This window comes from Zonotrichia leucophrys, chromosome 1 (assembly GCF_028769735.1).
Source record: "Zonotrichia leucophrys gambelii isolate GWCS_2022_RI chromosome 1, RI_Zleu_2.0, whole genome shotgun sequence".
Lineage (NCBI taxonomy): Eukaryota > Metazoa > Chordata > Aves > Passeriformes > Passerellidae > Zonotrichia > Zonotrichia leucophrys.
Genome location: NC_088169.1, coordinates 15909101 through 16031928, shown reverse-complemented (window position 1 = coordinate 16031928; position 122828 = coordinate 15909101). Strand labels below are relative to the sequence as shown.

Here is a 122828-nt window from a genome sequence, read left to right as displayed (position 1 = left end):
GGAGACACTGATGCTATCTAGATTGGATTGGTGTCTGAGGCTGTTGGTCAAGGATCTTGAATACTACTTTGGTGTATTGCCAGATCAACTCATTAATATAAATTTGATTCAGCACAGATGCAGGCACACAATTTTGTTTTAGACCAAGCATGGTTTTGATGTTGGTTTTGTATTTTTACAGTGGCTAAAGGAAGCCTAGATACCTGATACAGTATCATTACAACTGCAAAGGCAGGTGATATCTGATCTGGTGTAAAGCTTACCAAGTTAACCTTGTCAACATTTTTTTAAACAATTTAATTTAAGCCAAATAAAGAACCAGACTCATCACTCTCTGTTACGCAGTCTTGATATTTTTGATCCAGCTGAGAGCCACAGTGTTGCATTTAACTCTGTCATCAAGCCATGGCCCAAACAAGGTGAAGTTATATTCACTGAATAGAGAGTGGAGAGAAAGGGTTGCTTGCTTTTGGCCCCCCTCAAAGGGATGGTCTCAGTTTCCTTATGTTCTGACAACCAGTGTGAGCTGCCAACTTTGGCTGTCCTTTGGACTTTTGGCTGCTGACATCTTCCTGTCCTCCTTTTATAGGACTGGTCTTTCAGCAGTGCATTATCTTCAGTTTTCTGTCTTCTCAAGCCTGGAGGCTGCAGGTGGGACTGAGGGATCCCTTGTCACAGCTATCAGTCCATTTGCTGTCTTTGTCTGCAGGATCCTGCTTGGTTCTCTGTGGACTCAAACACAAGGAATCCCACACTATTTCTGCATCCACCAAAACACTTTGAAATTCTCATATAAAATTATAAGATTATTTTAAAAATTCAGCTGTAGCATTTTCCCAATTAAAATGGACTGCAGAAGATTTACTGACCCATAGGGCACAGAATTACAGTGACAAGCTGCACCAAGCAACACTTGCTTCCTCTTTGCCATGCTGGAATTTTTGTTAACAGAAGTTCAGGATGAGAATTGGTTCTGTGAGCTTTAAATGGACAAAGTGAGACGGAAGCAGAGAGATGCCATTGATCTGCACTTTGCCAAAAAACCTGCTCCAGCCTGGGTGCCATACAAACATATTGCCATATGTGGCACTGTGTGGGATAATCCCTGTATAGGCAGCCACCCTTTCATTAGCAAGGTTCAGAAAGTTGAACTAACAGTAGATAAGATTTGGGTTTATTCCCTGTTTCAGCTGGTGTAATGGTTTGCCTAACCTCTGCATGTAGGGGGCTACCTCTGCACTGAGACAAAACAAAGCAGATTTGAAACTAAAACTGAGCTCTCAGTACAGACACACAGCCTCTGTGTGCATAGGGTAAACTTCTACATGACATTAAATAAATTACCAAATTTCATTATCAACCTATTTATTTGATGTTGCCTCAGATGGTCTTGATCCAACTCACATGTATGGATAGCAGGATGGATACTATCCTGATGGATAGTAAGCACACAAGGATCTCTGTGGTTAGGACCGTGTAGTCTAAGTGAAAAACAACTTACACATACTTTACAAGTTAAATTAATATTTAAATCAGTGTCTATTAGTAGCTCCACAGCATCATTATTCTTCACCTCTAAATTGGGAAGGCCATTCTATTGCACAAGACTTGGCAATTACTGCTTATTAAGACTAATTATTTTAATCTATTTCCATGTTTTATTTCTAATTAAGTATCATTAGAATAGAGAATCACTTTCATATTCCTTTAATGCTTAATTTAGTAAACATTCCCTTTGGAAAGAGCACAACTGTGGTTTGCATGCTAAATACTTGGAAATGATGAATGGAAGTTACCTAAAATTCAAAAGCAAGAACTAGCCCTTGACAGCAGACAGATTTTATGGATCTGTTCTTTCAAGGAGGCATTTAATTTTCCACATAAAATGTTACTCTTGACACTGACCTTTGCTGAACCATATTATGCTAATAAAAAAAAAAAAAATAAAACATCTCCTTGATTGCTGACAAGGTCAGGCACAGAAGCAGGCAGGGAACAAGGAAAGTGCTCCCCAGGCTGTGCTGGGAGCATCACCTGGACTTTCCTGCAGTGCCAGGGCTGACCACCACAGCAGCTGCTGCTGAACACCTCTCTCCATTGAGGTGCACCAGATAAATGACATTAAAATCTTGTTGTGGAGTGGTTTGGCTTGGTTGTCATACACAATTCATTTTGGTGTCTACAGACAGAGCCTGCAGATGGTGACAGTTAAAAGGGAAGAAGCATCTTGGAACAGTGAGAGAGGGTCTGGTGGAATCAACACTCACACAATGATTTTGATCCACCATCAAGAACTGCTGTCCAAGGTTAAGTCATGGTTTTACCAAGCAACTTCTCGTAATACCTAAAGGGAAATGTTTTCTTTTGTACTTCACTACCTTGTTATGCCTCCTGATTAGGTTTGCATGGCTTCATTAACTTGGATCTCTGCTTTTGAAGGAGTTTCACGTTCATGCTTTCTTCTTCTGCCTCTCATCCATTCCTACCCCTAGTGCAATCAGGACTTTTTTATCAAAATGCTTTCACCAAACCACAAAGTGTGTCTCCTGTTATGAAATGAGAGTGAGCTGCCTAATTCTTTGCAGACATACTGGGCATTTGCTTCGTCTAATGGTAGTAATAAAAAAAATATTTCTATCATTCAGTGGAACAAAATTAGCTAAACCTCTAAGTTCCCAGCACAGGGGCATCAGCTCTTTCTCTTCATTTATAAAAAAATAGACACTGGAGTTTAAGTCAATTCCTGAGGTTATTTGTCAAAGGAACTTCAAATCTGTAATACCTTATGCAGACAGGACAAGAATATGTTCCAGAATGAAGCAGTAACCCCCAAATTCAGTCATAAGAACTTTAACAGTTTTCTGTGGAACTGTGACACTTTTTCCAGTCTACGCTCCAAGCAACAGATAATGACTTCCTCCTTCATTGAGGAAATACATCCTACATTTTTTAGCCTGGAAATTGAAGGAAAGCTGGAAAGTAATTGTTTAATTAAAACCTGAAGGAATGTGAGAGGATGACTAACTGCATGACTTGGCTCTGATAGCATCACTGAATTACCCTTCAAAGACAGCCTCCAGCAAGCCTGGGCTCTCATGACATAATAAAGGCAGCGTTTTATTTACAAGGTTATCGTGGCTTTCCTGTAACAACACAGGAAAATGTGCCATTGCTGCTGGGCATCCAGCCCGTGTGAACTTGGTAGGGTGTTGGCAAAATACCAGTGAAAACAATCTCAGTGTATGGACTAATCCCAATGTGAGACATAAATGCAGTTAGAGGACTTTAAAAACAAAGGCTTTGAGCTTATCCAGGAGACCAAAGCAGATGAATTTGAGGAGGAAGGCAGAGGTGCAAAAAGGCTGCAATTCTTTCCTTGTGCTAGACCCAGGTCCTGGAAAAATGACAGAAGAAAAAATTGCAGTAAAACAGCAGGTGGAAGTTTGACTGAGGAGAGAGAAAATTTTAAAATGTCCAGCTTGAGACAACATTGTGTGCATGACTGATACTGATTTGCCTTAGGAATTTTAATAGTAATTATGTGGAAATAAATATGTGTGAAGTGTCCTAGCATTCTTCAGTGACTGTGACCTTCACCCATTCATCAGCTCATTTATTTGCTATATCCACCAGCAGTTTCACTTGCTACAGGACACCTGCCCTAAAGCCCAGCACTGAACATTGGCATAAATTAACCTTGTAAAACTCTAGGTTAGAAATACAAACATTGCTTGCCAGAACAGAAGAACTTCTGACCCAGTCTTCAGCTGGGGAAGTTTTAGCCACGTCTAACCAGGACTGTACCTGTTGCCCATGCCAGCAGGCTTTCAGTGCTGGCCCTGACACACTACTGCACACAATCAGTCTTTGAAAGACTCCTTGGACTTCTGTTTCTCTGCCAGCTGTGGTGGGGCAGTCTTTGTCCAGGAACTGAGAGAACAAACCTATTTCAGCAGGCAATGGCCAGATTTTGTATTTGTTTGAATTTCTATATTTAAACTGATAAGAGGTTTAAGAAAAAAAAAAAAAGAGTGAAAATTATTCCTGGTTGAGATTTCACACCAGGAAAATTAGAAGTTACTCCATAGAATTTAGTGTTATTACCCCCCTCAGCTTAGCATATTTAAGGTGCTAAAAATGATATTTCAGACAATGCTGCCATCTGTATTTTAAAAGAGAGGTTACTCTGAAAAGGGATGTGAGTGCATGTTAATATGGGGTTACATGTATTGCCCTGATCCTGCTTACCGTGCTGCTTACTGAATTTGGTGAGAGGAACTATTATTTCTAGGAAAAAAAAATACATACTGACAGAGTAATTTCCCAGATTCTGAACCTCTCTTACACACATTAATTTTTTTCTTCAGTTATGCAATTTTATGTCCGTGGTTTCATTATTGTACAATATCAATCACCTACAATTGCATGGACTTCCAGTTGTTCTTGTGGGCACAGCAAGATCTAAAGTGATATGCAAAGCTGCTGGTTTAAGCTATTAATGTAACTATTTTAAAAACTTATTCTTAGAGAAAGGACTTCCTAGAGCACACAGTTCATTGCTTGCTGCTCCCTCTATTCCTTGGATCTCTCCTGCATCATAGTTGTTTTTTCTCTGGAAATCATTAAGGCTTGATTATAGCAAGGATACACATCTATCTTGGTAAAGCTCCCAAGTGAACATGACACACTATCTTCCAGAGCCTCTATTTTGAATCCTGAAAATTGCAGGCCTCAGGTAATCATCAAATCTTCTAGATTAAAAACATTACTAATCTCAGTCTTGAATAATCAAAATGCTATAAAAACATACACAAGCTGCAGAGCAAACAAGGCTGCTGGGAAGAAAACAAGTATCTAAAATTCTGGTGATCAAGAAACCATTTTCTTATACTTTAGGTAATTGTTTTAAAAGCTTAAATATAATGTCTCTTAGAGTTTCTGCCTGCAGTTTTAAGGACTTTTCCACTTCACATGCTTCAACAGACATGTCAAATTGGAGTGAACAGCATCACCTACTCTTCAGCTGTAGGACATCATCAGGATATGATAAATGATTGATGGGATAAAAAAGTGGAGGAGAAATGAACATTCTGGCTCACTGTGTTCTGGACTGGCATTATTGCACTAACAGCATCTGAATATTTTAAGTTTTCTGTTATTTTTAAGTGTATGCATTCTGGAGAGAATGAATTAAAATCCTGCTTTCCTGAAAATTAAAAAGAAAATCCAGAGAAAATTGCATTCAGTCATAATGTAAAATATATTTTCCATACTTTAGCATAGTGGCTCAGCAGAAATAATACACTTTTCAGAATTTAATATTGATACTGAATATCAACATCCCCAATGTCAGATAATTGACATTAGCCCTTTGGGTCTCTGTGCACCCATGAACAGTGGCAGCATAGGTGAACCACCACTCTTCACTTTGGTTTTGGAGACAACCAAACAACATTATCCTGAAATGAAACCAAATGAACAACACTATCCTGAAATGAAACCAAACGAATTTTTCAGTTTCCACCTTCCTCCTGAATAGGGAGGGAGAAGGCAGAAGTCCCACAGGTCACTAAATCAGGAAAAGGAACAGCATATATCATCACTGATTTATTTGTGCCACTTACAGGACAGTCTCTCTCTTGTGCAGGACACAGGCCAGGCTTAGAGAAAACAAGATATAAACTTCAGAGTCTAGATTTCAGCTCTTGAATATTGAACTACCTACATTTTAATACAGTTTAAACCTTAATGAGAAGGATGTCCTCTTCCTAGTGTTTCCAGGCTGCTGTGCAGCACTGGAGCCCAGTTATCCTGGGATCTCAGGCTTCTCCAAACAGCATGATCAATGCTGAAAGCCATTGTGCCACCTTGGGCATAGAAGAGCTGCAGTGCCACAGTGGCAGTGCCTGGAACAGGAGTGGGTTGGTGGCAGGGACACCTGAGCTGTAGGTGCTGTCAAGGGTCTGAGGTGGGGTGGGAAGCAGGGCAAGGTGCTGCTCTCGTTATGCCAGGGGGGAGATCCCCACCCTGCCAGCCACAGTAGCAATCTGGGCTATTTCTGCAGCTTCCTGCACACATCTCATTTGTACAATTAAAGGAGAGAGGATGATGCCCACTGCTTCTTGCTGTTCATCACCAGATGAAAATACAGCCTTTGGGTCCAGATCCACCCCTCACTGATGCAATTTTATTTTGAAATTAACTCCCTAGGGAGACAAGAGGTCTGCTCAGAGCCTTCACTGTGGTCCAAGGCAAGCTCTGGGTGCCATTTCCCTGGGCAACACCATGTAAAACCTAATGTAGAACCTAATCAGAAAGCTACTGTGATGCCCAGTTACTCCACAGGTGTTATTTACCTTTTAGAAACTTACTAACAGTTATATAAAATAACTGCAGAAAAGCTCTATCAAGGACTTGTGTGAATCACTTCTGATCCTTCGCTGCAGTTGCAAAACCACGGACAAATTCAAAGTAAAGCTTATTGCAGAGTCTTGGCTCACAGCAGCAAACACTGGGATGGTGCTGCTATGAAGAAGTTACATCAGTAAAGGCAAAAAGAAGCAATTTAACCCCTCAGCTGAGACTACCTACTCCAGATATTCAGCCAAATTTGAAAAGTTACATTTGAAAGAGAATATAAAGGTTAATATGCAATTTCTTCACAAATACTCATCTTGTTTCCTTCAATCTTGGTAAATAATATAGTGGAAAAATAACATGAATGTTTCAGGAGTCAATACAAATGAAAGGAACTGTCACCATGGAAAGTATTAATATCCTTAATCATAAAATCAGGCTGTCTCATTTGCAATTTTGACTGAAGTGATGGCTTAAAAAAATATATTAAAAAAATCTCCTCAGCATTTCACTAGAGAACTATCAGCAGCTCCAGGCTGGTTGCTTTCTAAGCAGCAGTGTGTGCACATAGCCTGAAGTTCAGCATTTATGTCATGGGCACTCTTAGAGAACAGCCCTTGCACACTAAACAGAAGTGTCTACTTACCACAGCTCTCATGTTTTCTTTTGCTTATTTTGTTTGCCAGAGAGCAGATGCTGGGGCTGCAAACTGGCCCTATATTGTCACCAGCCCTCTGGATGGCACAATTGGGAGTCCTGACCTTGAGGCTCTTTGGCCACCAGCCTGCACTTGTCCAGTGTATTGGCACCTCAGAAAGCAAATGGATATATGGCAATGGGAACAGTGGTGAAATATTCTGAGATTTTGCCAACTGCTCCTTTCTTCAGTTCTATACTCTCCTTCAGAAAACACCTCAGAACAAATTAACATACATGTATTTTTAAATCAGTCATATTGTTGTGGGGAAAAAAAAAGTGCTAAGAAACAAGTCAGATTCATAAATGAAAATGTATTTCACCTTTATACATGCTATACAGGTCATGCAAATACAGAAATCTACAGGTTATACAATGACACCATAATAAAATATAATATGACATTTGTCAAACACAGTGTATTACAGCAAAACAAACTGTTTCTGTTTGTTTATTATTTAGGAAATAGATGAAGGACTAATTTGGAAGACACAGTACCATGCTACAGCTTACTGCACAGTCAAAAGAAAGTATTTCTTGAAGTACACTAACATAAATAGAGCTGGGTTGTTGTAGGTATGATTTTTTTAGGCATTGCACATCATGTCACTGGTTACTTTCCCACTGCTGACTTTTAAGAGCACAAGAATGGTGCTACAACTGAGGTCAATCTATGCTGTGAACTCTTACATGTGGAAAAAAAAGGAAAAAAAGCCAAACACCCCCTCCCCACCCCAAGTTTTCACATTTTTGGTGTTAGTGTCCAAAGAGAGTTGTATTTATAATTTATTCTTATAAGGGACTGGACAAAATATCCTCAAAGCAGCACCTAATCTAGCAAAAACGTTCACCAAGAGAAATAAAGTTGACACTGTGCAGCACATGACGTCCTGACCTTGCGCATCGTGGTGTGGACTGTTCCACACAGATGTTTACAGAACGTCAAGGGCGCCCAGTGTTCCCAGCGCGCATTTTGCCCTTTGTGTTTCTGACACTCACATATTGTTTTGCTGCTGACCAAATCCCATTTTGTTGAGCCTACAGGAAGACAAAATACTTCTCAGTGTGATAGAAAGCCTGCTGGTATCAATCAAGTGTCTGCATATTCAAAGGTTAATGTGTCACCCTCCTGATCACTCATTCGGATCTACTACAGCTACACTACACACATATTCAGGGGTTATACTTGGCATTTGGCATACTTTGCTTACAAGTGCTACACAAATATGATTTCAAACACAGTTGATAGTTGCTCCCAGACTAATTAATATTAACTGGTAAGTGCCACTAGTGACTAAAAGTGTCAACATAATCATAAAGGGATAGCTCCCATACTCCACAGTCAATAAGAAGGCTCTTTTGATTCCAGCAGCTATATGTTTTTCAAGCCTCTTCAGCTACAGTTTTGAATTACACACCTCATAAAAGTTGCCATTAACTCCTTTTAAAGACAAAAAAAGATAGGCACAAAACTAAAGTACAGTATATTATTTTGTTTCAATGCACTGTGGGCAAACCTCTCATTATTTACACGAAAAAGATGTCTAAATGGAAATAGATGAAGGACATGATCAAGCTTAGGAAAGAATTATTTAAAAATAAAATGCACAGGTAAAAATCACAGTGAAGTGTTGAGATGAATTTTAAATTAAAGAAGGTATAAGTGCTTTATTAGCAGCTAAAGCTCAAATTCTAATGCACACTGTCTTCCCTGAAACATCAAGGCTCTAGATCATTGGTTTCTACCAAAAGCAGCCAGTTATTCAACATACTCCCTGGGAAGACAAGTTATATTCAGCTCTGATTATTTGAAATCCAGTGTTCAAGGACTGCAGAAGCTTTTTCAAGTGACAAGCTCATATTTTACTGCCAGTAGCATCACAGGGATATATATCCTCCAGAAATTGTTATCTCTGTCAATCAAAAAGAGAGAGAAGACTATCAGGTCAGCTACACAAGTTAGATGACCTCAGTTTTGCTATTTAGAGAATATACTCTTCCAAAAACCCTGACTATAGCTTTGTACTTTGAAACTGTCACTGAAGCCTACTATGGATTTTTACTATGCTGGCTTTTCAGGGTGTGTGATTCTACACTGCAAGTTTTACAGCAGCAAAGAGAAAGCAGCAGCGATAACTACTATGGCCTAGACTGGCCCCACTTTTAACTGTTTTCTTCATGCAAATAGGCTCCAAAGATATGCAGGAAAAGTATGGTATTAATGAAGAAATTCTGGATGCCTAAAGGAAATGTTTCCATTTACCAGATACTTGTGGTTGCTATGATACAGTCAGTTTGCATATGATGCCAATCTACAGGCAGCTGCAAATCTCAAAAATTATGTTGAATTTTAATACCTAGGAGAACAGCTTTCTTTCTTTCTTTCTTTCCCCACACTGCCATGTGTGGGGAGAGATATTCTGGGGAACTAGGAAGTAATCACAGCAATTTATCATAAGATGTTTATCACAATACTGTACCTGTATCAGTTCTGCTGAAAAGCAAGGCTGTCAACAGATAGAATTAAGTGTATTTTCTTGTCCTGGGCTGTTAAATCCCTCAATCAAGTTTTTATTACAGTCATCTAGGCTAAGGGTATCACTGGACATCTTGGAGTAGGTAGCTTGGCCTGTGAAATCCAAGAGGTCTTCAAGAGCCTTGGCATTACTTGTCCCATTTTGGTCCAAAGAAACACCTGGCATGAGTTCATTCATGGGTGAATATTCAGGGATAGAGATAAGTTCTTCTTTTGAAACCGGGCTATGCAAAAGATAAAGGAAGAAAGACACAGAATAAGAGGTCTATAACTTTTCATTAAGCAAAAATCAAGTTAAACCTCTGACTGTTCAGAAACTACCATGCATCTTAGGGCAGCTGCAGCAAGATTTTACCTAGAGAATGTCCTAATTTAAAAAAAATATATATTGCCCTGTAGTGCATTTTAGTTTGGAGAAGAGAAAGCAGAGGAAGGCTTTCACAGACATTTCTTAAACTATGATGTGGTGGTGGATGAGTTGAGAGCAAAACTATCATACATGAAATCCTACAACACAAAATGTCAGGGGTGTCCAATGCCACCAGTAAGAAACTGGGTTTAAAAGGGATCAAAGAACAAAATCTACCAGTGAGACTGTACTGTACAGACTGCTTCCAGGTGAGGTCCTAGACACAAAGAGCTGCTAAAAAAAAAGAGTTGGATAAACTCATGGGCAACATGTCAACCAGTGGCCACTTAAAAGGCCAAGGCAGACTTGTGCCCTCAATATCCCTAAGGCATTGGGATCACACTTCAGTGATCTTGGACTGCAGGAAGTGCTAGGCTTATGTGCTCTCCCTCACTAGTTTTCTTATTGATACTCTCTGAAACCAAATATTGGGCTGCACAGTCTTCTGGCTGGTCCCAGCAGGGCATTTCCTATATATTAATGCATATTTGCTGGAAATACAATTTGCTGGAGACAGTATAAGAGGTTCAACTGGCTTACTGATTAATGAAGAACAGCATTAAAATTCCGTGTTTAAAATTCAGATCTAGCTTTGACTTAGCAGCCTTAAATTAACTGCCTATATATATGTGTGTAAATAAAAAAACTTCAAATTAAAAATCCTTCATTTTTGCATGTCCTTCCATCAAAATGTGAGAGTATTTAAAATCAAAAAGTGATTTACTGGTTTTCATACATTTCTACTTGTTAAGTACTTAAAATTCTAAATCCATTATTTTCTTTATTCTGTTTGTATGGAGGCAGAAATGCTAATGAATCACAGCTATGCAGCCAAATTAAAAAACAGTGACATCAGAACAGTATCTACAGTAGCTGCTTTCACAAAAGTGTCTGAAAGGTTTGGGCAAACTTGCATGGAATCCATAAGTAAGGACTGTGGAAGGATTTCAGAGTTCCCTGTCCCAAATATGTGAGAGTGAGATGAGGTTTTGGCTCTTGTGCCAAACACGCAGGAGAATCCTGGCAGGAGCAGAACACAGCCAGTGCACACCCAGCTGCCACCATGGGGGGAGGTGAGAAGCAAGGTAGTAAAGTATTAACAAACAAAACCCAAAATCCTTTGTCTCACATGAATCCCACAACCCTACAGGTAGATGCAGTGTGTACCTCACATCCATGGACTGAACCTCATCTGTTGAATCTTCCATGCTGTTAGATTTCCCATCAACAGCTTCCAGCTGAATAAGTCCTGAAACTGACTTCAGTCCATTAGCAACCACATCTTGGGAAGGGATTACAGAAGCAGCACTTTCTAAGCTTTTATTTTTCAGGCAGGTTGCCAATCCATTGATCTCTGTAAAAAAAAGTTAGAATTATGACAGTAGAAACTTTGTTATTTAAATAGTTTTAAGTTACAGACTGAGTAGAAAGGAAGAGTGACAATGCAGTAGACTCAGTTTAATCCATGACACATCATACTGTACTGTCATTCCTTTATTCCACTCCAAAAACTGCTCTTTATGCTACATCTTTTAGATTTGAGGAAACAGGAAGAGAATGTTCTATCTTTTATGTCATGTAGTAAAAACCTTAGCCTGGAGAAGTAAACAAAATATAGATAATGTCAGACATATTTTATTTAATAATCCTTTAAATGCATATGGGGTTTTTTTACGAAGTGAAATTAAATGCAAGATTTAGAGTCATATTATAAAAAGCTTGGTTGTGTGCAAAACTTTTCTACCTACAAAATTTGAAGGTAGGTTGCAGCAATAAAACCAAAAACCAACACTGGCAGACTAGAACTCTTCATTTACAAAAAATGCTACATAAGGTACTAAAATGGAGGAGAAACTTTATTCTGGTTTTGCTTAAGTGGCAAAGCAAAGCTGTCTCCAGTTTCTAACATTTGTCACTGATGCAAATGCAGCTGTTCTTTTTGAGATGAAAGCAAAAAACTTATGATAATACACAGTGCTCTGCCTCAGATCAAAAAAAAAAAAATCTGAAGAAATTCAACTGGGAAAATAGGTCAGAAAAACATGGCAATTTTTACCTGGCTGGTTGAGAACAAGGGCCTTTGGTTGCTTTTCCACATTCAAAGTTGATGGGATCTCCAGTTTTGGCTCTTCCTTCTGAAATGAAGTAATGACTCAGCTGTATTAGAGGGAGGACTGTAACCTTTATAGAACCAATTGGACTCAAAACTTGTGAGATTGCTCAGGGCCACAGGGTGACAAAGACCAGCAACAGCAAAACAGGACTTTTTTCCCCTTTTTAGTTAGGCATAGCATTTTTTCAAAATTAAAAAAGAAAACATTCTCTGAAAGTAACTGAACAGTTTCCTAATTAGATTATGTGGTTATCACATATCCTCTGAACAGAGAGAGACACTGCTCTCCCAGGATATTCCTGGGAAGCTGTGAGAAAGTTCAGAGAAAGAATTAAAACAATTATCTCAATCTCTGCAGCTGGCAGGCAATCTGTGTTTCTCAAAGATGTTTACAAGAAGGAGTTGTTCCTTCTTGATCAACAGGTGAGAGAAGATTCCAATCAGGTGTTAGGTCCACCACTATAAGTTTTCTATAAGAACTGTGAATTTCTAATAATAAAGTGCTTTTTGATGCCCTCTGATGATGGAGTCTCTGTATCACCTTTGCCTGTCCCTGATACCCCTTTGGTGATAGATTAGAAATGAAAATCTGACAGTCACTCCTTAGCTGGACACAACTGCCTTCTCTTCACTCCCACATTGCTGACAGGGTAACAGAGAGCTCAGTAACGAAATCACTGCCTGGTACAAAGCAGGAAGACACATCAACAGCAGCAAACATTACAGCTCCAACATGCAGGAATGAGCTGCTGCCCCTTGCAAGGTAGTGAGGGGGACAATTATCCTACCTGCAAAGGCTGCATAAAAGCTGTGTCTCTGTAGCAGTGGCTGTGACACAGCAACAGTCATTCTGTTTGAAATGCATCTAAAATTTGGGTCTGGAGTGTACACTTAGTACACTAAGTGTGCTAGACTAGATTTACTAACACTCCCCTAGAATTTCATTTCCACATACGATAATAAACCAAAAAACATTTACTACTACTACACATACAATAATAAACCAAAAAACATTTACTATACTACACATATGATAATAAAACAAAAAACACTTAGTAAATCTAGTCTAGTACACTAGATAGTAGTAACATGGAACTACCCTAGAATTTGATTTCCACATATGATAATAAAACAAAAAAATGTGCAACCACATCCTGTTTCATACCTTTATTTCTGGGGTTTCACTCTTCCTTGTTCTCTTCATAATTTCATCTATTCTCTATAAATCAAAATAAATTTCAGGATGAGATGGCAGACAGAATATGTAACACAAGACACAGGGGAAAAAAAAAGACAAAGAACCTTTTCTTTACTGTCAGGCCATCCTCTCTGCCTGTCTTGAAAAAGGGAGAATATGAAAAATAAAGAAAATAAAAGAGATAAAACATCTTGCAGCTGGCTTTAACCTATCAGATCTTAAAGAACATGGCTTTCTCAGCAGGTGCACTTTAGAAACAAGTATTTTAATACCAGGTGTTTGCAGCTATGAGTTATGCTCAGCTCTGAACAAGACATTTGTTTAAAACCAACAGTGGTTATTTTAATCTAGCTGATTTTCCAACTATTTCCTAACAGTGCCTTTAAAAATAGTTTGCCTTTTTGGAATAGAAGAGCAAAACTGAAAATCTGAAGTTATTCTTGCTAGAAATGTGTAAAGCATTATCCTAAAATACTTTTGTTTTCCTTCTTTCTTCATTAAAAAGGAGATGTTATTTGAGATGTAAAACACTTTGGTTTGATATTCTAATCTGCAACTGCAATATGCCTCCAGTTCAGTGGTGAACAGTTTAAAATATATTGGAATAACATATATGGAGAGATGACTGTAACCAGACAGGGGTTCTGCAGCTGTTCTCTTTCTGCCACGCAGCTGTAAACAAAGCTAATTTATGCAGCTTCAGCCATTTCCCTGTGCAGCAGTGGCCAGACAATCCTGTTCTTCTGCATAATGCAACCACAGACAGCCAGGTGGGGGAAAACTTTGTTAATCACAAACTTTCTCAATTAATGACACAGAGCTTTTGTTGAGCAAGTTTTAAACAAAGTCACGCATGTTTCTCAGTAGTTAGTGATGTCCTGGGTTGGACAGCAATTGAAATTTGCCTTGGCATGCCATTCCTTGTTCGTCTCAGGCATTTAACTTTCAGGTGGAGGCGGGCTCTGTGTTTACTCAGAGCCTAGGAGAAAGTCATTTGCCTCAGGCAATTCCACTTTGTTACAAATGTTGATGTCCATGTTCCCCTAACAGGCAAATAACAAATACTAACTTTGGCATAACCATTCACCTTTAATCTCTCCAGATTATTGTTATTAGATACTACTGGGTGCTTCCTGGGTTGTGTATTTAAACAAGAAATGAAATAATTATCCTGAGATGCAAATACTCACCTTCTTCCGCTCCAGCCTTTCTTGCTCAATTTGCTGCATGATTTGTTCCCTTTCAAGACGAAGCTGTTCAGCTGCCTCACGGGCTTTGATTTCTGCTTCTTCCCTCTAATTAAAATGTGTCAAATATGTTAGGGCCATTATTTATTTCAGGCAGACTACCAAATATTAAGAAGTATTTTTTTTACATGTATAAAAATTTCACGTTTCTGTTTGAGATGATACCTGTTTCTCAAGTTTGGCTTGGAGCTCTTTTTCTTCCTTTTCCTTTAGCATTTGTTCTTCCTCAGCTCTTCTCCTGGCTTCCTCTTCTGCCTTTTTTCTAGCTGCCTCTTCTTCACGTTTTCTTTCCTCCTCCTTCTTACGAGCTTCTTCTTCCAGACGAAGTCTTTCTTCTTCTGCCTTTCTTTTCTGCTCTTCTCTTTCAAGCCTGCAGAAAATGTAACAGAAGGTTTAAAAAGCTTCATCTTGTTTAGCATAAATCCTATTGAATGTACACGAGTAACTGGTAACACATGCAACAGCACATATTTTCATGAAAGATGCCAGGATACAAGTGAAGTGAAGACATTGAGCACATACTCAGAATTCAGGTTGCTATCAAGGTTTTACTCCTTGGGTTTTATGCATAAAATATTTCATAGAAGTTATAATTTCCATTGAAAAAAATATGTGTGATCAAAGAAAACATTCCTGTTCTAATTTCAATTAGAGTGTCAATAATAAAATTAAGTTTCAAGAACAAAGACAACCTTTCTTCTCCTATACTTGATACCCAGAATGTTGGTATCTATAAACAAGCAAGTTCTTTTATCCTTTGCTTCTTCTGAGGATAAACAAATGGGATGAGTAGCAGCAAATTCCACAAAACACAGTGAAATACTGGAAGGAGTGGGTCTAAATTCCACCTGTGTTGTTCCCTTGCCCACTGAGGGACATCATGCTCCTTAACAATTGTTTTTTAAGTGATCTGTCTTATAATTCTATCAGGGCCAAAATGGCAGAGGCTGGTCATTCCACTCCCACCCTGAATCAAGGGTTAAAAGAAACGGAAAGAGTTAAAAGTTTAACTAAATTTAGTTAGGGGGGATTGTTAGGGAAAACAATTAAGAATATAGCACAAAGAGTAGAAATAATAAGGGAGAGTTAATTATTAGAAGATAAAATAGTTAAGGCTAGAGTGATAGACCTGGCTGTCTTTACTATGTTTAAAGAAGCAGGATGGGATGCAGATTTAATTGTGAAAAAGAAGAGGGCCATAGCCTGCACCTGGGCCCCAAAACCTGAGCTACAGCCAAGGGGTTTTGGGTTTACAGCCAAAACTTGCCAACAAGGCAAAAGTAAAAGGTCACTTTGACCTCAGAAGACCACGACCCATTCCAGAACCCACCATCCCATTTGAGGTGAAGACTGCACAAGCATGAAGGAACCTTAGATTCAGTTATAAATACATTTTAATACCAAGGGGGGTGGGTTAGGTAATGAATATGTATTAGGCATTTGGGAAATTATATGAATATGTAAGACTTTTTAGATAAATAAAGAGCTGGAGCCTGTGATTCTTTGGGAATCTCCCACATCTCTGGGAGATGACTCCCCATGTGTCTGGCACTGTCAATAAACATACCCATTTCTAACTTAGCTGGAGAGCTCTATTCCATGTTTCAACACTGTGTCTGTAGTAAGAAAACCCAAAGCTGGGTTTTCTAGACAAGCAGGATTAGTGATTTACTATTAGAGGTCTGAAGGAAGTGCATGGTTTGCTGACACTTGCAACCAGCATCCCATGTGGAGAACCACCAAAAAGCCTGTTCCCAGAACAGAGCCAGAACTGCACTGCTCAGACAGCAACCTTCATCCTGCCCACACTCAGCCCTCAATGCCTGCAGCAGTTGGGCAGGAAGAGGAGCTTCAGGTTAATTATGGATGATTGAAGCTGTGCCATTTAAAGCATATCCTGCTGCTGCAAGACCATTTCAGCTATGTGATCTAGCTCATTTAAAGCCACCTAAAATATTTTTTACACTGTAAACTACTTCAGGTATCACCATACTGCAGTGTGCAGTACACTTCAGCATGGACATGCCTGAAGTATTTGGAAAAGTAATAATTTATTCAGGGTTCTTGAAGAGGCCAAATTATTATTTTTTAACTTCACTCATCTTGGAGACTACAAAAGACACTAGTGAAATGAGTTTGAAATTAAAGAAATTAACAGATAATATAAACTCCTGTTTGATTCCAAAACTACCACAGTTTCAAGCATCTTCAGTGATACAGGTTAAACTATTAGGTTATAACTTTCATAAAGCAACAGAGAGACCTTTCTCGTTCTTCTCTTTCCTGTTTCTCCCTTTCCTCTTGTTCTTTCTGCAGGCGGGCCTGTCGTCTTTTCTCAGCTAGAATTTTTGCAGCCTCTTCTGCATCACTTGTTCCTGCTGTGATCTTCCCTAGGAGAAGACAACCAAGGATGGAAGTCAGGCAGGGAACAAAGAAAGTGTTGAGCAATTCCAGGTTCATTCACCAGGCTGAAATGGGCCCGGTGAAATGGTGGTGAGACCCATTTTTTAAAAAGCATATTTTATAATTTCCAGCAGAAAGAAGATGGAATAGATAAGGGCATCCCTGGATGCCAGCAGTTTCACATCTTTGTTAACAATTGGCTTTTGGTACATTAGTGAAAACTGTCTATTCACAGGTTCCAGTATGTATCTTTACACATTCTCATAAGCCTGTGACTGAGCAGCCTCATGAAAAGAACAGCTCATCATCATTTAAAACTCTCAGGGACCTTGCACTGACATCTTGCAGCAAGGCTCACCTTCAGTGTTCTCAGCCTTTCCAGCAGAAGGCACATGCTTCTCAGGAGCCATGTCATCAGTGCGTGCTCCTGGGGACTTCAGGTGACTGACATTCTCTTTCTCCTTGTCTGCTTTCTTTTTAGGTGTTTCCTGGCTGCTATTGGAAGTGGCACGATGCTTCACAGGAGAAGCTGGATATTGTTTGGTGTTTTTAGGAGACTGAGGATAAGTCTTTGCAACTGTCCTAAGAGGGAAAACAAAAATCAAACAAGACCAGATGTTACACAGCTTGGAATCAAACTCCATCTTCACATTTCTCATTCTTTCTTGTCTCTGGCTACAGAGGAGCATCAGCTGTTTTGCACAATACTGAAAAGAACCACCTGGATGCAATCAGAACTTAAAATGCATGAAACTGACACAGAAGTGCACATGATTACAGAAAATTCTCATTAAAATAAACCAGTAACACTGTCTAAGGTTTAGGTGAGAAATAGGAACTTGTGGACTGCCTAAACCAGTGGTTTTAGTAATGATCATTTCAAAAGAATTCTGTCAACTGTACTGTTTGTACAGTCCCTCTCAACATGTAAACCAAAGCTATGGCTCCTCTCTGTCTGTAGAAATCATAATGAGCTACAGTGTGCTGCTTTCATCTGAACACCACCTTGCCAACCACGGTCTTTTTCTAATCATATCTAATTTTCCAAGAAAGCACCAAATACCAGTATATACAAAGGTAAGGCTGGGTACTACTGAGAGACAGAATTGATCAAACCATTATATTGTCAGCAACACTGTTTGAGTTAGTGCATTTTTCAGCACCAACACAACAGACTCCAGACTCCAAACTCAGCCCCTGCAGCTTTTCAGAAGCCGCACTTGTGGTGATGGTGATGCACCAATACACCCCATTGCAGCAATGCACCCCATTGCTTATCTGGCTGTTGCACACTTCAGGGGAAATCAGCTCTGGGAAAGTGGAAGCGTAAAGATCCCTGATATTCACTGAAAATAGGTGCACATAAAGAGAACAGATTACCAGGAAATATAAAACTACACACGAATGCCATTCATTATTTAGGTAACACCAGTAACTAGCACTTGTAACATCAAGAAAGACTGGGATGTGTGACTAAGTAGTATAAGAATAAAGAGATTACAATCTTAAAATAACAACTTATGTGAGTCTCATTAGAATAAATTATCTGACATTAAAGTGAACATTACACATGTATTTCTAACCTTCTTCCTGGATATGCAATTATGATATAAATGTATTATCCCTTATCACTTTTTCATCTACACTATATAGAGTTTCATATACCATAATATGCTTACTGGACTATACACTCATTCTGGCAGACCACAAGTAAACATGAACAGCAGCTGAAAAACATGAACAGCAGCTGAAAATCAATGGACTGGAGTGGCAACTTTTGTACAGATCTAGCTATAGTATTGTGTGGTCAGAGAGTACTATAACTAGAACAACATTTGCATTGCAATAGTAGAGCAGACAATAAAATCAAGACATCTTTCAACTCCTCCCCAAACTCATGAATTTTGTAGAAAAAAGGGTTCTTTTCTACCATATTAGACTGCTTTTGAAAGAGGTTGAGACATTAGACTACAAGGAGCTCACTCAGAGGTGCCTGGTGCCTGGTTTGTGGGGAGGAAAACAGTGCAGAGTATTGCACCATCCCTACTTTCTTACTCCCACTGAAGAGCCACCAGAGTCCAAAAGCCCTCAGGCTGCAGGAACAGTAGCACTCAACTAAATTTGAAGTTCAGCTCAGGCTCCCCCAATGCCTGCAGGCCCAGGAGCTCCCTTGGCTGAGCTCAGCTGTAGGTAAGCCTGTTCTTCTTGGCTTCCCAACCTGCTGATCCTGACATGATGTCCTGGCTTGTCCTTGGACTTGCTTCAGTAAGGCCTTTGTTGGCTCTCACATGGCTCTTGGTTGACCCTGGTCACTTCTTTTGCCTGCCATGGGATGGAGCACTGTGGGCAAGGTCCCTGTCCTTGTCTGTCCTGCTGCCACCCATAACTCCTGCTGTTCCATGACAGAAGCAGGAGTTGGAAGATGTAGACTGGCAAGCCTGATTCCAGTTCTTGACAAAAACAGCAATGGGAGAAGCCAATGAGTTTGGTTGTATTGACCAAATGTGGTTTTAGCATTGTCTTTCGATTCCTCTTTAGCTTAAAGATGCATTTCCAGGTCCTTCTGACAGCAAAAGCAGATTTCAAGGCCCCACCTACAAGTGTGTCTCTCACATGTGCCTCATCACTGCAGTCATTTCCAACTGCATTTCATAAAAATATAATTGGTAAATAGAAAACATTTTCCTCATGTTTTTCTGCAGCACAGAGGCTGCTTCTTGTTAATTAGACACTTCTTCAAAGCAGAGTCCCTTTTTGCTGTCTTTGGTTCACATTTCCAACTTTACCACATGTTCCTTGCAATGCTTTTAACTGTTGTGACAGAAGGAGCAAAACAAGCTAATAACTGAGGCTGAGTCATTCTCAGTATTAGTACAGAAGTAATTGTTCTCTAATAAAGACATGACAATCAAAGAGGTTGGTAGGAAGGAGTTTAGTCATGAGAGCCACATATCTTGCACTGCATAGGCATTAGAGCAGACTGGTTGTACAACTCAGCTGTTGGGATTAGAAACATGTGCTGAATGTATTATTTGGCTACTGCAACTTTGAACTTTTAGACCTACAGTATTTTTTTAACCAAAGTGCTACAGGCTCTTAGACCAGAACAACAAGAAAATAGTAGAGCTTCATATAAAGTAGCTAAAAGTGAGAAAAATAGAAGACTGATTACTGCAAGGATGAGAATAATGCAGTGTGTAAAGTGCAAAGCTGAGAAAGTCCATCAGGAATAAGAATCTTTTTTCAGATTTTTTTATATCACTTCTTGGATGCCAGTAGAAAGTATTAAATTAACATTGTTTTCTTCCTTGTATTTAAAACATACTTGCAACTTAGCATCTTTAACATTCCTTGACACAAGTAGAACTGTTATTGGAAAAAATAACTCCTTCTAAATAGCATTTAAGTTACGCAGCTTTTCACCAAAAAGAGCCAAACTTGATTGAAAAGCCAGGAAAATGGAATTATTAAGAAAAAAAAATTATAATCACTTGTATAGGAGCCTGTTTAGGTTTAAACCACAGTAAGAAAGTGGGAAACACAGAATTATGCCTGATAAGGATTAGAGAATTAAGATAAGAAATCACTGAAGGCCAAGAAGTGGTAGCATGTCAGTTGTCAGACATCTCACTCATTCTCAGTAACTAGATTTTACAGGGGAATACAGAAGCACCTTCCTCTCTCCAAGAAGACATTCGTTTCCTCACCTAACTGCCCTGAGGGCAGCAGCATGAAAGAAGCTGCCCCCTACATGCTCTGCTAGAACATCTATCAGGTGTGAGGATCCACTGATTCTTAATTACCATGGCTCCTATTTAATTACAAAAGAGATAGTCCATTCTGCAGAACAAAGTCTCAGGAAGAGCATATGAGGGGTTCTGAGCTTACTTTTGCTAAGCACAGAAAATAAAGCACATGTAGCACACAAATCAGAGGTCACATCCAGCTCTGGCCATAAACAGAAGGGCAGAGAACAGCAAGCTCTCCTGAAAAGCCAGCTCTGTGGCAGGTCACTGCTTACAGCTGTCCATGCCGCTGACTGTAAATCAGCAATCTTCAGCAATGCCAGAGCTGCATTATTTTTCTCCTTTCTCCCCATTAATTCAACAAAAACTCTGCTGAAACCACACCACAGACCTGCATGTTCTCAAGCCTGCTTTCTGACATTGCTCTGATCACAGCTATTTCTGGGTTCTGACTTTTTTGTTCTGTGCCATTTTCTCAAAAGCAGTTTTCTTTCATTCTTAGTTTTGATCTTTTGTAACCAAAGACAGATTCATTTCTCTTTTACATTTCTTAAAAGAGAAAAAAACTCAGCATAGGTCGGTAGAATAGTTTTTTGATTAGCTGCATTATTACAGATGTTTCAAAATGGTGAACTGGCCTGTTATCTAGCTAACTGCTGAAAAATCCCTCAAAGTACTCTTGAACAAACATTCTACCCATTGTTTTTATCTTTCCAAGTCAACACAAAAACTAAGAGTAGCAAATGTAGCACATACAAAATAAAATCTAAAATGGGTCACTGCAGGACATAGAAGCTACTTCTGTGGGGAATTCACCACATGCAGACACCTTTCCAATAACTCATTTTTAAACATTTTACAAGTCTGAGTGCACTTTTTTGTACTATACCATGTGCACATTCCATCACTATTCTGCAATTTGAGCATGCACATTTGTGACATCAAAAGTGTTTCCCCCAGACTACAGGGAGCTGTCACCCAACAAAACCACCAGGTAAGGGGTCCAGTTAGAACCATGAGCAAAGGAAATGATCTGGAAAGGAAACATGAACCACCACCCATCAGCAGCACCATCCATCAGTCACCTTCCCCTTCCCTCATGAGGTTATGCTTTGGCAAAAGAATGTGACACAGGCTTGTCAGAGCTTTGATTTTATTCACTGGCTTACACTATGGCTCATCTGAAGACACTCAAAACTAAATCTTACTTCCTTGATTCAGTCAGGTGCCATTGGTTTATTTAGGGACTATTTACCCAAAGACATGTGAAGGACACAGGCTTTATTGCCTTCCTGATCTATAAGAAAGCACACTTAGCTATTCTCTGAGGGATACTGCAGGAATAAACTGATTAATGTACAGATCTTTGAAGATAAAGCATAAAACAAAAAATGACCCAAACCCCTCATCCTGTTGTTATTGATCCTGTGAGAGATCTGAAGAAAATGAGCACTTTACACCATCAGTATCCAATAGCAATTGAAAAAAATTAAAGACAATCTCTCAATTGCTCAAACACCCTAATCCATTAACTTTCATCTTATCCACATTATTAAGATTCAAAGTAATAGTTTTAGATTTCTTTCTGTGACATTTCCTGACATATTTACTTTTTCAAATAACATCATGTTTTGAATTTCTTCCCTACTTTTAATTGTTGTTCAGCGTATTTTGATTTTTTCCCCTTTTCTCCTTTTTATATCTGTATCTGTTCACTCATGTCAGATGTAATGTTTTTGGGCTGACCTTTTTTGCTTTCTCAGTAAAACTTACCCATCCAAAACATTAGTATTTTATTTATGTAATTACTGCAACTCTCTTCTGCCATTAATCACTGGGGCTCTTTAGGCTGAGGTTTTATTGTCTTGTTTGATCGTGTTTCAGTTACTTTACCATGATTAAAAGAGCTTTTTATTTAATAAATAATGAAATAACGTACTTAGAAGACAAGTTACTGCCAGTCAGAAACCAAGATGACAACTGTGAAAAACTGGTAACTAGAACAACACCAAGAAAACTTGAATGCCAAGCCACATATTCTTAAGAAAAGAAATGTATACAGCTAATTGTCATGTAAATCATTGGCCATACTTGATTCTTTCCTCAACAGCTTTAAAGGTTAAGGTGCTATGCAGGATCACTAACTACTAATGCTGTACAATATGTGTTCTTATTTCCTCCAGGGTATTTTTTCAGTCATATAGTGTGCTAGAAGGAGAAAGATTAAACATGTAAAAGATTGTTAGGTTTGAAAGGAGAATGAGTATTTGTATACATATTTAGTCAGACTAAAATTATACTTGAATGTCAGATAATGATCTTGCTGGTCAGTGGATTTAAATACAGGCAGTTAGGCTTTTGGAACTGTCCTTTAGATTGTATAATCTTATCTCCTCAATGAAAATTAACAGTGGAATTTGAGTTGTATGAAAAAATACATATATTATCACTATTATAATCTATATATAATAATACAATATGGTCATTAGGACACTTTTAATTTTAGAATTATGAGGGGAAGTTTTGAAAGTGCTGAAGCAGAACTCCCTGCGATCAGTAACAAACAGGGATTTAAACTCTATTTACTGTATCTCTCATAAGGTCAAGAAGGGTGTCCTAATTGGGCCACGTTAAGATTAAATGCTCAGTAATACATTCCTAGACATGGTCAGAATCAGATTCCCTTAAGAAAGAGAAGGAGGGGAGGAAAAATAAAAAGAGATCACTACTGTGGCTCACAGTCATAGAGAAACCCACCAGCAGGCTTCTTACTTCCTCCATGCAGCATCTGTTTCTTCTTCTAAAAACAGTACTCCTTATAGGCATGAAAATATTTTCCTGTACAAAGGTTATTATAATTTGCACCTCTGGGAAAAAAATTCTCCAAAATTTCCTAATCTTTTATCGAAATTAGTGCTTCAAATTAAGACTGGGCATACCCTTTCCATAAAGCACTAAAGAGCTGTCTCCAAATAACTTTTTCTTTTAACCACTGGACATTCTCTGATGATCTGCACTAACCTTGGCCTGACCAGCAAGCAGCACTTCACTCCAAGCTAGTTCATTTCCTACCAATCATTTTGCTTAACTAAGTGTCTAAGCGTGTCTCTTGGTGGGTCTTTTCTCTGCCTCTTATACTTTCCTGCTATACTGAACAACTGAAAAATGCATTCTGAGTAGGGAATATCAGTACTTGCAGAATAACATATACTCTTACAGCTCAAACTTTTTTTAACTTTACATTGCAGAGTTCCACTAGACAATGATCTGCTCAAAACTGTGATAAGAAAACTGACCGTCATTACCATTGCATCTCATTAAATTTTTCACAAAATGGATGTAGTTCATACCACAAAATCTGATGACATTACATATATAATATTGGAAGTTTGAGAATTTGTAGCTTTATAAGAAAAACCAAGAAATGCAGTGTCCCAGTTACATGCAAGGGGATGTCTAAATCAGAAAGAATGCTGAGAGTCAGATGGTTTCCTTATGTTGTCTAACATCAGATTCACACACAAAATCATCCCCCACTAAAGGGCTGTGCCCTCAAAGCTGAAAGAGAAAAGGAACACCAGCTGGTTTTTCAGGCAGAAGAAATTTGTCAGAAAGGGGATCATCAAGTCTGGTTCAAAATATGGCCAGCTTCATATTAAAAAAGATAAAAAAGACAATTTTCAAGACAGAAGTGGCACTCGTAAACAAGGTCTAAGGGAAAAAGTCCAAACCAATCAACCAGCCAAAAAAATTAGGCAAGTACTGTAGACCAGGACTTCTTCAGCATACTCCTACATTAGAGCCAGACTTAATATTCTGTTCTAAGAAGCCCATTTGCTTAGACTTGAGTTTTAAGCTGTGGTACATATAAAACAATCAAGAAAAGCAAGTCAGTTGTCAGTAAGCCCAGATATGCTATAGAACCACAGCTCTGCATTAAAAAAAATAAGCAAAAGGTGCAACAAACACAAAACCACAGAGGTCTGCAAATGAGCAAAGGTTAAAAACAATGGCTTAGATGATACATAGTTAAGTGTATTTACAGCACCAGATGGTCATGCCAACAATAGGAAATGCATATATTAAATGCTGGAATTTCGAGTTAGTATTCATGAGGAGTGCATTTCTTCACATTAGGCAGTTTCTTCAAAATCAAACAGGGATTTCATATGAATAATGAAATGCACTGTAATCTCAAGACTGAGGAAAGGTAGAAAGAACTGTCTCTAGTGGGTACTACCACGATATTACAGATATCAGATTTGTCTTCTACACCTCTCCTCTCACCCATATGTGTGTAGGTATTAATAAAATTAACTAGATTTTATACAACACTTCAAAGCAAGTTCCTAAAGAATCTGTGCCTTATTTACAGGTAATGAGAAATTCACAGGATATTTTTCCACTAAGAAAAGCATACTTAGGTGTTGCAGGTGATGCAGATCTTCTGGATATAGCAGCAGGAGAATCAGACCTTCTCAGAGGAGATCCCATACCAGATGAGGAACCAGGTGTTGCAGGTCGCTTCTCTTTCTTTATCTTCTCAGTCTAGAAGCACAGTTCATTTTCATTTCCATAATTAGGATCAAAAAATCAAAAAATGCATTTGATTGTTTTATTAGCAAGCTGGCATATAAAGAGATTTGTGTGGCACACTTGTAAAAGCTTTTACAACAGGCAGCTCACAAGTGAAGTGCTATTAATGGTTTTTTATTTTACATAGACATAGCACACACCCACCCCTGTCTTGCATGGGTAGAGCCTGCAAATTTCAGATAAGTAATACACATCACAGCCTCTGCAAGAGCTCTTGGATGGAGTGGTGGCACTGGGTGGAATCTTCAAAATCATCCACATGCCCCTGCTTAGACATGATCAGCAGTGCAAACAGGCATCTCAGAAATGTTGCTGCATGTAGCACTGAATCACACCTAAGAATGACATTACACAAATCTTTACTGCCAGCTTTGGTTCCCTCACTTGCAGCTAATTTAGATGGCATGATTCCCCCTAACATTAAGTATTACAAGATACAGGACCTTACATGAATATTATAGCCCTAACACAGATTTTTTTTTTTTAGCATGCCTTCAGCTGTGTAGACTCAGTGAAGGTGAGTGACCTGTCTTTTCTTTTCTGGAAACAACAGTGGATCGATAATGCATCTTTTAAGCAAACAGCATTAAAAATGTCCACAGAAAGAGTTAAAGCAATTGGTGTAAAACAGAGGCATTATCAATACACTTGGGGAATTTCTGAAATATATGAAGCTTGCTCATTAACCAGCAAGCCTGGATAATCATACTCAGAAGGGAATTATATTTGTCATCCCTATTCCCAGAAGTTATAAACAAGTCTGAAAACAGACACTTCAGTGCCTCAGTTCTCTGAAAATAAGGGTGTTGGTGCTCCAATATCAGCACTCAGCACTGATTCCCAGGAGGAAGAAGATATTAAAATGCACCTTAACAGGAGCACAAAGACAACAGGTGTTGGCACAGCTCACTTTTCTACTGCTGTTTCCTATAGCAGGGGAAGTACTTCATTTCTATTCATGTAAAGTGAAAGATAGCAAGCAGAAGCTGCATCAGTTTACCCAGCAGTGAAATCAAAACCATTACAAACTCACCTGAGTAACTTCAGCTGCAGGTGCCCCTTTCATGGCATTGGCAGTGGAGGGTGAAGTTGCCTTCTTCCTGTCGGTGCTTCGGGTGGGGGAAGGCTTGTAGGGAGATTTAAGAGGACTAGCTGGTGCTACACGAGGACAGATATGGAATACTAAAGAGTTATAGTACAATAGCAAGAGCAAAAAGGAGCACGGATAGAGGAAGTAAAGGAGGGGAGAAAACAGCATACTTTTATGTTATAATGTTCAAAGGTAGTTTTAAAGTGGTTTTTAGTATTATAAAATATCACATATAATGCATTCAACATGATCCCCTGTTTATTAAAAATATCTCGACTAAAACATTTAATAGGAAAAAAAATTATCTCTAAAATATAATACTCTTTTCCTCATATATATTTTGAATCACCAATTGACTAATTCTGTGACTCTTTTTTCTTCTAAGAAGTCCAGCCTCCTTTGCATATGATAAAAAGAGTAAGCAGATAATGCTAACTGGGTGACTTTTGAATGCATACTGCAAAACAGGAAAGGTGACAGAAGCATAGGGAGTTTTGTCTTTTTTAAACCCTGAACATGCAAAGGCTCCTAAATATGCTAATTACTTTCTAAATAAGATTTAATTTAAAAAATTAACAAAAAAGCCCCCAAACCTAAACTAAATGCTGCTGTAGGTATTTCAGTTATTGTTATTTGAGGGAGACATCAATTTGAGCGTGACACATGCATTACAGCTTTTAGGGCAGCTTTTTTTATTTGCAATATGAACAGGATTTTTTAAAATGCGATATTTTACTCCTGATTTTGCTCATATTGCCTTCTAAGATGAAACTTTCACATGCATACAGAACAATCAACAGAGTATATGTTTTATCAATAAGACAGACACTAATTGCAATCAAGTGATAGAATGTTTCCAATTTTAGTCAACTAAAGTCAGGAGGGATATTGACTTAGAAAAAGCAGCAATTATGCACTAATGTAAAGAAAGTCACGTTCCCAATTTTTTTACTGGAGACAGCCCTAATAAAATTTTTATGAAGCCTTTTTGAATACTTTGAAGTTTAACTGGACCTTTGTACTCTTTGACTCACTTTCCAGCCAACTGGCATACGGTCACTTTATATTAACAAAAACATTCAGAAACTTAAAAGCTGCCTAAGAGAAATATTTTTACTTCAACTGTTAAAAGAATTAATTATGCATCCAGTAACAATAGTGTGCCTGAATATCTTGACTTCGAGTGACATTAATAATGTGTTGCTGTAGAGTCTGAAATTGAGGCTCCTCATTTCTAAGCTTACAGAAAATTCAGTAGCAGAGCAATTTTGACCCCAGCATAATGACAGGAGGCACAGCATGAGCTCCTGGAAAGGAAGATCTCTCTTCTTTATTCAGAAGCTACTTCTGTGGTGAGAAGTACATGACAAATGGGAGATGTCCTTCAACTATTTTGCCCGCAATTACTGACAAAATGTCAATGGCCTCTGAGATTGTTGTTTGCAGCCTGTGCTACAGCCTGATTGACTTGTGGGGAAATGACAAGAGAATGCTTGTTCAAAAAGCTGTTCCCAAAATCAGCTGCCCTGTTTCAGCTCAATGAAAAAGCAGTTTCCAGAACAAATTGTACCCTTGTCAGACATGCCAGTGTATTACTTTAAAGATCGTGTGATGAAGAGAGATAAACCTGAGAGTTTACAAACAAAATGAGTGAGGAAGGACAAAAGTCACCCTTATTGATTTCTTGGAAATCAAATACGAACAGAAAAAAATCAACCACAGGGGGCCTCAGCAATTCAGCTCAAAATCTTAAGCAGAATGTACTGATCTAATTTTGACTTGGGTTTTGCTCACTCTTGACAGTAGCTGGTCCCTGAGCAGTAATCAAATCAGACACTTTCTCAAGTGCTATATGAAAACATTTCTGCTTCCAGTAGAGGCTGTTTTTAATGTAGAAACAAGGGAAGCAATTGTAGAGGCATTCAGTATCAATGTCCCTATGCACTGAACAGAGAAGTAATGCACAAGGGAAAGTAGGTTTACTTAGCAATTCATTTCTAAATAGCTTTGCATGAAAAACACAGCTACAGAACTTAAACCTAGTTTAACCAAGATGTGTGAAAACACTCATCATAAAGATGATCTGTCTTTATCATCTAGTTTAATCTTGGAAAAGTGTCTTTATTATCTAAATAGTTTAATCTTTTGCAGACAGGAATTTGGGTGCATGCTTTGGGGGGCTTTTTTTGTTTGTTTGTTCTATTAAAAGTAAAAAGGGCTGTTAAACTTTTGTTTTATTTCAGCCAGTGCTATGACCAGGTATGGCTTTATAAACAGAAACTACTCAAAGTCAGGCACTTGCCCAAGTACTAGCAGGACAAGAAACATTATTTTTGTAGATGTTTGCAAAATACTGGTTTTATTAGTCTAACCTTGGCACATGGGAATAGTAACTATCGTCCCTTAAAGATCAACAATTTCTGTAACTGACACCTTCCTATCAATAGTCTGGTTTTCTGTATGTGCATTTACACCTATACATACATATAGGTGTCACATACACACAGCCACACAGTCAAAGGCAAAAAGATACTTAAGAGATAGAAATTGGAACCCTGGTAAAAATAATTAAGTCTCAGTGGTGCACTGGGATTTTTGTTCTACATACTATTCGGGTATGACAGGGCTGACATTAATAAATCAATCAAAGCCTCTGAGAGTTGTCACATTCTTGTCTAAAAACCTGTTTCTTAAATGAATATAGTATTTTTTTTATAGTCTGCAGTTTCAATTTTTTTTTCTAAAATAGATATTCAGAATAGCACAGACAAGACAATGCACTTTTCAAAGATTTTAAATACACTGTTATCTGAAACAACTTAGTTCATCATTGATTTTGTAGTATCCTGTAAATTGCCAATTGTTTCATAGTACTCTGTTTCTTCCAGCAGCTACATAAATGCAGCTAAAAACAAACCTCAGTGGTTTCAAAGTGAGGAAGTCACATTTTTACCTGGAGTATTGTACTGCTCAGAAAGCATTAATGTACTTCTGCTTCTGGCTAAAGATGACTGTGTGGGAGTCAGCAGTCGAGAAACAATAAAGTTTTCCATTGGACTAAGATGCATGCGGTGAGCTGAAGGATGGGAGCAAATAAAATAAAATTTAAAATGCAAAGAAATAAAACAATGTTACATTAAAATAACTGAAACAAAATGATGAAATGATTAAATGAAATGACAAAAAATTCTAGAACTTTCTGAGATTTAAAATACTTGAAGATAATTTTCATTCCCTCTGAAAAGAACCTTCTAATTTCTCCATTAAGTTTCCCACTGATACACTACACACCATAAGGTTAAGCTCATGTTGTATGTTGATTTTACTCAAGAGGCATGTTACATTCTGCAAAATGGTTGCTTTCATGACTCAGCACTAAAAAAGTTTGTCTTCTTCCCCAGCAGGAAAGGTAAAACACTTGGTAAACAGCTCAGCCACTCACTAATGTGCCACCCGTGCTGGGACGGCATTTGAAATCTGCCATCTCACCATGTTACGTAAGTCTTATTTATACAATATGCCTGCATTACTTCCTGCTCTATAAATATAAGTGTCAACTATATAAGACATATATATAGATGTTCCTATTACATGTATATATAGCCATCTGTCATAATAACCTCAAAGCTTCTGATGAGCTTAAGCAATTCAAAAATTAAAATAAATTTACCTTCTCTTTTTCATTCTAGAAACAAACCTCCATAATTTATTTCAGTAAATATATTTTTTCCCATTAGACTTAAAAAAAAAGGGGTAGAAAGAAATAAAACCTAAATAAAACACAACATAAACCTAAAAAAATCCAAAGAGTTCACAGTGAGGTAAACCCTTCAGTCCTCTTTGTAGTGTTTAGCAACCACTAATCCTACAAGATGATCATCTTGATCATCTTTTGTGGAGTCACTTGAGGATCAGTTTCGTAAGAAATAAAGGGGCTCTACAACTCTGGTCACCAGATTGAAGTCTCCCAGGTGGTTCATCAGACATATCCCCACATATGGAACATCCCATATCTACTGCCAGGCCACACCTTTGCTTTGCTTGTTTTTCCTTATTTTGATAGAAGGTCACAAGCAATACAGTTAAAGGAAATTGCTGCAGTTGCAGCCTGTAGTTACAACCTGGTTTGCTGGAGTACCAAAATTTGGAAAAGAATCAGTAAAAAGCCCATGGCATTTGTGCTGGACTATGATCTCCAGCAGGCAGCACAGCCTTGGGACAGGCTGCAGAACCATGTTATTAATACAGAATCTCTCAGATGTGTGAATAACAACATAAGCAAAGCCCAAAGCTCTATGGAGCAGAAGTGCTCTAAGCAGGAGGAGAGTTAATGCTGGCAGCAGACCAGCAGGTTCACTTGCCTCTGTCGGGGGAGTGCGTTATGGCCGCTGTGGAGGACGAGAGGCGTTTACTGATCGGCGACTCCATTTGCTTTGGCAGATTCATTGTAGAAGCTGAAAGTTTGTCACATGCTGCAGAGAAACGCATTGAAGATATTTGTATTCACACCACAGCGTTGATAAACTCCAAAAATTAACCTTGCATCTGTACTTGTGGCCTTGCACTGATCATAGCGCTGAACTGGCACAAGATTGTGGCCACAGCTCCCTTCACAGAGAGCAGTGGACACATGAGATGAGCTCTTTGTGACCAATGAGGACCAGCACCCTATGACACATGCTTTGGCATGCAGCTTTTCTGCTTGTGAATTTCACATTCCAGTTTCACAAAAGCCTATTTTTTATACTGACACTGATAAATAATTATATATCAGCACAAGCATAAAGTCACCCAAAGAAAACAAACTGCATACATGGCAACTCTGAGCTCGTCTTCATTCCCCCTCTCCTCTACCTTCAGTCTGGAAGAGCTGAAGTTCACATCAGACATTACTCTAATAAGAAAATGACATAAGCAATATTCCTGCATCTATATAAGACCTCGCTGTTTTAATGACTGAGCTGGCATCAGCCATTTGGCTTTATCTTTCTGTGCTTGAGAAGAACTAAAGAAAACAAACAAACAAAAAACCAGAGGTTTTCTGGTATCTTTCTTCTGAAATACTATTTGATAAAGTCTGCTTGAGCATAATATAAATTTCCTACCTTGGGATTTATTCAAGTGAATGAAAGAGAAATCTTATTTAAGTATTAGCAGAGTACTAGTACCTCATGATCACTGTATGATACACAGAAGCTAAAAGCACAGACGCTTTGCCCCTACATTTGAATTTTATTTCTTTCAAAAGCAAAACTATTTTCAGCTAGAGACATGTATGTGACCCTAATTCTGCATCTTCTAGGTTACTGCATTCCCTACTATGTCCATCAAATCATTGCCTTAGTGGGGTTTCCAAGATTTGGCTGCATCTGCTACAGTAAACAATGCAATTCACTACATTTCCTTTTTTAAAAAAGCATCTATAATGCTGGTATGCTGCAAAACATCAGTTGCACAGGCAAATACCTTTGCATATGAACAACAATCAGTAAAAAAATGGAATATGTTTGCACAGAAATATTAATTCTGTGAGATCATAGGCAGAACAGTATTTACTGTGAATTCTGCAGGAGTAATAGATAAACAAGTCCTCCTTTGGGGGAGAGAACAAACCTACTTCTCAAAAGCACAGGCTGTGCTTTCTTTTCAAACTACCAAGTACATTTGCAATCATGAAATCACATTTTCAATTTGAAATCCAACATGCAATCCATTTGTTAGTTTGAAAAACTCATACTTCAGAGCCCTTTTATGGGAATAATAATAATAATAATAAAACCACTAATAAAACACCACTAAAAAAACAAACCACAAAAACAAAAAACAAAAACAAACTAAACCTGAACAGTAGAAAACATGATTGCTTAAACAAAGTCAACCACTTGAGTTGGTCATAATTCATTCTAGGAAGCTGAAAACATAACATGGCTGTTTGTACCAAATTTTCTTGTTTTCAAAATATTGCAGAAGAAGGCCCTTGAGATGGAAAAAGAGGGCTGTTTTGATGAAACATGGTCTTCATAACACATTTTCTTACTGTGCAAGTGAAATTTTTCTCAGCAGCACCAGCACACATCCATTAGAACGGTCAAATATACATGTAATTACTTACACACACACACACACAGAGCACCCACAGAATTGAAAAAAATTAAAATCTGAGCAGTAGAAGTCTACAATTACTGAGAAAACCATGAAATGCCTCTACTATGCTGGAATGTGAGGCATGCACTGCTCCACCATGGCAAAATTAAAAGGAAATTAAAAGACACTGGTCTACATCACTAAGGGTAATGCTGTAGAGTAGCAGACTGAAATGATAAGAAAACAGTGGTTAAGAAGAACAAGAATCAGAGGATGGATTACAGTGATTAGAACAGTTATAAACAAGACACAATGGTACTGTGATTCTCTGAAATACCATTGAAGGAATCAGCAGGAGCAGTAGAGGTCACAGGGTCTGGAGGAAGGGTGTTGGCAGCTAAACCTAGAACAGGGGGTGGGGTATTTTCTGATTCACCTACACAGCAGAGAAATCAGAGCAAAAAGAAGTGAAAGAAATTACTGAATAAGTTGGGGGAGCTGGAATTAAGCACAAACTGTATCACAAAGGAAACTGGTTTCTTTCTCAAAGTATAAGAGACTTTTTCATTATTATAATTTCCTGGCTTTTTTAATGACATATCAAGAAAAATATGATATGAAACAGTTTGTCTTTTTAAAGTTAAGTACACTTACACACTGTTTAAAAGAGAGTAATTGTTATATTTCATCAACACCCAAACATGGATGTTTTTCTCTATCACAGCAGTTTATTCAAACCAGATAAATTCAAATAAATTTTATGTTTTAAAAGAGAAAACATGCACCTTTCTGAAATATAAAAGCAGCACATGACTCATTATGTAATAAAAAGAATTTCCTCTGAAGCCAAAGCCAAAATAGCAGTAACAGAATGTACGTGGGGAAAAAACACAAACTATTTTCAACTGCACATGCTGCATAGTCATCTAGAAATTCCCATCAGGTTTTTAGAAGTACTAAACAAAAACAGAACATCTTTTGCAAGCCTTAGACAGCACTCAGTCCTTTGGTGAATATTAAATTTTCTAACTGTGTGCAGAAGACAATGTGGAAGAAGCGATTAAGGGAGACAGTGCACCAATTTTAATCTTAGCATTTAGCATCCTCCCAACTGATGCTGCTTACTCTATTAAAATGATCTGCATTCCTAAAGTTAGGAGGAACCCGTCTCCACAGAAGGTATTAGGGAGAGGAAACCCGGCAAGCAATTACAAAGCACTTATTCACGCCCCAAGGCAGCGGTACCACCCTGACTCTAAACCCATCATACTTACTATCTCCACAATCTCATGCATTTTGCACTTGCAGATCTGCAATGCAGGCAGCCTGTTTCACTCACCATCTCTGCCTCCTGAGCCTGCAGCCAGTGCTCCTCCCCACGACCATCGCTTCTGCTTCTGTTCCAGCTGCTGGCTGCGTTCGAGGGACCGGCGCATCATGGCTTCTAAACGCTCCTGGGAATTTGGTACAAACCCCGTCAGACACAAATCCCAGCCAGTTCTCCGGGGGCTTCCTTCCCCTGCCTGCTGAAACCACACTAAAAATACACAGTCTCCCTGTTGCTCCACACAAGATGCTTACAGGAGCTTGCTCACAAGAAAAGAAAAAGAACTGAATAAAGAAGGGATCAGCATGCTACCTACCTCCAGATATGAGTATCCTTTGTCTGCAAGCCACTGAGGTCACTACAGAGGCCTAAGTAAATAACACAGGTTGCATCACTGCCTAGCATCTGCTCCTGCTGGTGAGGCTGCTGCTGTGCTCTGGACTTAATTTGTATAAGAATAATGCTCACCAAGCATTAACTCCTTCTTGTCTATGCAGACATCAGAATTTTTCCCATCCCTTTCTGAGCACAGTTAAATTGCTGCAATGCCAGTGGCTCCACCTAGTCACTCAGATAAATGATCACTTCAAACCCAAAGTAGGTTACTTTGCAGGATGCCCTACTTATTTATTTATTTTTACAAAAACTCCCTCCTTTCTTCTTTTATGTTTCTTAAATCTAGGCATTTAAGACCTTCTGATTTTTTTTCTTCTCTGTGCATTTATTTTAGTGCATGCCTACCTCATACGGCTCCCAAGATTTCCTTTTTTCCCCCTGCCACTCCCATGTTCTTCTCCATGAGTTAGGATTTTCACAGGGGGAAGAACAGTATTAATTTTTTCTCTCCTCAAATCTTGCTCTACCTTTAACTTACAGCTAAATATGGTCACTTTATTCCCTCTCCATCACCTCTTGACTCTCAAAAACCTCCACTGAGTTTCATTCCCACCTCCTCCCTCTGCTAGTTTCTCCGTGATTTATTGTTGTGGCAATGATCCCTGCACTTTTTCTTTTCCTCCTTTCAAGCAGATAAAATGTGGTTCTTCCCCACCCACAATTCCATCATCTAACAGCCTTTCCCTTCCTCCTCCCAGCACCTCATTCGCATCTGGCAACCTCCTCACCCTCACATTTCAGCAGGCCAACCCCTACTGTGAAAGATAAGTCTACTCTTGCTGCCTCCAGCTCCTGCCCCAGCTAGTTTTAGCCCTTTGATCCTATTAGTATTTTTGGTGCTATTCCTTATTACCTTTGCTATGTCCCTTTGGTCTAGTATAAAACTCCCACTCTTATCCACTTCAAACTGGATCCTGCAGGCTCCTGTGATTACATCATACCCATTTTGATTTTTATCTCCAATATCTTTTGGCAGCTCAGATAAATTGTGTGGAAAACCCTTCATGCATCTCTTGGCCAGATTACTTTCTCTCACTGATTAATACCTTTGGTCTGGCTTTCCTGAGCTATTTTACCAAAAAAATTCAGTCTCTGTTTAAGTGTGTTTCCTTCAGGCTCTGCACTGGTGCTGAGCCAGTTGTCTCTGATGGAGCTCCTTCAGCACATCAGACCCTAACATCAGGCACCTCCAGTAACCTCCATACTTTATACATGTGCCTGTAAACTTTGTCTTACCCTCCTGGGCTTCTGACCCTGGTCACTGACTTTCTACATTGCCTGATGTCCCCTCATCTACTTCTGATTATCTAAAATATATTTCTGCCTCTTCACATCTTTGAAGACTCTTTTCTACTACCATGACTTGCAGGAATTTATTTCTGAGCTTATTTTTTCCACCTCACCCAACCCTCATACCAGTTATCCATCAGTATCAACAGCAAGCCACTACTTTTTAATCTTTAAGCTCTCTTCTAATTTTATTACAAATCACTTGCTCTATAAAATATTCTATTACCCTCTATACAAAGAGTGAAAAAAGGAAATTCTTGCACCCTCTATCATTCCCAGCTCTCCTGTGCCTGTTACCTTTTGGCCAGGTGACCCACCCTGCTGTTTCTGCTGCTGTGCCCAGGAAGAGGAGCTTTCAGTGGTGCTGTGAGCTCACGTTCTATCAGGTAACATCATTCAAAGGCCACTGAGAGCAGGCAGCTGCTCCCCTGCCCCCTCCCCCCCTTCATCCCCCTCCTCTGTCTACTCAGTGCCATCAGTGTCCAGGCAGGCATGAAAATGAGAGCTCTGCCTCTTTCCTTGTCCCTGCAGAGCAAATGAAGGAAGCACCACAAGGCTCAAGCGCAGCCTCTTCTGCAAGAGCACAGAAAGCCCCACAGCCTGAACACCCCATTCCCTTCTTACACACACCCTGCCTGTGAAAAGGAAACACCCTTTCCCCATTCTCTGGAATATGAAGCCAGTCCTCCCTGCTTTAGTTTGTTACAGAATTTCTTTCTTCTCTTACTACTCGATGATACAAGTTTCACATTTAAATCCTGTGTGCGCAGGCTTTGCTTACAAGTTTGTGTTTTTCCACCTTTAGCTCTCCACCTCTCTAACTTAATTCTGTTTGAGCCCCTTTTGTTAGTCTTTCCAAACCTCACATACTCCATCACCAGTTCCTCTCTGCAGTGTGCCTCTTTTCACCACTTTCTTCTACTATGCAGCTTGCCCCAGTCTATCCTTCTACCCACATTTTTTACCAAGGAAAATCACCTTCCCATTTCTTTCTCATTAAAGTATACTCTTACCCAGAAACTTTTTTTTTTTCCATTTCTAATGAATATTGTTATTCATTAATCAAAAAACATAAGACTAAAGCAGTCATGTTTCAATTATTTCTGTTTGCTGTCTTGTTTGAGGGTTTTTAACAATGCTTGGAGTAAGCAATATTCTACAGCTTGCAAAACACAGAATACACTTATACCACCTACTATCAAAATATTGTTTCAAGAATAAAATTCATGCTGAAATAGATTAAAGACATTAAATTACATTTCATACACATTTGAAAGCCCATGCTTCCTACAATCTGAGGTTGAAATCTTCAGTTACATTATTTGGAGAAGATCATTCATTTCCATTTGCAAAGAACCTTTCATTAGAGTACTATAGAATACAATTATTAAAACTCACAAAACCTCTGCAGATATAGGTTAGATAAAGAACAATACGAAGGCTGCTTTTCACAAAGAAAGGATAGTTATTAAAAGCATTTTAAGTTGGCACAGAACTAAAAAGCCAAAGAAAATAATAAGACATAAGCAAGCATAGCATAAACAACTCATACATTAATAATTTGTTCCATGATGAAAACTAAACCACAAGACAAAGCTTTCCTTCATCAGCAAACAATGCAGAAAACCCTTCCAGTCTATGTTATAGGTGAAGCACTTTCTTGAAATCATATCAGACTATGCATGTGATCTCATTTGGGAACTCTAACAGCTACAAATAGAGGAAACAATGTCTGCTCTCAAGATATATTGAATTTTCCCAACAAACCTTATAATGCACAAGCACGGCATGTAGGTTAAACTAAGAATGAATAAAATCACAATAGAGAGCCATATACTGCTAACATCTAAAATACACATTACTTTCCAAAATCCAGTTACTCATGCAAGTTTTCCTCAGCCTGAGCAACAGAATAAGCACTTGTACTGTCTGAATTAAAAGCAAACAAAAACCCACCCCCAAAAACTCAGACAAATGACTTGTTTTCTCACAAATAAGTTATTTTTTTTTTCTGTGTAAAATATAATACAGATGTGACAAGGAATAAAAAATGTTTGAAGTATTTTGACTTAAAATAAGTTGTGCAAATAATTCTAAACCAATCTCCTTATATCTACAAGACAAACATCCGAAAGAGGCCCAAACCATCTCTTCCTCCTCATTTTACATATAGCACTGTATTCAAGTAGCTCACTGTTTCCTGAGGTTATCAGTTGGCTTCATCTTTGGAGTGGAGTACAGGAAGTAATTAAAGCTACAACATCTTGACAGTTTTTCACTCTTTTGTGCCAAAGCACATACTTTTTACAAATGTAACAAAGTGCACATGCACCAAACAATCTCTTCTCAACCACTTGTGTACAGCTAGACATCTATTTACAAGGTATTTTCAAGTTACGTGGAAGTTCAAGACAGGAAAGGGGAAAGAATTACTTTAACTGAAAAAGGACTAGCATTACTTTTGTCTAGTTCCCTGTTAAAAGAAACTTTTAAATCACTTCTGTAGAACAACACACTGCTTTCCTCAAGGCTGCTTTTACTGAAAGAAGTGCACAGCTTTAAAAGTAATACGAAGGGAAGGGCAGTGATACTGAAGACCTCTGTAGATAAGAAAGATGCAGTCAATATAGACAGAAAAATTTCTAAACATTATTTATTCAGTTCCTTCTGAAGAATCTGACACTTTTACTGTGCTCTGCAACAACCTCCAGCAGCCCCAAAAAACTCTGACAGAATACCTTGATTTCTACCAAGAGAAAGTTTAAAACCATCATCCTTTATCTGGCATTGTAGAGGGGGAAAACTAAGCAAAATAAATCAAATTTTAGCCACCACTTTAAGAAGTCCTTTGCAAGCAAAACAGTCAAGCACAGGATGCTCTGATATAGGAGCCAACAAGTCCCCACCAGTTTGTTAAGATCTATTCCTCCCAGGTTCTTTCAGATGCAACAACAGTATTTTGTACAGAGAGTTTTATATCACCTCTTCCTATCATGAATGTGCATTACTTTCTGCTCTGCTTAAAAGACAAGGAAAAATAATTCAGGGAAACTATAAAGGACAACCAGTAAGACAGAGAGCAAGAAAATCTCTCTACTTGTCATTTCAGACACCTGATGAGCAAGTAAAATGGGTAGTCCACTACCCAGCCAGTGTTAACTGGTCTTAAAAGGAGAAGCACTGAGAAGATGGTGCAGGACACACTGGCTCTCTGGCAGGGCACATCCACCCCCACACCCCAGGAGGTGGAAATACATGTTCAAAGCTCTTCCAATAAAGACAGTCTTAAATGGCCAAAATTACTCACAAGCAGTGAGTAACTCAAATGTCCAGGGAGCTGCTAGTTCATCACCATCCTTACTCAGACCTCCACTGTTATTATGCACGAGAGTTTGAGGGGTCCATCACAATAACAAGAGTTGGGGAAGGCGGAACTAAAACTGGCAGATCCTTTAGCAGAATTCAAACAGAATTTAAAAAATGAAGGACAAGAAACTGTGAAGGGAAGCTAGGAGGGATGCCTTCTATTCCCATTTTCCTTCTTCTCTCACTCTCCCCTGTTCTATAGATTATTCCCCTGTGCATCCTCTTCTGAGGCTCCTGAACTTTCCTCCCACAGGTTTAATCCATCCCCAAACAAACAAGCACCCTCTCCTGTCCTCCTGCCCACATAGCCTTCTCTCAGACTCCTCAGCCTGGGGGAGTAGAGGAGTGGGAAGAAAAGGGTAAGAATCCAGATCCAGGCCTGCTTTAGCTTCCAAAAAAGACTTTGGACACTTTAAGCATAAAGGACCAGCCTGGTGAGCAGAGCTAGGAGTGGTACTCACACCATGACTGAGCACTGGGAATCATCCTCTCCCTCACCATTACAGAAGCCTGCCCTCACACGTGCAGGGTCCTGAGGAGCTGGATCAGGCTCACTGGTGCTTGGGAAAAGCATCACAGAGTGCTCAGGCTCTTATTCCATCTCTGGGGAAGTACAGGAGGCCACTACAGGAGATGGGGTCAGCCCCCACTAAACAGACGCCTTGGGTCTGACCTGTCACTGCCTCTCACATCCAACAACTCTGCTCTCATTTCTGCAGCAAAGGCAAACCATGAATGCAGGGAAAACTGGTGGATACTTGCTCTTCCTACACCCCTCTGCCTTTCTGACCTGCTCTGCTGAATATTTTGAAGAGAGGGTATTAGACATTCTTCTGCTCCTTCCCTTTACAACCCTCACAAAGGGAATTGATTTTGCTTAGCTGCAGAAGGTTATTACAGCAGGAAATGCTGGGGAAGGAGCACATGACTTCAATGCTGTTCTCACAAGAGAGAGACCTCCTACCCTTTGTTTCAGTTTTTTCTCATTTTTCTTAAAAGAATTTGAAACAAAACACATAACAAAATATTTTTAAATCAATTCTCTGCCATTACATAGAAGCCACAATCAGTATGTTAAAGTTGAACAACAAATGACAGGATGCAATCTTCTCTTCAAGTAAAGTGAAAAATCAAACAAAAAATTCAATGAATAGCTGTATGTTATTGTGAAATCATGCACAAGAAGTGTTTTACCTGTTTTGCAAAGTTATTTTGGTGAAAGGATAGGGGGGCAGAAAAATGGAGGTTAAGAACTGTGGATTTCTAAAGCTTTTTTTATCCAGGAATTGAGAAAATATTTTCTTTGGGCTTTTTTTTTAAACCACTGCCCCCTTTTCCAAAAATCATTAATTCTTTATCAGTTGCGGGTAGCAGTGCTAGTGTTCTCCACATAATGTCATGCAGGGATATACACACACACCCTGCATTCAGAGAGCTGCACCAGAAATTGGACTCACTAGAGCAAAAAAAGAACCTTAAATGATCTCAGCAGGGAGCCCAGAAGAGAGGAAGGGCATGAAGATGTTTAAAAATACGTGATTCTGTTTTATGTTTGAATTTGAAAACAGCCTAGATTCTTCACTGCTTTAAGTACAAATTTCTGAGTTTCTGTCACCGAGGAAAAATGGAACAACACATGATTTCTTTTTCATGGACAGTAAACAGAACAGCAAGAAGAATCTTTCCCTTTTTGGAAACACTCATCTTTAAAGATTTCCTTCCAGAAAGGTGGTGTTTTATATTTGACAATCAGAGTCCCAGATATGTTAGCAACGGTAGATGACTATTCCAGGAGATCATAAAAAATTTAAAAAATTGTATTGGAAAATGTTTTTGATGTACAGTGGTAGACTCCTTAGAGCTGTGGTGATGTGCTTTGCAGCTCCTGCAGTAATTGCTCCCATGTCTCCTGCTCCCACCCCCCATGGTTTAATGCATGTCAATATTCAGCCCTGTTCAGTGCTGCCATACATCTCCCAGGGGACCTCACCTCCTCCTCTTTAAGCTTTTGTCTCCGCTTTTCTTCAACAGCTGCTCTCTTCTGCTCCTCTCTCTGCCTCTGCTCCTCCAGCCTTCTCCATCGCTCCTCCATTTGCTTCTCATACTGAAGTTTTGCTCTTCTCTCCTTCTCCAGTATCTGCTGCTCCCTAGCAGCTTGTGCAGAGAAAAAGGTGCATTTCACATCATGCAAATTCTCTTCTCTTTTAAAATTATTTGGTAACATGAAACAATAGTGTAAAACAACAAATGCCAGTACACAGGGTTTTAGTTGACTGAGATTGAAAATATAGTGCACAGAAGTGTTGAGATGATTAGTAAATCTAAGCAATTTGTTCAGTACATAAAGAGGGAAGCCCTTGTACACAAGGTGCCAGTTTGTACCTCTCATCTATGTAAAAAACAGTGTACAGAACAAATCAGCAATGTTTTTATGTTTCAAGTCCCTCTGAAGCTGAAAGCCAAATTATTTTTTCAGACATACTGCTCCTAGTAATCTTTGAAGGAAATCAGCTGTATTTGTTGAAGCAAAAGCCCTTGGGACTTCCTTAAAACTGTGCTTCTTATTACAAAGCTGCCTTTAAAATAGACACATGTAAACAACATATTCTGTGTTTTCTATGGAGTTTTGAAAATACTTCTTTCAGCTCATTATTTGGTGCTACATCTTTACCCACTTATACCTTTTCAGATGAAAAAAAATTACTTCTGTACTGAGGTTTTGCCCAGCTGTTTATTCCAACTGCAGCAATAATCTTCATGGGACATTACCCTGATGTTTCAGAAACTCAGACTGCAACAACAGATACTGGACTGCTGCTTCAGGTGTACATAAAACAAGTAGCAGGAGTTAACGTGGCAAATTGAGAGGAAAAATCCATTTCCCATGCAAGTGTATTCCATAAAAAGGCAGGAAAGAGGAGGTCTGCAAGCATGCCTATACACACAAAAGCCCGTAGGATCACATACCAACACACATACAGCCAATATCAAAGAGGGAATATTGCTAGGCTAAGAACTTGAAAGTCAGGGAAAGCCAGAATCAACAGTGTTTATAAAAAAGCTACTCCTTCTTCCTGCTCACTTATGCCTGTGTTTCTTCAGTTCCTGTTTCCTTTTGCAGCACATCATCACCCTTCCAACTCTCCCACTGTTCCTAGGCTCTTGTCCAGCCATTCCAGACCAGCCTTTCCCCCTCAGTTCCTGCCCCCAGGCTTTAACCACAGCTGTGACTTTCTGTCCCTCTTAGCCCCACTCCGTCCTCTCTCCCTTGGGTGAAAGCCAGAGTCTTCCCAACACCCAGATCCTTTTCCAACATTCCATTTCTTTCCCTTGAATACAGAATCCTTCTACAATACTTCATCCTCAAATCCAGCCTGCTTTCCAGAATACCTTCTAGCTTATTCTTGTCAGAAATACACTTGGTGTTGTCTTTCCCTTCTATCCTATGAAAATCCACTCATCCTCCCCACTCAAGACAGGGCAGTATGAGGGGAGTGTCAGTGATGCAGTGAACCTGGACTGAATGCATGAAGTTCAGACTTGTCAACAGAAAAAGTTACCTCAGAGACAGTGGATAACAAGTGACCAGGCATGAACTGCTCCAACTGCTAGCCACATCAGGTAGAGCAGGTGACAAAGCATGCTGGAGTCCATAAAAACCAAAAATAAAGTGAGGTGTCCAGAGATTGTGCTAAGATTACCTTCTGAGTAAGCAGGTGAAACCTGGGACTGATTCTGGACAAAGAAGTAAACAATTCTGTCATCATGGACACATGTACAATTCTTGTTGCTTAATTTAGGGATGCTAAACCACTGATTAATGAGTTTTGGCTCAGGTGAAAAAGTTACTTCATATTGCTATACAGTACCTGCTGACTGCTCAAAGAGCTGACCCTTGGGGGAACATGCTGCTTTTTTCTGAACTTCTAAAAGAAAATTCTCACAATCAAATTGTGACCAAAACTCAAAGCTCCCCACTACAGAAATGGTCTTAAGAATATGCTTCCAGGAGGCATATATGATGCCTGGGAGAAAATTGCAGACACCACCTTCCAAATCCCCTGGGCCAATCACTCCCAAAATCTCCAGGTTTCAGTTTCCTTTTCATCTTTTCTACTTTGAGTCCTTTCCAATCTAATCACCATTTCACTTTCTCGGGAACCAGAAAAGAAGGGATAATCAGAAGGAAAGAAGAGAATAACCTACACTGAGCGTACCTGGAAGAGAAGAAAATCTGAGATAGACAGAAGCTTGGGCAAGATTAAGTACTAAAGAGCAGCAGATTTTTACCAAATTACCAAAAGGAATTGTGCGGACCAAGCCCATGGTAATGAAAAAATGTCAAGTCACTGGTCTCAAGCCCCAGACTTTGCAAAGAAATAGTCAACAGTTTATTTCTTGCAAGAAAAACAGTATTTTCCTATGATTATTTTGACAGGTGCCCATACTTGTTTAGTTGACATTTCCTCAAAATATATGTTTACCTTAAATTTTGCAAAAATCATAAGACACTGACAATTCCTTCTGCCAGGTATTGTCAGGTTATCTCTAGGAGCAGTGCTACTGATCTTTCTTGTCATTACCATGAGGAAAAGTGAAGTTAACTGTTTAACAGCTTTTTATATACACAGAGAGATATAGGAAGTCCAAATCAATGTTGAACAGAAAATTTAAATTTAAGTGTATATATATATGTATACACACAGACATATATGTATATTTTAATTGTGTATACACCCACTCCCCTTAAATATATATTTAAACTTTTTACATATCTATTTTACAATTATCTCAACATTTCCCTAGTCATATTAATAGATTAAAAATAAGTGATTGTTTTAAACAAAATCTGAAATCATTGATAAAAAATATTCTTCAGTTCCTGAATAACATAAGCATTCTCCTGAAAGATTAACCATTTTACAACTTCCAGAAAAGTACACACTTCAATGCTGCACTTAAAAACTCTATTATATATTTCAATATGGCTAAAACCAAAGAGATTAAAATTGAAGTTGTTTTATCAAATCATCTTACATATTTTTCTGAGTATTATTCAAGGCTTATTTGGGATTTTCACAAACCACAATCATAACAACAGTATCTTGAACATAAGCCTATATTCAAAGGCACACAAATCAAAGAAGAAAGTAAACTTGTAAATATAAAATACGAAATATTTGACTGGAAATGCAAGAATATTATCTTTTATAATTTAAGTTAAAAGAAGTGGTAAAGACTAGGAACAGAATGAACAACAAGATTTAAAAATCAGAACACAAAAAATGCTATGTTAGTTAGTTAAGCCTATTAAAAGTTGTATATAAATAATAGATACACCTCCTGCCAACTTACCAAGGTATTTCTCCCTTTCCTCTCTTCTTTCCTTTGCCAGTCTTTGTCTTTCATCAGTTTTTAGAAATCCATCAATAGCTGAAGACAGAAGGAGGGAAAAAAAAAGCCTTAAAAAGCTGTGAAGCAAAACTAAAGAAGGATCCAAAAGAAATTAAAAGAATCCATCAAAAAGAAATCATAACTACTGCATTTAACAACTCCAATAACAAAAGCAATTTTGCTGTTGTATGTGGGCAGGTTAATGAGCTGGGATTTGGGCACCTCTCGAGCACAGTCTCCCACTCACTGCTGAACTCCAAGCACGGCTCCTCACTGCAAATGCCTGACTCTTCTTCTCAGAGCAAACAAGCATGCTGTTAGTGCTTGTTTCAGAACCTGAAACTTCCTTGGGAAAAACGGTAAGGATGCAATTAACATGCATTTATCTTTGTTAACAAGCTCATTTTAAATGTTTTGGCTAGGTAGGAAAAGGTAGCTTAGAAAAGCAGTGAGCAGCTATGGAGTCCCAGCCTTTATATTTATGGCAGACCACAGCCCCCCAGTTTCCTTGCTTGCTCAGCATTTCAACAACCAGCAATTACTGCTGGATGAGGCTACAGAAGCAGCAGCCCTGCTGCCCTCTTTCCCAGGCAGGAAACACTTTGTTTCCTCCTGGAGTTGGTATCTAAAAGTAAGATACTTGTCTAGGACCAGGTCGCCCAAGGATGTTTTGTAAGGATGTGTCTGGGATTCAGACACCTCAGCTCTTTGCACAGCATGAGCAGCTGAAAAGCCCAGTTTAAGGAGGCAGGAAGGCAGAGTGTGACACACCAGGTGCCTCAGGGTCACCTGCCTGCATGCCCTGGAACAAGCATCAAAGGGACCTAAGATGGACCTTCTGCAACAGCAGGAAAAAGGTCACCAGTGAGTGCCTTGACAGACCATCCAGGGGATGGCATTCTCTTAAAACACCTCCAGTGCCCTCCCTGCCCTCCCTGCTCACGATCTCCTGAGGTGTAAGCAGTGCAAACAGGCATGGTGTCTCACAGCACAGTTTACATCATTTGCAGTCATTATCTGGGCTCCCTACTGAGTTACTGAATTCTAATTAGGTCCCCTTCCTTTTGCTCTGAGAACTGCACCTGTTAATTTTATCAGATAAATATGAATGGAAAACTTACATAGACTGTAACCCCAACTGCCTTCCTAAAACATCACACTTGCAGGTTCCTTTCCAAAGATATCCTGTCTGTGGGAGCAAGGATTTTGCATAGGAAGTACCTTTCTCTAAAATGCACAGTTGTGTAGGAAAGGTGAAAGCCAGCCTCAGTGGCCTCAGTGACAAAGGCAGGTCTCAGCTGTCCCCCATTACAATAACAGCTTGCTTTTTCCCCAAGCAGCACCTTCAAAGACCATCTCTAATCCTCCTCAGCACATACAGACTGCAATTACCTGAAGGCAGCCAGGCCCCTGGAAAAATGTGATTATAGCTCCCAGCTGGTTAATTACAACTCAATTTGTGGGTCAAATACATATTTATTTATTTATTTCCAAAGACTCATCCTACTTCTATACTAGTCCACTTGTTTGCTCACTTGGCTGACATTTATTTTCAGATTTGACAAGGAAGAAGGAGACAAGAGGTGGCAGCTCAGTAAAGCAGCCATGGCAAAGTTTTGTTACTACTTTGAAAGGGCCTGCAGTAAGGAGCCAAGAAGGTGAATCAGCATAGGTATTTCACAGCTCCAATGGAAAGCTTTTCAGTGGCCTTAAAGTCAAACAAACATAAAACCTACAACTCATGCTAGAAGCAGGAGAGGAATGTGAAATTCTGGTGGATCAAAAGCCCAAAGATAGAAGACTGAGCTTGGGAACAAGGAGGCTGGAGAAGGAAAGAAACAAACCGAGGCATGAGTTATGGTCTTCTGTGGCAAAGGATGTAACTCAGATGGAGAGGTGGAACCTAAAGTACAGAAACTAGAATGGGGACAAATGGAGGAATGGAAAGGAACAGCAAGAGAGTTCATGTCCATGAACTATGTTCACAAAATCCTGCACTGATTCTCATCACTCTCCTGGCTTACAGTAACTATCTCAGAAATCCACCAGCAAAAATGCATCCATTATGCCTATCAATAAAATCACAGCTAACTCATCGCTACTTTGATTGCTTCACAAACACCCCTGGTAAAAGTGGACCTAAAAGCCTTGCTCACAACTCCATTGCTATCCAAAGTCGATGCACAATTTTTCAGGTTAGCTTTCTCAAGCATTTGAATATCTCAACCCAATTCAGAAAATACTATAAGATGGTCAAAGTTGTGATGTCAGATATTAAAGGAACCAGAATGTATGCAAATTGAAACAGTCTGTACAATTTTTATTTTGCCTGTTCCTACATATATATATTACACTTTTTCCTTTTAGGTCCCTTTGCTTATTCATTCAGGGCATAAGAGTTGAACTAAGTTCAAAGTTATTAGTGCTTCTTGCACTTTCTTTCTGAAACTGAAAAGTAGACAAAACTATACTTAAAGGCTTTTTGGAGAACAGCACTTTTTTTCTGAAACTGAAAAGTAGACAAAACTTTACTTAAAGGCTTTTTGGAGAACAGCATTCCACACTTGGCTATGTCACAGGTGAAACCACAAATACATGGAATGATGATCATTACATATGCAATACACCAACATGAAAAAAAAAAACAACCCACCAATAAAACAGTGGAGGGAAACTGCATTCTAATACATACAGGCATCAAACACAAGATGGCAAGAGTAGCATTAAAATAGCACAGGCATCCTCAATGCTGGCATTTCTGAACTCAAGTACTTTGCAAATGAGCATGCCTGCCAAAAATCAGAAACTTTACTTCAGAAAGTAAATAGAGTTTTGAAGGACAGAGTAACTGAACCCTGGGTGATAGCTTATACATTGAGATGATTTTCAAAGACCAAAATGATTGTACTTTATGCATCTTCATATAACATTCAGATAAATGCAGTGGGCACAGCAGTTACCTGTGACAAGGAATTTCATTAATGACAGGAATTCAAATCCCTCTGGCAAAGCAGACTGCAAGCAGCAAGCTGGCACAGGTAACTATCCCGGGAGTAGTGTAAGGGCATGCCTGTCCCCTAGCAGGGAACTGCCAGCAGAGGGCAGGAGAAGGTCTCAATGAACAACAAAACCCCGCGGCAAAGGCGCTCTCACGGAGCTGTGACCTCGGGTTAAGTCTGTATACGCAGCTTTATCCTGAGCCTTCCTCATATTTACAGCTAAGCCGCTGATCCCTCACTTAGAGAGGCACGTAACAGCTAACAACATGTTTAAGAGTCAGGATATAAACGCAGGCTGGCTGTTCCTCTGCCAACCAGAGTAATGAATACAAAGGGATACTGGCAGAAAATTCCCTAATAAATGTTTATTTCCAGACTTGCAGAGGAATAAGGAAACTGCTCAAATAATAAGATCCAAGATTTTACTCTCAGGAAATGCACACGTACAAATTGCTTCTGCTTATTACTCTATCTCCCAGCCCTCCCCAAAAGTCCTTTGCACCGAGTCCCCACTCTCTAAGGCATGTACTTAGGCACTGGGCTAATTCCTTGAGATTGTGCCTCATTTTTTGATTGAGGAGGGCCAGATGTTCATCTGGGACTTTGTTACAATGAGCATTTCTAAAGAAAAAGACCATAACATAAAACCAGTTCGAATGTCATCAGCAAACCTGCAGGAATGATGTAACAGCTGATGCTGCAGGATTCCTTCAATACTTCCATGTTCCCTGAAAATAAATATTCACAGAACTAAAACCCAACATGTTAATCACTGCTTCAACCCTTTTTTATGGGCAAGGTAAACCTATTCAGACTGATGAAACAGGGCCAGAACATGTCCACACACACTGCTCTGCTCCACATCCTGCTTGTGAAGCCTCTTGGTGGTTGCTCAAGACAGAGGAAGGCTGTCCTCTCCTGATGAGACATAGCAAGCTCTGTCTTTTAAAATCCATATCCTGTTTTTGGTGAGAAAACAAGTACCCAAGCAGGACAATTAGGTTAGTGGAAGCTGAGGCTACATTTCAAAAGGACCAACAGGCTGCTTGGGCAGCTCCTCTCCTGAAATTCACACCTAAGTAATTGTCAGCAGGTAAGGTCTCTACTATTTTTTTTCCATTTTGTTATTGAACCCACACCCCCATCTATCCTCTCTAATACCCCATGGTATTTGGTTTCACAATATATTTATACACAGCAGATATTGAAGTCCTTGTTGGGCACCATGACAGAAGAAATGGGCATCTGAGACCAGCTCTACACAGCAGTGTTCCACACACCGAGGCCTTTGGCCATCCTGCATGACCACATTCAGGACATTTACACCTTTGTCCATTCTACCTGACATTGTCCAGCACTTTTAGACCTTTGCCACAATATGCAGTGATGCTGCTGAATCTGTGAAATTGCCCAGTTTGGATGCAGTTGTGCCAGTGGGCAGCCTTGCCTGGGTCACCACTGCACTTACACCCACTGCACTGCTGGCAAACTCTTTTTTCAAACAATCTTCATCTGTAAAACTGACATTTTGCTCCCTAAAATCTGCTTTGTCTCTCTTGGGACTGTTCTTTGAGACAATAATGAACAGACATTTTCCACCTGTCATTGTTTCCCTCTGGGTATTCCTGATTGAAGAAATGTTCAGGTTTTCAGCTATTAACTATACTTGGAGGGGAAAAAGAATTACAAAGCTGTGTGTGACTGTACATGGATGGCAATTTCTATTGGCAAAATGCACTTTTCCTAAATTTTAATTTTAAAGCTGAGAGGTTTTCAGGTAGAGGCAACATGCAAACACCACAAGAGCTTTGCAGGTAGGTTCAGTAAGATTTAGTGAATTGTCCTTTTTGACAATTATCTTTTTCACATTTTCTTTAATTAAAAAGCTTTTTATTCTATGGCATTCAAAAATCTTATTACAAAGAATCAGAATTCCCCCAGTTTCGGATACTTATTTTTAGATTTGCCAGGCTGGATTTCAAATATAACCAGAAAAGAAAAAGGAGCATTGTCCATTTTGTCTAATTAAAATACCAGAATGGTTATTTGTTGTTATAAAGATGTTAAGTGGATGAAGTCATTAAAGACAAACAGTTGCCAAGCACAGTGACATTTCAGAACCCCAGGCTAATTGTCTGAGAGGTGGCCTGGCAGATAGAACAGAGAAGCTGTTGGGGACTTCATGCTCTGGTTAAACAACAAGGACACCTGCCTTATGCTCCTGCTCCCCCACCCTGCATTTTCAAATTACCCATTTGAATGAAGAACTTCAGCTGTAAGACATACTTACACAAAGACTGCAGTAGCAAAATATATCCTACTGGTATGTTTATTTAAGTTTAGGGTGAAATTGTTCCAAAATGCTGGCCAAATAACCTTGAAACAATACATAGAATATAAATACATCATTTTGTGATCACATATATTAACATAAATATCTTAATTACTACATGGGGAGGAGAAAATTGCTAAAACATTAATGTTCTCAGTTTTGCACAAGCCCATAGACACCTAATTAGCTCCATGGGATTGTGTACAAATGTGTGTGCAGCCCTAAGAGTGCCCCAAGGAGACTCCAGTATGAGGCAGACACAGCAGATGCACCTCAAGAGCACTCAGAGAATGGTAAGATACATTGGCAGAATGCTTTTACTTATGAAAACACTATATAATTAATCCAGTGTTATTATTTATTTAGTTTACTGAACAGGTCCCTGCTATACAGCCCCCCACAGCCCACACCAAGCAGTACCACTGTTTCCTACACTGATGTTTTATTCATGTGCTTCCACAACCTCTCAGGCAGAAAGGAGTCCAGAGGCTTAACCAGTTCTTGACAATGTCTTTCTCACAGATTTAACACACATGAACATTTACAGCTGTATTTTTCAAACAGCCCTAGACCCCAGACCCATGTGGCATCTACAGGCAGGATCTTCCTTTCTACAGCCTGCCCAGCAACTTTCTAGACTGTGCATTCTGGAAAGGAAAAAAACAAACAAACCCAAACAAATAACATTAAAAAAAAAAAAAAAAAAATCACCAAAAAACCTCACAAAAAATATTGTTTCTAATCCACAATTAACATTCTGAAACTTCTACAGTTTGCCAAGGTGGCACTAGCTTGAAATTTTACACTAAAACAACAAGCAAACCTATGAACCCCAAAGCTATAAACATTTCAAATTGAAATTTTTTTCCCATGGCTGAAATACTTTTTTTCTTTCATTCACTTACTGCCTATCTCCTGAATCAGCAATAGCCCCAACTTGTATTTGCAGTTTATGCATTGATAAACTTGCACAGACTAGTTTCACTGACTTCAGCAGAATGACTTGTGTTAAAACAGAAGATATGGAAATACCTTGTTAGGATCAGGAAGCCCATGCTTACCCCACCCAAATCTGAAAAAAGGTCCTATCACTCATGTACTATCATACTGAATGGAAAATTCATTTTTTGGAAGGAGAGTAGCTATAAGTACTGTAGACATCCCTTGCCTGGCTCCCTGTACTTTGACTTTTGCAAGAAAAAGCCTCAGTGGAAGACAGCAGACCTCAGGACAGTTATTTTGTCCAAATTATCTAAGGGAAACTTTACAGGATCAGATAGAATTGTGTTTTTCCATCACACTAAATTCAATCCAAACAGCCTCATTTTAGGAACACATACATCAAAATGAAAGAAATTCCATTTATTTGTAACAATTTTTGTTACCAAAAGGAAAAAAGCTTTGGATCTATAGTGCATAGGTGTAGCCAGCAGCACTCTGTCCAATGTGTATTCTACACTGATGTTTTATTTATGTGCTTCTGTAATCTCTCAGGCAGAAAGGAGTCAGAAGGTTTAACCAGTGCTTTACAATGTCTTTCCCTCAGATTTAACACACATGAACATGTATAGCTGTATTTATGTGTATAGTGTAGTCTAGCACAATTCAATTTCTAATTAAAAGTTTCTGGACTGACAATACACATCTATGTATCCACATCTGCTGATGTTATATATTGATTATTAGGTATTAGATAACCAGAGCTTAGTGAAACAGTAGCATCTCACTGAGAAATTCAGCTATTTTTAGCATGAGAAGAGCAGATGGGGACTGTAAGTACCCATTTCTCCCACCTCCACTGGCTTGTAATCCCCAAATGCACATTAAACCCCACTTCCTGCTCACGTTAATTGGCTTTGCTGGTGTGTGGCACTGAGCAGTGATCTCATGCTTTGGTGGTTTTCACTGCTGTGTTGCACTCTCCAGTGCCAGCCAAAGGCAGGGAGCCTGAGCTGCTCCCCTGTGCCCAGGCAGGCAGAGCTGGGGGAAGCCTTGGGCAGCCCCTGGTGGGCGAGCAGCTGAGCTGGGCTGCACTGGGGCTGCACTGGGGGCACCAGAGCTCATTCTCCTGCTGAACACCTGACCCATCCCTCACAGCAGCACCCCATACTGCACATTTGAACACATTTAAAGCCAAGGGGTGCGGGAGCCAGCACTTGCCAATATTGTCTGCAGAACACAGAGCTCCCAGATGTGAGCACCCAGGTAACCTGCAGCACACTGGGCTCAGCTCCTGTCCTCAGGCTCTGAGGCCAAGCAGCCCCAGCAACCTTCCCCTCTGCAGGGGGGGCTGTCCTGCCTCCACCCGCAGGCCAGGCACCCCCACAGCAGCACCGAGCATTCACATTTAGCTTCACAGACAAGAGGGAAGCTGGAATGATTTCCCCACTGTGGCAGTTACCTGGAACATGTCACGCTGCCCAGCTCAAGGCACTGAAGGGCACTGCTGAAGGCCATTCTTGTGCTGCCAGAGCTCCTGCTCACAGCACCAGTCCACAGCAGCTGCAAATCTCTAATTTCAGCTGACTCAAGGGTCACAGGACAGCATTTTGGAGGAAACCCCAGCAGTCCCTGTACATCCTGCCTTCCACTGTGGCCTTTTTGCAGGCCAGGGATCTCTGCAGCAAACTGACTGTCAGCAGATGGGGCAGCCAATAAAGACATTTTTTAAAATCCTATAATCAAACTGGTATTAATGTCTATGTCTATGTCTAGGTACCCAAACTAAAGCATGACAAAAATTTACACCTTGCTTCTAAACCAACTTCACCCAGAAAGTTTTCTTTTGGAGCCTGAAGTGAAAATGATAAGGATTTGTCAGTATGCTCTCAGAAACTGTCCTTAAAAATATTTAAGACAATCCTAGAAGAAATGATAAAACAAAAGAAAAATCTACAAATCAAAGGCTCACACTTGGGTGACAGAGGCTTGGTGCACGACCACTTCAGAGGGGGCAATTTGTACAGTGCAACATAGACCACCAACCTTCCACTGCACATGTCTGTACAGGGATGGTTCTGTAGACTCCTTTTACTAGGTCTGTTTTCATTTCAAGTCTTATTTCATAGAAACTGCAAAAGAGACACTGGTGCTTTGGGATTTGCTCTGAGTTGCAGCAAAGATACAGTTGGAGAACAAGAAAATACTCTTGGCTCCTAACAATGCTTACGGAGGCGTGAGGTGTTGCCAGCACGATGAAATTTTTTTCCCTGGATAGTAAAATTAAATTGTTAACATTACCTTCATCTACCACTATACTCTGTCCTCCATGAGGGAAGATTTGGAGAAAGTTTCAGGATGCTTCTGCTTTCTGTGGTCAGCAAAGTGAATACAAAGCATTTAACAAAAGAAGAAGCCATTTGCAATTTTCCATTTATACATATATATATATCTATCAAAAGAAAGTGTTGATGACTTACCAACACTACATGCAGCTATCAAGGACTGACCTAAATAACCTCCACTTTGCTCTACCCACACCTCAAGCACTGCTGAAACAATGTATTATTCCAAATAGAAGCAGCTTCCAGCATCAGACGTAGAAAGCACATTTTCCCTGTGATTTGGCAAAAGCTTCCAAAATAAAAAGAAGCAAAGCTGATTAATCCACAGCACACATGATCAAGTGAACTTCATCCTCTATGGACTTGGCTAAGCTCAGGAGCAACAGTTAAAATGTTGCTTTTGCTGTGCTTCACACTAATTATATTTCCCAGTCATTTATTTCAGGGAGAACACCCATTGACTATCAAAATCAAAACAATTTATTCTAGGAACATGCACAGTAAATCCTCGTATGGAAGAAAAGCTTTAACAATTAAATGTTTGCTTCAAAGTTTTTTCTTGCATTTTAGTAGATGAACTACACCAACATAGTTGATATTGATAATGTTATGTATGGACATACATAGTCATACAGTTTTAACTATATTTATGAGCAATGCCAATTCATCGAAGTGTATTCCACACAGCTCCTGGTTTTGCATCCCCAGTCTTGGCCCCTACACATAATTCTTAATAATGCACATAATTTAGTGGTGGGCTCCAAATACCCTTTTAAATCCAGAACATGATCTTTTTTCCCCTCTGGCATTTATGCAGTCAGTCTCGTCTGAGAATCTAATCATTCTAGGTCTTCCATCAAGAGCTAATGTCCTTGTTGGGATTTCTGCTTACTTTTCTACTTGTGCTTTAGCTGTGAGCTTCTGCCATTCAAGGAATTCCAAGCACAAGGCGTTCAGTGCATGTAGGTCCACCTGCAAAATACTGCTGAGACCTGACCATGTGCTGGCAACCTCTCTGCCCCAGAGAACAAAACATTACATTTACATACATCCTTTTGTACATATGTATGCATTCCTGAACAATTACTTATTATGATTGTTCTTGGTCCAACAATTTAATATTGGCCACTGTGCACACAAAGTGTTAATTGCCTCTGTTAGAAACCAATCAAGCCTCCTGAAGGGCAGAGCTCCAAAAGCAAGAACTTCATTCAACTCTTACCCTTGAACTATAGTAAAGGGTCTGATTTACTTGGAGCTTCTAGAAGTTTAGGAAATATGCCAAAGTAAAAACTGCCTTAACACTGACCCAGGCAAGCCCATCTGTGCACAGGGCTGGTGTTGAAGGAGTCCAGGTCAGGGAGTGACAGTGACAACTGAGACAGGTTGGGACCCATCCCCCTTGCCTAAATCCTGCTCCATTCTGACAATGTTTGCATTTTATGGAAACACAAGACCTTAGATCTATTAGGTTAGTACTTGGAAGATTATTTTTCAAGGGCAAGAGACAGCAAGGAGATGGACAGACACACAAATAAGGCTGAACATTTCTGCATGCCTTGAACCAGTCATGTGAACCAATGTTCTTTAGTGGAATTTATTTGGAGAGTCAATATCTTACCAAATGTAAAAAAGATTAGGTCTGCCTTTTTAGCACCCCAAAACCTACGTCTGTGTTTAATCCCTAATTTCTCAGAGGATTATTCAGAGTTCCAGTATAAATTATATTAGCTGTTTATGCAAACTCAGAACACAAATCACACTATTCATGGAGCTCTTAACCTACAGAATTATAAAGATAATTTACCAAACTCAAACTTTCCACGCAAGAGAGGTGAGTGGATTATGCATCCACCGATTTTCAAACCTCAAAAAGAAGGCTTTTTCCGGGTAACAATCTGGAGCATTTACAAAGATTTACAAAAATCTATAAAATTAAAGGATAAATCAGAATATAAAATGACTAAACTGTACACAAAGTGCTTAAATGATAAGCTAAGATGAAAACATACACCGATACAGGCCTGACAGCACACTGAAGCCAACACAAAGAGGCCAATTAAAACATAGTGGGTCACCAAGCTCTGCAGTAAGGAGCATTAGCACAGAGATCAGATCCTGGATTCAGCATTTTCTGTCAAAGTTCATCTGAACTTTCACAGTGATGTGTGGCAACACTGCACAGGATGAAGGGAAACTCCATTTTACACTGGTGTCTCCTACCTTCTTCTGTGACCCTCTTGGCCCACAGAGAAACAAGTTGAGAGACAGAGTTCATATTCCAGCCAACAACTGCAGCTTTCAGGGCTGAGACAAGTCTGCCCTGCCCTGGCTCTCCCCTGTGCAGGAGCAGGGGAGAACCATGGTGTTCCCATGGCACAGGCATTTTAGAGCCTTCAGACACAAACAGGCCCTTGCACATCCATGTGCACTCTATAAGCACAGTGTTTTCTTTCCACTGTTACCAGAATTCATTTCAAAGATGAGACACACTAGCCCAGCACTTAATTTGTAAAGAAAATACAGATACTTATAGAACAGCAGAACATGACTTTAAATATTAAAGAAAAAAAAAAAGTAGCTTATATTTGTCCAAAATGACAGATGTCTATTAAGAGGCTCATATGGGTCTTCCACCACAGTATAAGAAAAGTTATCTGGTTCAAAGACTAAATTTTTTTTATTACTTTATTCCTTCTGCCTCGGTATACTCTCACACATGATTTTGTAGCACTTGGCAAAGCAAATTTTTGTTCTCATTCATAAATAAGGGCAGAGCTGGAAATCTGGCCCACAGATTTTTATTTTTCTGGTAATTTAAATTCTTCAAACAAGTTACTTCAGACAAGCCTCTACAGGGCACTGAAAAGCCTCCTTTCTTACAGGGCTGTGCCTTGACACCAGATTCTCTACTGAGGTGTTCTCAGAGGTCAGGGGCATTCATAAACAATTCTCTCCTGAAAGTGGTGAATTTTAGGCCCTGTAATATAAGGGTGAGCTTTTACTGCATTCTGTGGCATCACCTGCTTTTATCATCTTTGTGGGAACATAGCATCCTTTAGACTGTAATTTCTGACAAATTTGTTTGACATTGACTGATGGCTTCAACAGCTAATTACTGGTGAGAAGAAAGAAGGATGGACAGACAAAAAGATGTGATCCTCTATATTTAAGTTCTTTCTCAAGAAATACAGACAACTGAGCTCTTGAAATTGTAGCAAGACACTTAAAACCTGCATCAAAATCCTTATTCATTTGCATTTCTCCAGAAATACAGCATATTAAGTACACAATGCACTTTCAATAAAGGCTTTCTATCTTCAAGGTCTCAGCTACCCACAACATGATGGCCTTGAGTAAAAATAAAACCCACAAGAACTCAAAAAAATCTATTAAAACTCATGGAAGTTTCTACAAAGAACAAATACAGAAATCTCCATATTATGTTTTTTGATAACCTAATAGTTCAGAGAAAAATCTCTAGCTTCTCCTGCATTTTCTGAATAACTCACCTAGAATTAAGCTAACAATAAAAATGAGAGGACATAGATTAGCCAAAAAACAAATTTAAACACACAGTTTAAATATTTCAGGAAAAAAGACACATGATGTTATGCAATACTGATATTTATCTAATTAACTGCCTGTCAGGGTTTGAGCCTGGCACAGAGCCAGCGCCCCCATGAAAATGCCTCACCCTGGTGTCTGCTGTGAGATGTGACCAGGAATAAGCAAAACAGGCTCCAACTTAAACATAAAGAACACTTTATTACCTAAAACTACAGGAAAAATAGGGAAAGACTATAAGGAAAAGAAAAAAAAAATTGAAAACCTTACAAAAACCACTTTTCCTCCTCCCCACTCCCTGACTTTCCCAATCCAATACATTCTCTCAAAAACACCAACTGCCCAGCCCGGCACGACACTTTAGTATACTCAAACTGCAGTTCATGAAGAGGAAAGGAGTCCTTCTTGTTCCATAGGCTTCTGGAAACACACTGAAACCTCGGATGCTTCCTTGTCACTTCGGCACCGCCCGGGGGAAAAAAAAAAGTCCTTTTGCCGCTTGTGACATGTTCCTTCCATGCCCAGTGCTCTCACCACCGAGACATGGCCAGAGCTGCTTTTAGGGTGGTCTTTCAAGGATGCCTTGTCTCACTCCAAAAAGGCACAGTCTCTGCTTTTGGGACATCTGCCCCCCCCATATTTTTCCAACCCCCTGGGGCCGGGGGGTCCTCACGAATGAACCCTCCTGGTTTTGAGGCACTGCCTCCCCCTAAATGCAGTCTGTGTCACAGGAACAACTGAGTCCATGGCTACAAGAAAAAGTCCAGCCAAAAGGCCACTCCAAATCATCTCTCCCCATCCAATCATCTCCACAATCTCCGGGCCAAAGTCCTTATCTCATCTCATCTCTCATCTCCCTTCTTATTCAGCTTCGAGGAGGATTAGCATTTTTTGCAAGGCCCCAATCATGCAAGAAAGGGTTAAAAGTTTTCAGTCTCTGTCTGTCCTGGGACGAGATGATACTCCCACACGTGCTGCTGCTGCGGCCGGCCGCTCTCCCTCCCCCCTTCTCCTCCTGGCTGGCTGCCATCACATTCGGTGCCGCCGGCTCTCTCTCTCTCTCCTGGGGGGGGGCTGGCTGCCCGATGTCTCGATGTCTCTTGGGGCTCCGCCACCCTTCCATCCTTGAAAGCCCCCTCAACCCCCACCTCTGTCCAGGCCCCAGGCCTACCGCATGGCGGTCCCTCCCCCGCCCAGCAGCAGCGGGCCGGGCGGGGGAAGAGATCTGACCTCTTCGCCCGACGATGTCCAAAAGAGGAAGTGCCAGGGCAGTGCCTTGCTTTTAACCCCTGTGTATTCTCGGAGGTGTGTCCAAACCCCACTGGCTACACCAGGTGTCAGTATGAAACCCAAAACCTTCATTGGTTTGACCACAGCTTCCCAGAATTCCCACTCCTTCCTGGTCAAACCATGACACTGCCTGACATTTAAACTGACAGCTTAAAGAAAGGCAGAGACAAGATATAAGATGGGAACTGTAAAAGAAGCTTAATCCAGTGTCACAATGTTAAACTGCCAAGATAAACTGACCAACAATAATGGCAGAATAATTTTCAGTGATAATGTCTTTTGAGTTATTTATAAAAAGCAAAACGAGAAACTGAGTGCTTGCAGTTCATCAAAACATCACTGTTTGGCTAAAAAAGTGGAGGCTGACAGATGAGTTTGAAAAAAATATTTGCAGGAAACATTCCGAGCTCTGAATGGAAACAAAGATAATTATTTGCACAAGTGAACAGTAGCACAAATGTATGAAGATTGATGGTGGCTGAATTTTCACTCAACCTTCTCCTGTGTGGGATGCCACACTGAATCCACCAAATCTAATCACACAGCCTGGCTCTTTTGGCACACAGATTTATTTAATGCTATGACACAATCTAGTAGCACGTGGTGTGGATGAGTTTGTGGGGATAAAAAGCAAGCTCTTCAATAGAGATAAATGCATGATGAATGCGAGGAATTGAAGGTCACACAGCCTTGGCAGACAATACTTTGTTCTAATTCATTTAGAAAACACTTGAATGATGATTTAGCAATTAAATTATCTACTTGCAATACAACATAATTACACATTTTGGAAGATAGAGTCTAGTTGGCGTAATTCCTTCTAATGTGTGTTCAGACTTTGTAAGTCTACAATTAGCTTATATATGGATTAGCTGGTATTTTCTGTTTAAAATTTACTTTTTAGTTTTCTCTTATTCTTTGTTCTTCCCTCTCCCCCTTTTCTGATGCATTGCAGTTGTGGTTTTAATAAAACAATTGCTGGCAGAAAATTTAACCTGACTGATCCTGCAAATAAAACAAACACAGCTTTTTTTGCAGCAAAATATAGGAATTTACAGTCAAAAGCTTAAAACTTTGCACCCCAAAATAGTAAAACAATTGGTTTAATTCTTGTAACAACCTGTCTCATCACCTTTCCCTGCCCAAATATCAACACTAAATCCCAAACTATGTTATTTCCTACCTGATTATTTTTCTTTTTATGGCACAAAATCTGTAAGAAATTTCTAGGTTTATATAATGCTTCAGGACATTTGCACCATTAAATCTTGCATGTTCAGTAATTCAGTGTCTGAGTATCTATTTAAAATTTACTCCTTATCTTTCCCCTTAACATCTCACTGTGGTTTCCAGCGAGAGTGTTCACCTCTCAGGCTGCCAGAGCTGACATTACAGCTACAGAGTAGAGACACATACAAAACTTTCATCATATCAAGAACATAATCAATTATTTAAAACTATTCCTATTCTGGATCCTACAAAACTGAAGAAGTTTTATTTTAAAAATATCTTCTCAGCTATACCTCAGGGATAAACTGGTGCAAATCTGCAACACAATTATGGAAATAACATATAATTATCAACTGACTAAATTCCTTATCTTCCAGCAATCTACCAGGTTTATTCAAGTTAGACTGTCTTTTCATCACTTTTTTTGCTGTTTGCAATATAGTTATTTAGGATTTACTACATATAAACATGTCCTATTGCTATGTTATACCTCAAAAATAAATGGGCTGTAGCAACTAAGTTTCAGATTATTGACTGAATAATTTCCCATAAATTATGCAATGCAAACTAAATTACAAGTGACAAATAGCTGCTAAAGGTATTAAAATTACTTGGAAACCCCTCAATTTCCAATTTGTACTGTTTACAAACTGCGCAGACAATGAACAACAGAAGGGGTTAATCCGAAGGAATTTGCCAGCAAAACAAAACCCAAAACACACCAGGATCTCAGGATCCCCACAAAAGCCACGGTCCAAGCTCCCTGACCACCCAGGCAGTATCAGATCTACTGGACTGCACCAGTTTGGGGCAAACACTGACACCACCTTGCACCCATCTCCCCTCCACACTAACTCTTTCATTAAGAGGGTTTTCACACAGGGCTCCACTCCCTTGAAGACACCTCTGGCACAGAGAAGGGGCAGTGCCCCATGGAGGGACCCAAAGCGAGGCTGCAGACTGGCTGTTCCTCTGGGCTCAGGCACTGGCACCCCATCTCCAGCCCATCCCAGCTGGTTCAGAGACCACCCTGCTGGCCTGGCACTGCTATGCCCACTCTGCAGTGCTGGGGACAGAGCACAGAAACTCTGCTGCATTACTGCCAATGCACAAAACTCTGAATTACTCCTTTGTTTCACATGAGAGAACTGGCAAAGTGCTCAGCTCCACATCTCTGCTCCTCACAGCCCAGGACCTCCCTCCTTGTCCATGGAGAGCCCAGGCTGCACACCGTCACTGAACAGCCCTGTGAAACCACAGGAGCAACAAACACCGACTTTCTCCCACGCCCCTTTTTGTTTCTCATCTTTTACTGCCACAGAAACCTGCATGCTCTTTTCCACTTCTGGCTTCCAAGAATCACTGACTGACATAAAATAGGGTGATTTTTCACCACATAAAGAACAGCAATTAAACCACAACAAAACAAAAAAAAAGCTAATAGGGTGACTAGTCTGCCCACTAGATAGATAACTGAGTAAAACAATAGCTATGTCAATAACAAGTAGTGTACCAGGTTTCTGGTATTTTTAAACACAAATGTCTCATCAAGTCCAACTGTTATATGAATTGGTTTAAAACAAAACAAGGTTTGCACAGTGATATTTACTTCTCTCTCTTGTTTTATTTTTTTTTTAACAGATGATTATAAAGTGTGAAGTACTTTTGACAGAAAATTAAACTGTTTAATACTGGTATTATTACATTCTTCTATTTCTATCTTAATAAGTAACACATGCCCACTACCCATGCCTATGATCATGCTGGGTACTTTATACATAAAAGAGGTTCATAAATAAACAATTGTAACACACAGAGATGGCTGCTGGTGCACAAGTACCCAAAAGCCAGGAAACATCCATTTGCTCACTGCACAGAGGCCCCCAGCTGCTAACAGAAGGGAAGGAGAAGTTCTTCTGCTCAGTAATGCACATCCCAAGACACCAGCAGCCACTCCTGCTTAATAAGTGAGAAGTGATCAAATAAAAACAATTTCAGGGAAAAGAAAATGTTAAACCTACACAGCTATGTTTTGGGTTCCCCTACCTCACTTTGTATTAACCTCTCACCTTCTTCCTAAGTTTTTGGACATACTTCTCATCAACATTTCCCCAAACTAAAGGCTGGAATGTCAACAAGAATCATCAGGTATTTTTATTTTGCCACCTTAAAAAGCAAGACTTAGGATGAAGGGTGTTTTGAACACACATCTTCTGAAGGGCAGATTCTTACCCTGTGTAATCCATCATGGCAGTTCAGCTAAAAGATCAGGGCTACTTGCCTAATAAAATCTGCAGGTCTAAAATCCAAGGTGATATCAAAACCCAGTTAAAGAGCCACATATTAATGAAAACAAAACAAAACAGGACAACCCCATACAAACACAGCAAGTTCTGAAATTGATAAAGGTAGAAACCAGGAGGAAATATGAAAGGTTTCAGTTTGAAAATAGGAAGCACTCAAGGTGAAAATGAAATCAGCCTGCTTTGCAAACTCTCATTATTAATATCATAAAGATCTAGCCAGATGGGAGACAATATCCTGCACAGTGCAGCTGAGACAACAGCAGGGAAACAAAATCATTCTTCTTTTCAACTGTAATAGCACAGCCAGTACTAAGAGTTGTTTTCAGAAAACACTCTGCAGGGTTTATTTTGAATAAAAAGTAAAGTACAGCCTCTCCTGAGCCTTGTCTATAACTGCCACTGCTGCAGACAAGTCACAATGATTTCTTCTCTCTGTTGAAGAGGAGCTCTCAAGGATGTTTCTGACAACCACTTAAGCAAAGAGCATGATAATCTCAAAGACAACATTCCTAAACACTATTTGAAGAGATCATATATGTTTCCTCCTCTGTCATGGGTTGACCCGGAAGGAGTGGGAATTCTGGGAAGCTGTGGTCAAACCAATGAAGGTTTTGGGTTTCATACTGACACCTGGTGTAGCCAGTGGGGTTTGGACACACCTCCGAGAATACACAGGGGTTAAAAGCAGGGCACTGCCCTGGCATTTCCTCTTTGGACATCGCCGGCCGAGGAGTTCAGACCTCTCTCCCTCGCCCGGCCCGCTGCTGCTGGGCGGGGGAGGGGCCAGCCACATGGTAGGCCCGGGGCCGGGACAGAGATGGGCTTGAGGGGGCTTCGGGGGGGGCTTCGAGGATGGAAGGGTGGCGGAGCCCCAAGAGACATCGAGATATCGGGCAGCCAGCCCCTTTCCCCCCCCCCCCCCCCCGGAGAGAGAGAGAGCCCGGCCGGCCGCAGCAGCAGCACGTGTGGGAGTATCATCTCCTCTCAGAACAGACAGAGACTGAAAACTTTTAACCCTTTCCTGCATGATTGGGGCCTTGCGAAAATGCTAATCCTCCTCGAAGCTGAATAAGAAGGGAGATGAGAGATGAAATGAGATAAGACTTTGGCCCGGAGATTGTGGAGATGATTGGATGGGGAGAGATGATTTGGAGTGGCCTTTTAGCTGGACTTTTCTTGTAGCCATGGACTCAGTTGTTCCTGTGACACAGACTGCATTTAGGGGGAGGCAGTGCCTCAAACCCAGGAGGGTTCATTTGTGAGGACCCCCCGGCCCCAGGGGGTTGGAAATATATGGGGGGGGCAGTTGTCCCAAAAGCAGAGACTGTGCCTTTTTGGAGTGAGACAAGGCATCCTTGAAAGACCACCCTAAAAGCAGCTCTGGCCATGTCTCGGTGGTGAGAGCACTGAGCATGGAAGGAACGTGTCACAAGCGGCAAATGGACTTTCCGGGCGGTGCCGGAGTGACAGGGAAGCACACGAGGGTCTCAGTGTGTCTCCACGAGAAGCCTATGGAACAAGAAGGACTCCTTTTCCTCTCCATGAACTGCAGTTTGAGTATACTAATGTGTGGGGCCAAGGCTGAGCAGTTGTTTTGAGAGAATGTATTGGATTGGGAAAGTCAGGGAGTGGGGAGGAGGAAAAGTGGTTTTTGTAAGGTTTTCAATTTTTTTTCTTTTCCTTATAGTCTTTCCTATTTTTTTCTGTAGTTTTAGGTAATAAAGTGTTATTTATGTTTAAGTTGGAGCCTGTTTTGCTTATTCCTGGTCCCATCTCACAGCAGACACCAGGGTGAGGCATTTTCATGGGGGCACTGGCTCTGTGCCAGGCTCAAACCATGACATCCTCTCATGAATATAAAAAATGTGTGACTAGAGGCTATTCAGTTGCATTCAAAATTACTTTGAACAAATACATCTGCAGCTAATGATGTTGGTAACTGAGCTTCCTTCCTCTCACTGGAAGTGGATGCAGGTTTTGTCTAAGCACTTTCCACACTTTGTGAAAAATTAATAGGTCTATTGCTGTGATTTATACAAAGCTAACCTCTACAGAAGAATCAGTGAGCAGCACTCTGTAAATACTGTCTTTCTAGGCAAAAATATATATACCTTATATATTGAGCACATAATTAACTTAAGATTACTTTTCTTCATGGCAGAGTCCCGTCAGAAGTGTTGACTGTTATATGAAGAGCCAAAGACTGGATTAGCTCTTACTCAGCCATTTTAAAATGATTTACAGCATGAAGAGTAAATAGTGAGATTCAGAAAAAGATTTATGTGTGACTAGATAAATAAGATTCCTCCCACATACATATATATGGTTGAAGGGGGAGGACAGAAATCGAAAAACAAAACCCATGAAAACTGGAACAGTTTCCTATAAGCAGTGATAAATAGTAGTGCTGTGTGAACATCTATCTTTTCAAACTCCTCTTGTGCTTGTTTATTTATTGGAGATCTCATGGAAGGCTTATTCAACCCTGAAAATTGGTGAGCACCTTGGCTCGGAAATAGTCTTAAGGACAGGAAAGTTCTCTCAAGTATCAATGAAAAAATTATTGCCACAACCTCCTTGTGCAAGGCAGACTGGGAATTGGCCAGATGGGCAGCACTTAACATGTTATAGCCAGGTTATGAATTTTGATGTGTAAAGAACAATACACACATTAAGCTTCAGTGGTGGTGAGTGTTATCCTATGTTTATTTTTAGACTTTATTTAGCAAAGAAAACAAGGTGCATTTATGTACACCTGAGAAATTCAAATATGTATACAATGCTTCTGAGAAGACACCTAAGTGCTTCTAGGATCATTACCTGTATTGTATTCCAATAATTACTTGTTTCCACCTTTATGGAGTTTGGCTGTAGAGAGTACCAGGATGCTGAGTTCTGCAATTTCTCCTCATTCTAAGCAGTTTTCCTCTCTTAAAATTAGAGAGAAGAAGAAATAGATAAAGATGTCCTCTCCCTACCTTTCCCCTTCTTTTTTTGAAATAATTCAAATTACATCAAAAGCAGCTCTCTGCCTTCAGGCTCTGCCTATGCACACCCCTTTTCTGGCATGCCTTGCACCTTCCCACTCCTCAGCACAAATCTGCATGAGCTCCTGCCTTCCCTCAAAACCCTACCCCTCAGAGAGAACGCCATCTGCACACGCAGCCCACTGCTCCTGCAGCTTTGGGCACAACTGTCCTGCACCCCTCCATGGCATTCCCTCCCCTGACTCACCAAGTGCCCCAGGAAGCTCCTGGGGGACTGCTGGGGATGATGTGCCGTCCTTGGCAGGCCAAGTGCCAGCAGCACTCTGCTGTCAGGGCTGGCTGGCACGCTCCAGCACACCAGCTGCAAGCAAACCATGCACCCCACACGTGCCTGCTGTTTTGGGAAGCTTGAGAAGCTCACAGCCAGAAAACAGACATTTTTCAGGACCATGAAGTCTCTCCCCCACACCCAGCCACTCCATTCACAAGGGAGGTGGTTTGGACAGGCCCATGGGCTTTGGCACAACCTCTGCCAGCCATGAGGCACTCCTGGCCCAGGGCAGCTCTAGGCCTCACAGAGAAACCATAAACGGGCTTTCCTTACAAAAATCACATCAGCCCTTACTCCAAAACTTCAGTTTGGGTACTGCAAATATGCAGCTGGCTTATTGCTTTCTAGAGTTTGTGCTCTGAAGGGTTGTGGGCTCATGCAATTACAGCACTGCCCGGGGAAGAAAGAACCTCAAAAAACCATCTGGTCAAATATTCCATGAGAGAAGGAGCCCAGATAAGATTATCGAACATCCTGGCCAGCCCCATCTTGAAAATATCCAGTGATAGGGCCTCCACCATTTCCCTCAGGAGCTTGTTACAGTGATTATTGTTGGCACTGTAAAAAAATGTATTTCTTTTATCAAGGTAAAGCCTCTCCTGGTACCATTCCTTTCTGCTCTCTCCAGGTAGCTACTTGAGAAGACAGAGCTTCCATTCTCTTTGGAGACACCCTTTAAGTACTGGAATATGGTGATGAGCTCCTGAGCCTTCTCTTCCCCAGGTTAAATGCCTGGTCTCTGACAGGAAGAACAGAAAAATGAAAGCAGGTGCCTGCTGATATCCAGGGGGAGCAGCAGAAAGATGTAAGCAGCAGCCCAGGCTGCAACACAGGTGAAAGGGCAGAAACAGGAGGTTTCTTCTCCTACTAAAACTCTGTGAACAGACCTGCAGCACTGTCCTGGAGTATCGCAAGCAGGACAGCCGCCTATTCAGGAGCATCAAAATAATCAGAGCCAATTGTGCTAATTACAAATCAAAGAATTCTCATATTTTTGCATGTTTGGAACAAAACAGAAACACACACTGCTGTTTCTTTCATCAGTGTGCATTAAGACAGGACAGACTTAAAATGACAGTAGTAAAGAACACTCGGTTCCTTACAGTAGTTGACTAGATTAGATATCATTGTCATTTTAAGAGAAGTGCAAGCATAATTTCCTCCACTATACCTAACACTAAGAGTCCCTTTGTTTTCCAATAGAAGACACAGAGAATCAATGCAAACAAATGAATTATACAGTATTAAAATATAAATATTTCAAAGCTCACATTTTATAGAACTTTATCTAGGTGCTCCCTGACAAGAATGAGAAAAATGTTTTATACTTAACTGACTGGGAAAATAGGTTTATTTTTCTTTTTGAACCAAGTTAGTCCAGAAATATTTGATGAAAAAATATCAGTTATTAATCAGTATCCAGATGTCAATATAGAGCTTTCAGTACTACTTTAATAATAAAATATTCAAGAAAAATAGCCTAAATTTAGAGATGGGATATAAATCCTCTAGTGAAAAACTGTTCTTACTCATGTTTAAGAATTCTTCTTATGATCCCTCAATCATTCAAACTTCACTGAGGGATTATTATTCAGCTACAAAATTAAAATCCCAACTGACCCTAAAATCATATACGGCTTTTAGAAACCATCTGTTGAATTTTATGTCTCAAAATTCTAGAATACATGATTCCCTATATAAAAAGTGCACACCAATATTTCAACATCACACTTCCATAAAATCAAGTTTTATTGGATCTTAAAATACACATATGCCTATTTTTAAACTTCCAAGTAATATCTTAACCAAAATGTACATAGGAAGATACTTGAAACAACATTAACTTGTTATACCCAGTTAAACACTCTTTAATAAATAATTCTCTTGTAACTGTAATAGTAAAGCTATTAAAAGGATATACTAACACCATCTCTTTAAGATGAATGGAAATGGTTTAGCTAAAGGAGATGTGGCAATCAGAAGAACAAGCAAAATTTAATTTGAAGTGTTTTCTGCAAGCCTTGCCTTACACTTCAGGTGTATGTAAGTATTTATATTTGTCTAAGGAACAAGAAAATTGTAAAAATGAAGTTTAAAAAAATTGAAAGCAATGTCACTAAACCAGAACTACCTTAAAGCAAAGACTGAATTAGTTTTTACAAAGTACTTCTGATTATTTCTTAAAACTTAACACACACCCCAACATGACATTGAAGTAATCTGCAAGTATTTGACATATCTGAATATCCTTGCAATGACCTGACCCAAACTAGAACAACATCAGTATGTTTTTATCTATAGGGATTCAAGGATACATAGATGATGTACTGGGCATCCCTTTTATTATGACTAAAGTTGGCTTATCTTGTGGCATTACTCAGAATTCTAACTCTATCTGCTTTTATGTTTTCCATGAGAGGTAGAAAGGTACAGATTACTTCTTTTTTTAAGCGTAGGAACTATAACCTTAAATTAAAATGGATCTTCTCAAATTGGACAGAAGGATTCTCAGTTTGTTTCTACTTATACAATCAGCAAGCCCAATATGTACTTCTTTATAAAGTGTTCAATGTATTTCATAAAATAGAAAAATCACTGATAACAATTCTGAGATTCTAAATGGAAACTATTACAACATTCAGAAATAACACACCACTAAGTTTATAACTATGATATGCTGGAAAACCATCTTAATTACTCATCCTTGTTTTGACTTGACAGTTTCTGAACTCCCTTTAAGGAATATTTCTTCCCTTTTCACTCCACCTATACTCACCTGCAGACATTTGATTCTGTGAAGTTACCATTTCTGAGTCCCAAATCTCTCTACTTTCAAGCTTTAAAGCCTTATTTGCCACCTTCTAAACAACATCTTCTCATGCCACACAGACTGAACAATGATAATTTTTACTTCATACACCACTTTTGGATACCAAAGCCACTTCAATGCAGTGCTCAGAAACGGAGGGTGACAGGCTTGCTTGAGTAGAAGAGCTTTGTGAGGATGTGAAGGAACTTGTCCCCGATCAGTGGGATCGGGAGAGGGGAATGGCTCAGGCTCCTTGCGGGCGGGCTGCGGGCGCTGCCGGCTCCTCCTGTCAGCCGGGAGCTGAGGGAGCAGAACGATTGAGGCAGCTCATTGCTGCTCCAGTGAGCAAGAGGAGCTAACACATCCCAATGTACAGCCAATTCAAAGCTGCACATTCCTGCACTACATCACTGAATGCAAGGTGAAGGAACACAGTCAACTTTGCAGATCTGCTCCTTCGTTATAAATAACGTCAGAGTAAAAATTTAAAAAGAACAAGCAACAAAAAAACCACACCAAAAAAACTCACCCACAACAAAAGAGTTCTTTCAGTCACTAGCTCTGCAGCCATCATTTCAATACAAAAGGATGCCCTTGAGCATCTGTACACGAAACATACACTGTTTTTACTTGGTGAATATTGTGATTACCTTAATGCAGCTAATTTGAAATGAGCCTGCACATAGTCCTCGAAAAAGAAAATTGCCTCTTTGCTAAAGGAATGTTTTCATAGCACTTTACAGTCAATTTCAGAACAAATTCCCCTTTGCAGTGAGTAGTATTAGGCTCTCATCTACTATACATAATTATAGCAGAGAAGATCATTTGGATGCTATTGCTTCTATGCTGCAGCAGCTTCAAATTCAGTAACAAAAATAACCAACATACTGGGACATTATTTTCCTAGGGCAATCAAAAGCAGGCACATTTAAGTAGTGATAATCAGCATAGCCACATATCTGATTGGAACCACAGCAGTGTGAGAAGGAACTGTATTACTTTCATTTCAAGATCCAAGCCACAGGAGAGGAACTGGGCCAGCTTACAGCAGCCGAGCAAATGGTATTTTTGATAACTGCCTTCTGGTGCTCAGAATCTAATTTCCATATAAAAATACCCAATTTCTTACAAGTGGAAAGGATCTTCATAATTTTATATATATGCCCTAGTACACTGGCTTGAGGAAGTGTGGATCACACCTGTTTGTTTCACAATGTGTGGGATACTGATTTGAGCAACAGGACCTTGTATCTGACTTCATAATTATTAAAATCTATTAGGTTTATCAAATTATGCAATTAAAAAACAAAACAAAAAACCCACCATTACGTGTCCTCCAGCTCTTCCATTATTCATTAAATCAGAAATAAGCAGCTCAACATAAGGCATTCAAGCTGTTATGAAATTCACTTATTTGTAAATGACAAATGAAGCTCATTCTCAGTATAACAGCTTTTCCTGGGGAGTCAATTTATTTAAAATAAATTAAGACATTACCATGCCAGGACATAATTATGGGATTGTATAACAGATCTGTTTTAAAACCTCTACAGCAAAAAAGGACTTATTATCCACTACACTGTAGACCTGACATATCAGATGTGCTCCAGGAGTGAGGGAGGTCTATAGGATCACATAACTGTGTGCCTTTATCCTGCAATGGATCTGTACAGTTGGATTCCCCAGCCCCAATCAGGAAGGCTGTGAAGGAAGGCAGAAATCCATTAGTGGCCACATGCAAGGCTGTGTCCCCAAGAGGACTGGCTTGCTCCTGTGACAGCTGGAAATACCTCCACACTGCCACAGCAAGGCTCCTGTTCAGGCTGCCCCTCTGAAATCTATTTGGAAGAATTACCTACTCAATATAATGTCCCAGCAGTGTGCAGCTACACTGCAGGGCTGCTGGCACCTGAGAGCCATCAGAGTCCCTACAGAGTCTATGAATCTACAGCATGCATGATTTAGTATTCCAGGACCAAGGTGATGATATTCTATGGAAAAATCACATAGATTACTCTCCCAGCAAGTCTGTCACACACTCAAGTGTGGTATTTCAAAATACTAGCTTGTTTTCTGACTGCTTTTTAAGGCTTAGTAAGAAAATTTTCATCCTACTCACTGTACCAAAATAGCTTCAAGTAGAAATATTTGGCCTTGGGAACAGAATTACTAAATAGTGTGTGTGTGTAGGTACACGCAATCCTGAGTGTGCCTAACCAAAACAGCTCAAGTCTGCAAGCAGCAGATCCTATTTGGGGATTTCTATTTTACATTTGCCCAGCAGATCCCTCACCTTCTTGCCTGCCCTGGCAAGGCAGAGAGGGGTGGCAGGGTTGCCCTGTGCACTGCTGCTAAGTAAGGGACATCCCGAGCAGCACACCCAACAGCTCTGCCTTGAGTGGCTCGGCAGGTGACAGCTGGAGCAGTCTGACACACGGGAGGGAGGTGACATCACAGCTCTTTAAAGCTGGGAGGTAAGTGTTGACCTGCCTAAATTAGGGAAGTTTATACCTAAGCCACACAACCTGATGTGCTTGATTTAGGATTTTGTTAAATCCTGAATTTATTTAATCATATATTAAATACAATGCTACGCTTGAGTATGACAACTAGTTTCTTTCAAACTATTTAATTTGTTTCAGTATTTTAACTTTATCCATCCAAATGTATGTCCTTTTCATGGAATCAAAATTGTTCAGGTTGGAAAAGACTCCAAGATCACTGAGTCCAATCTTTGACTGAACACCAGTCATTTCCCTGTTAAATAAAGCAGTCATTTCTTGAACACATCCAGGGGTGATGACTGCACTACTTCAGGAGGGAGCCCATTCCAATACTTGAGAACCCTTTCAGTGAAGAAATTCTTCTTAATATCTAACCTGAACATCCCCTGACACAGCTTGAAGTCATTTCCTCTACTGCTGTCACTGGTTGCCTGCCAGAAGAGTCCAACCCCCACCTGGCTATGACCTCCTTTCAGGCAGTTTTAGAGAGTGATAAGGTCTCTCCTGAGCCCCCTTTCCCCCAGGCTAAACAGACCCAGCTGCTCCTCACTGACTTATTCTCCAGACCCTTCCCCAGCTCTGTTGCCCTTCTCTGGACATGCTCCAGCCCCCCAACCTCTTTCTTATAGTGATGGAACTGGAAATGGACATAGGACTGGAGGTGCAGCCTCACCAATGCCAACTACAGGGGGACAATCACTGACCTGGTCTTTGCTTAAGAACATCATTGTGTGAATCAAAATCAAGGGCACAGAAGCCTCTACAGAGCAAGGAGGAAGGGCTTTTACTTGGAGCAACTGAGACCATTTAATTTTCCCTATTTATCTTATTTGTTTGAGAACACCGAGGAGCATGTAATAAAGCAGTGGCATCCTCCATCATCTGCACACAAAAAAATCCAGACCAAGCTAACTATTTTGGTATATGGAAACTAGGGAAGAAAGAGCATCACTGTGAAAGCCTCCAGAGGCAAAAAAAGCTTTTACAAATAAAAACAAACAAATAGTGTATGTAGGAAGACAAAGTTAGGGTATTATGAGGATTAAACTACATGGTCTTCTAGTCTGTATTCTCTAGTCACTCAAGCCCTCGTTCAGAATACTTTACAAAGCCAGTCAATCTTTTAGAGCAATCCACTGAAAATTCCCTTAATGTGCACATCCCAGAGGCCTGGAGGGGTTCAGAGAACTGTGCCCCTTTTAAGGGTCAAAACTTCAGTTCTTTAATATCAATGCACTTTTGCATGTTGTTAACAGTAATTCTTCTGTGGGTCAAAAGAGAAAAGCACAAGAAATAGTCTGCATCATGCTGAAATGAGCCAAACTTGGAGCAGACTGTACAGCCTTAAGCTAAGGTTAGTCAGAACAGGCACAACAGCCAAGCTCAAGGAACCAGGGCTAGGCAGAAGGCTGTCCCAGGGCAGCACTGGGATTAAATGGGATACACCACCAGGACAGGGCCAAGTGCTGCTGCCTGGGATGTGGCAAAGCAGGGAAGGGAGCTCCCTTGCTCCTTGTCTTGACTGAACAGGCATTCACACAGAACAGCAAAAATGCAATCAGGGATGCAATTTTAGACAGTGTTCCAATCCTGTCCAACTGATGGGAGAATTAGAAGCTAACTTCTGTATCCTACACTGCTGCTTGAAGGGAAAACAAGGTTTCCACCTAATAGACACATAAGAATGAGATTTCAATAAGGTACTCCATCAAACACAGTTCTGAATTTAAGGAGAGCACACAGATTTGCAGCCAAGCAATGCTCTTGGTTTGATCTTGAAACCAACAAAGCCAAGCATGGAAGTGACATGCATGGATTGCTATCCTTTGCCAAGACCAGTTCTGGACAACCAGGACACACATAACAGTACAGAGAGGAGATAGAGGTGGACATTTTGACAAGGATGAAAAACAAGCAAATACAATACTGTGGTTGCATTCCTGAAGGGGAGAGACAGAGGGAGAAAAAGCATGTTAAGGCAGGCATGCAAATTTACATGCAGGAAACTGATGGGGAGGGAGGGTGGAAATCAAGAATGGAAAATGAAAATCTCGGGCCATGTTAAGTCTTCAATACACAACCTCCACTCACCTTGGAATTTCATTAAGAACTGGCTCATTTACAAGTAAAAGCCATAATATTTGAACTCTATCAGTAACACCATTTGCCTTATTTAAAATGTCAACATAGTAAGAATAAATAGCCTTCTAAAACAGGAGCCAAGAACTCTGATTTGACTTTATACCACTACTCAATTAAAAGATCATCTGATTACCTATAGGACAAACAATGTCCTTTTCTGCTCAGTGGCACCAGACAATCTGTGTTCTAGAAAGAGCATTACTGCAGATGTTTTGAGACAAACTACTCATAATACCATCATCATCATCTCCAAAAAACAAAACAATTTCTGGGGGAAAAAAAAAAGGTATTCAATCCTGATTAAAATCACCCTAGGATTTTTAAGGGCAACTTTAAAAGTCCCTTTGAACATAAACAAATAAGAAAGAATTCATTTTGGTATGGAGGATTACATTTATATCTGATTAAAACAGAAAATACTGAATAAGAGGCAATACTCTCTATATAATTAAATTTTCATTCTCAAAATTACTCCTAGCTTTAAGAGATAATTGAAAATCTCTGCAAGCCTACATTATAGCTACATATTTACGAAATGGCATGCTTAATCTGTACAAGAAAAGGAGCAGAAAACACAGAGTAGACCTGTAGATTTTACAAGAGGCAGGCTTGACAAAGCTTTCCTTGTTGCATCTATTCAGCAGAAAGATTTGAGACCTCATAGTGCAAAGAATGGCTAAAGGCATTTATAACAGGCAATCTTTTCACATATACCAAATTCTGTAGAGAGATCAAAAAATTTTTAAAATTATTTAAAATTAACATCAATAGTTCTAACATGATAGTTTCTCTCTATAAAGAAAATCATACATCATATTTAGGAAATACTTCTATCACAAACCCTTAATTACTGGGTTTAAAAAAAGTTTCACTCACATGTATTGCATAGAAAATATTGCATAGAAAACCAGCTTCTGAATGATCATTAATACTACTCAGAACAAAAGATTTTGCACAGCTACAGGCAGCTTCACTAACTGTGAGGACACAGGATCTGAGAAGATCCCAGCCAAACCCATCCTCCCAAGGTCAGGAACTTTCTGCAAGGGAAGGCTCTCAGCCCCACAGGCTGGCCTTCCTCCAAGGCTGCCCTCCCCAGTGTTACTGGGTAATTCAAAATAACTCCTTGTGTCTAAATTGTCTGCCACAGGCATTACTCCTGACATCTCTCTGTACCACTGCACACTGAAATTTATCTGTCATTTACTGCTCAGTCACTTGGTGCTCATTTTTCTACCAAACTTTAATAAGTACTCTTCACATGACCATTCTTAAAGCCTATTCAAGAAAAAACCTCATCACAGTATTCACACTTTTTTTCACATCAATCATCAAATCACCAGACAGTAAAGAGCTTTCAAGATGTTTAGTGTCTTTGATGATGGTTTCTTCAAACATCTTTTAGAAAAGCCAAGCATATTCCTTCTTCTGGACCACTCCACCTTGCCTGTTTGCTGACCTCTTGTGAGAAGCCCAATTGTACAAAACACATTCCCTAACAGAGCTCATAGGCTCTTCCCAGTGTATCATATCTCACCTACTCCGTTTTATGCTTGAAAACTTTCATTTTTCATTCTTCACTTCTCTAGAGTTTTTAAACCTTTGTATTAAGGCTAATTTCCTGTAGCAACAAATCAAGGTATATTCCATTTTAAGAAAGACTTGGACAAGAAACACCCCTAAGCTCCTCCACACACAACACTAAAGCAAGTAATGAAGCTTCAGTGATCCAGCCTTATGTCTCTTGTGTTCCTTTCACACAGGGACCATTTAGCAACCTACCACAAAGCCTGGCAGGGTCTGTATCAAGGGTGACATGTTCACTGGTCTTTTTATTCTTTGCCAGTTTGCTCCTCAAAAATATATGCCTTGCAATTTTAAATTTTTAAAAATTTTCCAGATATTATGCTTCCATGGTCTTGTATATATTTCTCCCTTGTTCCTTTATTTTAGATGTATTCCTTTACTCTGCTGTTTAACTATGCTTTGAGGATTCAAACAAAATACTATTTTGATAGACTTTGTTTTTTCTTTGGGAGAAAAAAATATACTTTTCTACTGTAGGAAAAAATTGCACAAAGCCTTTAATATTTGGCTCAGAGTTGCACTGTGCATCAGAAGCACAAGATAAAGGCAGTCCCTGTCCCCCAGTGATTATAGTCATAATTGTAATAAGGCATTAAAAATTACATAAGGCAGCTCTGGCAGGAGAACTGGTCAAAGAAAAAATACTACCTGTATTTAGCAAATGATGCAGAAAAAGAGGTTTCATTTATTCAGAGTTTTGGTGCATCAGTAATGGCTTCATCTCCAAAGCAGGGGGCTACACAGCCTGCTAATTCTGTGGCCTTCTAGTTGTATCTGGAAAATAATCTTACATTCACCAGGAAGCCCATAATAAGCAAAATATGTACCCAATATCAAGGTCCAATAAACAGATTTAATACAGTATGTTAAGTCTTAATCTTATGACTACCCTCAATTTAGCAATAAAAATACCCTACATGGATAAACAATTTGTATAATCAAAACAAAACCAAACTCAAAAAACCTGAAGCTTTATGATTGTTGGAGTTTTATAAAATATTTTCAAACCTCATCCCAAGTGCTTTGCTGAATGACAGACTTTACAGGAATCCATGTATGGGTTTACCTTACAGAGACCTTTCTAAAACAGAGACTGGCAATTATCATAACCTCTATCCCACATTTGTATTTAATTACTATATTGCAATAATCTAAAACACCACAAACAGTGTTTGCTTAAGTGGCACATGATGTAACCTCAGTGGTCAAAAGGTACAGTGATATACAATATATATGAACAGTAATCCTTTTGATGATTAGAATAAGCTTTCAGAGCCAGAGAAACAAGAGCATGACAAATATTTTCATGACACATCAACACATCCATAACTGAAAGCGAACATCTCATAAAACTGCCTGCCTTCTTAAAAAGAGGAGATTTAAATGAAGTGCTAAGTGGTTTGAATGATTAGCAACAACCAATCAGTGGTACCAAACCAGCAGCCTGCTGGCCACATCCTGCCCATCACACAGGGCACACAGGGCACAGGCAGCTTTCCTTTGTCTGGATGGGGCATTTCACACACCAGGCAAAGCCATAGGGGTACTGAGGAAGACAGCAGCTGGGGACAAACCGCTGCCACTGGAAAAGTCCCACTGGCTACATCTTTGTGAGTCAACAAAAGGCCTCTGAAAAAGGCTGAGCTGTGGCTCCATGAAATGCCAACCAGCAGCAACACACTGCTACAGAGGGGAAAACATCAGAGCAGACTGGCACTTAACCTTTGCAACAAAAATGGTAAACCTGACTTGTAAACAGCACCCATCTTCTGCCCCTGGGCTCACAGGCAGCAGCTTCAGCAGGGCACAGAGGGGCCACAGCCAGCCCTCCTGTGCCTCTTGAGCACCCTCAAAGCCTGAGCAGGGCAGAGTAAAGTACTGCTACAGCTGCCAGCATATCATGAACTGGATAGCAGCCCCAAATTGTCTCCTCATTTGCAGAGCTGTGCATTAGGACAGGTACAGCCCCTCCAGTGTACCAGGAAGGGTGAGATTCAGCCTAACTTCAGCTGCCCAAGTAAACAGGCACTCACCTCTGAGAGCCAGCAGCTCTCAGCTTCCCCCTCACTCACTTTACAAGAGCTGGGGCACTTCTCAGACCTGTCTCCTCCTCCTGAGGGAAGAATTTAGAAGTGCCTGTTCCACTCTACTCAAAGGGAGCCCAAGAGAACCAGGGCAGACAGATGTCAGATGAATTCCTGCAGAGAACCTAATTGTGCACAGTAATGCAATTTGTGCATTCTCCCACCAGTGAGGCATTAGGGCACATACAGGAAATGGCAGGATTTTCTACAGGTATATTCAAAATACCAACTGTCTTCATTTGCCTGCTTATTAACAGCTGAAAAATTACACTGCACTTGTAATAGCAAAGAGGAAGATTTTATTTAAACTTTCCTTTTTTGGGGGTCAGAATCTCAAAACTCTACATTTTTACTGATGACAAATTAAGAACATTAAGCAGTTGAACATATATCCCTTCAGGGAAGGGACATTTAATGATGAGTTTTCAGCTAAGGATCAAAGGCTTCTAAAAGAGCTCTAAAATCAGGCTTTCTAACAATTTGACTATCTAAAGCTCATATTTTTCTATTCCATTACATATTACACAACACAGCACCATCAGCCTTTGGGTTTCTAAATGAAGGCAGCACTTCTCCATTGTCAGAGGAACAGACCTCAAGAAAATTAAAGGACAGAACAGCAGGACTGAGAAGAACGAAAGAAACCAGCTAAAGCCTCTTAGCAAAGGAACTGAAATACTACGTATTTAATTTGGTAATTATCTCCTTAGACTGCTAAAGAGATAAAACAACCTCAAAACTGATTCCATGAGAAGTGAAACATTTAAGCAGAATCCCTAAAATAGATGAAATGAACCCAGTTTGTGATGAAACGCTGATAAATCTGCACTTGACAATATCTTTGTCAACTGTGACAAACCTCTATAAATGTTCATTAGCAGGTACTGCTTAGCAGAGTTTCAACAAATTAACCCAGTAATAGTAGCAGCTTTCCAATATTCACTTCCAGGCTCAACACTTGCTCAAGATGAATGCTCAGAGCAGCATGAAACAGACAGTGCTCATGCCCTGTTAACCTCAGGATGGGAAACAAACCCGAGGAGAGTTCAGAGTTTTTGTAGTTTAATGAAAGCACAGCAAGAGCAATGCTGCAAAAGGTCACGAGGAAACAACAGCAGCGCAGTAATGCCAACATAAAACTCTCAATCTTTATTTAATCTTAATCCCATTATTCTTTTCCCCATCATGACAATAAATCCCACTGAACCAAAGAGATGCACATCCTTTTCTTTCCTGTGACTGTGTGTAGAAGAATTCCAAATACCAATAAACACAGGACACTTCAGAAGAACTCTTCTGTGTACATATATAGATGTGCACATAAAAATTGCAGAAGTTAAACCTGTTACCAGAAGATGAAAAACAACAAACTGTAAGAAAAAAACAGTCTTACTGAACATCATTTTTCCTTCTGTTTACATGCAGAATTAAAGATTACTAAGTCAATGCAGTAGATGTTTCAGTATGCAACTTCATACATTGATTTTCTTTTCCAGGAACATCTAACAGAAGCAGGATGCTCTTTTTAAAAGATCCTGTTACAAGCAGAGATTTGACTAAAGGAAAGAAAAAATCAATACACAAAACCCTTACGTTTTTACATTTGTAAATAAATATACAACAGGACTACAATGAAAATCAATGTAATACTCTCTAATAATGACATTTCTTCACTGAATAAGAATGTATATGGACCCTGTTTATTGTTTAATTAATGTATGTTATTCTCTATTAAGCATGGGTTTGCTCACTTTTAGCTTGTGTCCTATTTATTCTCCATAGTTTTTCAGAGCTTCAACACTAAAATGAGCTTCATTCTTGCTTTTAAATCAGCATCTCTAAAACCAAAAGAACATACCTACCCACTTTCCAATGTCTTGTCTCCTCTCCAACATATTTTTTGTCTTTTTAAAATTGAAGTGATTAAAGAGCTCTGTGCCCTTCTAGAAGATCAAGTCTCAGTCACTGATTAGCAAATGTGTCTTCCTTGCAAAACTCAAGCCTCAATAAGTAAGCTAAGTAGAAAAGGAAACATCAAAACAAATGTCATGAGTTAGTGACCTCAACTAATAAAGAAGATTTTTTTACAGTACATACTCAATATTGGAGGGGAAAAATCAATGCATCTTCAGAAGGATTAAGGAAAGCAATACCAATTGCTCATTATTGATAACATATACAGAACCACAGCCATGTCTTGGTAGCATGAGCTACCAAAGCAACATACTATATGTAAATAGCACCAAATAATACCCTTTTCTATTGTTCCCACACAAGACATCAGTGTGAGCTTCCTGCCATTTTCCCCTCATTGACAATGTTCTTCAGAAACAGGCAGCTGCACAGAAAAATCACTGAATAACTTGCCAGAACTTACCCAAGTATAGCGGAAGCAGAGATCTTATTTGGTTTCACAAGAACCTAGAAACTTCTACAGAAAAAATGAAAGAAAAACTGGATTCTTTCCTTATTATTGACATCAGAGCTGTCAATCCTGGGCATGCTACCTCAATTACGGTTCATGTCAGTCATGCTTTAAGACTTAGGCTACAGTAGTGTTAATAAAGGCATAAAAATCAGATTATTAACATTTTTATGATATAGTTCAAATGTAGGTTTCTGAAACTGAAAGCTTTCCATCACTGCAATAAGTTGAGGTTAACCCCACGCTGCTTATACACCAACACAAATCCATCCACAAGACACGTGGGTGTTCAGTGTCTCAGCTTTGAACCACAGAGGCCTCACACCTCCTCACTTTGCTGAAATCAGGTACAAGATTCACCTTTGTTGAGGTTACAGTTTCTTCACTTATCACCTTCTCCAAGCATTCAGCTACCTTCAGCTTTATGTTCCTTGTCCAAAAATTGTAGTTTCATACCTATTCCTTCCAACTCCTCCTAAAATCAAGTGGGCTGTTCCTACTATTCCTGCCAACACATACTGCTCTGTAGTCCACCCCTGCCTCCACACACATGTCTAAGGACAGTTTAAAAACCCCTCTGCCAAAACACATTTGACTACTACTCTCATTCTGTCAGTCAAATGAAACTACACCACCTTCCATCTCACTGTATTTTAAAAGAGAAGACATGAAAATAGTAAAGGAAATCTCCACCTTTCTCCACAGTTTTCTGTTCCAAAGTTTAACTTTCCATCTCCTCTATGTCTGTGCTGTACACAAAAACCCCTCACTCCTCCTGTCTGCAATTTGTTCTGCCAGCCCTTTTAAAAAGCAAACACTCTCATGCTACAAGAAAAGTGTTAAGAGCTGATAGTTCTCTATACTTAGCAGGCAATCTGTATTCTATACAGATATATTGTACCCTATAAATAGGATATAATAGATCCTATTTTCAAAGACAAAAAAAATTTAATGATATTTTACATAACACACAAAATATGACCTTATTCCCCTCTCTTATTTATATGGCACTGAACTTTTTGTCAAGTCAAATAAAACAAAGCTAAATAACAAGAACATTTTTATAATTACTTTGAAAGCTCTTAAATCTGAAACTAAGCAGTTGTACTTGGCCTCCTAAATTCCCTTCCCCTCAAATTTGCTGAAAAAAATCTGCCCTTGGGCATGTAAGGTTCTGACAGTGGGTTCCAGTTATGGCTCCCAGTGAGAAGCACACCTCAGCTAAGTAAGAGAAAAGGTGCTTTTCCAGATAACTACTGCATACCCCTAAGTATCTTAGTAACTGAAATCCTGAAGCACTGAAGGACAGCATGTATGTGCTCGGAACAGATCTGGGATTTGCTGATGCTGTAGGTGGCAGCAGGATCTCTTCCTCTCCAGAAAAATCTTAGAGAAAAACAGCAAAGCTGCCACTGCTTTGATGATACAATACACTTGACACTGTTAAATTCCTTTCCACTAAAGAAATGGCAGAAGCCTGTAACAGCAGAGTCCCTGCAAAGAGAGTCACAGCAAAGTGCCTGCCTGCTCATTTAGCTCCAGATGTGCCCACAGCCTGGTGCCATAAATCCCACCATACCATGAACAAAAAATCCAAGCTTGCCAAGTGTTATAGCTGGCATTTTTACTTCTTCCAGCAAGCTTTCATCTGACATTTTTCCTTGACAAAGGAAGGTCTCAAGCAAGGAAAGTGGAGACTGCATCATGTTTCTCCATGCAAGCTAACCAGTAGTGCCACTTATCTTTACTATACAGTGCAAACCCAGGTGAAAAACCTAAGAACAAATTAACAGCATACAGGAGAAAAGTCTTACCTGCCTACTTAAATGAACTCAGAAATTTATTAATACTCAGCAATTATTGCAAGAATGCATTCAAAAGATTGCTATCTCCAGCATTTACAAGGAATCTGAAAACTGCATACAATGATTTTACACGTCAGCAATTCTCTTGGTTTATTCTTTTAAAAATAATGAAGTATACATCCAAAACATACTGACATGAAAGATACATCAGAAGGAGATTTTTGTTTGGGTTGGGGTTTTTTTGTTTATTTCTTTTTTACACCAGGTTTTTTTTTTTCCCTTGCTAATCTGGAATTCCACGATTACAACTACAGTTAATAAAATTACTCACCAGGATTGCTTCATTAGGTGAAAGTTATTTTGTATATAAGCAAGAAAAACCAAAACCCATCAATGGGTTGTACACTTTGTTCTAAACCCCAAGAGATGTGTCTTAACTTCACCGAGTCAGTTCTTGAAACATAATGGCAAATATTCACCCTGCAAAGCCAGTAACCCCACTAGAATACTTTTCAAAGCACATTAGACATCTGAATTTTTATTCCCACCCTCTTGTCTAGGGCTTCTCTAGAACCTGAAATGAGTTGACCAGTGGTTGCCACCCTGCAGCACAGTAAAAGATCACAGGGGCTGTGTCCCAGTACAAAAGGTTGGGCCCCAACATCCTGTGTGTCTGTAAGAGCAGGAACCAGCTGCTGCCTCAAGAACCTCAGTGCTCCTGCACTCACTTGTCCTATTCTCCTCTCCACTTCCACATACCATGAACCTCCTTCTCCAGACTGATGGGCAATGAACTTTGCTTGTTTGGACTGTAATTGGTTGGTCTCATAACAAGAGGTTATCTGTGCACAAACCTCGCCTCACTGCAAAGACATTCATTGCAGGATTCCCAGCAAAGGCAGCTGCCTGTGGAGCTCCTTGCCAGGGTGATTAGACACAGACTGATTGTGGGCAGAGCAAAGTTCAGGACACACCTGTACAAGGAAAGGCTTTTGTTTGACTGTGGCAACAGAGCAGCTCTGCTGAATGTAGAGCCCCATATCACACTCAGGCTGAAAGCCAGCACGTACATGGGAATCCTACACTCTTCCAGAATTTTCTTTCACATGTAGATACAAATCAAAAGATACAAAGTCAGGGCTTGAAAAACCTGCCTACCCATAGCAAGGGAAAAGAGGAGAGAGATAAGTAGGTTGAGTTGGCTGAAGAAATAGAAAGCAGTAAATATTTTGGAAGAGGCCAGGAGGAGTTGGGGATGCAGCAAAAGCCACATGCTGTCCTGCACATGTAAGAAGAAGTCAGGAAGAAGGGAAATGTAGGTGTACACACACACAAGAAGGCTGCTCTCTAAGCCTCAGCTGACAGTAGAAGAATGGATACATCTGGGCTAATGGGCAAAGGGACAAAGAGCCTCTATACCCACCTTCTCTACCCACCATCACTAACAGCCAACTACACCACCTTCTCTACCTTAATGAGGATTAATGCTATAAACAAAAAACAAAACTAACACTTCCTTTTTCCAGTAGATCAGCATCTGAACTTCTTGCCTGAGAATACAAATGAGATCTGAAGTTAACTTGTCCCAAACAAGCAAGCAAACATTTTGGTATTGCTCCTGTGCATAGGCAAGAGGATTATCTAACAGGCAAAAAAGAAATATTTTTGTCTTTGCTTTTAGTACTTTTTTATTGATGCAACAAATATTTCTGAATCAAAAGGAGACAGTTGACTAGCAGCAGAAGATTAAGAGATTCTTGTTCCTGATTAAACATTCAAAGACTTAGGGGCAGATTACTTCAGTGTAACATGCTTCAATAAGTCCAGAACCTGAAGCCAAATCCTGTACCACCTTCTCAAAGCAGAGCTAGATGATGCACACTGAAAATCTTTTCCTCTACAAACCTGACACCATCAGTTTTTACCAGTTTGTGTAAACTTTGACACAGGAAATTCCCAAAGACCCCAAACTGTATACTCAAAGAATGTCACTCTAGCTCTACCTACAAATAAATATGTGTATTTATTTATTTCACTGCTCCCCAATAACAGCACTTGGCACCTGTCAGACAATGGTGAAACTACATTTTTTTACCAAACAACACCCAAGAAGAACAAATTTGGTTTATTCTGGCAAGGTACAGGGTAATGGGCTAGATTACGCAGCTGGAAACAGATAGGGATGGCTGAATGCTTTCAAATCTAAAATGTTGGAATTATAGCCAGCTTTTAGTTGCTGAGCAGTTTTCCACATTCCTTTAAGAATTTTTTTTCTTGGGGTTTTTCAGTTGTACAAATTTATGAAGGAGTGTATAATATAATCAGCTTGAAACATTGCTCCTCAGATCCAACAGTTCTCAGCCATTGGGTCAGAATAGGAAAATTACATCTTCCATTATTTTATACCATGAAGGTTTTGACCAGAATTTCTCAAGATGCATGCATCACCAGGAGATGTCTGGATTCATTTCAGTGTAAAATAGCCATTAACAAACCATCTTGAGGACTTCTGCCCCTCTACTTCTCCAAGTCTATAACTTAAGTAAGTACATCACACTTGCAGCACATTAACCAAGAGCTGCTCTGAAGACTAGGAAAACACTCCTCACCCTGTTTGTTTTTGTTACCTTTGATTTTCAAAGAGCTCTTTGATATGGTGATTCTCTATTTCTGAACAGGAACGCCTGAAGCAGAGGTTAAATAGCATGGAATGCATTTTCTTTTCCTTTCCACCTTTTTCCTATTCATGGTCTCTTTGCCTGCCCTGCAGCTGCCACAAGAAAAACTTCAGAGCTGCTTCAGCCCTCTGGGGTCCTGCTGCAGGAGGCAGGTGGGCTGGTGAGAGGTAAATTCCTGCTGGAACCCATCTGATGGGCCCAGTCTCCTCCATCAGGCTTTTCTCTGCCTCCCCTCCCTAGGCTGGATGGTATGGAGTGAGCTCTGCTGGGGCACAAGAGCAAGAATTACTGTATTGAGTGTAATTATGAAATTGGGGCAAGAAGCAAACTAGAGCATGGGAATATGTACACACAGAAGATATAGTCAAGATGTATTTTCTGGATACATCCCTAAGTCCTCTAACCATAATTTGAGGGGCTGTAGGAAGCACACTGGATACTTGCTGTGATCTTACACCCCTCCATTAATGCCTGTTTCTAGGCATCAGGGAGGACAGCAGTGAGACAGTTTCCCTCACAAAGTGGCCACCCTTATGACCTTGTAGGCAGGACTGAGTGGATGAGAATAGGGAAGGAAGAAAACACCATTAGAGAGAAAAATAAAAAGCCAACTTCTAAAATCTTAAGAGATATCCTAGTAAGGTCTCATTTTATCAAAAGCACAGATGCACCATTATCAGCAAGTAGGCATCAGAAGGTCTATTTAGTGCAGGGGTTTTTATCACCAGAGATTTTAGTGATCTTCCAGGAGCATCACTGTGCTATTTTAAACACCTTTTCACTTGCTACATGGCCTGTAAGCTTGTCACTATGCTTTAGGGAGCACTCACTACAAGGAGGTTGCATGAAGACTTTTCTTATAGTATTCAGTTCACCTTCAGCACTTCAAACAGACCATGACAAAAATTGGATCTGAAAGTGGATGTGCTTGTACTGTGTAACATGATTTTCAGGGCCACTCACACATTATTTGGACAACTTCATCACAGATTAAATGTATTAAAATTCAAAGATAGGCTACTTTTTATTACATCCTTTGGCTATATGAGACTTAAAGGAAGACTGGATAATGGCAGTGGCTCTGTTATAAGAACAGAGATTGCAAAGACCTCCAAGGCAAAAAAACCCCAACCCAAAACGGGGAAAACATACTGCAAGGCATGAAAGAGATGCAAAACTGCTTATAGAATATAAAAATTATTACAAAAACCAAGCTATTTACATTATCTGTAAATGCCTCAATCTGTTCAGTTATTTCTGTTTCAAGTTTTCTTTCAGTTCTTTAACTTGATAATGCCATAAAAAAGCAACCTTTCTCCATAATACATTCTCTAAACCATTTCTTGCCTATGCAGGGCTCAAACATTTTCATTCAGTGCCATAACCTGGCCTCAAGGAGCCATGAAACACACCCTGGCTCACAGCCCTGCAACGCAGCACTCACATCCAGAACCTCATCAAAAACTCATTTGTGCCAACGGAAGGTCACCCTCTTGTTTCACTGCATCATTAAAACCACTTCCTCTGACTGCTGAAAAGTGCCATGCTTACTTGTAACCACAGCACTTAGAGCCACTAAACCCAGGAAACACAATGGAAATACATCTATTAATAGACCATTAAGCATATGGGAAAAATATGTCCTGGGGCTGATGCATGGTATCAAAAGTCAAGACACATGAAAGTAAAGCCCTACTGGCTCCCTTCCCTTCAGGAGAGAGAAAGGAGAACTAAAACTCATCCACCATTTATTTTGGAAGCCATAATTTGCTCACTGTTTATCAACACTTTAAGAGGTCCAACAGCACATTCCAGTTCCCTCCCTGAGGTTTCTTTCCCCTGACACAGAGTGGGTCTGCACACACACACACAGATGCCACATTCAACACAAACAAGGGAATGAAAACTGGCAAGATGCAGGCAAGTCACCAGCAAAAGGCAAACTCTTCCCATTTGTTGATACCACCCTCCCATGGGAAGGGAAACCAAATCCCTTAACTTAAAATATGTAAAAATCACAGTAATGATGTGTGGATAAACACTGCAGCATGTCCTGCTTTCCCTTCTGAGACAAAAGGAAAGGGCCTTTCTTGGGTGATTTGTCATGCAGCAAACTTAGGAGCATAAAAAATATTTTTGTTTCACGTGGCTGGAGTGTTTTCAAAATTAGTTTAATTGACTCCCAATATAATTGGATATTGAAAGTTTATTCCAACTCAACAATCAAGGCTAGTTTGTTCAAACTGGAGTGTTCCAGCTCTCACCTGATCTATCACTGAAGTGAGAAGGCAGCAGAGCCCTGCCTGGACCCCTTCAGCACTCCTGCTGTGGTTACAGCCCCAGGCACGCACAGCACCTTTGGAAAGTTTGTATCTTTCTCTTTTGATTGTAGCCACATGAAGAATTTCAGTATTCCACACCCACGAGCAAAATTAATTTCAAACTATAAATATTTGAATGAGCATTTTTCTGAATTAAACCAGAGCCTTGATGGCTTCTGCTTGGCACGAAACAAGTAATTTGATAATTCATATGGATTGAACTGGGCAAGGCGTAGTTGGAGATCTTCCTAAGTGAAACAAAACCTCAACACATCCTCCAGCATCTGGCACCAAAACAGACAAAATTGTACTAACTGTAGTAGTGTTACCACTGTTTTCTTGAAGATTTTTTTATATGCTTTTCAGTGGCATCCATGAATTGATATATGGTATCATGTACTTTTATCCAACACACCCATTCCCATCCTATCCAAATCTCAGGCAGAAGTGATAAATTCTCATTCATGTTATTTATTGAAATCGCTGCTAGGAAAAAGTAGTATCTAAGAGAAATTATTCAACAAAGAAAACCAGATTTATGAAGCTTCATGTAATTTCTTCTAAACTGGTTGAATGCACAACACACCTGTGATGGTGTTAAGGTTATGGGGCATAAAATCCATTTTCATTTTTGTGCAAGCAGATGTATTACCATGCACAAAGCCAACAAGGCACCTGGCTCTGGCATGAAGTAACAATGGAGAAGACACTCCAGATTAAAATGCTCATCATTTCACACCAAGTTAATACATATTCCATGGACTGGTCCTCTTGGAAGGCAAATGCAAGCAGGAACACATAAATAACACATGTAATTACTACTGAATTACTACTGAAGGGGTTGACTTTGAAAGTTTGGACAATTTCATCTATTTCTGTACTCAAAATACAGAAAATAAGAGTTTACAGATTTTTCACAAACCAGAAAAAAGGATTTGAATGTCCAGGGCTCAAAAAGTTAAACATATGATGCACAGGAAACAATCTCTTCTGTTAAATCATTAGAAGAAATTGAGTTCAACATTGTTTTTCCAACTGGTCCAATCAAAAAGCACAGACCTGTAACACTGGAACACACAAAAGTTGCATTTTACACATTGTAAAGGAATGCATATAACAAAATTGAAACATTAATATGAGAAGGTTGCTATTGGCATCTTTATGCCAAGAAAAGTAACATGAAAACACAGTGAAAAAAACCAAACATTTGGCACACAGAGAAAAACAGTTGAAAGCAAGCTGATGCCTAAGCAAACAGCTACCACAGCACAAGTGTGCAAACCCTGCACAACATCAGGAATAACTCTTCTCTCCATCACTGCTTTGGAGCCCCTCACTGAAAAGCTGCTAAAACAACAAACACCTGCTGTGTAACTGAAGCTGATGCAAAGATCACAGCGATGCTTTATCAATCTCAGCAAAGCAGGCGTTTGTCTGCAGCACCTCAATACTACAGGAATAATCAGCTCCCCCTCGATCAAAGGAAAGCAGACACAAGCACATGAAAGAAGCAGCAAAAGCCTTCAGATATTCCAGTGCAAAAGCAAAATTGATGTCCCAGAATTTAGGGCAAAACAGTTTGATCTGACATTTGGCAAACAAAGATGACACACACAAATAATACATTAAATGAAAAGAAGCACAATATTTCACAAAACTTCAGATCACAGAGGGCATATATATTAAATAATTATGGGAAAGTGTAACTACTGTGGATAATGCATTTAAGAGCTACAAGAAGGAAATTACAAAAACTAAGAATGTGACCAACAAGCATTTGAATATATCAGTTCATTACAACTGCAAAAAGCCTGAAATGTACATGCATTATATATGTGCATACACAGAGGACAACTCAAAGCCAGAAGTAATTCCACATGAAAGATTTGGATTACTATTCAACTACAACAAGAAGTACTTTACTAAGATTCTTACAACATTCAGATCCACAGAGAGTGCTAGAGTTTTAGGATCTTGACACAAAAGAAAAACAATAGTGTACTACTTGAATGACAAAGTCTGTCAGATGCATTAGTCTTTTAAACAACATAACAATAATCTTGGGGTTTTTTTAATGGTTAGATGGATTTCCACTTTGTGAGACCCACTTATCTTTGCACAGTGACACAGCATCATCATTAATCATTGTGGAGATAAGACACAGTGAAAGGTATTTCTAAATATCCTATCTAAAGCCAGCCCAGGCTAATGTGACTACCCAAGTCACTTTTTTCACTGGTTAAGCTGCTTGAACACATTGGGAAAACTAATACATACCATGTTCCTACATGCACTAATTCCAGGCACAGAAAATACACCAGCAATATAGCAAATTGTGATGAAAACACCAAACACGAGTCAATTACAGCAAAATAACTCAGAAATTATGTAAAATGACCTAAAACAGGCAGATTAAAATGAACCCAGTTACAGTACTGAACTTTGCTTTTGATTACTCCAATAATCTTGGCTGAGCATTACTATTCCTTCCAGTATTTAAGCATATTATCCAGATTTTCCCTCTCAACCAGTAGATGTCCACAAGAAAGTTAAATCTGAGTGTGTAATACAAGTAACTAAATGCAGTCAGCATTCCCAAAATTTGCATTAGCTTCCTGATCAGCTTCATCTTACAAATAACTGGACCTGTACAGTCCAGTTATTTATAAAAACTCCATAAAACAGTATCTTAAACAAAAAAGTATTGTATAAATTGATGTAGAATCTAAACTGAGGATTACTGCTTCTAGGATCTGCTCAACAGCTGGAGTCAGTCACAAAGGGCTGGAAGCTGCAATGCCCTATCAGAGAACTGGTGCAAAAACCTGATTTCACAAGGAGTGGTCAAGATAAGTAAAAGAGAAAAGCCAAACAAGCTACTCAATAATCCTGACACTGGGACCTTGCAAGGGTGAAACACACAAGAAGGAAATAAGATGTTTTTTCCAATCATCGAAGCAGTCCAGAATTGAACAGAATTTAAAGCCTTGCTTTATTCTGTAGCCTTAGAAAGCATTTATAAGTAAATGCCAGACATAAGATTTTTTAAGAATTTCACCTGTCAGTTTTGGTCCACGTACACTGAGTGACTGATAACCAAAGAAGTTATAATTGCATTTTATTTACTCATGAGATTTAAAAAGCTTTACTACATAAATCTTCATACAGTATCATCACACAGGATACACAATTTCATTTACATTAAATACATACATGCTTCTTCAATTAGCACATCTAGAAATAATTACCTAATGTTCAATCAAGATTCCTGATGCATTTCCACTGCTATGGATACACCAGGCACCAAAGCAAATGGAGCTCTGTGACACTGTACAAAGCTGTCCTATAAACACTAAAGCTTTCAGATGCTTTACTTCCCTAACCTGTGCATTTCAAGTGATACACCTTCCTTTTACTGCTGCAGCCCTGGAATGCAAAGGCAAGACATTTTTCTTCACAGCTGTTTAGTGAACTTTACTGGGAAGAGGTTTGACTTTGCTTTTTTAAGGACAAAGCAAATACTTTAAATACCAAAACAGTAACCTTGAGAGTGTATTAAACTGCCCTGAACTAAAGCCAAAACTTGCAAATGGTAACATCACATGAAAAGCAGCACATGAATTAACCTTGGGGATAAACAACCTTGAGTGTCCATATATGAGATACAACAGTACAGTACAAAAAGAATGTAAGTACATGTTGGTTAAATCATTTTGGATTATGAGAAATCACTTGCAAAAGCAATGAGATCAAGAAGAAAAGCCCACAAGTATTTTAAAAGGAATCCACACATTAATTCCTTTCACACAAACTGGTTTTGTGATATACAGTCTAGGATGGCACATCATTTTTTCTCTTAAATTATTTTAGGCATGATCATGTTTTCTACAAGGAGAAAAACCCAAACAACCAACAAACCCATCTTACTCTGAAAATCAAAGTGCCCAGTATTTCAACCTCCTAGCACATACTTTAAGCAAATCTCACCAGGCAATAAAAAGGAAGACAAGAGATTCAATACTGAGCCACTTGTCCTTCAAATGCTCTTTAGTCATTACCTTTACAGCAGCAGCAATAATGCCCACATTTTGGTCACCTAACACTCTCCCTGACAAAAAGATTCCTACAGTGTCTTCTCAGCTATTGTTTGCCTCATGCCTTTGATTTTTGGCAAAGGGATATAATTGAGCTCTGCAATTATTATTTTTTTGTGCCACAGAATTTTGCTCCTTGCTTGCAGAATTAGAAACAATTTAACAATATTCTCTCCTCTAGCAGTCAAGAGATGCAAAAAAAAATCCATTATGCAGGGTTGCTTGTTACAGCTTGGTCGGGGCAGACAGTGTGAAGTGCCTTGCTTGCACTGCCATCCTAGCAATTCTCCCAGCACTGGAGGATCCCACAGATCAAAGCTCAGATGCTGCCAGAGAACTACAGTTTGGGAAGGGGAACAGTGGCTGCAGTCACTGCCTGGTGTTGGCAGCATCCTTTTGGAGAACACCGTGGGAAAGAGCATTTTACTCTGGAACAGAGAGGTCAGAGTCTTCCTATCCCTAGGACTCCAGGACCAAGACATACATACAAACATGAATTAAGAGAGCATCATGACCACATCCACATTAATGATGCACTTTAGTAGCTGTTGTGCTTGTTACAAAATTGGCAAGTCCCACAAAAAGAGCCTCATTCTCTGCTGCAGGAGATCAAATGCCATCCATAGTGCTGTCTGTAACACACCCCACACATGCACAATCTTTACACCACATCATGTATTATCTTCTAGCAGACAACTCAAATAACAAACTTGGCCAAGACCACTCTATATATACTGCCTTCCTTGGGTATTAGTGCTCAAATGCCAATGCTTGACCACAGGTAATGACATCTGTCTGTGCCTGCCCATGCCCTACAACACATGACCCATTTGATACAATCTCTAATTAGAGTACATGCTACCTTTTCTATGGATTCCCCATCTCATACAGGGTGAAAAATACATTATGTACTGGTCAATATAAAGAATGACAACACTTTTTGCAACACTTGCCTCTGAAGTTAGAATGTATAAACTTAAAAAAAAAAAAACACAAAAAGAAAAATGTCTGGGAAGAAAGCAAGTGAATATTGGGAAGAATTCCCTATGCTTTAGACAAGAGGTGTAAAAAAACCTCACAAATATGAATTCTGAGCATTAATTTCCTCCTGTCTTCCATGTGAAACACTAAGAAATGGAGAGCCAAGCCCTAGAAGTGCATGACTGCTCAACAGCAACAGCCTTACAGCAAAAGCCACAACTGCTCAGCCTGTGGAGAAGGGTGAGGAGCAGCAAACACAGGTGTTCCCAGCTCCTTCCTTAGCTCCTCACACTGTGTTACCTCAGAGAAGTTAAAGTGTCAGATTCCCTCTCTATAAATTTGAAGAGTAATCCTTCTTTATCTCCCAAAGCAATTGCAAAGCTACTTTTAGTCACTACAGTGGCTTAGGACAAACGGGGAAATTAATTCCCTCTTATGCACCAGGTTTAGATGGTTTACCATCCACAAAGCAGCGGCTCCATACCAGATAATTAAGGTAAAAGTGTAATGAGCACCTGCATAACACCTTAATCACCGCTGATCTCACACTGAGCCCAGGGAAGTCAGTCGTGTGAAGCAGGAGCAGCCAGACCCACCCCAACACCTACACGGGAAGCCAAGAGCCAAGGTCACGACCACCAGCCTTGGCTCCAACACCTCAGGGTGCTGGGGAATTGATCCCATGCCAGGTGCTGCTCCCACACACTGCACAGCAACCTCCACCACATCTCACACACCCTTTTCATCCTCGGAAATGAAAACTTCTGTTCGCCCAGCAGCGAGGAGGGACCTTACCCAGAAGCCGTATCTATATAAGGGCTCTGCGTGCGGTGCTCACGCCCGATACCCGCTCAACCAGTTTGTGCCCGGGCTGGGCAGCACCGGCACAGGCAGGCCCAGGCACCGCCGAGCAGGAGCTTTACAAATCGCTGCTCTGCACTTCGGGGCACAGCCCGCCCGCCCGCCCCGGCAGCACCGCCGGCGGCCGGGGAAATCGCGGCGGCACAAAAGCCACCTCATGGCAAACACCTCCCGCCCCACAAAGGGCAAGGACGGGGATCGCCGGGAGCCGCGGGCGGGACCCGCTCCGCGTCCCCTCGGGAGCGGCCGCCCAGCGCCGGCACAGCCGCGGCTCCCACCGACAGCGGCCGCCCCATCCCTCCGAGATGGCGGCCGGACCCGGCGGCACCTGCCGGGGAGCGACCCCCGCCTGCCCCTGCCCGGGGCTCGGGCAGCGCCGGCGCCGGGCGGCGAGAGACGGGACGGGACAGCGCCGGGAGAAGCCGCGGGATGCGGGCAGAGGAGCCGCCGTCCCCCGGCACGTCGCGGGGCCGCGGCCCCATCCCTTACCTGTGGCCCGCGGGTGGCTCCGCGCAGCCCCCGGCTCCGCCATCTTCCCCGCCGGTGCCGCCACCGCGTCCCGCCGGGGCCGGCTGGGCTGGCTGCGCCCGCGGCCGCCGCACAGGCGCAGTGCCCGCCCCGGCACCTGACGGCGCGGCGGAGGGAGGGGAGCGAGGGCGGGCCGCGGCCGGGCCCTCACGGCGGGGCGGGCCCGCTGCCCAGGTGGGGCCGCGCCCCGCCCTCAGCGCTCCGGCGGCGGGGCTGCGCTCGGGCGGGGGCTGCTGAGCGGCGCTGCGGGGCCCGGGCACCTTCACTCGGGTTATCCCCCAGAGCCGAACAACGAGCGCTCTCCTGCTTTCCGGGCCGATCCGGCCGTTTTCCCAGATTTTTCCATCCAGGTGTTTGCGCCCGCTGTTTGCAGCCTCGTGCGGCCTCGGGTGAATCGATGGCGCCGGGGAAAGGCACAGCCGTGTCCTCCCCATCCGGCTGCGGTCCCGGTTCCCTTCGGGCCAGGCTGGCCCTGCAGCGGCAGGACCACTTTGTACTCGGTGTTAGAAGGGGAGAAATTAACATAATCTTTGTTTCTCCTGATCACTCGCATACTAGCGGTTTAACTCCCCTCTTCAAAATTTTAACACACACCTTGTGTGCTTCTTTTGCTCCCCCATTACTGGTTTCGTGTTTCCGGACCGTGTTGGGACACAGCAGCGCCAGGGGAGGGCACACAGCCCCAGGGCTTGCGGCGTTGGGGCAGCTCCTGCTCAAGACGTTGCCAGAATTGGGGTTATATGCCAAACCCCTTATTGACCCATCTTCACTGCCAATTTACCAAAATTTAAATGTAAGATAAATTTAACTCTTCCACTTTTTATTCTTACTCCTTTTGTTTTCTTCTTTTTGCCGAGCAATTATGTTTCCTTTATATTCTTCGCCTGAAAGTACAGACCATAGTCAATATGAGAGGAAGAAGGAGGACAGCATTTACTTTGGTTTTCCTGGTGTGTCTCCTATTTCCTATGAGGCAATTTTTCTGTTGGGGTGGTGGGCAGCAATTCTTCCATCTAGACATTGAAGTGTGTTGTCATATGTGGGTTCACACACCTCAATAAAAGTTTAGCCACAAAGATTTAGGGTTTCTGGTGTATATAGTAATAATTATTCCTAATGTTGCTTTATCAATGAAATATGTAATTTTCATTGCTTATAACTCTGCCACATTTTGAACGTGCCAAATGATGTTTTCATTTCAGCTGTTTCTCGCACTAACCCTATATCACGGGGATCCACTTATTATTCTACCTGTCTAAATATTAAATTGCACAGTTTTGGCCACATTACAGAAGGAAAACCCCACCTCTCTTACTGTAGCTGTTCCTCCTAATTTCCAGGGGCTCCTTTGGCAACAAAACCAAAAGAAGGAAGAATCTCCTGTGACAGTAATTAATCTTCAGCCTGTTGGCATCTGATGAACACATGGGAAAGAACAGCTGGTCTCAGTGCAAGATATATGGGCTTAGTGATGAGGAAAAGGAAACACAGAGGATGAATTTCCAGGACTGGGAAACAGGAGAGCAGAGAATGGATGTGAGGGATGAAAAGATGGAAGATTATGGCCAGAAACTGGAGAAAGGGGTATGAGGGAGGGAGGATATTCAGGCAGTGGCTGAAAGGAGATGGGGGCACTGGTGAATCTGCCCCGAGGAACAGGAGCCCACCAAGTGCTGGCTCTCAAGTGGTCATGAAGCCATAAGCACAGCATGTCACATGGAGAAAGAAGTATTCTCCTACAACTCTAATTTCCTCTGATAGTTGGTTCACAGCATTCAGACCTGCAGTCATGCCATGGAAAAAATATAAAAAGGAGATTTTAAAGAAAACTTAAGGAACTATACAGAAAATGTGAGACCTCCAAAGACAAAGCCCTCCCCTACAGTATTGTATGTTGTTTGTGATATGAATCACTTTTTAAATTACCTTTGCAGAGTGGTTTTTTCCACAAGACTCCTGCCTCATTCAATACAAGGATGTCTTTAATTAATGTATAGTTCTTCAATGTTTCTCTTCATTTTCATCATGTAAAGTGGAATCTTTCATGTCATATTCTCTGTACATTCTTCAAACCCTGCCTTGAAGGCAGGTTAATTAATTTCCATGATGACTTTCCTGTGGTAGTCTTATAACTCCTTCAAAACATTCATAAATTTAACTTTGTAGCAGCCTTCTTAGTAGTACTATTATCATATTTTGCACACAGGGAAGAGCTAAAGGAAGGTAATGTGTCTGGAGTTGTCTGTAGTGGTTTGTTAATTCTTTTATGTTGTGGAGACTGGCAGGTGGTTTTAAAGCAGGGAACAGTAGATTTAATACAGTGTGCATCCACCAGCACCTCAGAAACAAGAGCATAACTGTTCTTGCTTTGACTTTAAATACTTTATAGATTTTTAAGCACTAGATGTAGTGGGTTACTTAGGGTAATCTACAAAGCTTTGGTATGCACTTATACCTGGAGTCAGGAGCTAATTTCAGCATGTCTGTATATCCTTCTTTATGATAAATAGAAGAATTCTGGGACATTTTTTAATATTCAACCTTCAAAAAGGAAATTATGAACAGTTCAATTTTACCCATAGTTTACAGAACAAGATTATTTTCTTGACTATAGAAGCAAAAGGGGCCTTCCCAGCTGTGGTGGGACTACAGCCAGCATTTGCATGCTTAGAACTGGGGATTTCACCATGTTCCTCCCTAACTCTGCACAGCCCATCTTCCTTTAATGGCCCTTCCTCTCAGCAGAAGGAAAGGATCCTAGAGGTTGCACATCACCAGGAGCAATGGGAGGGTCCACTTCTGAGTGATAGGGAAGGGTTACACAACTCTTACACAGTCCTATAGTCTTTAGTTGCTGAGGTACTGGAAAATTTCTCCTCATGTCCTGGGCCAGGAGTGTGAATTATCACAGCACTGCCTGCAAGGGCAATGAGACAGCAGGGAGAAGCTGTGTGCTTGCTGGGCATTATCAGTCTCTGATCAGCAGCTCTCTGGCAGAAATTATAAAGCAGTGCAGGAATTTTCCCAGCACAGAACTTCATCTGTGCAAGGCACACATCGAGCACTCCATTTTGGAACGTGTTTATTGCAGATACTTTGGTTATTCTGCTTTCTTCATCTGAAGCCCAGTTTGTCCTGCTATGAATGAAGCTCTGGTAACACTTGTTCTAGATTGTTGAACAATTTTGAAGCATTGTTCTTTCTTTTAAGGTGTGTGGTGCACTGTTGAAATCAACACCATTTTGGATTTCTTTTGTGGAAAACATTTTCCGTCTCTTCCCACACATTTTGAGGAGATGCTTTATTTAAAAAGGTGCAGAAAGAGCACAAAGAGCAGATTGGTGGTGGTCAACCTAAGCCTGTGAAAATATCAGAGGTAAATCTGCAGAGAAGTAAATTCTTACAGTCAGCTCAGGATGCAGACAGAAAAAAAGCTGGAGAGAGTGATAATTTTGCCACCTTAACAGACATTCAGATAAAAACTGTCAAAAGTGTAAACTAAATTTTAGAATCTTGGCTTCTTTTCTCAGTGTTTTTGAGACAGTGGTATCTATGCAACCAAAGCCATCCCACCCTAGGAATGCTTCTGAAGGAAAACAGAACAGTCAGTCCTGAGCAAACTAGCCAAATTTACAGTGTTACAAATCTATGTTGGTCCACAGTTTTTTAATCAATAGCCAAGAATTTGAGTGCCCAAAAAAAAGTAAGGCAAGTAGAATGGCTCCCTGGGGTATTTCACTTGGAGCAACTAGCCCAGTGTCATGCAAACACTGCTTGTCAGAGATGGTAAATCCATTTCTCCCAGGCAGTATTTGTCTGCTTTAATTTCAAAATCATCCTTCCTTTGCTGAAACTTGGAAGTCCAGTGCCTCACAACCTCTGGATGAAATTCAGTGCTCAGACCGAAGTATTTTTACAAGCAGTGCAAAGCCATCTGAAGAGAAGTGCTCCTCTTCATCAGGTGTTCTCTGAGATAAACAGAACATGAGTCAGAAGTTAGACAGTATTTCAGCACATGCATCAGAAACTGAAGGTGGTGGGTATCAGTAAATATAGTTGTTCCTGATTGTTGAAATATTAACCCAGCATCTTAAGCATTCCCCTAAAATAGATTACAAGGTCAAGGTCACATAGGGGTAAGACAAGGGGCAATGGCTTTAAACTGAAAGAGGGCAAGTTTAGATCAGATATTAGGAAGAAATTCTTTCTGGTGAGGGTGGTGAGGTACATAGACACTGCCCAGAGGAGTTGTGGATGCTCTGTCCCTGGAAATACTCAAGGACAAGTTGGATGGAGATTTGAGCAGCCCAGTCTAGTGGAATGTGCCCCTGCTTACCACAGGAGGGTTGGACTAGATGAGCTCTAAAAGGTCTCTTCCAACTCAAACTATTCTATGGTTCTATGAAAGGGCAGAAACACTCATGGAGTAATTGACTGATAAGAAATCTTCCTCATGAGAGATCAATCTTACATAAAAAAATCATGGACACTGAGTCAATAAACTATTGAGGACCATTGTGATAACAGAGAAAATCTTTTTTTCCAGTAACTTGAAATCTTTCTAAGGAATGTGTTGGTGGTAGCAGTCTTGAAGGTAGAAACCAACAGCAAAGTGGTGCTCTCTTTCAAAACTACAGTTTTGAAATCAGAACTCACAGTTGTATTTCTGAAGGACTTCTACCTTTTAGTCAAAAATATTTTAATAAAAAATAGTTGAATTTGCCCAGGTGAAATGGCTTCAATTTCTGTTTATCTCTCACTGTTTAAGAAGTCACAGGTACTCACAGGCATCTTCTCCTGATTGAAGAGCAGGAGCAATGTGCAACTCAGTCTGGAAAAGCTTGAACTACATCTGTCTGCTTTATTTTTGTGTATACATATATCAAGAACTGTCATTCAGTGAGTAATATCAGCCTAGTGTTAAAATAATTTTTAAGATGAATCATAATGGATTGCTTTTTTATTTGTTATTTGACATGTGAAAAGTGTGTTCTTTCTCCTTCGTTTTTAAGTAGATTTTTTTTAACATTGTTAAATGTTAAATTGATAAATCACATACCCCAATATCCTATGCCATATGTGCTTTTTTGTACTCTCCAAATGCCTTGAACCAGGGGCATATTTTCACTTGCCTCACACTTTTCACTTTTATCCTTTGAAGTTCAGTCATAGCTATTTGATTTGGAAAAGGTTGGCAGTAACAGGGTTGATCTTCACAAAAATAAGTGAAAATAGAGCAGGAGAGGAACTCTCTCATCACCTTGTCTTTTGTTATTTGCTGACAGCAGAGGCATTTCAAGTCATGTACAAACATAGCCCTGTATACACACCCTGCTTTGCTGAGTGTGGTTATGGGATCAACAGTAGTGGAATGCAGTACAAACCTATTTCACATTGATTTAAACTGATTTAAACTGATTATTTTGGCATCAATATTTCATTGAAAGGGTGGTATTTATTATTTCTCCAGTTCTCCTGTAAATAAATCCTTAAATATCTGCCACCAAATGCCTGCTATTCCCCTCCAGATTCAAAACCTTGTGAGCCATGAATCTTAGGAGCTGTGTTACTAATTGCTTTGCAGATTTGTGGGCAGGTATCATTGGGCAATAAGAACAAGTAAGATTGTAATGAGTTTTGGATTGCTTTTGAATCTGGGATGCAACTAAAGGTTATTTACTGCAGTATTAGGCAAAGAAAAGGCAAAAGCTCTGTCAGCTTTTCATGCTTTAAGAGGATGTGACAGTCTTACCTTTGCTGGGGGAAGCAGGAGAAGATAGGTCTTGCTTTGGAAAGGAAGAATGTCTGCCCTGCAGCCATAGAAATATTTTTCTGTTTCTCTTCACCACCTGTGAAGTGAGTGATATTTGCCTGAAGGATTTGCAGTTATTTGTAGTACTTTTGTTCAACTGCACCAGGATACTTTGCCAGGAAGTGGAATATTCTTCCCTCAGCAATACCTCAACTGAACATGCAGGAGAGGATTATCTTATATAGGAGAGACGCTTGGACAGGAATGTTCCTACCTCAGACTGATAATGCACTGCTCTCAAGTTTATGGAATATCAAACCCTAAAATGTTTCTACCCTGATTGAATGCCTAAAATAGCCTTAAACTAATTAAGTTTAGCTATCATTGAATAATAATTATACTGCATCAGATGTCAGTCAGTCATTAGAGAATTAGTTTTTTATTTTTTTGGTTAAACTATCATCCCAAGTATGATAAATTCAGTCTCTTTGAAGAGAAGGGAAATCGTGACTATCCTGGTGTTGCGGTGTGTTTTAAACTTTCAGGTCCCTTCCCCAGGTGTGCCAATACCCTCTTCCCCTCCCGCCCTCGCCCCCTTGCTGAGTGAGTCCTGTCAATCAGGCTTACCATTCCAACAAGGCGTCGTGTGGTTGGTCAAGTTCAAAGGATGCCCCTCAGGCCTGGGGGTCATTGGCCTGTCTAGCTGTCATTCTCCCCTGAGACCCTGCCCCTCCCACCTGGTTGGTGGCTCACCTGTACCCCCCCCTCCCCCTGCCCCGGGAGCTTAAAAGGTGAATCAGGCCATGCGGCCGCTATTCTGTTGGAGCTCTTCCCAAGATGCAGACCTCTGTAACCATGGAATAAACCTCTGGATATTAAACCCTCCAGCAGAATCCTCTCCTTTTTCTCTTCACCATTGCCTGAAGCTTTCCTCCTGAGGTAAACGGAGTTCCTAACAAGCCTGGACTTGTTTAGTGCCCAGCTGCAGCCACCAGCAAGCTAAAGGTGTCTCTGGGGTGAAGCACCACAGATGCCGCCTTCGGCCTGGCAGCGAGGGTCAGACTGGCCCAGGCACAATCTAACTGGTAATATTGGGATTCATATTCCAATACCCTGGGGATGCAAAACCTCTGCAACATATAGACCAGGTCGTCCAAGCAGTCATGTGGTCTTGAGAGCACAGAACTTTATGGGCAGCACTGCAAGTGCACAGCCAGAGTGCCTCACAGTCACAGTGAGACATTTGCTCTGTGCTCACCACTCCCTAAATGCCTGCCAGGTCCAGTGCCTCAGCCTCTCTGGGAGAGACATGGTAATTCTAGGAGAGAAGTCTGTGTGCTATAGGTCTGCTTTCATAACTAATTTTCAGTGATTTATTAAATCATAAACATTCATGAATTTTTACCTTTTAGGAATCGATGACGGATGCAGATATAATTTAAGGAAATACGTAATATCTGCCCAGCATAGGGAAGTAGAAGTCAAATTCCGTTTGCTTTTATTGAAAGAGAGAGAAAGAACTTTGTAAAAAAATGAGGATTTTATTTACTCTTATAATCAATTTTTCATTCTTCCTTAAATTCCACAGACAAGGGTTGTGCCATGTGACTTGGCACACTCAGACACAGAGGCAGCAATGCTGGTCCCAGTGATTCTGTGGCTGCTTCAAAGCATGGTAAATCAGACTGTGCCTGCAGATGGTTACAGTATGAAGGCCTCCTGGTTATTAAAATGAAATCAATAATTTTTAAGCAAGCAATATTTGAAAAATGGTTGAGCAGAATTTGAAATCAATTAGTATAAAATATTACACCAGGCATTTTGACACAAAAGTGGAGGGTCTATTGATAAAACTTGTTCATCAGGAATGAAATGGATTTTCAGACTGAGTTACACTGCCTTCAACACAGCTACAACAAATTACTCAGTCTGTCTCTGAAGAGAAAAATCGGTTACTGCATTTTATAATGTGTAAACATTCCATAAAAAATCCTAACTAGATATGCTAAAAAGATAAAATGACAGCTTCAAGGAATCTCATGGAGCTGCATTTAGATAGTTGTCATGTGTTTCAAACTTAACTAAACATCAGATATAAACCAAACATTAGTTTAATTTCACAGGTTAAAGGTCACTCCATTTTCTGCCTCCCTGCCAATCCAATCATGGAACATGCTGCTTCCTCTAGATTTGAATTTTATAGGAATTACAACTCAGCAAACACAGTGTATGCTTTTGGTACATGTCTATAAACCTCTGTAGCCAACATAAGAGAGACTATTTTAAATTTAAAAAAAAAAATTTAAAATGCTAAAAATTGAATAAAAATAGGCATGAGAGATTCTGTGGAAATAGTGTTGAGGATGATTCGAAATGCATAATGCTGTTTTTGTAGCCATTTTGTTTATTTTCTGAATTCTAGCTTTTTAGCTTTCCCTCTCCCCCCACTGAAAATCAGAATTACACCTAGCATGTATTTTCTAAATTCCCTCTTTTATATATATTTACTGCATATTATAACGTTCTTGTTTTTAAAATAATTTGTGATATTTTTGAGAGAAGTTATTTACTCTGTCTTCAAGCTCAATTTGAGGATACAACCTGTTTTAACTATCACAATTAATTAGGGAAAATTATGATGGCTAAAACCAGTGTTTCTATTCTATGAGAATTCTGACATTTCAGAATTTCTTTTTATTTCAAATCAAAGTAATGGAAATTACTTTCTTGAAGTTAAAAGTATTTAATAATTCTACACATTTCTTCTACATATAAGAAAACTATGGCGAAGTTTTCATAGCACTCTTGCATATCTTCTCACTGCAGTGTAGAGGTCTGTTAGCACATTTAGGAATAGGTCTGACAATGTTATATCTCCATATTTATAGAGGAGCTAAAGGTACTTATTTTCTTTTCCAATTGACATGACAGACATCTACAGCCCTGTCTAATTCCAACTCCCAGACTCTCTTGGATACTCCAGTACAGGACTGTGGGTTTTCTAACTTTTTCTTTACAATCTTTACTTTAACATGATTCCTGCTATTCACACCATCCCTTTCTTTTCTCTGAAGTCATTAATGTATAATGGCTGTTTTGCCATATTTTTTTCTCCTCTGTATTTCCTAAATTATGCATGTAATTCCATTCTATTATTCCAGCCACAATTGCTAATCCTCCACAGGTATCTGTGTTAGTTAGTTTTGCATTCTGACACAGTAGTTTTGGATCCTCTGTCTTGTTTTACCAATCCAATGTCTTCATGCTGGCCACCACGAGAGGCCAAATTTTAGCCAGCAGTTTCCCACTCCATAAATCAGTATTGGCACTTTCATTCCTCTGACCTTTTGATATTCCTTTCTCACTACATTATCATCATGCAGATTACATGAACCTTTCCCAGCTTTGTTCCCTACTTTAAAATTTAAGCTTTTATCAATCAAATTAGCCTTGATCCCAGTTCAGACCTCAAACTACTCTGTGTGTGCATGCATGTATGATCCTCTTCCAAGAATGTTTCCCAATGGCAGACCAACCTTAAGCCTTTCACTATCAAGTTGCACTTTCCCTCTAAATCTTTAAAAACCAAAATAATTCCATTCAATTTTATTGATATTGTATTAATCACATTTAACTGGGTTATAATTTCAGACATTTTTCTATGTCTTCCTGCTAGCTGCCAATTGCTTCTGCAGTTGGAGCAATTTTCCTATGTTTATTCATAAGTCTTGACCTACTGGAACAAAAGTGTGCAAGAGTCAGAATGATCATCTCTTATATGTGATTTAGATTAGCCAAACTAAAAAAACGTATTTTAATGTCCTAAGTAAACCATTCCCACTTGACAGACACAAAACCACCCATAGTGGGAGGCACTTGGTGTCAAAACCAGGAAACCAGGAATGCCAAAGCCCAGCTGGAGCTGACTGCCAAGGGGCGCTGGTTGGAACAAAGCAGATTATGGAGATTGCTAATTGGAAAAGCAAGTTCAGGGAAAATGGACTTCTACTGACAGAGGCCCCTTGTGACAACAGGTATTAACCAAAAAGCTGATGAACTCAGGGCCTTTCTTTGCCTTTTTCTTCAGAGCCAAAGCCAAAGCTCCTCAATTCCTGCCTGTACAGACATAACTGGGAGGGAATTGGGCAGCCAGCAATGCAAGAGCAAGAGGTTAGAGAAGCTCTGTGTCTTCAGATCCATTGAGCTGGATGGGAATCACCCCAAGATTACTGGGAGACCGGGTGGGCCTGACTGTGAAGCCACCATCAGTCCTCACCCTTAAAAAAAGGCAAGAAGGAAGACAGGAGTCACAGAATCACAGGATGGTCTGGGTTGGAAGGGGTTGAGGGTTGCCCTCAGCCACATCTCAGTCAATGGAAAGATCAGGGAGCACATAATCAGCAGAGTCAGCCCAGGAAGGCAAACCATGCTTGCTGCAGTGCCTGCAGTGATGAAATGTCTGGCCCCGTGGGCAAGAGCAGAGTGGTGGCTGCAACATGCCTTGGTTTGAAAATGGCTTTGACAACACCTTCCCCACCCTTCCCCTCTGGAACCAGCAGAAGTGTGGACTGGACAAACCACCTGTTTGGATGAACTGGAAGCTGCAAGGGTAGCAATCACTAACTCAATATCTGATTGGTAATCAGTAAAGCAGCCTGGGATCAATACTGGCGCCCATATCCAAGAGCTTCTGAGCAGGTAACACTTGGGGAGCAGCTGCTGGTTCAACCCAGAAGGACCCTGAAAAGCTCAAGGATCAGCCAGAGACATCATGATTCTTTTAAGAAGGATGAAGTTCTGCCCTGGCATGGAATTGCCCCATGTATGGGTGCAGAGTGGGAAGTGGCTGGCAAGGGCACATCCTGTGGGGTACAGCACAGGAACCCATGGATCTTCTGGAAGGAGCTTCTCATGGGGTGCATTAGAGGCACGGCCAGCACATCAGGGGAATTTGCTGATTGTCTCTGCTGGGTATTGGTAAAGCCATGCCTGAAATAGTTTTGGATACCTCTGATCAGGACAGACAGGGCAAGATTAGAGAGTGTTCAGTGGAGGGCTGGTAAGAAAGTTATTGAGGAGAGGCTGAAGGCATTGGACTCAGCTGGTAGAAAGGAAGCTCTGAAGTAACATAACATCAGCCTGCAAGTGTCTGAAGGATCATTAGAAAAGTGTCAGAGACAAACTTCTTATCATTGCCAGTGGGTCTAACAGAGCAATTGGCTCAGTTTAAAACTTGGGAGGTTCAGACCGAGCATGAGAAAATAAAATCAATGAGTAGCTGGGCAGTAGAACAGCTTGTCCAAAGGAGTGGAGGAATCTCTGTCACTGAGGCTTTTCATGACTCAGGTAAAGCCAAGATTGACATAGTCTAGTGCTGACCTGGTCCAACTGAAAAGCAGCCTTCAGAGGTGCCTTTCAACCAACATTTCAATGATCTTGCAGCAGGTCTCAGGTCTTCACATCTTATTAATGAAGCCTATTATTAAAATAATGTATTTATTAACTTGTTTGGTTTCAGGAGTGGTAGTAAAAGATTGTCACCCAGCCTGTTTGGAGAGGCAAGGCTCAATATATGGGAACACCTTGGTGAGTTGCCTAACTGGGACAACACCTCTCACCAACCTACTTAGTGGAGTTGGAAATGCAGCAAGAGACTTCCGCTAAGGAATGGCTTTCATGTCACACTTCTGCTCCACATCCCCTTGCCCTGGCATCCTTTTGCCTTTCCAACTGAGATGACTTATGCCTCTACCACATTAAAACATTAATATAAACTCAGCTGCACCTTCCAACATGTCTGAAACAATAGCAGTTAGCCTCTCTCTGGCCTTCTGTTATCAAATCAGTATCCAACTTCTTTGTTCTGTAGAAAATTATTTGGTATAAATAGACATATTCTGTAATGAATTATATTGATTCCATAGCACTCTACCCAGTAGATTCCCTGACTGATCTTACCACCAAGAGAACTTGCTTTTACTTGTTTTTTGGGGAGCAGTAACTTGCTTGTTTTCTGTTTAGAACTGTGAATCTTTTACTCCCTATTCTCAGAGGGTAGTATAGATGCCATACATCTCAATCCTTTCTTGTATTGTGGGTTTGATTTGGGTCCAGTATTCAAAGTTTCAGTGGAGAAATGGTAGGACGTGATGTATCTAAACAGGAGGAGCAGAGCAGCCATACTTGGAGAAATTAAAACTAGAATGTATCTGATGGAATACACCTAACCCACATGGAAGATAAAATAATGTAACTTTACAGAAGTTTCACAGAGCTGCATTTAGATATTTGTCATGCATGTCAAAACTTGAGTAAACATATGATATTAATCAAGCATTGACTTACCTTAATTGCAAAGGTTAAAGTTTACTGTCACATATAACTAAGGATGAGGTTTTTTCCTCCCTGCAAATCCTGCAATCCATCGAATATGTTGCTTCTTCTAGATTTGAATTATGTAAGTTATAACAGCATAGAGCTGGCTGATGTCACTGTCAGGTCACCCTCACTAATCTCTGAAAAGTGCCAGTGATCATAGGAGGTTCCTAGGGACTGGGAAAAGACAAATGTCACTGCTTTCTTCAAGAAGGGCAAAAAGGAGGATCCAAGAACCTACAGGGCAGCCAGCGTCACCTCAGAGCCTGGGGAAGTGATGCTGTGAATGATTTCCAAACACATGAAGGAGAGCAAGCTGTAGGGGAGCTTGAGGATTGATTTACGAAGTGGAGATCATGCCTCCCTATGATGAGATCATAAAAGTGACCTGGTGGAGGAAGGGAGAGCAGGGGGTGTTATCTATGCTGGCTTTCAATGCTGTCTCTCATAACATCCTTGTAGAGAAACTGATAAAATATGTAAAACATCAATGGACAGTGGGGTGGACTGGAAACTGACTGAACTGCTGGACTCAAAGGGTTGTGATTAGAGGCATGATTGAGGTCAGTCACTTGTGCTGTAACCCTGGAGTTAATGCTGCATAACATCTTCATTAGTGGCCTGGATGATGAGACAGACTGCACCCTCTGCAGATGACACAAAGCTGGGAGGAGCAGGTGATACATCTGATGAGTGTGCTTCCATTCAAAGGGACTCTGACTGGAGAAATGAGTCAACAGAATCCTTGTGAAGTTTAAGAAAGGGAAATGCCAAGTCCTGCACCTGGGGAAAAGAAGTACCTGAGGATGGACTGAAACACTATACCTGACCTCCTTTTTTCTTTTGTTGAAGTCCAAGTAGTAGAAATCTCCTTTTACCTGCCCTTGTCACATGCAGTACCTGATCCAGTAGTTCAGTAAAAGCTGCCGCTGTTTGAACCACTGGTGACTGCTGTGGGTACTTGGCCATGAAGGGCTCTTCAACTTCTGACACTTAGAAGATTGAACTGAAGACTCTTTTGTCTTAAATATTGCAGAGAGAGAACTCCCTAAAAGACTTTAGGGGTTGCTAACACCAAGGCAGTGCCAAAAAAATAGGGCTTTGGATTAGATAATAGAGTAGTTTGAATTAGAAGGGAACTTTAAGATAATCTATTCCAACACCCGCCCTCCCCCTACAATAAGCAGAGAATTCCTCAGCTAGACCAGATTGCTCAGAGCCCTGTCCAACCTGGAATGTTTCTAGGGATGAAGCATCCAACACCTCTCTGGGCAAACTGTTCCAGATTCACCACCCACTGCCAACACAAAACTTCTGCTTTATAACTGGTTTAAAACTAAATTCTTTCAGTTTAGAACAGTTATGCCTTGTCCTATTGCAACAGGCCCTGCTAAAAGTTCACCCCTACCTTTCTTTTAAGCCCCTTCTAACACTAGAAGGCTGCCAGAAACTGTCCCCAGAGTATTCTCTCCTCCACACTGAACAGCCCCAACTCTCTCCACCTTTATTCATAAGGAGAGGTACTTCAGCCCTGGGATTGTGCCCTCCCATGGACCAACAGGTCCATGTCTTTCCCGTGCTGGGGATCCCAGAGCTGGATCCAAGTGGGATCTCACAAGAGCAGAGAGGCAAAATTCTCTCCCTCTCAGTTCTGCCCATGCTGCTTTTGGATTCAGCCCAGGACATGGTTGTTTTTCTGAGCTGCAAGTTGCACATTGCCCATTTGCATCCAGCTTTCCACCCTCAAGTATCCCCAAGTCCTTCTCAGCAGGACTACTCTCAACCTGTTCATCCTCCAGCCTCTGTTGATACCGGGGGTTGCCTCAGGCCAGGTGCAACCCTTTGCATTTGATCTTCTAAAACCTCATGAGATTCCCACAGGCCACTGCTTGAGCTTGTCCAGGTCCCTCTGGATGCCATCCCATCCTTCAGGTGTGGCAACCCCACCACTCAGCTTGGTGTCACCTGCAAACCCACAAACTCACCATGTCATCGATGCAGACATTAAACAGCAGTGACCCTGAGGGACAGCCCTTGACATGGTTCTCCATCTGGCACTGAGCCCCTGAACACTGCCCTGGAGATGTGACGTTCCAACACATTTCCCATCCACCAAAGTCCTCCCATCAAATCCAGATAGACACAGAAAGGGAGTTTAAAACAGGGCTGGGGCAGAGTCTCAGAATAACAACAATTAAATTATTCCAGTGGTTGCACTTATTTCCTCAGAAAGCACCTCCTTAGAAGAAAGGCTGCAAGCTAATTAAATAAAAGGATGAACAAGTGATCCTACAGAATGAACACTCAGACTGATTATAGGCTTAAGAAAAATACTTTGCTTAAACATGAACTTAAAAATAGCCCCAGAACCTCAGCTCAAGCAAGTACACCTTTGAAAGTCCTCCTGGCAAGAGAAATGTCCCACCCCTGTGCCAGAATTTACTCTTCTGAGCTGGGATTCAGTAGATATAAATTGTACCTTTGAAGCTTAGCTCTAAGACTTCCAAAGACTTTCAAATCAATCAATCTATCTATCTATCTATCTATCTATCTATCTATCTATCTATCTACCTATCTATCATCTATGGTTATGACAGTAACCAGTACCACAGTGTGTGGTGCAGTTTTCAGTAATTACAGGCACTTCTAATTGTGCTGAAGGTAAAAGCTGGTTTAAAAAGAAAATGAAAAAAGAGAACCTCTACATTTTTTATGCAATACTTCCCATTTGTATTTTTCCATTTCTGCTCAGTCAATCGCTCAGTTACCTTCTCTAACAGAGAGGTGAGTCAGGAGTTCTCCGATCCTCGGAGTCAAGTTCTAATCTTGTGATTCAGATCAAATGCTTCAACAGCCCAGCAGTGTACAAAAAATCATGCACCAGATGCCTGGTTCAGACTGCAGTGAAGAACACTGTTATGCTGGCACTGCATCCGAAGCACTGTGTCCATTCTGGGGCTCCCCAACATGAGAAAAATGAGCAGCAGATTCCTGAAGGAACTGGAGCACATGATACTGGGGAGACATTCATATACCTGGGCTTGCTCAGCCCAGAGAAAAGAATGATGAGGGAAAATCTTACTCTTTTCTGCAGCTACATAATTGAGGTGGAGGGGAAGAGTGAGCCAGACTCTTCTTGGCTGCATGTCATGGGCGGACAAGAGGCCATGGACACAACCCAGGGCACAAGACGTTCCAATGAGATGCAAGGAAGTTATTTGTTTTCAAACTCTGGAACAGATTTCCCAGAGAGGCTGTGGAACCTCCAACCTTGAAAATACTAAAAAGGCAACAGGACAAAGCCATGAGCAACCTGCTCTAACTCGACCTGCTTTGCACAGAACATTGGACTGCAGCCCCCAGGGGTCCCTTCCAACCTGAGCAATTCTGTGAGTCAAGCAGCTGCTGGAGGCCAGGATTTCCTCAAAGCCCCCAGAGGCTGTAACAGCTCACAGTTAGCTGTGAGCATTGAACACAGTTATCTGTACCTCCACTGTTCTTCTCACCTCCCAGTGCATTTTTCCCTCAGCTTGGCTGGCATTAATGCAAGTGGAACAGTGAAGCAAAAAAAAGAAAAAAAAAAGTTTTCTTAAGTAACTAAACAACTAAATGGCCCTGAGATGGTTCAGGCTGTGCTGCACAAACTGTTGCATTGTACACACTGTGGCAGAGGTTCAAAATGAGTATTGACCAGGGAAGGACCTAAAGATCATTTATCCAAAAATATTGTCTTGCCAGTGATCACTGTTAAAATTTTTACAGTTTCAGAAATTCTCCTGTTTTGATTAATGTTAGTTTCATTTTTTTGTCTGTCATTTATACCAATGCAACATTATTCTGCCAACACAACCACAGAGAAATAGAGTAACACAAATACCAATTTCCTAAAGTGGTCAGTACCAACTCTATTCTTATAAACATAAAACTAACTTCAGTATCATTAAAGGACTACTTTTGCAGAAGAATTACAGTGGGGAAATTTGTTGCAAAGATTCCCAGGCTACTGCTAATTCAGCTTAGCCCAAGAGAGAAAAAGGTTTCTGCAGCTTCTGATTTCTTCCTATTGAATAATAAATAGTACAATATAATAACATGTGCTGAAGAGATCACATGGATGTAGTACTTCAGCTGTGCAAACTAGGTGCATTCATTATTGTTACAGTGAAAAATATTAACATATATGTAAACAGACAGGAGACCTAAATCTGAATTTGATTGATAGATCTCCACTGGATCTCATTTTCTCCTCACACACTGTGTTCTTCAGCTTGTTCTAAGGATCAGTGATTACTCCCAAATTATCTTAAAAGTTTAAATTTCTCAGAATTCTTGTTTGGGGAATGTTCAGTGCTTTACAGCTTACCTTCTTTAGGCATGCACTTATCAAAACAAATCCCCAAAACCTGTTCAAGAGTAAATAGTATTTTGAAAACCATTAATAAGGAAGGCTTGGGTAATAAAGAAGGAAACTATTAGGTGTCATACACTCCTTCCTTTCCCCTGTTATTTCTGTAATTGATTTAGATGTCAATCTGTGTGAGTAATCAGAAACACTCATGCTGTCTTCTCAATATAAAGTTATTGGCTACTTGGCACTTAAGCTGTTTCCTCTAAATACCTCCCCATGTCCTAGACCAGACAGACATTGATTTTTGATTTTTTCAAAAAACACACAGTGGTTTTTGATTTTACAACACTTGCTTATGTAACTATTGATATGTTAACCTAAACTGCCTGTAAACACACACAATCAGCTATGGGCTATATCGTGTTCTCTTTCTTTGTAACCATACATTATTTTCTGTATTATCCTATACTAAATATTACAGTTAACCTAGACTTTTGTGGTCCTAAACAGTAGCTTACATCTGTTTAAAACCTTTCATGAAGCCTGAGATCACTTTTTCTACATTTGTGGACAAAGCATGCACCTGGCAATATGATAGCATCAATTCAAACTGGGGGAGAGGAGGGGCAGAAATGGGAGTTGTTGAGGATTAAAGCACAATTTAATACAAAAAAGCACAAGCTTTTCCCACTTTTCAGCAACTGTTTTACTATTCCACGCCAGGACAGAGATACACCAGTTACAGTGTTTGTTTCACTCACAGGTGGCACACCCACACTTCTAATGAGACAGTCCCTAGGCTGTTGCACATTTCCAACACCTTTGTGAAATTGGTGCCTTGTTTTGGGAAGAGGTTTCTACTCACTCACCCATACTTTGGTTACCAGCAGCAATCCAGACACATTACCAGGCTGGAACTTGGATAAGCTGCTATTAAGGGGATGTAGCTGACAGCCACAGTGAGATACAGGTGCCCATCCTTGGGACCCAGTCCCTCAAGAGGAATACAGTAACACTGGACAGCACACCAATGACTCTCAGGACATTTTTAAAGATGCTTTCAACTAACAGGGCTGCCAGAATCAGATCTGAAGTTCCATCTCTGTATTTTCCATCACACAGTTACTTAGCACTGGCTACTTCTGCCATTTGCAGCAGAGCTTATGATCTAGCTGCATATTGTCACTTGTTCAAGACAAAAAGGTCTCTGTGTCAGAGCTGTTGCAAGACTCCTCTGGTCAGCCACTGCTGCAACAGCTCATTATTAACATCCCAATGTATTCCAGAGCAACCTGGCAAGGCAAGTTGGGATAGTCACTGTCCAGTGGGTGAAAAGGCAGCAAGGTCTTCCACACCTTTCCAGGGTCTTGGGCTTCTTGACAAGTCTTCAAGACTACAGCTTTAATCACTGTAGTTTCTCTATACATCTTCATGAGCAGGGTGGATCTTTCTACTGGGTCAGGCAGCAAAAGACTAAAACTGTCTTTTGTTGAGGTTTCCTCAGAAACCTCATTAATGATCCTTTCTCCAGCCTCCACCACTGTCTACTACACTTAGTTTCAAAGTCTTATAAGTCAGAAGCTGTTTCCTCAAGCCCTGTGCAGCACTTGGCTTTCCTCTCCAAGCACTGAGGCTAAACAGTCCCCACAGTGTCCTGTCACTGTCTTGAGGACCTGTCACAAGGCTGAATCCCCTGACAGCCAGCACCACTGATAGTGGAACACATGTAACCTACACAGTCCTGGGTTTCCCACGGGGATCCTTCAGTGTTTCTGCTGCTCTTGGCTGTATTTACTCCAGCTGCCAACAGCAGAGTGCACTGTGTGCTGCTGCCAGTGCCAGGTGCACCTAAGCCCATACTAACGTGCTTCAATCAGCTGCTTCTTTAGGAAGAAGGTGACCTACTTTGAAAACCCTAAAAAATATTTTCATTGCTGGCAATACTTACTGCAGACATGGGCACCTCAGAGTCTCTGAATGCCAGGAATAGAAGCTTCCTGCTGAGATGCTGAGGCACCCTGCTTGCTCCTGTATGCCAAGCTCTGCTTGGTTTTTTGTTTGTCTGCTCCCTCCAGAGGCCAAGCACACAAAGGCATTTAGCTGATCATCTTGCTCAACTGGGAATAAAATTCATTAATTTAACCATAATGAAGAGTAGGGCTGATTAAGAAATACAGGTGCTGGTGACCACAGAACACACTCCTACACCACCACAGCCTAGACACACAACAAGAAGCCACCCACTTTTGCAAGAGGGAAAAATGAATGCCTATGAAATACAGTGAGAGGGCTTCAAAAGAGATTTCATTGCTAAGTAAGTGATGCAGTAAGAGGCCCCAAGTCTCTGTCAGCTTCTGCTGAAGCTTTCCTTCCTTGAGCTGGCAGCCAGGATATAAATAAAACTGCTGTGCAAGTGTCCTCTCTACAAACACAGAAAAAAAAAGAAGAACAGTCTCATCTGTGCATTTTTTGAAAGTAATTTTTGTCCCACTAAACTAGCTGCAATTACAAAATAAAGGTACTCACGGTTTTCACTTGGCCTCTTTATTTGGTTGTGATTGCGTTTTATAATCACAATATTGAGCTCTGGTATTCAATCTGACAGGCAAGATAGCACAAGCTATAACCTGAATTAATCAATGGCAACTCTGACTCTTGCTTGCTGTGATTAAAAATGTAACAAAGCCAAGGTCTCCTCCCTTACTTCTCTCTCCTTCTCCAAAAGGAAGGGCAACCACAGCCCAAGAAGTAAATTCTGAAGACTCGTTTTTGCAACAAAATGAGAAAGCATTGCCAACAGCTGCCTGTAGAAAAGCCAGCCATGGGCCTCAAGGTTAAAGGGACAAATAAAGCTGCACTCACACTACAACATTATTTCAGATAATGTTTCCCTCTTCCCACACATCTTCCAAAAAGCTACACTTAATTTTAAATCGTCTTCTATGAAGCAGTCAATCTGCCTGTAGGATAGCAGTGTCCACAGATGAAAAGCTGGGTTTGAGATTTCCAGGGAACCACAGGGAAACTCAAGTCCCCTGATACTCATATCCAGTAACAGCAAATAATTATGGATTAGACTGGAGCTTGCTCAACCACAGGAGCAGTTGACACCCCAATTCCCCTGAGAGCAGGACTTACCTTATGGCCAGAGGGTCTCAGGGAGCAGCAGTCCCAGCATTATTTCACACTCAGATGCCACCAGTCCTACCAGTTCATAATAAAGAACCTGTGCAGTGTGGCTGCAACCTGCCAGCCTTGGTCATCAGCTCACTGACACCCATGGACATCAGACAAACAACCCCTGTGCCAGCCCAGCCTCTGCAGGTTCTGCGTGTACACTGATTTAGGAGTGTGTGTGTACAATATGGTACCACACATACGAGATTTATGGCCTGTATCACATACCTGCATGGCACCAGCACACAGCACCTCAGACCTGCATGCTGGCATATGCAGGGCACAGCCATGGCACCACCTATCAGCAGTAACAAATAAATGGCACAGAGCTCAGCAGCCATGGTTAGCAGCTCCTCCTCTTGAGAAGGGAACAAGAGATTTTTCTCATACTTTTTTCAGCTGCTGTGTCTGGATTGTATCTGAGGAGTAGGGTGGAACAGCATTAGGGCTCTCCTAGCAAATGTACAGTTGCCCCTATTTTAAGGTGAAGAGATAAGATTTGGAACAATGGACAAAAGTAATTTTTCAAAATGTTAATCACAGAGAAAACCTTGAAGTGGGAAACAGAGAACACAAAGTTTGTATTTTAGCTGTGGGAGAATAATTTTTGTGTCCCTGCTTTCAATTCTGCACTCTAGGGAAAAAGCCAGCTGCAATTCTCACACAAGAATAACTAAAAATTTATCTAGGAAATATTTTACAGATGGAAGGCCTTTCACAGCTTTGGAGTCAGCAACCTTGCAATGCTCTAGCTGACAGCTGCTGTTCTACCACTGTGCTCTGAGCAGAGACATGGGAAAGCCAGCTTCTTGTGCAAGCTGTTTTTCCAGCCCCAAAGGGAAAAAAGGCAATAGGGATGATATCAAGCTGCCTAGATTAGACTGTGAAGGGAGCTTGAGCAGAGGACAGAAACAAGGTGACCAAGGGTACTCACACAGGCAATACAGCCCAGTTTATGAGTAGAAACCTAAGGGTGTTTAGCTGGTGCACTAAGAAGAAATTAATAGTTAAATAAGAAATTTCCTTAAAATCTGCGGTTTAGGTAAAGCCAGACATGAATGTGGGAGCCATGAAGACTGGAAGGAACCTCAGGACAAACCAGAACCGATTGTGACAGAACAGCTCCATCTCTGACCCACAGCTGCAGTCTGTGTTACACTGGGAACTGCAGGCTTCCCAAAGCAGCAGTTCCTGCTTCCCCTCAGCACTGACCATGCATTTACATTTCACATCCAGAATATCAGGTTGCAAAGTACAGCTCCCACAGTACCTGAATCTTCAGTACATGTTTTCTGCAGTTTAATCACTAACCTTCCTGCTAGTACAACTGAAAGCACACACCTCAAGAACTCTGAGAGCTTTTAACCATTTTCAGAGCTGCTTAGCCTGCTGAATACAATGAGGAAACCAATGAACTTAGGAGTGATTTATAAGCCTTATTCTGAAACATTACACCATCTATGTTCCTTCACAATTGAACCTTACAGACATACAAAGACAGTAAATTCATACATTTAAGATCAGTTAAGTAAGAATGCTGTACTGGTAGTATCTTTCCCTCAATACTTACCAAGTTTTTACAACAAATAGTTCAAATCCACGAAATAATTACTTAATACTAAGGAAATGTTCTTCCTAGAGCAGGGTACCTGATCCATGTAAGGAAAATAGACACCATAATGAAAGAAAAAGAGAAGACATTTTTACAAAAGCTCTGGATGTTAAAATCTCCTTAAAATACATATAAAGCAAAGAGGCCACTCTGTATTTAAAGCCATTTTGTTTTTATCTATTGGGGTAGTCACTTTACATCATACCAAAAAGACTGTATAAGGAATACAAGTGTCAAGAATCAGATCTTTATGGCACAAAAGGAATTTTTTCATTAACCTGTTTCAGAGTTGTTAAATACATTAAAGACAAAGACACTAAGGCTACCACAAAATAATATTTGCATGATGATGTTAGTCTTTATTCAGTTTCTCAACTGACTCCTCCAGTCTGAAGGCGGACAAGAATCTTTCCAGTAGTCTGTTTCATTGATTTATTCTGGATGAGAAGATTCTTTCTACTTTTGACACAAACTTATTTTCTTATTTATATTGTTACTCAAAGTTCACATAAGCTTTTATGTTGCACCTTACAATGTATGGAATTTCAGATTAAAATAAAACTCTACTCTTAACATAACCTTTTGTATAATGTAAAAATATTCTACATGTTTAACATATCAAGAATGTTAAGCATTTACTTTGGGGAAAACCTATTTTATGCATTTTTCAGTACAAACCCCACTGTGAAGGCTTTGCATTTGTGTCTCCCTGTTCAGTCGGGTGCCACCCAATGTTCATCGTCTGCAGCTGCAGCTCAGCCACTGCAGCTTCCAAAAAATTGCAAATTTGAGATGCTGCTCACTGTTCATCTTTACTCCTCTCCCATCCCTCCCTCCACCATGGAAAATTGACATCTTTGAAATAATGAGTGTTTTTAATTATCAAAATCAGTATAAAAATAGCAGCATGCTACTAGACACGAAAAGCAGATTCATCATGCATTGTGAGTTTAAATGCAGATTTCTGCCTTCCTCTTATATTATCAAAATCTTTTTTAAAGTTAACATCAAGGCAAGGGTATAAGGACAGACACTGCATAGTATGATTTGATACTAATCTGAACTGGGTTATTTGCCTTTAATCAAAATCCATGATAATTACAGGGTAAACAATTTTTATTTCAAAATACATGTTTAACTGGAATTGTAGTGATGAAAGCAGAAGAGGGAAAAATGCAGTCTTTTACAGCCCATGTCACTGTATCTCACTTACATCCAGAGATAAAAGCTCTAATTGGTGAAGAGACAAAATATTTGTGGCATGTCATTGAACCTTTGTGATAATCCAGCGTTATCCATTTCTAAAGAAATATAAATACTTTAAAACAAACATTGAAAATAAATCCTTTTGATGTAACAAACTACACTCTTTACTGAGAATTTTCAGTCTTCTTAAAAGTAAGGGACATCACCCAAGAAATAATCGAAGTATCAATGTAGAACAATCCTTGGAGGAAAAAAGCTGGAATGTAAACCTCTGTTCCAAATTAGATCTGAAAAGCAAAAACACCACACCATGTATTTCATCCAAGTGTATATTTCATCAATAACATCTTTAAAGCTATTTTTACAGTTCAACAGGAGACTTCCAGAATTTAGCACAGTCCTGTTTTGCCTCAGCTCATCCCCTCTTTTCTTCACACATGAACAATTGCTCCCTGCTTTTGTCCCCACCAGCCCTGTGACAATGCTATGGTCATGCAGGTGAGCAATTCTGCATAACCACAGCACCTGAAATTCAATTATACATCACTAGAACAGCCATCAATTAGCCCATGATTCTCACAAATGAAAATAAATCCAAATTTGAGAGTCACTTCCCTAAGTAGTGACTTTCTAATCATCCTTCTGATACAAAACACAAAGGAAAGGACCCACCAAGTTCCTCCTCTAACAATGACCTTGGAAACTGCACTTCATTCCAGATTTATGATGGTGATCCTCACAGAGGTTACTCACATGTTTTCTTTACATCTTTTACCTTCTTAAAGCATGATATTAATATTTTATTGAAGAGCTGACAAAAGCTTAAAAACAATCATAGCTTCTCACTTAACCCCACACACAGATCCATTAGTTTGTAAATTTTTCCTACAGCTACTTATCTCTTTGATGTCTTACAATAGCCTCATTATTAAAAGCATGCAGTACTAGTTTTTCTAGCTTCAATAAGCTAAATCTTCAGTAAGCTCAATCACTGACAAGCCCAATGTGAAATTTTCAAAAGTCTGAAGAAAAATTCTTCAGCATTTTGATATTTTTAAAATACTTGATCTAATTAATCATATATTGATAACCTCAAAAAAGTCAGAATAATAGAAGCATTTAAAATGAATTAGTCATATTATCAACTCAGAGAGAGGACTAAAAAGATGAAGAATTAAAGCATAATAGTATTCTTAGGGCAGTCTATCCAATTAAGTTAACTCACTGGCTCAGTAAGTTACTACTTATCCTCTCAGCCAGCTGACCCTGCACACATTCATCTCTCAGCTGTAAATTAAAGTGCATCAACTTAGAAAACATTGAACAGCAGATACCACTTCTGCAATTTACTATAAAATTTGAATTATAACAATTTTACTACTATAATTTCAGAGTGTGCATGACCAATTACTACAGTGCAGTGGTAAGCAGTAACACAAGTGACTGTGACAGTCACGATTATGGTTAACTTTGGAAAAACTACAAGGATACAGCTTTTTGCAGTTTTTATGTAAAGAAAAATGGAGATTTAAAACCTTTATTTTTAAAAACCAAATTCCTTAATTATTGCTGCAGTTCTGGTGGGACAGCAAGGCTGTTAAACCTAGAGGAACTGGGGGGTGTCAAATGACTGATTTTCTTTTAGGCACCTTCAGACTGCTCCCCACGTGTGTTTTAGCAGTGTGACACCAAATGTTCCATGGGTTTAGAGGCCAGCACAGGAATGAGTGCAGGACAGGAGAGAGGACAGAAAGCTGGCACATGAATGCTCCACAGCACTTCCTGAGGAAGTCCCTGAGGAGCAAAGCTATCCTGAACATCCATGTATTCCCTACTGTAGAACTAACAACAACAGCTTATTGCCAAAGATGAGAGCTTCAAGCATATGATAAAAATACACATTTACTACTTACATCATCAATATCTTCATCATCATCTCCAATATCATCAAACTGGATTTCATCATCATCTCCAGGACCAAATGTGTCTGTTTCATTGATTTTAGCTATGAAGGAATTTGGAGAAGTTAAGGAGTGCACTCACACTGTGCCAAGACAGACTGAGTATTCTTATCCAACATGCACTGCCAATGTGAAGTGAAAAGATTCTTACCATGTTCTGGAAGCTCCCCATATGCTTTCAGGCTTCTGGCTTCATCTGCATTGTATTTTAGAATAACATCAGCTTTGTTATCCTAAATAAGAATTTATTAGAATGGATTAGTCATCTATGAAGGAAAAATAAAACTATTAACCTCAGCAGACTGCATTATTTATAACAACTACATTATTTACAGTGGATTAACACCTATAATATTTACAGAAGAACATAATTTTCTTCCTTCCCCTCCAGTTCCCTTAAATGTGAAGTAAACACATTGGAGTATTTTCGTTTCTTGTGAGTGATAACTTAATTATCTCCAATTACAAGTAATTTATAGATTCACTGAATGGCTTGGATTGGAAGGGACCTTAAAGATCATCTACTTCCAACCCCCTGCCATGGGCAGGGACACCTGCCCCTAGACCAGGGCACTCAATCTGGCACTGAACGGTGCCAGGGATGGGACATCCACAACTTCCCTGGGCAACAAGACAAAAGAGAGTGTGAGACAAATGAGAAATGCTGAGTATTCAATAACTTGACAAGCTCAGTTTCATGCCTTTGAAATTAACCTTTCTTCAGACACCACACATAGCGAGGTGTTGAGGTCAATCAGCAATCACAGAATGACCGGGTTGGAAGAGACCTTAAAGAGACTCATGGAGTCCAGCCCAGCCCTAACACCTCAACCAAACCATGGCACCAAGTGCCACATCCAGGGATGGTGACTCTGCCACCTCCCTGGACAGGCCATTCCAGTACTTTATCACTCTTTCTGTAAAAAAACTTCTTCCTAATATTCACCTTATATTTCCCTTGGCGAAGTCAAACCCAAAAATTTCCTAGTTTTAAGTACTTAATTATATACAGTAAGTGACAGTATCTTAAATGTTTTATAAACCTAACGCACATTTCAGAAGCAGAACCTATCTTCAACAACTGCTGGCAACAAACATTCATGAAAGGCATTCACCTAATGAAAACCTGATAATTGTTTCCCAACTGCTGTTTGTATTATGTAAAGTTACGCCACTCCATTTCTGGAAATTTTATTACAAATTAATTACTGATTAATTTCCCTCTTTAGGGAAAAGCCTAAACATCAAAATTCTGATTACCAACAATTCTAATTATCACAATAAAATGTTTGGTACTTGACTCCATCTCCTTTTGCACCATAGGATGCAAGCACCAAACAGCTACATCTGGAAATAAACAGGTCAAGCTTGATGACAATAAGTACCTTTACTCACAAAGTCTCAGGGTGCAATTTAGAAGAACAAGTCAAACCAGAATTTGTCTACTCATTACAATCTTCCTGTCGTACAAGGAAACTAAAAATCATGATTTAGCATAACTAAATACAAATGCAAAGTTAGACAGGAATTTCCTCACAACACCTGCTGCAATTTAACAGTAAATAAAGATACTTGTAAGATACTCCTTATAGTGGCATATTATACTGGATTTTTACCTGGTAGTCTCTTAAGCCAATCAATATAATATCAGATGTATTTATCCAGACCTGAAGGAGAAAACAAGTGTTACAAAAATTCAACTTCTGTTGTGTAACACAAGAACCAAACTGCACATTTAGATTTATGGAGAGACATAAACCTTTCACTACAGCCACTACCTTCATTTTCTAACCAGAATGCTAGAAATATCCAATTTAATGTTTTAACAGCAAATCCAAGGTCATAAATACTCATAGTCATTTTTACATGCTATGGGGCTTTTACAGGGTAATCAAAGTTCTCTGAAAAGCTTCTGTCCAACAGGGTGTTTCCTAAGCCTTAACATCTGAGCAAACAGAAAGAATGCATCAAGGCACCAGTCATGAACTCTGTGAACTGAGCTCCTCGAGGACACAAATTAAAGAAAAACTCAGTGGAGGGGGTGATGGACAAGAACAGTGAAGAGCACAAGAAAATGAATGGAATTGTTTCTAGAAACTATGTTAACCAGAAATCTGCAGAAGAGGATATGCTTCCAAATGCACAGGGTGGTTCTGTGTGGGTTCTATCCCACATCTGCTTGATTTTTTTTGAGACTGAACTAATTTCAGTTGGAATTTCCTTTCTTTTAAAGATAAGGAATAGATAAGTGGTGCTTTTTGTGCAAGAAATGAATTCTGCAGCACTTAGTGTTTATTTTTGCACATTCTCCACTACCTTCAACAGTTTCTTGCAGGCAACTATAGCACTGCTTACACTGATCCCAGGACACTCAGTGCTGTCCAAAAACTGGAACAATCCAGAGTGAAGACAGTGAATGTCTGCTTTCACTGGAAACAGACTGAGGGACCTCCTCCTTACCATACACCAGCAGAGGACATGAAGATGGAACACCTAACAAGGGCCAGAGGGGACACCATCTGAACATGGCAAAGTTAAGAATGCAAACCCTTACACCTGATATCCCTGAAGGTACAAATCTTTGCAAACTAGCTTCCAACAGAAATATTTTGGGAATTGATGAAGCGGACAATGAAACAATAGCATTGGAGGTGTATTTTCTAAATAGTCACCAAGCTCCCCATCTGCAATTAGGGAGATTTTTAGTATTTTATATATGTATAATTTTCTAGAGTATGAAAAGCTTGTATTTCATAAGCAGCTGAACAAACCTCCCCCTGAAAAATGCATGTGGAAAGGCACCCCTTCAACTGTGAGCTTCACCCAAGAGCCAAAGACTGCCTACTCTTGTGCCAGCAATGGAAACAGAAGGACAGACCAGTTTACTATCAAAAAAGTAGTTTAAAATATTAAGTGCAGTAGAAATACTTGTTTTTGTAACAAGCTACATATGTAAATTTTTACAATTACGTGATGCATAACATCACTGTTTCCTATTGCAATGCTTCAGAATTACCTTTTTTCTTAGCTTCCCTCTAATGTGACATAACCTCTTCACACCATCAAAACATAATGCCTCCAGTCGTCCATTGCCTAACATCTTGATCACCTGGGCATATTCTGAAAGAGAAGGTAACATACAGAAACTCAGAATCATTTAGGCTGGAAAAGATCTTTAGGATCAGCAAGTACAGGTATTAATCCAGCAGTTAGTCCACCAAGTGATGTCCCAAAGTGCCACAGAGCAAAACTTGTGAGCAAACCCAACTTCAACATACAACCAATAACTTTTCCACTGTAACCCAAATCTGCTGTAATATTTTATCAAACATGAACTGCTGACAGGAGCTTCAAGCACCCACACAGGCTGCTGAATGTATCACAGTTTTGTATCACTGTTGATGTTAACATTTTCAACTACTGCTCCTTCTCGGTTGCATCCACCCTTTCATTCCCTCTCAAACGCTTGTTACAGAAAATCTCAGAGCTACTGAGTCACACTCAGAGTATGAAAGTACATGACAACATCACAGCACCTGTCTTAAGGGACAACACCTCAGTGCTGTCACCGAGGCAGAGAAAGCTGCCTGCCCTGCACAGCACCCACTGAGACTCTGAATCCCTCTTGCAGAGGCTCTGGGACACCACCCTCTGTCCCTGAAAGGACAGAACCTCATCAGACACTGTCTGCAAGGCAAACAGCAGACCTCAGCTGAGGTCGGTGAGGCACCTCTCTAATCCCACCCTCATCTCTTCACCTTGTATTTCATCCCCCTTACCAAGCTGCAAAAAATCACATACTGAAGAAATTCACACAAATTGGACAGTCCAATGAACCAGGAGACTGTTCATAACTGAGAACAATGTTTCATTAAATAGATTTTGCTTGGGAGATGTAAAGGATCTTAAGCTTCAGATGTACATAAAAATAAACTCATTTTCTGCTTACAACCAACACAAAACACCACAAATTTGTTCAGTGGCACTTCTACAGTGATTTAAATCAGTACCCTTCCCATACTTCTAACAAACCAACTGATTAAGTGGTTACTAGGAAAGCACTCACATTATGTGAGCAGCCACCAGAGTGTGACACACAAGGCAGGGCGAGCTGAAAGGGAGGTGAGCTCACTGTCACCAAAGGCAGGGCAGATGGGAATCCCAGTCATCCCCCATGAACTCTCCTGTGCCTCACTTCACCACACAGCATCCCACTTGCTGCTCCTGCTTTAAAAACTGCCAGATTTCAGCCCAGGAGCCAACTGAACCAGACCATCAGGGGACAGAACAGCGAGATGAGCTGCTCTGCCATCAGCCTGGGGAGCTCTGTGAAGGGTCCAAGAGATGTTAGAGTCCATACAGAACAGAAAGTGGGACTGTGCATCCCAGGGACAATTACTGGCAAAACTGAACCACTTCTGCTAAGCCAGCTGCTCACAGACCCTCACACAAAGCTATCAAGAGGTTTCTAGGAAATGCTTAAGTGCTGTTTTACACAGAGCATGCACTAAGGTGAAGAAGAGGAAAACGTCATTCTTAACCAGTGAAGATACTGGAAATTCCCCTTCCCCTACTGTCTTTCTCTTACATTCAATATGTCATTTGGAATTCAAATACAACCCCAATAAGAATACCTCTCTCTATTCTGTCACTCACTGTATGTGACTGAAAACAATGACATTGCCACACCACAGTTAAAAACTCACCTTGCCCATCTTCTTTGAAGACCAGTTCTCTTTTTTCTGATTCATTCTCATTCTTACCTCGTCGCCTGTTTTTACCTCCTTTGCCTAAATTAAGTGGGAGAAGAAAAAGCAGGTGTTACTGTCTCTAGATACAGTGAGTGAAAAAAGCCAGACTTATGGAGATTTTTATGCTTGTCAATATGTCAATTTGAAGTATCCCACCCAGATCTAGAATTTTTGCTTACTTTTAAGTCTAAATTTTTATCTGGGTAGTAACAAAGTAATTAAACATTAGACCCTCCACTGTTTAAGCTGTCCTGGTTGCTCTGGAGTGACAGCAGCCTTCAAAATGATTTTCACAAGATGGCCATTTTCAGTTTCTGTGATCCCTGGTACCAAATACCTCAGAAACAGCGGTGGGATAGCGTGATGCACGTAATCTTCAAGAGCAGATGGAAAACTTCAGTTACTGTGCTGCTGAAATCCCTGAAATACTCAAGAGGAAGCTTACCCTCCGAGTGAAGCAGCCCTTTTTAAAAGGCACACACGTGGCAACAGGATTAGATGCTCTTCACGAAGAGCATAAGAGCAGCCCATACTTGCCCCGCCGTTAAAATCTGCTGCTCCCTTTCATCACGGTTTCTGCGTTTCTTTCCGGAGTACGGAAGAAGGGAAGCGGCAGCAGCGCTGCCCAGCGAGGGCACGGAGGGGCCCGGCCGCCTCCCCGGCAGGGCCGCTCCTGACAAGCGAGCCGCGGGCAGGGCCTCCCGCTCCCTGCCGGGCCTCAGCGGCCTCCGGAGCGCGCCCGGCAGGCGGGACCGGCCCGGGACCCGCCGGGCTGCCGGGAGGGCCCCTCCGCCCGCGGGCTCCGGCGGCGCCCACGTGAGGGGCGCCCGGGCCTGCCCTGCCAGACCGCGCCCGGCCCCGGCCGCGCCGCCGCGGGCCCGGCGGAAGGAAAGGGCGACTCACCTTTATTCTTGGGCATGGCGCCGAACGCTCCGCCGCGGAGGGGCTGCGGGAGGGGCGGCGGGAGGGGCTCCGGGCGGAGGCGGCGGTTCGGGCTCGGCGGCGGCTCCGGGCGGGACCAGCGGCGGGGCCGGGGCTGCGCGGGCTCGTGCGCTGCGCTCCGGCCGCTGCGCCGAGCCGGCCACAGCGCCCCCCCGCGGCACGGCGGACTCGGGCGGCGCAGGACGCGCCCAGGGCCCGCTCCCGGAGCCGGCCCGCGAACGGCCCCGGGAAGGGCCCCGCGAACGGCCCCGCCTGGACACTGCCGGGCGTGCTGGGGTGCAGTGCAAGGAAAAGGAGCAGGAGGAGCGAGCAGTGCGCACCCAGGCAGCCCCGGGACACCGCACGGCGCTCGGGGGGAGCGGTGTCAGGATAACTCCTTCCAGTACCCGCAGTACCTGCCAGGAAAGACGGGGCAAGACTATTTACAGGCGTTCGCAGTGACGGAACAAGGAGGAGTGGGTTCAAATTGAGACAGCAGGTTTAGATGAGACATTCCGAAGAAATTCTTTACTGTGCGGGTGCTGAGGCATTGCACAGCCCAGAGAAGCTGTGGGTGCCCCATCTCCGGAGGGGCTCAGGGCAAGGCTGGATGCGGCCCCGAGCATCTGCTCTGCTGGGAGGTGTCCCTGCCACGGCAGGAGATGGGAATCAGATGATTTTCAAGCTCCACTCCAACTCAAACTATTCTATGATTCTGTAAATCAGAGGGTACGAAGGTGAGGAAGGCCGACAGCAGGAGCTGTGGTATACCAGCCCCCCTTTCTACCTTTGCAGTTTCTGGAGGTTTACAAATTACCCAGTCTACTTGTAAATAAATTAAAAAATGTTTTTTAGGCAGGCAGCATAAAGCCTTGTGTGAACCAAGGGCCACAGCTATGCGCACCTCTGATCCCAGGCACGAATTTCACCACGGAAATCACAGTACCCTTGCCCCATATCCATTGCCAAACGTCTCCATGTTACCTGATGCCTTTCTTCTGGTACACTTAGCAAAACCTCCGGCAACATTCTTCACAATTCCTCTATTACAATTACTGTAATGTTTTGTACACTATGCAACCTTTGAAAATCTCTCATCTTTTCCAGGTTGCAAGGTTAAAATGAATCACAGCTGTAAGCTTCCAAGTTGTATGAGCTGCTAAAACATAGGCCTGTTGTTTATGGAGTGCTTCTGCATATACTATTATGTTTCAAATGTTTACAAAGAGCATTAATTATCCAACACGGCCATATTTTCAGTGTCCAGAGCAATGCAGGCATTGCAAGTGTTATTTAGAAGCCTCCCATTAAGTGGTACTTTAGAGTTGACTG

The 122828-nt window shown here is 40.6% G+C and overlaps 2 protein-coding genes across 10 annotated transcripts; both read right to left on the bottom strand.

Moving 5' to 3' along the window:
- Positions 1-7347: 7347 nt before the first annotated feature.
- Positions 7348-91568, bottom strand: MAP7D2 (MAP7 domain containing 2). 9 transcript variants are annotated; one of them, XM_064707427.1, is made up of 18 exons: positions 91355-91568; positions 44210-44287; positions 40845-41008; positions 33815-33929; positions 32813-32911; positions 30753-30863; positions 29345-29467; positions 26335-26483; positions 25126-25253; positions 17318-17541; positions 16820-16946; positions 14722-14926; positions 14500-14604; positions 13277-13330; positions 12055-12133; positions 11166-11352; positions 9534-9813; positions 7348-8966 (listed from the first exon to the last, which is right to left on the bottom strand). In XM_064707427.1, the coding sequence occupies exons 1-17, from the start codon at positions 91395-91397 to the stop codon at positions 9564-9566; spliced, it is 2241 nt and encodes a 746-aa protein (XP_064563497.1). In that variant the 5' UTR covers positions 91398-91568; the 3' UTR covers positions 7348-8966; positions 9534-9563. The 9 variants fall into 9 exon arrangements, with proteins under 9 accessions (XP_064563497.1, XP_064563512.1, XP_064563521.1 ...); XM_064707442.1 differs by lacking the exon at positions 29345-29467; XM_064707451.1 differs by lacking the exon at positions 29345-29467 and having other exon boundaries at positions 26335-26459.
- Positions 91569-112806: 21238 nt separating this feature from the next.
- EIF1AX (eukaryotic translation initiation factor 1A X-linked) lies at positions 112807-121639 on the bottom strand. The gene is made up of 7 exons (XM_064707415.1): positions 121479-121639; positions 120531-120614; positions 118841-118944; positions 117441-117491; positions 115976-116057; positions 115777-115868; positions 112807-114150 (listed from the first exon to the last, which is right to left on the bottom strand). The coding sequence occupies exons 1-7, from the start codon at positions 121492-121494 to the stop codon at positions 114145-114147; spliced, it is 435 nt and encodes a 144-aa protein (XP_064563485.1). The 5' UTR covers positions 121495-121639; the 3' UTR covers positions 112807-114144.
- Positions 121640-122828: the final 1189 nt, after the last annotated feature.

Excerpts from the sequence above, each read along its gene's own strand:
- EIF1AX (XM_064707415.1), bottom strand. Across the intron at positions 117,492-118,840 it reads GAGGGAAGCTAAGAAAAAAG|GTCTGGATAAATACATCTGA; the intron begins GTAATTCTGAAG and ends TTTCTCCTTCAG. Across the intron at positions 115,869-115,975 it reads TGGGGAGCTTCCAGAACATG|CTAAAATCAATGAAACAGAC; the intron begins GTAAGAATCTTT and ends ATTCCTTCATAG.
- MAP7D2 (XM_064707427.1), bottom strand. The coding sequence starts at position 91,397 with ATGGCGGAGCCGGGGGCTGCGCGGAGCCACCCGCGGGCCACAG. Across the intron at positions 17,542-25,125 it reads GCATCACCTGCAACACCTAA|GACAGTTGCAAAGACTTATC; the intron begins GTATGCTTTTCT and ends TTTCCCTCTTAG. Across the intron at positions 14,605-14,721 it reads AAGCCAAACTTGAGAAACAG|AGGGAAGAAGCAGAAATCAA; the intron begins GTATCATCTCAA and ends CATTTTAATTAG.